At 39.1% G+C, this 144,179-nt stretch overlaps 1 long non-coding RNA gene, 1 other non-coding gene and 1 pseudogene across 2 annotated transcripts; 1 reads left to right on the top strand and 2 right to left on the bottom strand.

The window, feature by feature from the left end:
• Positions 1 to 22,639: 22,639 nt before the first annotated feature.
• LOC122237659 lies at positions 22,640 to 139,211 on the bottom strand. The gene is made up of 4 exons (XR_006216254.1): positions 138,599 to 139,211; positions 69,506 to 69,663; positions 54,019 to 54,114; positions 22,640 to 22,769 (listed from the first exon to the last, which is right to left on the bottom strand). It is a non-coding gene; the product is annotated as an uncharacterized LOC122237659 (long non-coding RNA).
• LOC122238285 lies at positions 91,522 to 91,709 on the bottom strand. The gene has a single exon (XR_006217229.1). It is a non-coding gene; the product is annotated as a U2 spliceosomal RNA (small nuclear RNA).
• LOC122238299 lies at positions 103,235 to 103,395 on the top strand (annotated as a pseudogene).
• Positions 139,212 to 144,179: the final 4,968 nt, after the last annotated feature.

Genomic DNA, 144,179 nt, shown 5'->3' with positions numbered 1-144,179 from the left:
AGCTTCAGCAAGAACTTTCTGCCAGTGGCCATCTCATTTGTTACCCTACGCCTCAAGTACTACCTAATCTGATGTGGGTAGTTCTGAGGTAACTTGCTGAGAATCCCAGGCTTCTTTCTGGGGAAAGGGAACTCCGTTCATAAGGGTCTTATAAGACATACAGAAGAAACATTCTTCTTCTGCCATACACAGTATGTTTTGTGAACACAGACAGCAGCCATGCCTTTACGCACAGTGTTATCTTTCACTACACCTAAATAGAACACTGAAGAAAATACCCACTTCATAATTTTCTCTTGAATGAATGAATCAAACTGAGAGACAAAACTGGAGTGCAAAATGTGTGTGTGTGTGTGTGTGTGTACCCTCACAGATTGTAAAAACCCATTGTATTTGTTTAAAATTACTACAAGAATGTAAAGATAACTTCTACTTTTTTTCATTTTAAGAGAAGTGGCCAGTTTTGGGGCACCTGGGAGGCTCAGCCAGTTAAGCGTCTGACATCAGCTCACCTCATGATATTGCAGTTCGTGGGTTCGAGCCCCAAGTCAGGCTCTGTGCCGAAAGCTCAGAGAGCCTGGAGCCTGCTTTGGATTCTGTGTCTCCCTCTCTGTCTGTTCCTCCCCTGCTTGTGCTCTCTCTCTCTCTCTCTCTCAAAAATAAACATTAAGAAAAAAAATTTTTTTAAAGAAGTGGCCAATTTATTATAAACAATAACAAAGTTCCCCTCTAGTGCTATTTGGAAACGAGTGCTCACCATCCCTTCGTGGAAACAGGACTAAATACATTGTTTAGGAAGTGGGCTATAATGCTGATATCTTGGTGTCCTAAGTGATAACACACAGCACATCTATGTGGCCACATGGCAGATCTGCTTCAGAGAGTAGCTGTCTAGGCCTTATGCTTTTTGGGAGGTGGTGAGGTCCTGATGCTGCAAGAGAAGAGATCTGTTGCCTTCTGCTGATGTTACTAAAAAGGCAATAGGTAAACATGGCTGACAGGGACAACTGAGCAGTTTGTGCCCCGAACAAGGATACCCACTGAGGGGTGAGTGGCAACTGGAATCCAGAAATTATGCCTGACTTGAGGGAGGCTTTTTCTTAATCACACCTAAATGCTAGATGGGAGAATGGGATCCTGGATTTAAGGCAAAAGGACCAGAAAGAATGGAAAAAGATACTGCTGAGAGCAGTTTCATGGACCATTCCCCAAACATATCCACCCTACCCCCCACCGTGTGCATTGTGTCCTTTTATACTATCTTCTCTTTGTTTCCTCTCATTGGTTTTCGAGCATCATATCTAGTCTTGCTGTTTGGACCTTCCCTCTCACACTCTACTTGGCTGATACAGGTTTAAAGGAGCCTAAAAGGGAACAGGCACACACTGTGTCTTAAACATGATTGACGCAACCATCTGTCAGGCACCAGAGGTGTCTGGAAGAGATGGCACTCCATGCTCATCTGGCCAACTGGTGGAGTGTGGGACCTGAATAATGACGTTATCGAAGTGGAAGCGTCGTCCACTGGATGAAACTGCAGACATTACTTATGGATGACATGAGGTCTAAAGAGGTCAGAAGAGACAAGAGAGGAGCTGGCCATGACAGCTGTCCATGCTGCCCCTGAGACGCGTCATCACCACATCAGAGGTGGGACTGCATCTTCTCATAGCCAAGGGGCTCTGTTCACCAGAAGCATTGCTGCTGTAGCATTTCAAACCCAGGCAGATAGAGCCACGCTCCTGGAGGAGGATGCAGGAAAGACAAGCATGGACTGCTTTGGAAATCACGATAGCCTTCCCCTCATGTTTGTGCTCTTTTTGGGAGCTTGGCTGCCAGAGTGAGCGCTCTGCAGGGGCAGCTATTAGCATTGTGGTCAGTCTGCAAGCCTCTAACCGAATGAAAGCATGCATACAGGCATGAGTGAGTGGGCGGCTGGAGGACTGGGAAGGAGGTAGAGGCTGATGTAGAGAGTTGGGAGATAGCTTTTTTTTTTTTTTTAATTTTTTTTTTTAACGTTTATTTATTTTTGAGACAGAGAGAGGCAGAGCATGAACAGGGGAGGGGCAGAGAGAGAGGGAGACACAGAACCGGAAGCAGGCTCCAGGCTCTGGGCCATCAGCCCAGAGCCCGACGCGGGGCTCGAACTCACTGACGGCGAGATTGTGACCTGAGCTGAAGTCGGACGCTTAACCGACTGAGCCACCCAGGCGCCCCGGGAGATAGCTTTTTAAGAATAGGTGTCATGGAAGAAAAGTTTTAAGTATAAATCTTCGGTTGCACAGTCACATAAAAAGGTCCACTCCTGTGAGTGATAGTTCACCACTGTCTGCCTAATTTTCTGGAGAGGCATCAAGTGAAGAGGTTCACTTGGAGACTTATAACAGGATTTATTCTTTTTTTTAATGTTTACTTATTTTTGAGAGAAAGACAGAGCACAAGTGGGGGAGGGGCACAGCAGAGAGAGAGAGAGAGAGAGAGAGAGAGGGAGACCAGAATCCGAAGCAGGCTCCAGGTTCCGAGCTGTTAGCACAGAGCCTAACGCAGAACTCGAACCCACAAACCGTGAGATCATGACTCGAGCCAAAGTCAGATGCTTAACTGCCTGAGCCACCCAGTCACCCTGTAACAGGATTTATTCTATCTTGATACATACAAAGTCTTAAAACAATTTCATTTCAGTCTTTTATAAGCTGCCCCTTACCTAGGACCAGAAATATTAACACAGAGAATAAATTTAGATACTTAATTTTATCACTTATAAAGTTTCTATCTTCTTGCATAAGAAAATGGTATATTAGATTCATAATTAGTCACTTCATTAAGTGTTTCAAAGCCCCCTTTTATTTATTTTTAATTTTTTTTAATGTTTATTTATTTTTGATAGAGAGAGAGAGAGAAAGCAGGGGAGGGGCAGAGAGAGAGGGAGACACAGAACCCGAAGTGGGCTCCAGGCTCTGAGTTGTCAGCACACAGCCCCATGCGGAGCTCAAATTCATGAACCACGAGATCATGACCTGAGCCAAAGTCGGATGCTTAATCAACTGAGCCACCAGGCGTCCCTCAAACTCCCCTTTTAATTTCACCTTGAATACTGTCCCAATGAAAGCCACCATGTATAGAATGAAACACAAATATAATATATGCATTCTTTGTGAAAAATAACTATTAATATTAACCTCAAGGAGTTAAAGGTTAAAAAAGAGCAGAGTTCCCATTCTCAAGTATAATAAATCAGTCCAGTTTGGAGTCAAAGTTGTAAAAACATGTCTAGAGCTCTTTACTGTAAACACAATGAGATCAAGAATGGTTCCCGCTGGAGAAGCAAAAAAATGCGTTTCTAAATTGCAAGCACTTCCAGCATATTGCTCGATGCCGAACACAGCTTCCTTCTGTTGCACTTTATTTTAATGCTATTCTTTTCACAGATGAAAGTTTCATTAAAAAAAAAAAAAGGATACAGGAATATGTAGATAGTATGGGAGTGATGGCTAGGAGGGATAGCAATAGTTTATGTGGTCTGGGAATTCTCTTCTATGTCACCATCCTCCCCTTCTGTGAGTGTAGCAAAATAATTGGCCAACATAATTAAATATGAATCTGCATAACTTCAGACTCTGAACGTGTGATCAGTCCTTTGATAGGCTAAAAGAGGTGCTTCACCCAGCCCTGTATTCCGAAAGCAAAGTGGAAAAACCTGTACTTTCTTTGATTTGTGAAAAGATGCTTCTGCTGTAAATAAGGAGCATGTACTTGACATTACCTTAGGAAGACATCTGAAACCTCAGAATGTATTTATCACAAATGCAGTGGGGACATTATAATACATTATAGTCCTTCAGTCCCATGTTTCCCCACTAGCACTCATGTGTTCTGAAAAGAAAGAAATTTTCAGCTTATTGGGGAGACAGCACCATGGAACTAAAATAAAACAAGCAAAACAAAAAAAACACCCCAAAATGTAATGGTGATTGGCAGTTAGATAATGAATTGATATAATATTTACTGAAGACCTGTGGTAGGCAAAGCTCTTTACCAGGTACCATGAAGAGGTGTAAATAAAATGGCCAACAGATATCTTTCCCTCAAAGGGTCTGTAGTCAAATACATATTTTGTCTTTGTATAAACAAATGCATGTGAATATATAAACAGCACATGAATCTTAAACAATCAGAGCATGCAAAACCAATTACAACCAAACACACATGAGTTCACGCAGAAGTCCCTCCCTGACAGGCTGATTTCCTTTGAGACAGCCTCAAATCTTGGACTGCCAGCCACACAAACAGCTGGATGACAATACTGTCCACAACATAAGCTTGTTCATTTTCTGTCAAAGCTTTTATTAATTATGAGATAGGACAGTAGTTACAAGTTTGATCATATGATAAAGGTTTAATAAAATTAATGCAATGATTGATGTACTCACCCTTCCTTAATTGTTTTCAAAGGACTGAATTTTGTTTTAGCTAGAAAGAAAAGGAGGTAGTTTGTAGACTTTCCCTGCAATATTTTTTTTTTAAGTTTTTAAAAAAATATTTATTTTGAGAGAGGGAGAGAGAGTGTATGCACGTGATTGGGGGGTGGAGGAAGAGAGAGAGAGATGGAGAGAGAGAATCCTAAGCAGGCTCTGTGCTATCAGCACACAGCCCAGCTCCCACAAACACTGAGATCACGACCTGAGCCAAAACCAAGAGTCAAACACTTAATTGACTGAGCCACTCAGGCACCCCTAACTTGCAACATTTAAATAATGTACCTGAAAGATGATTTTTTAAAGCTTAATTAGAGGGAAATGTGACACATCTCTATGATAAAACTTAGGGATTTTAAATTTAGAAGGTATAAAATGAGAAGGCATTTTAACAGATTTCCTTCCCCCCCCTTACTTTAAGAATTACTAACAGAAACTATCATCCTAATTTTACTATCATCTTAATATTTAGCATTTTAATATTAGGAAAAAGCACCTCATTATAAGAAATAATTTCTCATAGAAATTATAACATTTACAACCAAATTCATGATTATTCAAAAGGAATAAGCAGAAGGTCTACCTGAGTATAGAAATACTGGCTGCTATTTTAATCCATAAAACAGTGATGATACATCATAAACATGGCAGGATTACAGGCAGGAACATGAGTACAGTAAAAAGCTACTGATCACTAAATTTGATTTAAGAAATTAGGGAGTTAAGTGAATTTTTAACAGGATTCTCTCTGTCTAAACAACTATACTAACAGCTATACAAGTGAATGGCCAAATAAGTTCATCCCATTTTTGGTATCTATGAGTTATCACTACTTTGAGAAGCAGTGTGGTTGATTTAAGTGACAAAAGCATTATTTCAAATCCATCTGTACCCTATATGACCCGGTTCTTTGGAGTCTTAACACTTTGATAAGCATCTAAGGGGATTTTGTGAGAAATAATATACACCTGAAAGAGCCCAAAACACAAGGAATGAAACGATCTACAGAGCCCAGGTGAAACTGCTATATGTAAAGTGCCTATTTATATAAATTCCATTAATTATAAAATTGAATTGTGATATTTATGTACTATAATAATAAAAATAATTGGTATATAAAATTATAAACCTGAAACTCTTGAAGCACCTTCTGAGTCCTCATTTTAGATATCGCTTACATGTATTTTATTTGCTTACATATATTGATTCACACCAAACTGCTGTCTGAAAAAAAAGGGTGGGGAGTTTGATGGTATACCATAGCCCCCAGCCCAGACACACACACACACACACACACACACACACACACAGTCCTTAAAAAGAAGATAATTTGCTTAGTACAGTAGAGATAATTTACATTTTTAAATTTCTTTTTTGGAAAAACAAAAACAAAAAAACCCCAAAAAACCGTGGGGCCCCAGGGTAGCTCAGCCAGTTAAGTACCCAACTCTTGATTTCAGCTCAGTTCATGCTCTCACAGTCACGGGATGGAGCCCCTCCGACAGGCTCCCCCATGATAACATGCAGCCTGCTTGGGAATCTCTCTCTTCCCCCACAAAAGAAAAAAAAAATCTTGGAACTGTGGGAATTATAGAGAAACATGACAAATGCCACTGGAAAGAGGTAGAGCAGAAAAGTCTCTGGCCATGGAGTCCAGGAGCCCAATGCCACGCCCTGGGAGGGCAGTCTGGGAGTCTGTTTGCCACTCCTACACCTCAGCTCCCACTGCTGACTTTCCAGTATTCTCATTACGTGGGTCTGAAAGAACCCCTTCTCTGACACATCCCACATATCCTGGAGGTACAGTAGAGGCTAAAGATGTTAAAAGCAAGTTAAACATCCATGATGAATTCCTGAGGGCATTGCTTAGTGCGGGCTTTTAACCTGAAAAGAAGACATTCTGAAATTCTGAGGTTGGAATACTAAGTCAATTCCTGAAATCATGCTATCATCATCCTTTCATCTACAACAACAGCAACACTGACTAAAAAATCATGCATAAAATGCATTTTGTTTTAATTAAATTTGAACATATTAAACATACGAACTTCAACAAGTCAAAATTTAATTGCAAACACACTTACAAATCCTGACACATGACAAAGTTTTCATGTTATACAATCTGTTTTATAACAATACATAACATGTCATTTTTTCATGCTTTAGAAGCTACCTAAGTTATCTTCCGAAGATGTTAAAAGGTGGTGGGGGCAGAGGAAGAAGGGGACTTTGGTTATTTTTTCTAAAACTGGTAAAACAGAGCTGTTTGTAGATCCCCTCCAGTGTGACAGGTGTTTGTGTTAGGCAGGGTAAGAATCACGCCAAGCCAGGTAAACACCAAGGAGATGTGGCATCTTAGCTTGGAAGGTTGGGGATGTTGGGTTCCAGCTGGGAACGATGCACCCTTTAATTTCTTGTGGTTGAATAGGATGGGGTGAAAAACTATAATTAGAAATAATGCGGGATACAAAAAGAAAAGCAACTTCTGTGTCATAAAAGCAATGTGGGTTCTACCTGGTCCCTTTTGGGCTAAGGAAGCTGTTTGATCAGCTTCTCTCAGTCTCTGTGGATGTCCTTATATGAGTCTAATTGAAGGACTCCTGTTCTTTTTTTATTTTTGCTCTATGAAAAATGTATCGGAGATGTCTCATAATGAACTTTGATATGGTGAAATGATAATAATGTCCTAATTATATATAAAAATGTAATTACACTTGCTTCTATTATAGAAAAACTCCCTTTATAATGAAGTGTTATGTTGGAAAAAGATTTTCATTATAGGCAGACTCCTTTACTTGTTAATTTGAGCTCTGATTCATCATTTTAATATTAAAAAAATTCTTTGTAAGTTACTTTTGATGTGTCTCATTTATGGTTCATTTCACTTCCTGGGCACCACCAGGAGCCCAAATCCAAACTTCTTTGAAAGACACTTAAAAATACATCTTTCAAAAGGAATTCTTCTTTCTATGTGGTAGAACAGCAGTAGTCAAGAAAAATATTACTGATCTTCTCATTTACTTGAGCTCTGAAAACTTTTGTTTTGAAATTTGGAAACAAAAAATTCATACGGCTTCTTGGATAGTTAAAAATCTGTTGTGCATAAGGTGGTAGTATATAGGCTATTTAAAAATAGGGTTTAGCCAATAATCAATTATATAGGCAACTTCACAGCATTCAAACAATATGGTTTCTTTTCTACTCATTTTGGGATGGCTCAAAGCATGATTTCACCAAATAAAGTGCAAAACTGAAAGGCACAACAAATCCATCTTCTTTGCCCTTTGCCCTAACAAATCTGGTCAGAGTCTTATTAGGAAAAATAATTATATGGTTAAAATTAGTTTTGAGGTATTTAGTTACTCAGCTGAATCTATCACTATCACAGGGGATGAATATTGCATCATTAACACTAGAAAAAAGAAAGAGATTAAGCTATAAACTCTCAAAATCAACAAGAAAATTTAATTTAAACAAAAACTTTCAACAGTGTTGCAAGACAAATCCAAAAATTAACGTACAACTACCACAGAGTATTATTTTTATTTTAAGGCATCCACTTTCAGATTTTAAGAAAGATTAACTTATTGGGGCACCTGGGTGGTTCAGTCAGTTAAGCATCCAACTTCGGCTCAGGTCATGATCTCGCGGCTTGTGAGTTCGAGCCCGTTGTTGGGCTCTGTGCTGACAGCTCAGAGCCTGGAGCCTGCTTCAGATTCTGTGTCTCCCTCTCTCTCTGCCCCTCCCCTGCTCACATTCTGGTCTTTCTCCTCTCTCTCTCTCTCTCTCTCTCTCTCTCTCTCTGTCTCAAAAATAAACACTAAAAAATTTTAGAAAGATTAATTTATTTAAAAAGTAATTTCTTGGGGCGCCTGGGTGGCGCAGTCGGTTAAGCGTCCGACTTCAGCCAGGTCACGATCTCGCGGTCCGTGAGTTCGAGCCCCGCGTCAGGCTCTGGGCTGATGGCTCGGAGCCTGGAGCCTGTTTCCGATTCTGTGTCTCCCTCTCTCTCTGCCCCTCCCCCGTTCATGCTCTGTCTCTCTCTGTCCCAAAAATAAAATAAAAAACCGTTGAAAAAAAAAAAAAAAAAAAAAAAAGTAATTTCTTTTTAGAGTGGTGGGTCCTTAGAAGTGAGACTATGATTTAAATAGGTCTTTTACAAAATCAGAATCACTACCTCCATTTATTGTCCTATAATCTGTGAGCAGAATAGGAATCTTGAAAATTCTAGAGAATTCCAACTTCTTTTATAACCTCTTCCTGAATAGAGTAACTGTAGGAATGTCACTGCAACTTTAGTTATGAAACTTTAAAGGAGTTATATTTGACTCCCTCTCCACTCTCCCAACCCAACATTCAGTCTATAATGAATCCTTTTGACTCTACCTCCTATGTGTCTCTCAAATCCATTGTACCCCATCCCTCACCTCCCAGTCTAAACCACTGCCATATCTCACTTGGATTCCTGCAGTGGCCTCCTGGTCTCTTGGCTTCCTCCCCAATCTATTCTCCAGGTGTCAGTTAAGGATCTTGTAAATTGTACACTAAGCCATGCCACTTCCCTGCATAAATCCTTTCCACGGTTTCCAGGTGCACTCAGAATAAAACCCAAGTTCCTTACATGGTAAAGACCTACATACCCCTCCTACTTTACCTCCTGCCACTCCCCTTCACACTCTCAACTGCTCTCAGACACACTGGCAGACCCTTAAACAAACCACACCCTGCTGCCTCTGCCCAAAGTGCTCTTTCCAAATATTACATGGCTGGACTCTTCACATCTCAGTTTCAATGCCACTGAAGGGCCTGGCAGCCTGTCTGAGCAGGGCCCAAATTTGGTTGTTTTCTCTCCCACTATCCTGTTTCTTCTTTCGCTCTACACTCCCTGTCACTCATTTAGGCATTTGTTTCACTTCTGTCCCCTTCATAAGATGTGGCTTTGATGAACAAGACTCATGCACTGTCCCAAACCACATCCACTCTCCCATCTCTTGCCTCCCAGAATCTAAGCCTCCTTGTTCTCCCAAGTTTACCAGACATATCTACACCACCCAGGCCTCTGTTCATATCCTCCCCTCTATGTGGAACAATCTGGAGACTTTCAAAACCTTTCTTGTCTTTTCCACTCAAATGCTGCCTCCTCCCAGAAGCCTTCTTTGATTCCCTTATTAGAATTAACTTATCCTTGTGACTCAACACCACTTTATTTATAGCATGAATCCCACCATGGTTTGCACCAAGGTTGGTTGTATACGAGTGTGTCACTAGCAACCATACTTCTGACTGTTTGGGGTATTTCTCCTAATATGAGTTCTTCAACTTTTAAACGACATTTAATCGATACCTTCCCTTTACCTACTTTCAGCAAATAAATTGTATAATTTAACAAAGGATAATTACACTTATTCAACAAAACTACTAAATAATTTAATGACTTTGCATATCAGAATTTTCATAAAAATCTCTAAAATCGTTGTTATTTGTTAGACCTTAACAATAAGCAAGTTAATTGTAAAATAATTAAAATGCCTATTTGGCAAATAATGGCAACTGAGAACAATGTTTCCTCCTTTATACTTTTACTTTTATCCAAATGGAAATGGAAAACCATTCCATGTCTAATGTGGATGCTATTGTAAGAATGTAAATATGATGATGTCTCAAATATGACAACATGGATTCATGAATCCCAAAAGGGAACACAGCGCTTAATATTAACAGAAGGAAGACACAGCCAAGAACACCCACTGATTTTCAAAAAAAAAATTTATGCAAATAATTTTTGGAATTATTTGGTAAAAGGTAAATATGAGTGACTAATAACTGATCTACTTTAATTCCCACTCAAAAGGATAGGTATAACAAGTAACGATGATATATTAAACTCAAAAGAGTGAGATTTCAGAATTGACGAAGTCCCTCTTGGGTTTTTGGACATTTTGAGGTTTTCATTTCTCTACTTGTAAGATCTTTCAAGTTGTTTCGTTTTAAATGTTAAAAAGGATGAGAAAAAATGTATATAGGAATCATCTCTGAAAATATTTTTTAAAGAACATTATTAGTACTGGAGAATCCCTCTCAAAATACTTCTATTTCTTTTTTTTTCAAATCTTACCTATGTCTCCTTTACCAGTAAACTATTTCATATTTATTCTCTTTTGATAACTAGCATTTGAATCTAAAAGACAAAAATCTAAAATAACACCAGATACGGTGTTTCTGAGAGTTGTACAAGTTGAATTGGCTGGGAAAAGATAAGGGTTTATTTCTCTCCCATGTGAAAAGAGTTGGGGGCTAGGCATTCAGGCTATTCTGGATGCACCCTAGTCAACCAAGGCTCTACTTAGTCTAGCTTTGTGCACCATTCTTACAGCTTTTATTTTCAGGATTCACACATGGCCCAACATGGTTGCTGGAGCTCTTGCCTAACAACCACTATTCAGGCAAGAAAAAAAAAAAAAGGAGAGGTAGGGCAAAAGGTAATTTGTCCGAGGTCAGTGCCCTTAAAGAGATTTCCCAGAAATCTACCCAACCTCTTATTTTTCTATTGCTTTTTAATATAATTTATTGTCAAGTTAACTAACATACAGTGTATACAATGTGCTCTTGGCTTTGGGAGTAGATTCCTGTGATTTATCATTTACATACAACACCTAGAGCTCATCCCAACAAGTGCCCTCCTCAATGCCCATCACTCATTTTCCCATCCCCCCCTTCCACCCTCAGTTTGTTCTCAGTATTTAAGAGTCTCTTATGGTTTGCTTCCCTCTCTGTAACTATTTTTTTCCTTCCCTTCTCCCATGATCTTCTGTTAAGTTTCTCAACTTCCACATATGAGTAAAAACATATGATATCTGTCTTTCTCTGACTTATTTCACTTAGCACAATACCCTCCAGTTCCATCCATGTTGTTGCAAATGGCAAGATTTCATTCTTTTTCATCTTCTTTATCCATTCATCAGTTAATGGACATTGGGCACTTTCCCTAATTTGGCTATTGTTGATAGTGCCGCTATAAACATTGGGGTACTCCTGTATCCTTTAGACAAATTCCTAGTAGTGCTATTGGTGGGCCATAGGGTAATTCTATTTTAATTTTTTGAGGAACCTCCACTCTGTTTTTCAGAATAGCTGCACCTACCAAACCTCTTAATGTCTTTTACTTATATCTCAATAACCACCCTTACCGGCCAAAAAAAAAAAAAAAAAAAAGGACAAAGGAGAAAAAAAGCCAGGAAATATAGCCTCTTATCTAGGCACATTACAGTTTGGAATAAAATCACAACTTTTTAGTAAGGAGCAAAGGAAGAATGAATATTGGAACAGTTACATACTGTAATGCTGAAATGAAGATGAACATTTCTGACCTTATCTTCTGCTCTCTCCTGCTGACTCACTATGCCCCAACCAACAGAGCTTCATGGTAGGGCCCAGGACATGACAGAATCCCTAGAATTGCTTTCCTCCTTCATGGAAAGCCTGCCGTCTGACTTGTTACATTGGCTGGGTCCTTCTCACTTTGCAGGTTTCTTCTCAGCTAAAATACCACCTCACAAGACCATCCTCACAACTCTGATTTGTAGAGGAGTCTCCTTTCCCAATCCCATTACTGTCTTGATGCCCTATTATATCTTACAGAGCACCTAACACAATCAGTAATTAGTGCCTTTAAATATTTGTGTATTAGTTTATTACATGTAAATGCCCAAAGAGGGTGTAAACCTCATGAAAGCAGGGGTCAGTCTTGATCACTGTTGTATCCCTAGAACCTAATCTCGTGCCTGATATATTGTGGAGTTCAATAAATCCTTGTTAAATAGATGAGGAAAAATACCAAGGAAACTGTTATTCAACTAGTAAATGAAAATATCACTTTGCCAACATTTTTTTTGTTTTGTTTTGTGTGACCACTGAAGCCTAATCAGGAGCCTAATCAGAACACTCATGTATCTTTTTTGTCTTTTTAATGTATCAGAAGTTTATGGACAAAGTGATTCTAAAGATTCTTTCTAACTTAGTATTTTACCTGGCATTCTTATAACATAAATGGAAGGATTGAAGAAATGAGGAAAGAGAAGGCGCGCGCGCGAGAGAGAGAGGAGGAGGAGGAAGAGAAAAAAGAGAGAGAAAGATAAAATAAGAAAATGGACCCTTATGTTGCAGAGAACTTTTCCTTGTGACAGTTTGAGTCCTAGTCTTTTGAGAACTGCTAGAAGACATTTTAGCATCTAATTCTTCAAGTAGCTCATTAGGGTGATAAAAAGCCCATGATGAAGGGACAGTGCCATGTTTGAAGAGCCAGGGTTCCTGTTGTCCTGAATTATTAAGTAGTCAATATTCAGTGGGCCACTGCATGCCTGCCTGCCTGTCTTCAGCAGGTGGTGCCCCTCTGCCTTTCTCTAGAAAGCAGCTGTGTACTCCCAGCTTCCCCAGAGCTTACAACAGCCATTTGTTTCATTTAAGACAGACACTGTCATTATTTTGTGCAAAACTTCACAGAAATATTTCCTACTAAATGCTTGAAACATCTGAGTAGCACCGGGCAGGCTGCTGGCTTCATTAATAATGCATCCATACTTATCAATAGGTTTAGACAACTGGTATTTAGAAGCTTCTTCCGAAGGAGTGGGATGGATTTTTTTTTTTCACACCAGTTAGCTTCATTCTGTCAGTTCCTTGATGTTGACATTATATCCAACTGTGTTCTGAAAACCAAAGGTGCTAAAACTGTCTGGGCTGATCTCTCTTGCTCTGGAGTGCTTCTTGATAAAGCTAAGTCATGGTGGTTGGCCTTTGCCCATTTCTGCCCTTCCTTTCAAGTGTGTGCTAAAGGAAAAATTATTTCCAATCACTTCACTTGAAACCTTATTATGGGTGGTTCCTCACACTCTGTTAACTTGGGCTGGTTCTCATTTGTACCCTGCTCTGGTCCTGTATGTTTCAGTACAGCACGGTAGAACTGAACTCTGTGAACACGTATCCTGTGCATGGAAACTCACACAATCATTTTTAGATCACTTACAGTCACAGAAGAAACAATGCATCTTCTGGAACTTTGGATTTGAATAAATATCCACTAGAAAGGCTTCTGCAAAGTTCAGTCTACCCATTTGTTTGCAACCTGTTTGTACCTTGCCAAAAAGCAATGCCAAAAGTAATGAAGACACTCGGAAATCCTGTAAGGCATCAATGGTAGAAAGAAAAGCCACGCAAGTACAATTAAAACATTATTTTTTCCAATGCTGGAGAGTGAAATATATCTTTTCACAATGATGATTTCTCAAGATTTCCTTTATAAAGCTCATGTTAGCATTGCTTCTTATCAAAACATATAGTTGCCCAAGTGAAACTGATAGAGTTAGTGTCAGAGTCCCATTTTTAATGGAGAAATTATATAGAAGGAAGTTAAAGAATTTTCTTATATAGTCATACATATAGAAGTATAATATGCACATAAAATATCACACACACACACACACACACACACACACACACACACACCCTTTCACAGAGACAATGTAAAGGCAGAATTCAAATTGCATGTACATTGGTATATCCTTAAAAATTCTTTGCTAGGGGAGATTGAGACAATTTTCCTTGTGAGGCACTCATATCCAGTGCCCCCCAAATGAATGATTATTAAGTAGTGATAATTCTGAGTTGAAAGTGTTGTATATGTGTACAGAAGTGAATTCAGATGGGTCATATGCCATCAACTACTGCCAGCCCCAATTTAGCCCCAAATAGGAAAGATGCCTGAGGGTTGTTTGTTCATGAGGCAAAGCAGGATGTTTGGAGCCAATGGGTAGGTCAAAGAATTGTTTGTTTGGCACTGTCTGATGTTCTCTTTTAAGGTTTTGTGGAGTATCAATGTGAACCAGCTACAGAATACCCATCAGACGGAAGAAAGAACTTTTCTGGCTTAACTGAATGCTTTCCTTTGCTTTAGAAGCCTCTGATGCCTTTGTTAATTGATTTGTGATTTCATAATCCAGCCAACATATCTCTGGCTCACAGATGAGAATAAAGTTTTTATCCACTTAAAGGCATCTAACATATTAATATATTAAAATAGAGTGTTTGGGGAGGATTTTAGAATATACATATATATTGTAAATATATAGCTATGTATGTAACTATATGTAAGTATTTATAACTATATATAATTATAGTTATATATATATGTATATATATATATATGTATATATATACATGGCCGCGTAACTATATTACGTACACATTTTCCAAAGTTTTGGTTGATCCAGAAAGCAAAATATTTGGAATTTAAATTTCCAAAGGCATTAAAATAAATTTATTTATCAAGCATAACAACTCTTTTAAAAGTGGTATTTTAGTACTGCCATGGTGAAATTGGCTAGTAAATTAGGTTCACTTTTTACAGTTTTAGACAAATTTTTTACAAAAGGTAGAAAGAAAACTTTAATAACGTCTTACTTTTTTTTTTTTTTTTTTTTTTTTATTTTTGGGACAGAGAGAGACAGAGCATGAACGGGGGAGGGTCAGAGAGAGAGGGAGACACAGAATCGGAAACAGGCTCCAGGCTCTGAGCCATCAGCCCAGAGCCTGACGCGGGGCTCGAACTCATGGACCGCGAGATCGTGACCTGGCTGAAGTCGGACGCTTAACCGACTGCGCCACCCAGGCGCCCCACGTCTTACTTTTTTCAATAGGGAACTGAACTTAAGAATTTAACACAATTTAAAAATTGAAATTTTAATTCTGTCTATGTGATTTTTCATAAACTGACATCTATTTATCTGTCCATTTTACCTCTTTTTTCCTGACAGGAATACCAGTCCTCCTCTGACAGGGGAACCACCTGGCACACATGCTCTTTGCCACTATTTGCATAGTAGAATGAATATATCTTAGCAGATGACACTACAGTTTCCCTGTTTAGGAAAATTCCAAGATGGATGGTGGCCTTGAGTGAGGAAATTGGGTCTTAACTTAATCCAAGAGAAGGGCCTGGAGAAGAGAATAGTAAACCAACAAATGACTGGATTGCTCCATTCACAAAGTTAATGAGGCTTGGAGATGGGAGTAAAATGGAGAGAAAGGGGAAGAAAAGAGAAGCAAAAGACAGAATAGGATAAGCAGTATGTTGAGAAGCTGGATCTGGCAGAGAAATAACTGGGGAACAATTAAAGGGGCTGGATGCTTGTAAAGATGACTAGGAGCAGGATTTGCTAATAACCAATTGAAAGATGTTTGCTTGCTTCCTTATAAACCCTCTCTGTGGCTCTAGCCCATCAGCAGATCTGTTCCGCCCCAAGGCTGGCAGTCATACTCTGGTCAGCAAAGGAGTCAGGGTGTTGCTCACCATGGTAAAGAATGGTACAACTGGGAAAGCTGGATGATCCAGGAACTTGGGACCACAGAGAGCTGGCTCATACCAGCTGTCCTCACCGGAACCCAACCACTAGGACACTCAGAGGTTCCCAGGGAGGCCAGGTCTTCCAAGTGCTGGCTGGATGGGAGTTAAAGCCAATTTTCCTTGCATCACAAAAGCCTGAATGGCCTGTGCTGATATCTGGCTTTTATTTGGTTTTATAGGATAATAGTGTTCTATGATAATTTCTGTAGATTTGGGGGTTTCTATTAAGATATTTATTAAGTGCCCATTATATGCTTTAAGTACGAGAGTCATTTACTCATTGGGAACTTGCAGTCTCACAGAAGGTGACAAGCAGTGCATACATGAAATTATAAGCAAAACCACAAGTCATCCTGTGTGTATAAATCTATACATTAGAATTTTTAACTAATATAGTGAAGTCAAAAATTGTGCTCTGCAATTAAAATGGGCACGTAAAGAAGTGGGCAGTACAAACTATAGTAAACTCTGTTCCCGTTGCCACTGCTCATTATCACTCATTAGACTATAGTTAAAAGCCTCTTGGCTCCCTGTCTTCAGTGCTCTCATCACTAAAAGTTATTATTTACTTTGCTACTATTAAATTAATCATAATGAGAGAGAGTTCTGCCTGGCACAATGCCTGGCACAGGATAGGGTTTCGAGAAACACTTGTTAAATGAACAAATCAATCGGTGATTCTTTTCCATCCTCCACACAAATTTCAGGGTCTCATTATTTCCTATTTATCTTTCTAATACTATATCTCATTATACCTCATTACTGCTTATTATGCTTCTATGTTCCAGCCCTGCTCCCATTCTTATCTCTTATTCTATGCTCTTCCTTCATCTGATGTGCCCTTTCCTCCCATTCCAGAAGTTTGCTCTATCCATCCTTCAAAGCCCTTCCAAGTATCAATAGCTCTTTCTCTCTGAACACCTCATCAGAAAATAATAACTTTCCTCCCATCTTCCATATAAGTTTACCTTCACTTCCTATCACACTAGTTATTGTTTACTGGATATTACAGTAATCTGTGCCCAAATATCTGCCCATTGTACAGTACAAAGCTCAGGGTACTTTGGTACAGACAACAGAATCCACTCCAGTTAGCTTATACAAAATGATATTTATTAAAGGTTATTGCGTAATTTATGGAGTTACTGGGAGGGCCAAGGAATCAAGCTTAGGTCATTCACATCCAAAAACAATGCAACCAAAAGAACCATTTGGCTTCATGAAGAGAAATGTTTGCCCAAAGATTCCATTTTTACTGCCTCCTCTCAGTTCATGGTACCTATAACACCAGACACAAAACTTTCTTTAAAAAAGTCTAAAATTTCAGATGCCTTGGAAAACCAAATGCTTCCACTACACTCAATCCCCCATACAGTCACCTAAAGCACATGTTGCTCACTTCCATTTTCAAAGTCTTATGTAGTACATTTGTTTAGTTAAACCTAGCGCCCACATGCAATTGTAGCTACAAGGGAATCTGAGAGATGTTATTTCTAGGTTCCCACCCTCTATGATATCGAAAGGCATGACAGAAGTGGGTCAGAGCAGACTGGTCCAATCTGCAGTATCTACCACATTCAGTTGGTAGACTGAGAGCATAATTCATGTCCGATCATCTTTGTAGTTCCCATTTGCCTACAGGCAGCGCTCAATGACTATGTGTCAAATAAATGAATGCATGGGTAAACATATATTACACGTACAGTATGCAAGGCAAAGGAGGAAGGGGAACTGGCACTGGCAAAAACTTTCATGTTGCCTTTTCAGACCTTTTTTATTTAAATCACCAAACTACCATCCTTTAAAATAAGTTCCTCGGGGCGCCTGGGTGGCTCAGTCGGTTAAGCATCCAACTTCAGCTCAGGTCACGATCTTGCGGTCTGTGAGTTCGAGCCCTGCGTCGGGCTCTGGGCTGATGGCTCAGAGCCTGGAGCCTGCTTCCGATTCTGTGTCTCCCTCTCTCTCTGCCCCTCCCCCATTCATGTTGTCTCTCTCTGTCTCAAAAATAAATAAACGTTAAAAAAAAAAAAGAAACAGGAATTTAATTTAAAAAAATAAAAATTAAAATAAAATAAGTTCCTCCATCTACCACACTACGAAGAAGAAGCAGGTGTCAGAGAAACAGGATCATAAATACCAGCTGCTTCTTTTTTCTTTCACCACTAATGAAACGTAGCTTGGAAGCCCTTACACCACAAGTAAAATTGCAATTTGTCCGCCCCACCACCCGCCCAAATAATTAAACAAATAAAAAGATAGGTGTTCCCAAGGAGGAAGTAAAACTTTCACTCTTTGCAGATGACAAGATACTCTATATGGAAAACCCAAAAGATTCCACCAAAAAACTGCAAGAACTGATCCATGAATTCATCAAAGTCACAGGATATAAAATCAATGCACAGAATCAGTTGCATTTCCATACACCAATAATGAAGCAACAGAAAGAGAAATCAAAGAGTTGATCCCATTTACAACTGCACCAAAAACTATAAAATACCTAGGAATAAACCTATATCTATACAGGGAAACTACAGAAAGCTTATGAAAGATATCGAAAAGACACAAAAAAATGGGAAAATATTCCATGCTCATGAATTGGAAGAACACATATTGTTAAAATGTCAGTACTACCCAAAGCAATCTACATATTCAATGCAATCCCTATCAAAATAACACCAGCATTCTTCACAGAGCTACCATAAATGATCCTAAAATTTGTATGGAACCAAAAAAGACCCTGAATAACCAAAGCAACCCTGAAAAAGAAAACCAAGCGGGAACCTCACAATTCCAGGCTTCAATATGTATTACAAAACTGTAATCATCAAGACAGTATGGAAACAGACACTTAGATCAATGGAACAGAATACAGAACCCAGAACTGGACCCACAAACATACGGCCAATTAATCTTTGACAAAGCAGGAAAGAATATCCAGTGGAATAAAAGACAGTGTCTTCAGCAAATGGTGTTGGGAAAACTAGACAGCAGCTACATGTTGCATTCTTCTATATGGAGAATGAACCTAGACCTCTTTCTTACACCATACACAAAAATAAACTCAAAATAGATGAAAGATCTAAACATAAGACAGGAAGCCATCACAATTCTGGAGGAGAAAGCAGGCAAAAACCTCTTTGACCTTAGCAGCAGCAACTTCTTATTCAACATGTCTTTGGAGGTAAGGGAAACAAAAGCAAAAATGAATGACTGGGACCTCATCAAGATAAAAAGCTTCTGCACAGTAAAGGAAACAATCAGCAAAACTAAAAGGCAACCGATGGAATGGGAGAAGATATTTGCAAATGACGTATCAGATAAAGGGTTAGTATCCAAAATCTATAAAGATCTTATCAAACTCAACACCCAAAATACAAATAATCCAGTGAAGAAATGGGCAAAAGACATCAATAGACACTTTTCTAAAGAAGACATCCAGATGGCTGACAGACACATGAAAAAAATGCTCCACATCACTCATCATCAGGGAAATACAAATCAAAACCACAATGAGATACCACCTCACATCAGTCAGAATGGCTAAAATTAACAACCCAGGCAACAACAGATGTTGGCAAGGATGCGGAGAAAGAGGAACACTTTTGCACAGCTGGTGGGAATGCAAACTAGTGCAGCCACTCTGGAAAACAGCATGGAGGTTCCTCAAAAAATTAAAAATAGAACTACCCTATGACCCAGCAATTGCACTACTAGGTATTTACCCAAAGGATGCAGGTGTGCTGTTTCGAAGGGACACATGCACCCCAATGTTTATAGCAGCACTATCAACAACAGCCAAAGTATGAAAAGAGCCCAAATGTTGATAGACGGATAAATGGATAATGAAGGTGTGGTATATATATACATATATATGTATATGTATACACATACAATGGAGTATTGCTCAGCAATCAAAAAGAATGAAATTTTGCCATTTGCAGCTACATGGATTAAACTAGAGTGTATTATGCTAAGCGGAATTAGTCGGAGAAAGACAAATATCTTATGATTTCACTCATGTGGAATTTAAGATATTAAACAGATGAACATAAGGGAAGGGAAGCAAAAATAATGTAAAAACAGGGAGGAGGCAAAACATAAGAGACTCTTAATATAAAGAACAAACTGAGGGCACTGGTAGTCTTTTGGGTTCGGAGGATGGGCTAAATGGGCAAAGGGCATTAAGGAGGACACTTGTTGGGATGAGCACTGGGTGTTATATGTAGGGGATGAATCACTAGAATCTACTCCTGAAATTATTATTGCATTATATGCAAATTTGGATGTAAGTTAAAAAAAAAAGATAGGTGTTTCTTCAGAAAGTTTATAGACCAAGAATTAAACCTTACACAACTGATGATATGCATATCCCACAGATTCACAAATTATTGAAATAACTTTTCTTATTCCTCCTATTCAAAAATCTATCTATGAGAACCTTCTGAAGTGCCAATTTAACTTCATTTGCAGGTTAGAAACACAGATTTTGATAACATTCTTAACAGGTTATTTTCCAAAAACAAAAAGATCCAAGAAGGCAAAGCAATGGATGTTTTACATTAGTGATCATTTAAACATAAACTATTGATAATTAAAAGTAAATTAAAAGTCAAAAATTCTAAACACATTTAGAGAACACTGATAAAACCATGAAGGCCATTACTGAGCAAGGTTAAGTATTTTATATATTCATAACATTAGCCATTGAATATTGCTGTCCCTAACTCCATGGCTACCAACAAGTTTTAGTCCCTTCACCTTCCCTAATGAATAAGTGATAGACCATCACTCAAACACCAGAAATATTGAGGGATTCAAAACTCACTTCTGGGGTAACATCCAATAGAAATAATGGTGGGTAAAAACTTCCCAATTTAATGAACACAAATAAAATATGTCAGGAAGCCATAAAATATCTTCTTGCTTAGTGAAATATTGTTTTGTAGGGAAGGGAGAGAGGTAAGCTGGCTGTTTTTACAAGCTCTGTGGTAATTCACCATAGTACAAAAGATTCTGGAAGAAAGGAAGCTAGCTTTTTATCTGCTTCCACAAACATGCCATTTTCCCAAACCACTCAAAACTCGATTATCTTCATAATTTTCCTTTTAGTTTCCCCATAACTCTGATTGAAGAGATTATCAGTAGAAACCAGTAATCAGGGAGGTAGTGAGATGCAGCTATGATTCTAAAAAGGGAGAGAGAGAGAGAGAGAGAGAGAGAGAGAGAGAGAGAGAGAAGTTATATTACATAACACATGATCTGAGGAGCCCTAAGTCATTTGAAGTTAAGAATGTGCCCATTACAAAGAAACAGCTTTCTCTTTATATGCCAGTTTCTTGTATGGTTTGCTTTTGTTGTTTTGGTTTGGTGGAAAAGCTGGCATCTGGGATACAGTACACAGGTACACACACTGTGTGAACATTTAAGATTGTTCTAAAATGTCCATTTAGAATTATGGAGTTGGACAGCGAAGGTCTTCTGTAAACTGGCACAAGGCCAGAGTCATTAAGGCAAGTTACTTCCCAATTCCCTGATGTGTCTAAGAGTCAATGGGAGGCTGCCTTGTGGAGGGAGGAAGGGAGTGAGGGCAGGAGATGGAGAGTTTCTGTGGAGTGGACCAAAGTGGGGAGTAAGAAAATGCAGGAATCCAGAGTTTACCTGCCTCCTTTGTGCTCAGTAGAGGTAAAAATCTCCCCCCTACCTCTAAATTCCTCTATCAAATGCTTGCACTTTTGCAATGGAGAATGTAATTCTCCACTAAATGTAACGTTCAACAACTTCACACTTTCTCTTTCTGTGTATCATTTCTAGGGGTGGTTGCGTACAGTTGAGAAAAAAGAATCCAATAACATAAAGCTATTTTAATAATTTTTTAAGGGAAGTTTAAATGATACACACTCGATCAGGGTCGATGAAAACGGCACTAGTGTCGAAGGGCAACAGGTTGCTAATAAATACAATAGTTTAGGAAAGTGCTGTTTCTGTCATGGAAAAACTATATTCCGGGGAAAATAATACTACTATAATTCATTTTTGAAAGCTATTGAGACTTCTTGGATGAAGAATGTAGTTATTAAAGGCAAAAGTACACAATATGTTGTAATGAAATGTTTGTGCTTCACACTTCATTAAATGTTTTGTGGGCCCCTGGGGAAATTCTATCTCTCACACACAGAAATAATGTTTATACATGGTGGTATCACTAGAGGGAGTGCATAGAGCAATGTTCAAAGGAAGAACTTGCTACGATTTCAGTATGTTCAGCGTAAAACACCAAAACGAGATGTGAAAAAATATGGGTGATCCTGAAGAAAGAGCACACAAAATTTTTCTGTGACTTTGGTTATCTTTATACCTTAACTTAAACGCTGTCTTTTTCTTTATTCAATTTTAAAGTAAAATATTATGGGTTTTGCTTGAAGTATAGGGTGATGGAGAACACCAGGTGGTCTGAATTAGTGGGATAAATTGAAAAAGCATCAGATTCTAAATTTTGCTGCTAAGCAGAGCCAATATGATCACATTTAGGATTCTGAGATTAAGAAAGTCGGTAGTTTGGGGTCTGTTGACTGTGTTGACTTACAGTATTTTGAAAGTGACATGTAAAATAGTGGTACAGTTGCAAAGACATTCACAAAAAAATAAAATTCTTGGGAGGTAGGGAAGTCCACTCATAGGAAATAAATGAAAAATGTAATGAGTAACTTCATAAAGTCTCATTCCCAAAGGGTTTTTAATCAAGAAAAGTAAAGTCATGTGAAGAAGAGAAAACTATGGAAGTTCTTGCCTGAACAGACTTGGTTTTGTTTATTGGATGGACTTTGTCCCCTCAGCAGCACTTCCTGAAGGCATGTGTCCGTCTGTCTGATCTACACATGCATGCAGATGTAGCATTTCTAAGGAAAACGGAATAAGGAGACATAAAAAGCAATCATATTCAAGCAATGTTAAGGAAAATGGGCTGATGTTCTATAGACCACTGGGTAAAAAGTAGTAGTACCAAGATTCTTTAAAAAATACCATATGAAATTTCCAAGGAAGCATTCCCTTGCCTCAAGAACATTTTTTTCCCCTCAAGAAGTATGTTAACCTTAATGGCTTTCCCTAGAGCTAGAATTTCAATAAGCTGCTTTACTACCACATCTCTAGTCACATAAAAAAGTAGTGACTCTCAAAGAATCCTGTTCTAAGCTATATTCTTTGTGTGCACATCTAAGTTGAGTTTAGTTACGTTTTTTTTTTTAATTTCCAGGCTCCTGTATAATAATAGTAAGATGCTAGTTATAAGAAATGTGCAACTTGAACTTGGAAGAATATAATACATGGGTTTTCTTATTATTAATAAAAATGCTTGTTATATGAATGGATTCATTTATTGAATAGTTACAAACGTTATTAAAAATGAAAGCTACCAGCACAGCTGAGAGAGGACGATGCCAACCGTAACAAAATTCTCAGTCTCTACATTTTATCTGCTCTTATTTAATAATTGAAGGCATTATGCTATATGAAGCATTATGACTATATAATTATATATCATACTACATTAAGCATTAGGAGGATAATGTTTTGAAAATCTAAAAAAATAGTTCTTTGAATAGGTCACATACTGAGGATTACCAATTGTACAGTATCTAATGATCTACTTCTAACTGACATTTCCAAAATAACTGACTACTACAATAATATTTATGTGGGTCTTTTCACGGTTTTCTTGAAATGAACATGAGCATCATCTCTGGGGATATTCAGAATGAAACACAAGTGACAGATAAATAACTAATTAAAACTTCAGAGGCCTATAGGAGAGCTAAGAAAATGGCAAGAGTTCAGAGTTCATTCTCTTGACTGCAACTTGTATTTAAGTTCTTTAGCTAATTTCAACATTTTCAGGCTGATGTAAAAGGCATGCGATGTCTGATTTCAGATTACCTAAATTACTCAAATAAAGGTCAAAACTTATCTAAAAAGATTTTTTTTAAAAGAATCCTCATCACAAGAAAAAAAAACACTTTTGGAACTACGTGAGGTGATCAGTGTTAACTAACTTATTGTGATAATCATTTCACGATATTTTACCTATATCCAAGCATTATGCTGTAAACCTAAAAACTCATACAAGGTCTTATGTCATTTATATCTCATTAAAACTGGAAAAAATAATAATTCTATTGTAAACATGTCCCTCCACTTAGGAGTTGTTCAAGCTCCACTACAGGGCAGTGCTGGCCCTCTTTAGGATGTTACTTTTTCCCCCTCTGCCTGTCAAGCATGGTTTCTTCTGTTACTTCATTTGCATAGAAGCCTAGAGAGGCATCCGTGTCTTGTGGTTGGGTTCTTTGATGTATTCACCAATCAGGGAACAGCCAGGAAGACAGAAATCACTCCAGCCATTTCCAGTGGAAGATTTAGTACAAGACATTGATTACACAGGTGATGGAAAGAAGCCAAATGGAATTATAAGACAACTCAGAGATTAGCAACAGCAGTAAGCTATCACCCCCCTCTTTGGGGATGAAAGGACAAAAAGAGGAGACAGTGCTGCTAGAGCCCAAAAGCGGAGGCCACTGAGCAAGAATCATAACATGGTGGAGGCCACCCAACAGGTGCTGGGGTCATGGAGGAAGAGGTTGTCCTGCTGAAGTCGGAGCCATTGAGGAGATGTAGCTATTGCTGAAGAGGCTGAATGATAAGAAAGAAGAAATACTCTGAATTTTCCCCTTCTTCACCCTCAACCATTGTCTTTCTATGGCAACCTGGAAGCCAGAAGAAAGGAAATCACAGAAAGGTAATTCTCAATGGTAAGAAGAGAGGATAAAAACAATCAGTGCAGGGAACAGATCTGAGTACACAAATGGCAAGAATATTTCCAAGCCAGTCCAGTAACTGAAGTGCCTGCAGCAAATGCCCTGGTTCACTTCATCACTTTTTACCTAATATGCATCAAGAAATCCTGTATGAATGTTTTTGTCCTGAGTCTTGCCTCCTCCCAATTCCTCTATACTTTGGCCAGAATAGTTCTTCTAACAGGAAAATCTGACCGGAGGGCCCTCTCTGGCCCTGCCTTCCTCAGTGTATCCCCATGGTCAAAAGACTTGTATCTAAACTCCCTCAGATTACATCCCTGACCCTAATCACCTCTTCACCTTCAATTATGTACATTTGCATCAAGCCATACTGAACTGCTTGTGATTTCCAGAACATTCCATACCTCTCATGCCTTCTCATATTTGCCTCTAGGTAAACAACCACTTATCCTATGTGAGGTAGTGGTTATGAACGTGGTATCTAGAGCCAGATGGCCGAGGTCTGAACCCACGCTCTAATGCTTACTAATTTTCTGGACTTGGTTGAGTTAATTAAACTTTCTGTGATTAAATAGTTACCCCATCTGTAAATTGGGGATAATAATGGAACCTACCTCAAAACGTTGCCTTAAAGAATAAATGGGAGTTTATGTATCTAAAGCACTTACAACAGTGGCTAGCACAGAGTACCACATAAATATATGTTGTTGTTGTTATTGTTACTATTATCTTATTCTTTAAGACAAATTAGTTACCACCACTTCTGTAAATGCCTCTCTTAGAGAAATCTTTTTTAAGCTTTCTCTAGACCTTTTGCATATCTCTAATCATACTGTGGTCTGTGTATGTTGGTCTCCAACAGCAGTGGCCAGACCATTTGAGGGCAAGGCTCTGAATCCTGCCATCCTGGTCTTATCAGGTCTCCTGCAAGGCCTGACTCAAGTAGATGTTCATAAAGATGAGCATCTGTTACAGAAAGGAAATTTCCAAACAATATAATCTGAGTAGAACAGGATAAGATTAAACTTGAATTTCTTAACGTTTATTTTTGTTTTTGACAGAGAGACAGAGTGTGAGCGGGAGAGGAGCAGAGAAAGAGAGGGAGACACAGAATCAAAAGCAGGCCCCAGGCTCTGAGCTGTCAGCACAGAGCCCCACATAGGGCTCGAACTCACGAACCATGAGATCGTGACCTGAGCCAAAGTCAGACGCTCACCTGACTGAGACACCCAGGCACCCCTAAACTTAAATTTAATGATAATAGTGTCTTGGGATCTTTAGGTAACAGAAACTCTAGATCCTTGGTATTTATGATTCTTCAGAAAAAAGAGTATTCTTTGATGGCAGGTTTTGCTTCTGAAACCACTTCTGTGCACATATCACAATCTCCAATTTTCTTCTACACTCTTTTAAATGCCATCCTCCCTATGGAGTTCTCCTTGATACCTACAGCCAGAAGATGGCCATCCTATCACCACTGATTATTCTAGTAGTTCTTTGTCAGAAACTCTTGCAACACTTTTCATACCCAACACTGAGCCACCTTTAAAATATTAAATCTGAGGGGCACCTGGGTGGCTCAGTCAGTTGAGCAGCTGACTCTTGATTTCAGCTTGGGTCATGATCCCTGGGTCGTGGGATGGAACCCTGCATCTAGTTCTGTGCTGAGCATGGAACCTGCTTGGGATTCTCTCTCTCTCTCCCTCTCTCTCCCTCTGCTCCTCTCCCCCCACTTGTACTCTCTCTCTCTAAAATAAAAAAGTAAAAAAAAAAATATTAAATCTGAATTCCTCACTCTGACCACAGGTTCCCAACACTCCAGACCTATCAATGTCCTCCCACTGTAATACTCTGACTTCATGGAAACTTTAGCTTTGACCCCTTCTCTTTTCTCCCAGTTGATCACCCCCTCAGGCCACATTTTCTTTCCTCCTCTCATTTCTCACCACATAGGCCCAAAAGGAATTTAAGTAAAAAAATGCAAGGTACCTTCCACCCTTTCAACAGCTTGTAAAGGTCACTAAAATGATGTACTGTTTACACTGGGACTTTTTATCCAACACTGTGCACTGAGCATCATCTGACAAAGTGCTTTTGCATTCCTTAAAAATCCTGGTAGCTGAGTGATGATGTGTCACTAACCGTGTGAAGACAAATGGTGTCAAGGGCATGTGTCGACCCCTTTTGGGGGTATTTGTGGTGTATTGGGGATGGCAGTGTTCAGTGGCCATGTAATGTGGAAGAGACTATTCTGCCATCAGCGAGTGTCCTCCTGCTCTCTTCTCCATTATGGTCCTGTACTTCCTGGCTCTCTTCCTCAGTCACCCTGCCCCTTCTCTACTCCATGGTAGCCATAATAAAGATTTCCAACATGACCTAATTCTAACATTGATTTTCTTCACTTAGAACAAGGGGAAAATCACAAACCACATTAAGTTGGAATAAATCTAAATCTATGGTTCCCAACCTTATCTTGACCCCTTATGGCCACTTGTAAATTGTTCATGTGTCTTCCATTAACTTCTCCCACTTCCCAAAGCAGTTAGTCAACTTCCACCGCACCTCACACAATCTCCATTGCACAAATTCAATGTGAACTTCTTTAATAAATTAATTCAGTGGAGTAAAGTCTACTATCAGTTTCCCATGTATTCTTCTAAAGCAAACAAGTGGTTCCCAGGAGGCCTTGCATTTTTTAAAACATCACCTTAGTCAAGCAATGGAAGTCAATGATGGAAAAAAGTTGCTGGCTGCTGAGTATATGAAGTGAAAAATCCATTACTTTAGCCTACTCCATCCTGTGAGAGTAGCATAAAATATTTTCCTAGTACTGGCCAATCAAAAATTGGCATGTCTCCACCTGTCCCGCATGCTGATCATAGTAACTGATTCAGGGATAGACAACTTAATCAGTAATAAAGTGATTCATGTGGGATAGATTTTACTTAAAAAGTTGGGAAAAAGAGTGTCTCCCCTTTTTTCTGGGGCAGCTAAGCATACAGAAAATAAGCCTGGAGCAATGAGTGGGCATTTGTTTACCATTTAGGAAAAATCAGTAGAATGGAGCCTACATAGAAAAGCAGAATCAAGAAATTTCAAAATCTGTTAAAAATTACATTTGATACCTGATAACATTTTTTGAGCACCTGGATCCAGTCATCAGTCTGGAACTCATGTTCCTGAACACCAGTCTTGGGAACCAACAAATTTCCACCTTTCATAAAACAGTTATATTTTGATTATTTATAAACAGAGGAATCCCAACTAATATAGCATCTTTAATCATTCAAGAGGGTAGAAGAAGAGCCTGTAAATAAATTTTAGCCAATAAATTTGAAAACACAAAGAAATTATCTTCTAGGAAGATGTAATTTACCAAAACTAACTTAATAAGGATGAGAAGAATCCCCGAAACACCTATGATCACTAAGAAATTGAATCAGTAGATTAAGAAATCTATCTTCCAACCCACAAAGAACAAGTAATTCTCTTGGCAATTTATACCAAACTTTCAAAAAAGACAAAGAAAAGAAGGAAGAAAATCATCTCAAGTAATTTTATAAGATTAACACAAGTTTGAGTAAAAAATTGGTAAAGAACAGCACAAGAAACAATTGTAAGCCAATTCCACTGTCAGTATAGCGAGGCTACACCAGAAATGTTTGATTTAAATTTAAAGACTGCCAAGAATGATGGCTAAAATCTAGTTCATGGTGACCTTCATTTCACTTTCCTGTTGAACCCATAAACAAGTAAAACACAAAATATATAAGATAAAGACACATAGAGTACGTACAGCTTCCCTGTCCTTGCCAAGTTTCTCAGAAAGTCATTTCCTAAATTTTGTTTTCAAACAGAGGGCAGGATGAGAAAACTACTGCCTCAAAGGAGCCTCAGTCACTAGCTCGCTTCCATTTATGCATTAGAAAAGGGAGAGGGCCCCATTATAAAGTCGGGAGTTTATCTACTACTATATAAAGCAATGTCTGTCTACACGACAATAACACAATTTTGTGTCACTAATGTACTGTGTTTTTATTGCAATATTGTACCCAGAGTAGGCTTGACCATAGTCTATCACAAAACTATATGCAAAACTCATAAAAATGTATATATCTGCAAACTGAAGTGTGCAATGTACTTTTTCAAAAGGGGAGGGCTAGGAGAAGAAATAAACGTGTCTATAAAGGGCAGTAAGAACAACAAAGAGGAGACTGTGATGGAAAGCAGTTCAGAGATCAGAACTGTCTCTTTTCAGAGATGTTTAATTTTTACTATTTGCTTTTTTTTTTTTTTACAAAACTGAATAATGTTAAGTTCTTGTTAATCTATTTACCCAAGTTCATCCTCATTAAGTGAAATACATAGCATAGAATGTTGTATCTTCTGAACCCGAGTGCCTGAGAAAATGTATTCCTTCCCAAATGTCCACAGCCAGCTTGAATTTCCTCTTCTGGCAGTAGTTCGTGCTTTTTGTTAGTATTGCTAGGATTCCTCTGTGTCTGCTTTTAGGCCTGTGTGTGTCCTGCTGAATTCTTCATTCTTTTCATCTGTTTCCTTTTAAAGCTGTTTTAAGGTTCATTGCTTCTTGACCTCTTCAGCCTTGCTGTTCTTCTAGCCCAGTGTAATTCCCCAGTTGGGGCTTCAAGATTCTATTACTGCTGTGCTGTCAACAACCTTTTTCCCCCTTCTTTCACCAACTTTTGGCTACTCCCTGATCACATTCAGGGTGCAAAAATGCTAGGAGTGAACCGTCAACCAATCCACAACCCCCACCAGCAGCACTTATGACAGAACCTATTTGGAATCTTTTTCCATGATGACTAGTGAATGCAGCTAAACTCCATAGCATCAATTCACCCTCTGGAAGAAACCCAAATAGCAACACAAGAAGAGAGTCAAGGATTAACTGATGCTAATGGAAATGTTCACGGTGATAGTACAGACAAAACAGTGCATCCCAGCTGATGAAGGTCTGCATATCATTAAAGTGCTATGGAAAGGTATGCTTCCCAGGGAAGGAAAAACCCTCTTTCAAATGTAATGTAGCTTAATCGTTCACATCTTGTCTGCTAGCTGCATTGACTGTGGTAAGAACCATATACCACAAGAAGAGCTTATAACGGCAGTGTAAACCACAAAGATGATGTTTACTCTCTATCTAAGCCAATAAGTTCATGGCAGTATTTCATGGTTCTTCATCTTTTTCCATATTATATTAGACTGATCCTTTCAACAAGAGTTTTAATGCATTGTAAACCTATTTGCTGGCAGGCTTTAAAAGCATTTAATAAAAGGAACGTGGAGGAAACGTCATCAAGGAGCAAGGTTTGCCTTAACGATTCCTTAACCTGTTTATTATTATCTCCTGCTTCCTAGAAATGATGGTTCAGCAGTTCTACAAATCAAGCTGAAAAAAACCTGAGACTTTTCAGAGCCAAAGGTCCTTTGTCCCTACAGGATAATGTAGCCTGCTAGCCCTCCATTATGGGCAGGTTGTGGTTTATTCTGTTTCCTCGAAGGGACCTTCTAGAAGAATTTTATGGTCACAGCCTTCACGGGAGCATTAAGCAATCCGTGGCATGTGTGGGAAGAGAAAGCACTTGTCCGAAAAACTATGACTTCAGTTTTCCTTCCTATTTGCTGCCCAGGACTTGGCAGTCTCCTTTAAACCCAATGCCTCTTTGGAGAAAGCATTTTAAAAGTTATCTCTAGACCACACTCATTCATAGAACAGGCAACTTTGGCATTCTTGGGGGAAAGCCTGAAGTTTCCTGTTCACTCAATTGCTGAGGTATAGGGATATAACCTGAATGGCAAAAGTTTAGGAAAAATACTTCTGGCTCCTTAAATAGTGGCTAGTCTTGCTTTGAAGATGTCTGGGGAGCTGATGCCAATCACCTTCCTCATTTTCACTTGGTCCAATCTTTCCCTTTGGTAAACACACATTTCTACAGACAGAGACATTCTGCTGACTTCTACCGGAAAGATCTACAAGCAAAGGTGAAGCCAAACTATATGGAGCAAATGAAAATAGAACCTGTGGGATAGCCTGACACTTAGTAGAAGTAAATATGACAAACTTAGACCCACAGGAAACTGTTTTATGGCAAAGATTGTGTCCTTTCAAAGAAAAGACTAGTCATTTTATTTTTTGAAATGAAACCTTAGATTAGTGGAACTATTGCCAGATGCCTGGTAGAAATTATTTAGTCTGTAGGGGCTTCATGGTGCTCTCTCATGAAAAGAAAAATTAACCTTCAATGAATAAAAAAATCTTTAAATTCCATGTTGGTAAAATTATTCTTACATTGTAGTTCTCATCAAGGACTAATATATATATAACACTTGAAGTTTTTCCATTAAACTGTTTTTGAGTTATGAGTGACAAAAAAATAAGTTTGAACACACCGAAGGAAAAAAATGAAAAGACAGAGCCTTCATGTCCCTTAGCTAGAAAGTATGTTATTTACACCTCTGGCAATTCTCTCTACACACTTCCCCACATGCATGTTGCTATGGGCAATACCATTAGTTACAAGTTTTAGGTAGAAAACATTTTTTTACTTTAATGTTTACTTTAATTCAACAAATATGGGTACCTAGTAAGGGCAAAATTGTGTGCTAAGGGCACAAAACAGGTGATTCTAATACAGCATTCAGATTTTTCTTTAAAACAAAGAGCAAGCTGTATGTAATTAGAAATGATCACCATTTAAATTCTGAAAATGAAATGAAATGTCTGCAAGACAAATCAGTGGGAATATTTATCAGGAAGCTGGGAACTTGGTCAGTAGACAGGTAAAATTGGACATATTGGGGTGGTAGGCCTCTGTGTCATGTGATGTGATACAAAGTAGGTTCCCAATGAAAAATTAACTGACCACTAAAGAAACCACTATTTCAATCTCTTACTTAAAATCTCCTCTAAAGTGGTAAATATACTTTCCCTAGAAGTATTTCACAACAAATATGTTCAATTCTCCTCACTGCCAGCCAAGTAGGTGAAGGCCTCAGGGAGCCGTAGGAGCTCTTTGAGGGAGGTTACCTATCCAGGCCCACGAGGAGCAAGATGGGGCCCAAAACCACAGCAGGCCTGGGAAAGAGGAGAGGAGAGAGTAGGAAGCTGAACTATAGAATTAGTGAAGAGGAATTTTCTAAAGAATGGTAAGTATAGAGATTTTCATATAAAGAGTAAAAAATTTAAAACCAAAAAACAAAAAACCAAGGTAGCAAGATAGGAATTGGTTGCTAACCCATTTCAATTTTGTATTTTTTTATCCTGAAAAATATTTTTATCTCTAAAACTTAGAAGTCATTTTTCAAAGTTGGGAATTGTTCTGGTCAGAATAACTTAAACAGGACTTTGCTACTGTCCTGCCATGTTAATTGTAAGCCTACATCAAACTTTTGGTGTCTCATTTATTTATTCCCCTCATTTATTATTTATGTAGTTATTTTTTCACACACAACTACTGATATCACTCTTCTTGAGGAAGTACCCCTATACAAAATGCCTATTAGGCTATAAAATATTTCTCTTAAGGAAAAAGACAGAAGTCTATAGGAAGCAAAATCCTTAAAGTGATCCTTGAACGAATCTGGTTCTGTAAACTCCTTAGTTTCTCCTTTTATAAAAATGAAGTACCACTAGACAGGAGAAATATTTGTATTTGTTTGAGAGGTTTGGATAGGTGATGCCTTGCTACAAGTTGGTCACTGATAATATTAGCTAACGTTGGACATCTGTCCTCCACAAATCATCTCATGTCAAGCCAGACCGCCGAAGAGACAAAATGGGGGCATGCTGTTCCAATAAGGAATGATTGATCATACTGCAGCTTATTTTCAATTTGGGCTGTATCACACCAAACATCAAGGTAGTTGTTTAAAATAGTTTTGAACTTTTCATAATTCTAGCATCCTATTGTTTGATTTTCATAGAGCTCTACATTAAGATCGTGGGCTACAGAGTCATATAGACCTGAAATTGAGTTACAGTCCCACCATTATTAGGTACATAACTTTGGGCAAGTCAGTTCACCTCTCCCATCTTCAGTGTCATCATCTGTAAATGAGGACTTACAATAATATTCCCCTCAAGAGTTGTGGTCGGAATTAAAGGAGGGGATGCATGAAAAGCTCTGAATAGAGTCTGAGGAATAACATATACTGTCTATATATTTCTATTTTCAGTATCATTAATCTGATTCTGAAGTACAGAGTTCACACAAGTTGAAAAAAAAGACAAAAATGATTATGAAAATCAGAATTACATTCTCCCTGAGTGTTTGGGGGGGGGGAATCTCTCTCCTCTCCCCCTCTTTGTTTTGAACAGGTTTTTCATTCTCTCCCTTTTGCATTATGCCAAAGTACTCACATGCCAAGGACCTCTTTTCTCCTAGAGCATATTCATAAGGTTAGATCCCCAATAGCCTTTGTACCCTTACAGGAGTCATCTAACTAAATGAGGCAGCAAAGACTAGACATTGGCTACCTCAGTTATGATATTTTGGCAACACAGTATCTTGGCATCCCTGCTGGTAATGGGCTGACAGAAAGAAGTTGTATGGGAAAAGCATGAAAGCTTAAAGTGCAAATGGACTTAGTCACAAATTCTTGGGATAGAAAGAGTTGGAAGGAAAATAGTTCTGCTGGATGTCAATTTGTATAGCAATAAACATGATCTTCTAAGATGCCATACTACTGAGGAGCAAAGCAAAAGTCTTTCCTGGGACTTACTTCAAAATAAACATTCACATTTGGTTTCAGTTGAAATTTATAATAGAGACTCAGGTTCACACAAGTAAAAGGAAGGTGGCTACAGTTTAGAGTGGATCTGATTTTGGACTCTTATTAAATTTTTAAAGTAACATTTGTTATGTCACAGGATTTTTAGAAACAAAAAATAGCATTCGAAGGTACAAAGATTTGACTTCAACCATTTTTAAATAATAAACCAGCAGGCATATATACTGGTGCTCATTCATCTTTTAGTGAGAAAATGATTATTGTCTCATGAATTGTAGCTTTCTTGTCTGGCACTAAATAATGCAACCTTACTGAGAAAATCAGGGCTCTGAGACACATTACAAACAGTTACAAATATAGCAGTTATATTACTCTAGTCCTTGCTAGCAGAAGTTTTCATTATAAATATGGATATTAAGAGGTTCATCATTCCTATATGTACATGCTCTAATCTAATTCTTGACAGAACAGAAAAATGAACTCCTCTATATGTTAGTGAAGATACTTTCTTTTCTTTCAGTTTTCTTCTAGAGACAAAAAGGAAAAAAAAAGCACATTTTTTTGAGAGCCTGTTTCTTGAAGACGAAGATGCTTTAGATTGAGAAAGGAATGAAATCCCACCACTATGTAGAATCTGTACCTAGTTTTTAATTGCACAAGTACATTACCATCGCAGGAAATTCAAACAATACAAATTCCCATCAGGCCTTTTCATTAAGGACCCAACCAAAAAACATTTGATTTCTTGCTTGAGGAAAGATAACTGATTGTAGAGCATTCTGCATGTGTTTGAAGGGCAGACTGGACAATTGTTTTATACACAGATTTTTGGTAAGTAACCTGTTTTCTGGTCTATGTCTCATTCTTGCCTTCCATTACATCTGATGATTCAAAGTCCTGAGCCTATCCTAAATTATTATCCAGATAAGCAGCTCCCTGATGTGGTCCTGAAACTAACAACATCTGCATTACCTGAGAACTTAGCAGGAATGCACATTCTGAGGCTCTACCCCAGATCTACTGAACCAGAAACTATGGGGATGGGATCTGGCAATCTGTGTTTCAACAAGTATGCCAGGCAATTCTGATGCACATTGGCATTTGGGAACCATAGGTTTGGAGCAGATTAGCTCCTCTGGAGAACAGATCTCTCTGTACTCTGGTTTTCTCTGCTCTGGGATAGTAACTTCCACTCTTCTATCTGCTCTCAACTTTTAAATATAGGTGAAGTCTGTGTTTTTCCTAATGACCTCATTCCTATTCTCTTTATTTATGTGCTCTTATAGACTTTTCTTTCTTTTCTACCATTTTATTGGGGAACCAGGGAGGGAGAATTGACAGACATATGTTATTAAGCTACTGTCATTAGCCATAAGTCTCATATATTTGTACAGACATTTCCAAGCACATGTATATTTGTACTTAGTGCCCATTTATCTTTCCTAAAATTGAAGTCACTAAAGGTTAATTTTGGTGTGTGTGTTTATGTGTGTGTATGTGTGAGCACACATACGCTCCTTTAAAAAGAGCAAAATTTTGCTTTAGGGTGAACAACTTTTTATTTCACTACCTTCCTATTTTACCTTTACTAATTACTTTTTTGGAGGGGAGTTAATTTTCTAGTTTCTTGAACTGAATGTTAATTTTTTTTTTTTTGCTGTCTAATAAATGCATTTAAGTCTATAAATTAACCCAAAAGTACTACCTTGCCCAGCTCTCATTTTTGATATCTGGCTTATCACTTATTTCTAATAAAATTTGAAGCTAAATTGAAATTTAGTGTGATTTATTAAAGAAAAGCTATTTGCAAAAGCTTTTCCTCTTCTTTTTTATTCCATCAAGAATATAGGTATTTAAATGGGTGGAAGAGACAATTAACTTTTAGGAATTTATTTGAAATATTTTTGTGCCTTAGTATTTTAGTCAACTATGGTAACCCTTCTTTGTGCATGTAAAAAGATTATGTAGTAAGCTTTGGAATACAAAATTCTACATGTATCTATTAGCCCAAATTCATTTATTATGTCATTCAAATCTTCTGTAGCCTTGATATTTTAGGTCTTTCTGATCTGTTGCATTCTGAGAGGCTTACGTTAGACTTCCGTTATGATTATGAACTTGTTATTTTTCCACAAAATTTTGCTTTCTGTATTTTAAACAATTTTGTTAAAAAAAAGTCTGTAACTATCTTATTGTCTGAGGGGACTGTATACTTTTTACTATGAACTTATTATTATTATTTTATTGCTTTACTTTGAGTTTCACTTGCTTGATAATAACTATACTATATTTCCATTTTGAAATATTTGCATGATATATATCCTTTTTATTCTTTTATTGACCACCTTGCTGTCATGTCTCCAATAGACAGAATATGGAAAGATATTTATTAACAGGATGACATTTATTGAATTAATAACATCTTTGGATTTCTTCCTATTTCTTACTTTCTGTTATCTTTTATCCTTTATTTCTATTTTTTCCAGTTCTTATATTTGTTATTGATAGAGGGATTTTTAAATTTTTTTTCTTCTCTTGGTTTGAAAGTTATGTTTTATTGAAAATTGTCTAGTTGCGGGGCACCTGGGTGGCTCAGTCAGTTAAGCATCTGACTTTGGTCTAGCTCATGATCTTGTGATTCCTGAGTTCAAGCCCCGCATCGAGCTCTGTGCTGACAGCTTGGAGCCTGGATCCTGCTTCAGATTCTGTGTCTCCCTCTTTCTTTCTGACCCTCCCCTGCTCATGCTCTTTCTCTCTCTCAACAAATAAACATTAAAAACAAAACAAAATAAAATTGTCTACATGTTACACTGAAGTTTTAACACATATTTTAAATATTTTTCTATAAACACTTATAATCCTGGTGCATTTTGAGTTCTCTATTCCCACACCCTCCTCTGAATAGCCCACTTTACCCACAGCAACACCCATGTTGAGATTTTTCATTCTATATTATTTTTACAACTAACTCTTACACAACTCCACATTTTGTTTATTTCTTTGCCTATCACTGTTTACTGTATCATATCTACCATTCTTTCTGATTCATTTTTCATTTTGTTGAAATATACCCTTCTCTTTCCAGGAGTCCTTGCATATCTATTAATGATAGTTTGGCTGTGTTTAGAATTTGGAGTTCGAAGTAATTTTCTTTCTGAACTTTGATGTGCCTAAGTTGTGTTTTTTATTCATTCGGTTTTACTTTGAATGGGATTGCCAATATAAATATTCATACTTGAAGATTTATTAATTTTTACCATATTTTTTCTATATTGTTCATTACCTAACAGATTTTTTTTTATTTTGTAAATGCCCTAATGAGAATATTATCTTGTCCTGACAAGAATATTAATAATACTTATACAATGTACTTCTATTTGTTCTGTTAATTTGATTCCTTCAGCTGTGAAAGGCTTTTGTTTGCTTGTTGAACTGGCACCTTTTCATGCAAGGTTCCTTGCTGGCCTACTTATGAATGCTATTTCTATAGGCAACCCAGTACAGTATTGTTTTGGATGGGAAGAGAGGAGACAGCAAGGAGATGCAGTGTGATGACAGCTGAGTTTCTGGGTCAAATTCACAACCTGTTCCTTGTCATGCCACAAGACACCTGGGGCACTGCCTACCTCCCAAATTCATGCACCCACACGTTCTGTCCTCACTGGAAGCGGATTTCTTCCCTCCATGTTATCTGCTTTTCCTTACTCTTGAGCCTGTTAAGGCACACTTTTCTCACTTTAAAGATGGGGAAAACTGAAGTACAACACGGCAAAGCAATTTGTTCTAGCATACCACTACCAGTGACAGATCCAAGAACAAAACTTAAATCTCCAGACTCTTGGGTCTATAGCTATTTCCTAGATCATGCCAAGCAGAGCACTTACCTTGGTCTGACTTGATCAACTCCACCTATATCACTGACCATTTGGAGAAAAGATTTTTAAAAAGTAAAAGCAAAAAGCATATCATTAGGGGAAAGAGAAACTGACTATCTTTTGAAATGTTTTAAAGAATTTAATGTCGGGGCGCCTGGGTGGCTCAGTCGGTTAAGCGTCCGACTTTGGCTCAGGTCATGATCTCACGGTCCGTGAGTTTGAGTGTCGCGTCGGGCTCTGTGCCTGCTTCAGATTCTGTGTCTACCTCTCTCTCTGACCGTCCCCCCTTCATGCTCTCTCTCTGTCTCAAAAATAAATAAACATTAAAAAAAATTAAAAGAAAAAGAATTTAATGTCAAAGGATAATGCAGGAAAAAAAATATATTTTTCCCCATCAAATGAGATTAGACCAAAAGAATCCCAGAAGACAACATTTCACAGGGTGAATGTTAATGTCAGTAGCCACAAAGGTTAGCCAAGGTGTACGCTCCTGCTTCTCCTAGTGCTGCCACTGCTACCTCACCACTTGCTTTGAGCAAACTGGGCTTCTGATCAGACCAAGGACATGGCTAAGCTGTGAAAATTCGATTGAATCCTCATGAAGCTGAAGCACTGGTGTGGAAAGTGACCCAACATAAGCAATCACTTAACGATGTCAGTGTCTTAAAAGGAAATTCTGCATGCCTGCACATGCACGCTAGAAAGAGAAAGAAAATAGTCTAATCAGACTATCTCTGTCATCTCAAAAACTGTTAGGAATAGAATATCCATGTGAAATTTCAGGCCTACAGTAAGTAATAGACAAACTCTAAAATGCTGAGCTGTTTTAGGGTGATGGGACCATGGGATGACTTTACCTTAAAGATGCTTTATGATGCTCAAACATCATGTAATAATGTTGTGTCAGATAGCTTCTGCTGCATAACATACTATGCTAAAACCCAGTGGCATAAACAAAAATAAAGTATTTCATTCAAAAGGTCTGCAGCAGTGTGGGCCACTCTGACCAATTTGACCTGGGCTCTCTCTTGAGTCTGCAGTCAGGGGTCAGGCTGACCTTGAGCTGGGGCACCTCAGCCCTTCCCACACTGAGGAGTGAATTTACACTGCTGCTATCATGATTTTAGGATGCCTTCTCTGTGGAGGATGAACAGTGAAATTTCATAGCCTGTTAAAAATAAACCTGTAATTATTCTGCTTAAAAAATTCACTAAGAAAATGATATAATGGTCTGTTTGAGATATCTTAAGTCACTGAGTTATAACTGCAGAGAATTTTATTTTCCAATAATTTCTTTCAGTTTTACTGCCAACTCTCTTCCCATGAATAACCTCTAAATCCGATTTCATGGTTGTCCTGTAATTTTTAGTTATTCACACTTGGTTCAGACCAACCTCCTATTAGAGCAAGGATTTTTCCCAACTCAAACCCACGAAGGCCATCAGATCTTTGGTAGTAGAACTTCACTCTCTTCTTCCTCCTTGTACTTTTCCTCTGGTGTTAGTATGGAGAGAAGGCAGGGAGATGATCCATATCCTGACATGGCTTAGCATGGCACATGCTGGCCCAAACATTCTTCCCTTACACAAACAACCACACTTCAGTAGTGCTAAAGTTCCTGTTGCTTTTTTTCCCGTGGTCAGCCCACCTGATCAAACTGTGGTCTATGAAGTAGAAGTGAGAAGGAAGAGGTCTCAAGATCCTGCTCGCACTGGATTCAACTCCAAGGTATTTCCTTTAGAAATCTGAAAGTATCTTCAAAAGTCAGCCCTCACCCTGCCACCATATTACATCTAGGAATCCTCAGAGAGCTTACAGCCACCCCTCCTCATCCAATCTATGATCTGCAACCTTTCCAAGTCCATTCTTGGGAGTCATAAAATACTGAAAAGAGCCAATTCATGCCTCCTCCATTTTGCTTTATTATCTCACTATCCTTGCTTAGTGTTCCTGCCTCCAGAACATCAGAACAAGTTTGCAAGTCCTATTGCTTAAGAGACAGTAAATGGGAAACCAGTGTCCATGTCTTACTGATACCCACAAACCTTATGAGGAAGCCTTTTATTATCCATTCCCTTTAGCTTTGGAGAAGAGATCAATACATTTCTGCTTCTCTTTCCTTTAGCAAAGTAAGAGGAGTCAGGGCCTCTAACAGTTATCTCCTGGCCCCTCTCCAGTTTTCTTTATACAAAAAGAGGAGGAGTAGACAGTGGGAAAAGCAGTGGTTGGGAAAAGGTGTTTATCTCTGATTCTGTTCAAATGGCACTTTTCAGCAAGCCCTTTGGGAAGGTAAATGGAACCCCAGCATGATGTTCTCTCTGAATTTAGAATGCAGAATACATAGTGACCTTTGCTCTCAGCTGTGAGTTCCCAATACTACAAAGTTAAAAAAGATTGCATAGGCATTTTATACCATCATGCTGTACAGATGAGCCTTTAATAGAGGTAAATATTAAAAAAGAGTCCCAATTGTAACTTCCCAATTGCTGTGAATAGAAATCTTATTTCATCTTCCGTGGCCATTTTTCTTTATCCTTGTTATAGATCACTCTTCTTTTTTCCCCTCCTCCTCCTCCTCCTCCTCCTTCTTCTTCTTCTTCTTCTTCTTCTTCTTCTTCTTCTTCTTCTTCTTCTTTTGCAAGTCAAAACAATTTATTGTAAGAGTTTAACAGTATCTTTATAGGCATCGATTAGTTTAAATATCACAGTTCATTCTCTTCCCTTCAGCACCAAGAAAATTGATGTGATGGCCTGTCTGAAGTTGGTTTCCTCTATTGGTCTTTTATCTGACAAGACACCTTTGGCAAAGTAATGACAAAGGCTCATCAATATGCTACTTTTCATCTGCCTGACACTGAAATCAATGGACTGCACAAGAAGTCCCTCTATCAGCATTGTCAGAAATGATCACCGTGCTGGACAGAGCATGCTACCTGATTTCTCTGAGCACTCATTCATTCCTGAAAGCTTTCTCTGGGCTGTTACAACAGTGACCCTGCTTAGAGGTCAGAGATAAAGATGTTGTACAATCAAAGGATGCTCAGTAAGTCTGAACGGGGGAGACTCTCTCACAGTGTGAGATGATATAATGGTCTGCATATCCAGCCCCTGGGAGAAATCACATTCCCCATCTCTGGGACATGTGACCTACAAGATCTGCATTTGTGGGCCTGGAAGCCCTAATTTGTCACAAGTGACAGCTGGGGATAGAGAGTTACACTCAGCACCAAGGAGAGAACTTATCCAAGCAAAAGTGGTTGGATTGGTATCATCAGTTTAAAAAAAAAATTAATGTCTCCAATCAAAAATTTAAAAATAATAAAACATAGGCATGTTTATATAAATATTTTGGTATGATTAGCCAATAATAATAATTCAGTAGAAGAAAACAATTTCTCTTTTAACATATTTAACATATTCAGATCATTTTCAATCATCATCACATTTATCACAGAGAACACTGAATTCTACTAGCAATCGTAAACCTCATAGAATTAGGTCTCCCTGACTTGGAAGCTGCTGGGCTTACGCTCATCCTAAAAGAGTAATGTCTTAAGAACTTTCAGCTTTCCCTTGGAACTGTAACCCAAAGTAGAAGAAAAATTAAAGACTGTTGACTTCAGAGGCTAACATCCAAATTGTCTGACTACTGAATATCTAAATCATCAGGCCAGTTGGCTGTCTTCTGCTTGAAGAGATGCAAAAACATCATGCCCTAAAAGGCAAGAAGTTCTTTTACAAAAACAAAACAAAACAACAAAATAAATTTTGCCTACTTAAAGTGCACTTTCTTTTGTTCCTCATACTGGCCAGCAGTTATACCCTGTTTCCCACCCTGCCAAACAATTGCTTATTGTAAAGTAGCAATATGACTCTTGAGATGTTTTTCCCCTCCTCTCCTTGTACCCATCAATGGTGAAATGTGATGACATGTGATGACAATATATGAAATCCGGGAAAGCTGTGAAGGTATGTAGGGAACTAACAGATTCAGAGACAACTGTCAAGAATTCCTCTGAGGAGTTAGGTGGGGTGTACTTCAATGGCCAAGAAAAACCTAAAGCAAAATTGACTGGAAAGAGAACGTGTGGGTGCAGGAAGGCAAACTCTGCAGCAACGCTGGTCACAATGTCAAGGGACAGGTATTCCCTTAGAAGTAAATATCCTGTAAAACCCCCGAAAGCATAGTCAAAGCACAGCTACAAATTCCAGAAGGGAGGGAAGGAGAAACAGCAGCCCTATCAGGTCTAAGGAAAGAAGCAAGACGTTAAATGAGTCAAGCAGTCAGGACTTAGATTAGAAGCAAGTCAAAAAGTGGAGTAGATGAGTTCACTTCTGAGATTCACCTGTGACATTCAGACAAGGAATTTACCTCAATATAACAGTGAAAGGAGAATAAAAAGTAGCAAGAATTACTTCCTATAAGTCAAGTAAGTATTACTTTCTCCTTCTAGCTGGTAGGATACTAACCAAGAACTGCATAATCTGAAAACCTTGATGTTGCCTCCAAGATTGTGTAAATTCTCCCAGAATATGATGTGAGTGAGACTTCTGTTGGCGCTCAACAGCCACTTCTTTGCTACCAGACACAGCTGGTTTCATTGGCAATCTGACAGAAACCCACACGTAGAAGGACCCTGCACTTGGTTTAATGCTCTGTTGCCTCCATCTTCAAATTTTTAATAACTTTCAAACAAGGAGCCCCACATCTTTACTTTGTGCTGAGTTCCATAGATCTTCAAATGTATTCTCCCTCCTCCAAGTAGCCAAGTCCTCCTGGAGAGTCTGGCCCCTCTGCAGCACAGAGTGGTTTTTATCTGTCTGAGCCGCACACTGTGGTCTCATTCCACCTACCAGTAAATTGGTGGAGGTCTAGGTATAAGACTCTCATTCAAACAAATGAGAACCAAGAAATAAGCTGGGAGGTTTCTCGAAAATCTTTTCTCAATCTTAAGAAGGGACACCGGAGGAATGTTCCTTTTGTTCCTGTCTCAGGGTATCAATGAATGAGGCTATTAGCATAAACCATGATTCTGACTGCCTCCCCCTCCCAGCACTACTGTAATGGGAGCTACTTCAGTAGCCCACTAAGCCCGCTCCATATTTCCACTCTCATCCTTTACAGTCAATTCCCCAGAAAGGAGGCAGACCGTTTCCTTTACAAACGTAAATCATGTCAGCTACCTGCTCAAAACTCTCCAAAAACTTCCCACCTTAGGATAAAATTCAAGATTCTAATCACAGCCTATAAAGGCCCTTAGGATCTGACAGTTGCTACCTTGGGAATCTTATTGCCTATAAATCTCCTTGCTCACTCCTTTCCAGCCACCCTGGCCTCTGTGCCTCTGTGGCCTCTCAAACACACCAACCACACCCTACTCACAAACCCTCCCCCAAGAAGTTTCCATGCCACACCACCTTCCTTCATTCAGGCTCTTCTTTGTAGCCAAAGACTTCCTGGACAGCCATTTATAAAGAAGCAGCCCCTCCACCCTTCTTTATTACCACGCACAGCTGCATTGTTCTTCATAGAACTTTCAACTACTGGAAATCATTTCTTCCCATCCCTTTTCTCAATCTCCCATTAGAATGTAAACTTGATAAAGGCAAAGAATTTGTCTCTTCTCTAATACTACAGTGGGAAATCTATTTGGAATGCATGGCCAAATGATTCCACTCTGTCCACATAGTCCCATTAAATTTCCAACACCTGGGAACGTTGGCACCTAATATTCACTAGATAAAGAACTGTGGGATAAATGAATTAATGTTATGCCCAGAACTACCACAGCCATCGGTGACCTTAAATAAATTTCTTGACATGTGGTGGGAGGTGGAGCAGAAAGAACCCAGCTCCACAGTGAAGTCCTTGAGCTGTGGGGTTCGTCAATCAAGCACAGCCCTACCTCCTACTTGCTATGTGACACAATCAGTTGTTAACGTCACTTTGATTTGGACTTGCTGCTTACTCGCAGCTGAGAATATCCTAACTGATACATAATTTTCTAACCTTCTAGAAAATTCTGCCTTTTTAAATTCTAGAATATATGATCTAAGAACACTTTTTTTTCTTCTCTCATATCTCATACAATTTGGATAAATTCAGCTAAATGGTGTATGACTTTTAGGACTAACTTGGTAATACTAATCACATATTTTACCTACCATGATCCACTTTATAGGCATTTGAATTCCCCCATGCAGGTAACAATGCAAAAATATTTTCTCGTGCAACCAGGCAAAACTGAATTATAAAATTTGCTATAATGAAAACAATGAAAACAACAACAAAAATCCCCCCGCAGAGAGAACAATACCCAAAACCTTGTTTTCCAGATACTGGTCTTTAAATATCTTTCTAATAAAAGTGTTTGAACCTCTTAGAAACATTCAAGTAGAAAATGCTTGTGGAAGTTGACTTTATAAGAGAAAAAAGGATGTGTTACAGAGATATGCAAAAATTTAAGTCATAAACACATTACATCCTTCAGAAATGTCTCCCACATTCTCAAACATATGAGGCTATTTTCCAAGAATTCAACCTTGGAATTCATAATATTTCCCCATGAACTCACTGCTAATTAACTTTAACCATATTATTATCATTTGGAATTAGTTCTTCATTTATCTGTTGACTGTTTACTTTATATTGGACTTGAAGGCACTGGGGAGATGGATATAAAGAGATAATAGTTTCTATTCTCTGGGAATAGCTTAGGGGAAGACCTCCTGAAAGCCTTTATAGTCTGCATATAGTATATACATCATAACAGGTGCTAAGACCTCTTCGCAATTCAGAGACCTGTGGAGTCCACTGCAAACTTCCTCACCCACACTCTTGAGGCCTGAACAGTGACCTACAGTCCCAGAATCTGCCAGTAGATCACACTGTAAATGATGTGACTATTTATATAAATGGTACCCTCTAGAGTTGGGACAGTACCTTGGGATACTACATGCCTTGGATAGGCACCAGCCCATCCCAGCTGTACCTAGCTATGCCACCAGAGATACATTTGCAAACTTATGACCAACTTATTCCACTGACTCTCACACTATTGTCATTCTTGATCAGCAGCTAAAGCGAGCATCTCTCTCGTGTGCTCTTTCCTGTCCCTTAATCTTTTCTAATATCGTTCTGTCCTTCTTTTACCCCTATGCTATGGGTTGAATGGTGACCCCATACACACACACACACACACACACACACACACACACACACACACTAAAACGGATGTTTAATTCCTGACCCTGGCACCTCATAATGTGGCCTTGTTTAGAAATAGGGTTGCTGCTGACATACTTAGTTGAAATAAGGTCATACGGAAGTAGAGTGGGCCCTAATTCAATATGACTGGTGTCCTTATTTAAAAGAACACCTTGTGAAAAGACAGAGACACAGTGAACACCATGTGAAAGTAAGAAGAGATTAGGGTGATATATCTATGAGCCAAGTAACAGCAAGGATCACCAGCAAACGCCCGAAGCTGGGGGAGAGGCATGGAATAGATTCTTCCTTATATCCCTCAGAAGGAACAAACCCCACTGACACTTTAATCTTGGATTTCTAGCCTCCAGAACCATGAAACAATAAATTTCTTCTACATAAGCCACCCACTCTGTAGTATTTGGTTATGCAGCCCTAGAAAACTAAAACTAACACACCCTATCTGTTGCTCCCATTCTCATAATTTTAGGTGTAACCTCTGGAACCCCCATTTCATGTTAAATAAGCTATCCAACATCTTGGTTTTCTTCACCAAATGATCTCTTCTGGCACTCTCTTGAGGATGGTGCTTTACATGTGGCTCTCTCAAGTACTACTCATCAAGTACGAAGCTGGTATTCTCTGGCTTCTTGTTGCTATTTCCAGGGATAGTTGCCTCCTGTATTGTAAAATTCCTTCTTGCTCTGCAGAGGAAGCCACTGGCTATCTTCTACCCAGCCCCTGTTACTATTACTTTCCAATCATTCCATCACAGACACAGATAAATGTGACACCTGCTTCAAACTCTTCATATTCACCCCAAATCTTGCCTTCGTTTCTGGCATCTTCTACAGCCACATGAATAAGCCACCAAACTTCTTGACCCAACCACACACTGTTGTTACTGATTGCTCTCTCCAAATCCGGTCGTCTCTGTCCCTGGCTTCACTCACTGATCCTTGGGTGCCTTGTCTGACCTGGATCTGCTCTACATACAAACCCTTAAATCCCAATATGCCAATTATATCACAACCTCCTAGCCTTTGTTTTTCTCACGGTCTCTTTCCTGCCAAAATTCTCTCCCTTCTTTTGGCTTCATAAAGATCTCTCAGCCCTTAGTGCCTCCACATTCTCCCAGATGATTATACCCTTCCTGGCTTTACCCTCCCACGTGGAGCAGATCTCTTCATTGATCACCAACAATCTCTCTTCCATAAAAGTAGAATATGAAAGTACATATAGTTCTTGGGATAAACCATCAAAGATGTGTGTGAGAGAGACCGACAAAGACAGAAAGATGGAAAGAAGGAGAGACAATTGGTAGAATGCTAATGGCTCAGTTAATTGGGCCACAATAAATTTTTCAATTTATTTCAGAGTAATAGTTATTTACCTCACTTAAAATTTGTGTTATACCACTTATTTGCTTATTGTTCTTCAATTGTTCTCCATCAATTATAGAACTGAGTTCTTTAGACTGTCTTCCTGGACTGGTAATAATTTGATCTTGTCTACCCCTCCAGATTCATTTTCCACATTTTCCACATTTTCATTTCCCTGCTCTCACATAGTACAGTTTGAAAGCTTCCTGATTTTAGATATGCTTCTGCCTACAATCTTATTTTTTGCTTCTTTATGTAATCCCTTAATGGGGTCCCTATCACCACCATCTCTGGTGAACTCCTAAGTATCCTTCAAAACTCACTAATGATCGGGTATCACTTTCCTATCCTTCAAATTGGATAGAATTTATAAGTCCTATCTTTAAAACACTTCTTCATTTTGTACACTCTTCTACAATTGTACTGATTCTCATTTTTAGTTTTTCCCCATGTATCTTCATGATAGTGCAGTTTCTCAATCTCAGCACTACTGACATTTTAGAGCAGTTAAGTCATTATTGTAGCTAGTTGTACTATATACTATGGGATGCTTAGTGGCATCCCTGGCTTCTGCCCCCTAGATTCCAATAGCATCTCTCCAAGTTTGGACAATCCAAAATATCTCCAGATACTGTCAAACACCCCTTGGAGGATAACACTGCCCCAGTTATTTTTTTTAATGTTTGTTTGTTTATTGGTTGATTGAGAGAGAGACAGAGAGAGAGAGAGAGAGAATGTGAGAAGAGGAGGGGCAGAGAGAGAGAGGGAGACACAGAATCCGAAGCAGGCTCCAGACTTTGAGCTGTCAGCACAAAACCCACCACGGGGCTTGAACCCATGAACAGTGAGATCATGACCTGAGCCAAAATCAGACCCTCAACCAACTGAGCCACCCAGGCGAACATTGCCCCAGTTATAGTGTAAGCCTCTCCAGGATTGTACCTAGTCTATTTCATCTTATTAAACTCAGAAACTAACACAGCATCTGGCTCACAACATACATTCAAGCAATGTTTAATGAAGTGATCCGAACCACAGAAAGTATGACACTGCTCTAGCAAAATGCCAGAGACTTCCCAGTGTCAACAGCATTCTTTAGTTATTTCTAAATAAAGATAGTTTCTAGTTAAAAATGATGTTTCACTACTAAGAAAAACAAAGGAACTCCGGTTTTGTTTTCTTTTTCTAAAAGAAGAGGGCATATTTGAAAAAGTCTTCTGAGCACCGGGACCCAAGGGCTGTTTTTGACTTTGTATTTATTGAGACCTTCCGGGCTCACTCCCTGCTCGTCTGTTTCCTCACACTCTTGAAGCCCACTCTGCCAGTCTTCACCTCCCCAGCAGTTTCATTCCCGTGTCTTACACATACAGCACTGGAGTAGAGCCCTCAATAGGCCCTCACAGCTGCTCAGAAGCAAGCCTTCAGCAAAAGTGAATAGCTCCTGTGGAGGAGGGCCAAGTCCATTGTCTGTCTGCTTTCTGTGCCAGGGCGTTTGGCTCCTGTTTACTGGGCTTTTATCTGCATTTATCTTTTCAACCATATGAATTTAAATTATGTCTTTATCTTTTACTACTGAGGCAGCCTAAATCCCCCTTCTATCTTAATAGGACTTCCTACTACAGCCCATTTTCTTTAAGAGAGGGTTATAAATACTAGAGATGGGAAATGGACTACTTCTAGGAAAATCATGTGAGTCCAGTTTGGTGCATGTGGGAAAGGTTCAGACTTCCCAGCACCACAGGGTAGGACTCAAAGAGGATATCTTATATTTAAAACAGAAGGTAACTTATGGCCTTTCTCCCACCTGCTAAATGGTAGGCCTTGCCTTCTTCTGTTTGAATAGTAAATTATGGAAAGACAAAGAGACTCTAGAAAACTCAGCATGGCAAAACCAAATGGAGATTGTTGTTTTTTTGCTTTTGTTTTTGTTTTTTCCTTAAAACAACTATACAAATTAGAAGAGAAGATAAATCCTTCACCAGAAGCTGAGGGACCACTGTGACAGAACAGTGCTATCTTCATCCAATTCTGTTTGCTTTTGCTTTCTCTGCCTTGGGCTTTGTGAAAATACAAAGCATTGATTTTGTGCTCTTCTGTTTAAAACTATTATGGCAGACAATGTAGGTTGGCTATCCCAATTTCCATTCCCAACTCCCTTCTGAGTCCCTTCTCCCTTGTCCTGCCTCTAACTAAGAAGCTGGCAAAACTGAATACTCACTTTCCCAGTTTCTCCTGAAGCTTGCACGGACGTGTGGTCTAGTCTTGCCCAAATGGGGATTCTAGGAAAGTGCCTTCCTGATACAAAGACAGTTGTTTCTTATGCCACCTCTTTCCCCTTCTTCATGCTTTGAATGTAGACATGTTTCTGGAGCTACAGTCACCATCTTAAGACTGTGAAGCATCTCTTCCATCAGTAGGCAGCTCCACCATTCTGCCAAGTGAGAAGAATGAATCTCTTTCTCTAAACCTGGTAGACAACTGCTCTGCTGTTTGCTGCCAAAAGCATTTATAATGAAAATAGCTGTGTTTATATTCCTGTCAAGTCACTATGAAAATAAATGTGTTTGGTACACCCCTTCTCTCTTCCCTATGCATTTTCAACCAAAATCCATCAGGATACAGTGTGGTTAGTCCAAAATCTGCCTGTCACGGAGCATTAATCTAAGCCAATGATGACATTACAGCTCAAGTTAGTTCCAGAAGACAGGCTGAAAATCTAGGTCACAGTCCTTGGATGCCTGGCTTTCATATAGCTAACGTTTACTGAATGCTTATTAGGTACTAAACACTCTTTAAGTGCTGCTTTAAATGAACTAACTCACTTAGTGTTCATAAGAACCTATGAGATAGGTCCCAAGATCATACTCATTTTAAAGATGAGGGAACAGGGGTGCCTGGGTAGCTCAGACGGTTAAGCATCCAACTTTGGCTCAGGACATGATCTCACAGCTTGTGAGCTCGAGCCCCGTGTTGGGCTCTGTGCTGACAGTTCAATGCCTAGAGCCTGCTTTGGATTCTGTGTGTCAGCCTCTCTCTGCCCCTCCTCCGCTCACACTCTGTCTCTCTCTGTCTCTCAAAAATAAATAACCATTAAAAAAAAATTTTTTTTTAAAGATGAGGGAAAAACGACGCAGAGTAACTAACTTAGCCAAGGTTATCTACCTAATGAGCAGCACATCGCTATTATCTACATGGCTTGGACTTTCTGTGTCTATGGAGTACGTATCCCAAAGAATATCCTGAAGAATATCCTTGAAGAAAAAAAGCAGTGCCATTCTACATATATTGGGAAACAGATGAATTTCTGTTTGCATCTTTTAGAGAGTATCAGAGTTACTACCCTGTAAGATAAAAACAGCTATAAAGGGAAAGGTGATTCTGCCCACATCATTCAGAGCGAAAAAGTCCATTTATGTGAAATGATATTAAATACTAATATGAATAAAAATAACAATAACACTAACCTCTATTGTGAGCTTATCAATTGTCAGGCACTTTGCTAAGTAATTTTATGGTTCTTTCTACTCAATTCTCAGAATAATACAGAGGAAGTAAGCTGCCAGCCCCCAAAGCCATTGCTTCTCCCTCCTCTTTGCTGTCTAAGCCCCAATATTTTTTAATGTATTTACCTCCCTCTTGCCAAGAGCTCAGAGAAGTCTATTCCATCCCTAGCCCCAGGGGAACAATCATGATTGGTCTCTGTCAACAATCTCTTTTGCCAGCTGTTGCTTTGAGATAGGCATATTCTTCCTTGAGAAGCTGTAAACAAGGAGAAATAAGGGGTAATCTACTGGGAATTTCTGGGAAAGATCTCCCTTACTAGTCAAAAGAAGCACCAGGAGGAAGTGCCATGTCATGCCAGTAACTGAAGCAGTCATCTTGCAACTATTAGTTAGAAGCCTAAGCACCAAGCCAAATTGCTAAGCATGCCAGGAAAAAAAGAGAGAAAGGTAGAAATGTGGGTACCCAGTGACAGTATTAACTGCTGAGTTAACCCTTAAACTGTCTTCCCTCTACACTTCTTACTCTATGAAACAGCAGACGCTTTGGGTTATAAAATATACCAAATAGGTTCCATTGTTAGCCCCATTTTAGAGCTGAGGAAACTGAGGCACTGGGTGTGAAAACAGGTATTCAAACCTGGGGCAATCAAAACACCATCACCACCAGCATCTCCAAAACCTCCCAGCTTCCTCTTGCTAGCTCCCAAAGCCCACTTTCTTTTTTTACACCCAGTAAGGAACATTTCAGTAGTGAATTTTTGAGCCATCATCCTGTTCTCTGAACATCCAAGTGATGTTTAGATTAGCAGACTACAAAATGGTTTCAGAAAAAGCTTTGTCCTCTCCAAATTAGAATGTAAGACCAGAAGTGCTGATGAAACACATACCTAGGCAGTGGTATTCATAAGAAGTAACTAGAATAAATATGTAGAGTTATGTAGAGTTGGGCAGCTTTTCCATGCCTCACTTCTACTACATCCTTTCCTCATGCTCCGCAGATCCTTCCCAACAAGGGTACTTGCCTTTCCCCAAACACAGGACACTTTCATTGAACTTATCCCTTGCTCAGGTATTTCTTCTGGGACTGCTCTCCCCCCAGCATGCCAGTCTAGACCTTACCCTTCTTTGGAGCCCAGTTTTAACACACCAGCTCCCAAATCTGTCCCCATTACAGTTGGTTCCTCTCTTAATTGTACCACTACAGTATTTTATCTTATTATCCCACTGAATATTGTTTTAATTTGTATTGTAAGTATATGTCTGCCTTCCTTGCTCAGATGATAAATGGTCTCCATGGTGTACCAAAGGCCTTCTACCACATACTTCAAATTGGGATTTGGACTTTTAAAAAAATCAAAGTTCTGATTCCTACAACATTAATGGAGTATTTTTATGAATAAAAACACAGCCTATTCTTTCTAAAATGAAGCCATTCTTTTTTTAAAAAGTAATCTCTATGCTCAATGTGGGGCTTGAACTCATGACTCTGAAATCAAGAGTCACATGCTCTACCGACTGAGCCAGCCAGGCACCCGCATTCATTCTTTCATAATTAACATTTTTAAATTGCCATATTAAAAAAATTTTAATGTTTATTTATTTTGAGAGAGAGAGAGAGCATGAGTCAGGAAGGGTGGGGCAGAGAGAGAGGGAGACAGAGAATCTGAAGCAGGCTCTGTGCTATCAGTGCAAAACCCGACCTGGGGCTCAAACCAAAAAAACCATGAGATCATGACCTGAGCCGATGTCAGACACTCAACTGACTGATCTACCCAGGTGCCCCTAAATTGCTACATTTTTCTTTCAATTTTAGAAATACCAAAAGAGAATAATTTTGTTAACTATTACCTTATGTAAAATTAGGATTTTCAAAGGACTTTCTAGGATTTGTTTCCTTTTTTCTACCTTTCCTGCCCCCTCACCCTTCTATTTAGTGATACAGAGAAAGGATATAGGTTCTGGGTGGTGAATAGAATAAAAAAGGTCCTTTAAGAACTATACTAGGACAGGGGAAAGAAATGAACTCTTTCATGACAGTAACTCTCTGACAGCACAGAGAAGTTGAGAGAAGCACTCAACTGTCAAAGAAAACTATTTAAGGAGCAGGGGCCCTGATATCAAACCTGCACACATAAAGCTTTATAGCCTAATAAAGTAGGCTATCTAAGAGAAAGACCCAGATTATTGCAGTTATATGAGCCACACAGCAAAGTAAAAAGAACATGGCAACTGATGACAACTAGAGCCAATCTGACCATAAAGAACAACTTTTCTAAAAACAATGACCACCAGTCCAGTCAGCTTTGTAAGTCACACTGAGTTCACTTATGTTTTCACAGACTGCAGCACTTCTCTATTTGTGAAGAATATTTCTCCTGGAGTTCGTGTCCTCTTGCTTCCATATTCCTCTGCTGCCATGGTCTATCCCTATTTGCACTGTCAGTTACTTAATTAGAGAACTAGAATGCAAGAGGGAGGAAACCAACACTTATAAACTTAATACCCACTGTGTGTCAGAGGTAGGCTCTATTCCTCATGTAGTCCCCAACACAATCCCGTGATGTGTCATTGGATCCATTTTTCAGAAGAGATATTTGACCCATGAGTTCACCACCCCATGAATCATGTACTTCAGGCACCAGGGCCTCTGGCTAGATGTGGCACACACCTGGTCACAAATGGAAGTATGATGAGTGTTCATATGCTGAGCAGAATGATGCCATATATAAATGACTGAGAACTTTACAGTCCTCGACTGCTATTTGAAAAAGAGCAAAGAAAGTAATTCTTACCAAATGTATGTTCCTCATGGCAAAACCAGGAAATGGCCAATGTCAAAACCTTTTTTTTTTCCTAAAGCTACAAATAAATATAGCTGGTATGGATACTATTGGTCTTAGGATTTTGATAAAGTTCAAAGATGAAAATGGAGAACCTTTGGTCAATATTTATTTACCTTTAATAATTCCTAAAGGATGCTACTGATCAATTACAAGAGTGACCACTTAGAACAAAAGGAACAGAGCAGGCCTTTAAGACTTATGTCAAACAGGATAGGTTTGTGGAACCAAAAATAAACCCATCACTTAAGAATTACTTATGGGAAGGGTGCCTGGGTGGCTCAGTCAGTTAAGTGTCTGACTCTAGATTTCGGGTCTGGTCATGATCTCACAGCTTGGTTTGTGACATCAAGCCCCATGTCATGCTCTACACTGACAGCATGAAACATGCTTGGGATTCTCTCTCTCTCTCCTCTCCCTGCCTCTCCTCTACTCAATTAATAAATAAACATTAAAATAAAGAATAAACATTAAAAAACATTAAAAAAAAGAATAACCTTTGGGAAAGGTCATTGTTTCTGTAAGGGTTTGAGGTAAAGACATTATAATCATTTCATTCACAGTGTATGTGATCCATCTAAAGCCTTCGACTCTACTGAGAGCAATGAATCAAGATGAAATTCGAGGAGGGCTGTCGAGGCTTAGAAAAACTGGAATTGGGTGTATTCAGTTAAATCACCAAGGAAGTCAGGGACTCAGAATTTTAAAGTACAACAAGATCTTGAAAATTACCTAATTCAATCCCTAATCATATGAATTCGGAAATTATAGTCCAGGGATGGTTCTAGAGCACCAGATTCTTGACACCCAAGCCAGCATTCTCCTCCTACTTTATGAAGTTCTATAACACATCAATTAGAATCAGGAATGAAATATATATAACATATTATACTGTATATTTACTCTCCACAAGTAGTTGTAGATTAGAACAAAAATTACCTCAAGCTTCCCCAGGGCCAGATCAGAGCTGCCCTCAACATGCAAATACGAATTACAAATCCCAAAATGAGGTTATTCTAAAGGAATTCTAGAGTAAATTCATCAAAAAGTGTACAGAAAATATGCCAGGAGACAAAATTCTAATCTCTAAATAAAATGTTAGTCCCTCTGCAACAGAAATACAATGTACAATTTTATTTACTCTTGTTCAAGAAAAAATAAAACACACCTAGAGAATTCTGGAGACCATGTGTAAAGTTAACACAAGTACACTTATTCTCATAAATCCTCAATTCCTCACTAGAGGAGGAGGAGTCCTTCGAATTGGGTGAGGTAAGAACAAATAAAAGGAAGTATTACTTTACTCAGAAAATAATAAACATGTGGAGCTCATTACCACAAAAGAAGTACAGGCAAGGAATATAAATGGATTCATAAAGGTTTTGACCAAATTTATGAATGTCAGAGCCATAAACGGCTACTGAGAGTATACCTGACCTTTAAGGTTAATGTCAGGGAGGAAAACTGTGTCCTTTCCTGGCAAATCCCTCAAGGCCCCTGTTGTCAACACAATATTGGGTTGGATGGAACACCAGGCTTGCCTGGCAGAGCAGTTCTTAACTGATGGGTATCTGGGCCAGATGAACATTCATCTCTTCAAAGGGAACATAAATGAAAAATGTTCCACTTTAAACAGGAAGCTTGATGAAATGCTCCTTCAGACACTATTATTTATGTATCAGAGCAAAACAAGAGGAAAAATGTTAGTTCTGGAGTCAGAAGAAGGCAAGGTTTGAATCCAGGCCATGCCACTGAATGGGCCCTGGTGCAAGTTACTTACTTTTCTGCACTCTGCTTTCTCACACGTGAAGTGGGGAGAATCATATCCATGCTGCAGGTACTTCGCTGAGACTTAGATAAGAAAACACTTTGTACACTGAAAAACAAAAAATACGTGTTATGATGTAGTGATAGCCAGTTTTAAGCAAATCTCAGTCACTTTGGAAGAGGGTCTGTGAGACATGTGAAGACAGAGCAAACCCTGCTTTATTTTTCTGGAGAGAATAGATAAGACTATTTAAAAAGTACTCAAGACCCACGTCAGATGTTAACTCCCCAAGGCAGAGTTTCTTTCTCCTCTAAATTTCCAGAAACATCCAGTCATGTCTCAAAGCATTTGTATTATTATTTATCAGATTACTCATCTTCTTCATTTAACTGTGAGCCCCTCTAAGACAGAAGACTTCTCCAATTCATCTTTGCATTCCTAATATTTATCATAGTTCCTGATATACAGGTGGCATTCAATAGATGTTGAATAAATTACTCCATGTGTGGCTGATCCTGTTGTCTCCACTTTACAACAGTAGGATTAAGAAATGACTCAACTATAAAACAAAATAATTTAAAAGTAGCTAAGGTACAAAACCAACAGCTTTCCAAATTTCTAGACTTCAGTCTCTAACTCTGTAATTTGGGAATAATAACAGCTTGGTTCTATTCGCACAAAAAAGAAAAAAAAATCTAACCAAAGAGGTGAAAAATCTATACACTGAAAACTCTGGAAAGCTTATGACAGAAATTGAAGAAGACACAAAAAAATAGAGAAAGATTCCATGCTCCTGGATAGGAAGAACAAATATTAAAATGTTGATACTCCCCAAATAAATCTACATATTCAATGGAATCCCTATCAAAATAACACCATCATTCTTCACAGAGCTAGAACAAATAATCCTAAAATTTGTATGGAACCAGAAAAGGCCCCGAATAGCCAAAGCAATCTTGAAAAAGAAAACCAAAGCAGGAGGCATCACAATCCCAGACTTCAAGCTATACTACAAAGCTGTAATCATCAAGACAGTATGATACTAGCACAAGAAGAGACACTCAGATCAATGCAATAGAATAGGGAACTCAGAAATGGACCCACAAACGTATGGCCAACTAATCTTTGACAAAGCAGGAAAGAGTATCCAACGGAATAAAGACAGTCTCTTCAGCTAGTGGTGCTGGGAAAACTGGATAGTGACATGCAGAAGAATGAACCTGGACCACTTTCTTACACCATATACAAAAATAAACTCAAAATGCATGAAAGACCTAAATGTAAGACAGGAAGCCATCAAAATCCTTGAGGAGAAAGCAGGCAAAAACCTCTTTGATCTTGGCCGCAGCAACTTCTTACTCAACACATCTCCGGAGGCAAGGGAAACAAAAGCAAAATGAACTACTGGGACCTCATCAAAATAAAAAGCTTCTGCACAGCAAAGGAAACCATCAGCAAAACTAAAAGGCAACCAACAGAATGGGAGAAGATATTTGCAAATGACATATCAGATAAACGGTTAGTATCCAAAATCTACGAAGAACTTACCAAACTCAACACCCAAAAATCAAAGAATCCAGTGAAGAAATGGGCAAAGGACATGAATAAACACTTCTCCAAGGAAGACATCCAGATGGCCAACCGACACATGAAAAAATACTCCACATCACTCACCATCAGGGAAATACAAATCAAAAAAACAATGAGATACCACCTTACACCTGTCAGAATGGCTAACATGAACAACTCAAGCAACAACAGATATTGGCGAGGATGCGGAGAAAGAGGATCTCTTTTGCATTGTTGGTGGGAATGCAAACTGGTGCAGCCACTCTGGAAAACAGTACGGAGGTTCCTCAAAAAACTAAAAGTAGAACTACTCTACAACCCAGCAATGGCACTACTAGGCATTTATCCAAGGGATACAGGTGTGCTGTTTCGAAGGGACACATGCACCCCCATGTTTATAGCAGGACTATCAACAATAGCAAAGTATGGAAAGAGCCCAAATGTCCATCGATGGATGAATGGATAAAGAAGATGTGGTATATATATACAATGGAGTATGACTCAGCAATCCAAAAGAATGAAATCTTGCCATTTGCAACTATGTGGATGGAACTGGAGGGTATTATGCTAAGTGAAATTAGTCAGAGAAAGACAAAAATCATATGACTTCACTCATATGAGGACTTTAAGAGACAAAAGAGATGAACATAAGGGAAGGGAAACAAAAATAATACAAAAACAGGGAGGGGGACAAAACAGAAGAGACTCATAAATATGGAGAACAAACTGAGGGTTTCTGGAGGGGTTGTGGGAGGAGATATGGGGTAAATGGGTAAGGGGCACTAAGGAATCTATTCCTGAAATCATTGTTGCACTATATGCTAACTAATTTGGACGTAAATTTTAAAAAATAAAAAATAAAATTAAAAAAAATAAAACATGGAATGAGAGAGAGAAGATGGCGGCGTAGGAGGACGCTGGGCACACCGCGCATCCTGCTGATCACTTAGATTCCACCTATACCTGCCTAAATAACCCAGAAAACCGCCAGAGGATTAGCAGAACAGAGTCTCCGGAGCCAAGTGCAGACGAGAGGCCCACGGAAGAGGGTAGGAAGGGTGGCGAGGCGGTGCGCGCTCCACGGACTGGCAGGAGGGAGCCGGGGGGGAGGGGCGGCTTGCCGGCCAAGCAGAGCCCCCGAGTCTGGCTGGCAAAAGCAGAGGGGCCTGACGGACTGTGTTCCGACAGCAAGCGCGACTTAACGTCTGGGAGGTCATAAGTTAACAGCTCTGCTCGGAAAGCGGGAGGGCTGGAGGACAAAGGGAGGGAGAACTGCTGAGCCCCCGGACGACAGAGCTCAGCTTGGTGGGGAACAAAGGCGCCCGCCAGCGCCATCTCCCTCGCCCATCCCCCAGCCAAAATCCCAAAAGGAACCAGTTCCTGCCAGGGAACTTGCTCGCTCCGCGCAAACACCCAACTCTGAGCTTCTGCGGAGCCAAACCTCCGGCAGCGGATCTGACTCCCTCCCGCTGCCACAGGGCCCCTCCTGAAGTGGATCACCTAAGGAGAAGCGAGCTAAGCCTGCCCCTCCTGCCCCCGTGCACCTTGCCTACCCACCCCAGCTAATACGCCAGATCCCCAGCACCACAAGCCTGGCAGTGTGCAAGTAGCCCAGATGGGCCACGCCACCCCACAGTGAATCCCGCCCCTAGGAGAGGGGAAGAGAAGGCACACACCAGTCCTACTGTGGCCCCAGCGGTGGGCTGGGGGCAGACATCAGGTCAGACTGTGGCCCCGCCCACCAACTCCAGTTATACACCACAGCACAGGGGAAGTGCCCTGCAGGTCTGCACCACTCCAGGGACTATCCAAAATGACCAAACGGAAGAATTCCCCTCAGAAGAATCTCCAGGAAATAACAACGGCTAATGAACTGATCAAAAAGGATTTAAATAATATAACAGAAAGTGAATTTAGAATAATAGTCATAAAATTAATTGCTGGGCTTGAAAACAGTATAGAGGACAGCAGAGAATCTCTTGCTACAGAGATCAAGGGACTAAGGAACAGTCACGAGGAGCTGAAAAGCGCTTTAAACGAAATCAAAACAAAACGGAAACGACGACAGCTCGGATTGAAGAGGCAGAGGAGAGAATAGGTGAACTAGAAGATAAAGTTATGGAAAAAGAGGAAGCCGAGAGAAAGAGAGATAAAAATATCCAGGAGTATGAGGGGAAAATTAGAGAACTAAATGATACACTAAAAAGAAATAATATACGCATAATTGGTATCCCAGAGGAGGAAGAGAGAGGGAAAGGTGCTGAAAGGGTACTTGAAGAAATAATAGCTGAGAACTTCCCTGATCTGGGGAAGGAAAAAGGCATTGAAATCCAAGAGGCACAGAGAACTCCCTTCAGACGTAACTTGAATCGATCTTCTGCACGACATATCATAGTGAAACTGGCAAAATACAAGGACAAAGAGAAAATTCTGAAAGCAGCAAGGGATAAACGTGCCCTCACATATAAAGGGAGACCTATAAGACTCGTGACTGATCTCTCTTTTGAAACTTGGCAGGCCAGAAAGGATTGGCACGATATCTTCAGTGTGCTAAACAGAAAAAATATGCAGCCGAGAATCCTTTATCCAGCAAGTCTGTCATTTAGAATAGAAGGAGAGATAAAGGTCTTCCCAAACAAACAAAAACTGAAGGAATTTGTCACCACTAAACCAGCCCTACAAAGATCCTAAGGGGGATCCTGTGAGACAAAGTACCAGAGACATCACTACAAGCATAAAACAGACAGACATCACAATGACTCTAAACCCGTATCTTTCTATAATAACACTGAATGTAAATGGATTAAATGCGCCAACCAAAAGACATAGGGTATCAGAATGGATAAAAAAACAAGACCCATCTATTTGCTGTCTACAAGAGACTCATTTTAGATCTGAGGACACCTTTAGATTGAGAGCGAGGGGATGGAGAACTATTTATCATGCTACTGGAAGCCAAAAGAAAGCTGGAGTAGCCATACTTATATCAGACAAACTAGACTTTAAATTAAAAGCTGTAACAAGAGATGAAGGGCATTATATAATAATTACAGGGTCTATCCATCAGGAAGAGCTAACAATTATAAATGTCTATGCGCCGAATACCGGAGCCCCCAAATATATAAAACAATTACTCATAAACATAAGCAACCTTATTGATAAGAATGTGGTAATTGCAGGGGACTTTAACACCCCACTTACAGAAATGGATAGATCATCTAGACACACGGTCAATAAAGAAACAAGGGCCCTGAATGATACATTGGATCAGATGGACTTGACAGATCTATTTAGAACTCTGCATCCCAAAGCAACAGAATATACTTTCTTCTCGAGTGCACATGGAACATTCTCCAAGATAGATCATATACTGGGTCACAAAACAGCCCTTCCTAAGTTTACAAGAATTGAAATTATACCATGCATACTTTCAGACCACAATGCTATGAAGCTTGAAATCAACCACAGGAAAAAGTCTGGAAAACCTCCAAAAGCATGGAGGTTAAAGAACACCCTACTAACGAATGAGTGGGTCAACAAGGCAATTAGAGAAGAAATTAAAAAATATATGGAAACAAACGAAAAAGAAAATACAACAATCCAAACGCTTTGGGACGCAGCGAAGGCAGTCCTGAGAGGAAAATACATTGCAATCCAGGCCTACCTCAAGAAACAAGAAAAATCCCAAATACAAAATCTAACAGCACACCTAAAGGAAATAGAAGCAGAACAGCAAACGCAGCCTAAACCCAGCAGAAGAAGAGAAATAATAAAGATCAGAGCAGAAATAAACAATATAGAATCTAAAAAAACTGTAGAGCAGATCAACGAAACCAAGAGTTGGTTTTTTGAAAAAATAAACAAAATTGACAAACCTCTAGCCAGGCTTCTCAAGAAGAAAAGGGAGATGACCCAAATAGATAAAATCATGAATGAAAATGGAATTATTAAAACCAATCCCTCAGAGATACAAACAAGTATCAGGGAATACTATGAAAAATTATATGCCAACAAATTGGACAACCTGGAAGAAATGGACAAATTCCTAAACACCCACACTCTTCCAAAACTCAATCAGGAGGAAATAGAAAGCTTGAACAGACCCATAACCAGCGAAGAAATTGAATCAGTTATCAAAAATCTCCCAATAAATAAGAGTCCAGGACCAGATGGCTTCCCAGGGGAGTTCTACCAGACGTTTAAAGCAAAGATAATACCTATCATTCTCAAGCTATTCCAAGAAATAGAAAGGGAAGGAAAACTTCCAGACTCATTCTATGAAGCCAGTGTTACTTTGATTCCTAAACCAGACAGAGACCCAGTAAAAAAAGAGAACTACAGGCCAATATCCCTGATGAATATGGATGCAAAAATTCTCAATAAGATACTAGCAAATCGAATTCAACGGCATATAAAAAGAATTATTCACCATGATCAAGTGGGATTCATTCCTGGGATGCAGGGCTGGTTCAACATTCGCAAATCGATCAACGTGATACATCACATTAACAAAAAAAAAAGAGAAGAACCATATGATCCTGTCAATCGATGCAGAAAAGGCCTTTGACAAAATCCAGCACCCTTTCTTAATAAAAACCCTTGAGAACGTCGGGATAGAAGGAACATACTTAAAGATCATACAAGCCATTTATGAAAAGCCCACAGCTAACATCATCCTCAACGGGGAAAAACTGAGAGCTTTTTCCCTGAGATCAGGAACACGACAGGGATGCCCACTCTCACTGCTGTTGTTTAACATAGTGCTGGAAGTTCTAGCATCAGCAATCAGACAACAAAAGGATATCAAAGGCATCAAAATTGGCAAAGATGAAGTCAAGCTTTCACTTTTTGCAGATGACATGATATTATACATGGAAAATCCGATAGACTCCACCAAAAGTCTGCTAGAACTGATCCATGAATTCAGCAAAGTTGCAGGATACAAAATCAATGTATAAAAATCAGTTGCATTCTTATACACTAACAATGAAGCAACAGAAAGACAAATAAAGAAACTGATCCCATTCACAACTGCACCAAGAAGCATAAAATACCTAGGAATAAATCTAACCAAAGATGTAAAAGATCTGTATGCTGAAAACTATAGAAAGCTTATGAAGGTAATTGAAAAAGATATAAAGAAATGGAAAGACATTCCCTGCTCATGGACTGGAAGAATAAATATTGTCAAAATGTCAATACTACCCAAAGCTATCTACACATTCAATGCAATCCCAATCAAAATTGCACCAGCATTCTTCTCGAAACTAGAACAAGCAATCCTAAAATTCATGTGGAACCACAAAAGGCCCCGAATAGCCAAAGTAATTTTGAAGAAGAAGACCAAAGCAGGAGGCATCACAATCCCAGACTTTCGCCTCTACTACAAAGCTGTCATCATCAAGACAGCATGGTATTGGCACAAAAACAGACACATAGACCAATGGAATAGAATAGAAACACCAGAACTAGACCCACAAACGTATGGCCAACTCATCTTTGACAAAGCAGGAAAGAACATCCAATGGAAAAAAGACAGTGTCTTTAACAAATGGTGCTGGGAGAACTGGACAGCAACATGCAGAAGGTTGAAACTAGACCACTTTCTCACACCATTCACAAAAATAAAGTCAAAATGGATAAAGGACCTGAGTGTGAGACAGGAAACCATCAAAACCTTAGAGGAGAAAGCAGGAAAAGACCTCTCTGACCTCAGCCGTAGCAATCTCTTACTCAACACATACCCAAAGGCAAGGGAATTAAAAGCAAAAGTGAATTACTGGGACCTTATGAAGATAAAAAGCTTCTGCACAGCAAAGGAAACAACCAACAAAACTAAAAGGCAACCAACGGAATGGGAAAAGATATTTGCAAATGACATATCAGACAAAGGGCTAGTATCCAAAATCTATAAAGAGCTCACCAAACTCCACACCCAAACAACAAATAACCCAGTGAAGAAATGGGCAGAAAACATGAATAGACACTTCTCTAAAGAAGACATCCGGATGGCCAACAGGCACATGAAAAGATGTTCAACGTCGCTCCTTATCAGGGAAATACAAATCAAAACCACACTCAGATATCACCTCATGCCAGTCAGAGTGGCCAAAATGAACAAATCAGGAGACTATAGATGCTGGAGAGGATGTGGAGAAACGGGAACCCTCTTGCACTCTTGGTGGGAATGCAAATTGGTGCAGCCGCTCTGGAAAGCAGTGTGGAGGTTCCTCAGAAAATTAAAAATAGACCTACCCTATGACCCAGCAATAGCACTGCTAGGAATTTACCCAAGGGATACAGGAGTACTGATGCATAGGGGCACTTGTACCCCAATGTTTATAGCAGCACTCTCAACAATAGCCAAATTATGGAAAGAGCCTAAATGTCCATCAACTGATGAATGGATAAAGAAATTGTGGTTTATATACACAACAGAATACTACGTGGCAATGAGAAAGAATGAAATATGGCCTTTTGTAGCAACGTGGATGGAACTGGAGAGTGTGATGCTAAGTGAAATAAGCCATACAGAGAAAGACAGATACCATATGGTTTCACTGTTATGTGGATCCTGAGAAACTTAACAGAAACCCATGGGGGAGGGGAAGGAAAAAAAAAAAAAAGAGGTTAGAGTGGGAGAGAGCCAAAACATAAGAGACTGTTAAAAACTGAGAACAAACTGAGGGTTGATGTGGGGTGGGAGGGAGGGGAGGGTGGGTGATGGGTATTGAGGAGGGCACCTTTTGGGATGAGCACTGGGTGTTGTATGGAAACCAATTTGACAATAAATTTCATATATTTAAAAAAATAAATAAATAAATAAAACTCATGAAAAAAAAATAAAAATAAAAAAAATAAAAAAATAAAAAATGAAAAGAAAGACACGAATTATCAGGTAGTGAAATATTCACAAAAGGCACATACTTGAAATCCTAAAATCACATCCCTACCTAAAAATATAGTTCGTATCCTTCGAAATAAGATGAACATAATTTTTTACCATAACATCAAATTTCTGTTAAGTACAAGACTGCAGACTTATCACCACCATCATCTTCTTCAAAGAGAAAACCTTCAGCTTTGTTACCTGCAGAAGTCAATAAAGGGATCAAAATGAATGTGAAACTGCAAACTTCATATTTAGCCCATGACATGAACCAACAGTTGCAGATATTTAGATTTTTTTAAATATCTAGGAAATTTTCTCTTCCAACTCATAAATTTAGAAAGGTAAATAGGAAGTTAAACAAGTATGCATGCCAACAATACATAGAAAGAATTATATACCACAACCAAGTGGAATTTATCCCAGGTATTCGAGTCTGTTTTACTTGCAGATGACATGATACTCCATATAGAAAACCCTAAAGACTCCACCAAAAAAACTACTAGGAACTAATAAATGAATTCAGTAAAATTGCAGAACAAAAATATCAATATACAGAAATCCACTGCATTTCTATACACTAATAATGAAGTAGCAGAAAGAGAAATTAAGAAAAAAGCTCCATTTATAACTGCACCAAAAATAATAAAATATCTAGGAATAAACTTAACCAAAGAGGTGAAAAACCTGTACACTGAAAAGTATAAGACGCTGATGAAAGAAATTGAAGATGACACAAACAAACAAAAAGATAATCCATGCTCATGAGTTGGAAGAACAGATATCATTAAAAAGTCCACACTACTCAAAGCAATCTACAGGTTTAATGCAACCCCTATCAGAATACCAGTAGCATTTTTCACCAAAGTAGAACAAATAATCCTAAAATTTGTATGGAACTACAAAGACCCCAAATAGCAAAAGCAACCTTGAAAAAGAAGAACAAAACTTGAGGTATCACAATCCCAAATATCAAGATATACTACAAAGCTATAGTAATCAAAACAGTAGGGTACTGTCACAAAAAGAGACACATAGAAGAATAGAACAAAATATAGAGAGCCCAGAAATAAACCCATGATTAAGTGACCAATTATTCTTTAATAAAGGAGGCAAGAATATGCAATGGGAAAAAGTCTCTTTAACAAATGGTGTTGGAAAAACTGGACAGCCACATGCCAAAGAATGAAACTGGACCATTTTCTTACACCACACACAAAAATAAACTCAAAATGAATTAAGGACCTAAATGTAAGATCTGAATCTATAAAAACCCTAGAAGAGAGCACAGGCAGTAATTTCTCTGACATCAGTCATGCAATATTTTTCTAAATATATCTCCTGGGACAAGGAAAGCAAAAGCAAAAATAAACTCTAAGAAGGACTACATCAAAATAAAAAGCTTCTACAAAAAAAAAATCAACAAAACTAAAAGGCAACCTACTGAATGGGAGAAGGTTTTTGAAAATAATATTTTTAATAATGGGTTACTATCCAAAACACGTAAAGAACTTATACAACTCAACATTAAAAAACCCACAAATAATCCAATTAAAAATGGGCAGAAGATATGAACAGACATTTCTTTAAAGAAACAACCTTGGGTGGCTCAATCGGTTGAGCGTCCAACCTCGGCTGAGGTCATGATCTCCTGGTCTGTGAGTTTGAGCCCCACGCTGGGCTCTGTGCTGACAGCTCAGAGCCTGGAGCCTGCTTTGGATTCTGTCTCCATCTGTCTCTGCCCTTCCCCTGCTCATTCTCTCTCTCTCTCTCTCTCTCTCTCTCTCTCTCTCTCAAAAGGATAAATAAAACATAAAAAAGAAGAAGACATCCATATGGCCAATAGACACATGAGAAGATTCTCAAAATCACTCATCATCAGGGAAATGCAAATCAATACCACAATGAGATGTCAGAATGGCTAAATTCAAAAACACAAGAAATAACAAGTGTTGGTAAGAATGTGGAAAAAAAGGGACACTTGGGTAGACCAGTGGGAATGCAAACTGGTACAGCCACTGTGGAAAACAATATGGACGTTCTTCAAAAAATTAAAAACAGAATTACCATATGATGCAATAATTCCACTAGTGGGTATTTACCCAAGGAATATGAAAACACTAAATTCAAATAAGATATATACACCCCTATGCTTATTGTAGTATTTTTATTTACAGATATGGAAGCAATCCAAGTATCCATCAATAGATGAATGGATAAAGAAGATGTGATATGTTTATATGTATACACACACACACACACACACACACACACACACACACACACAAACACACACACACACACACACACCCCACAATGGAATATTAGCCATAAAACAGAAGGAACTCTTGCCATTTGCAACAACATGGATGGATCTAGAGGGTATAATGCTAAATGAAATAAGTCAGTCAGAGAAAGACAAATACTATATGATTTCACTCATATTTGGAATTTTAAAAACAAAACAGATGAACAAAGGAAAAAAGAGACAAACCAATAAACAGATTCTTAACTATATAGAACAAACTGATGGTTACCAGAGGGGAGGTGGGTGGGTGCATGGGTGAAATAGGTGAAGAAAATTATTGTACACGTATCATGATGAGCACTGAGTAATATACAGAATTACTGCATCACTGTGTTGTATACCTGAAACTAATATAACACTGTATGTTAATTATACTGGAAATAAAATTTTAAAAATCAATTTAATGTAACCCATCACATTAACAGGATATAAATGAAAAGTCACGTGATCATACCAATAAATGCAGAAAAACATTTGACAAAATCCAACACCTATTCATGATAAAAACTCTCAGTAAACTAAGAATAGAGGGAAACTCCCCCAACTTGATGAAGAACATCTACAAAATATCTATAACTAACATCAAACTTAATGATGAGAAATTAGAAGCTTCTCACAAAGATCAGGAACAAGGGAGGGATATCCCCTCTCACCATTCTCTTTCAACATTGTACTGGGAGTTCTAGGTAATAAGAAAAGAAAGAAAGGGAAGGGAAGGAAAGGAAAGGAAAAGGTATACAGTTAGGAAGAAAGAATTAAAATGCCTTTGTTCACAGATGATCATCTACACAGAAAATCTGAAAGAATCAGCCACAACAAAATAACCTCCTGGAACTAACAAGCAAGTGTAGCAAGGTTAGAATACAAGGTTAATATACAAAAGTCCATCTGTCTCCTGCATAACAGCAATGAACAAGTGGAATTTGAAATTTAAAAAAATACCATTTATAATAGCACCCCAAATTACTTAGGTATAAAGCTAACAAAATATGAACAAGATCTCTATGAGGAAACTATAAAAGTCTGATGAATGTAATCAAAGAACTAAATAAATGGAGAGATAGTCTATGTTCACTGACAGGAAGACTCAATATTGTCAAGATGTCATTTCTTTCAGACTTGATCTATGGAATCACAATCAAATCAGTCCCAATCAATCAAATTACAATCAAAATCCCAGCAAGTTATTTTGTGGATTATCAATAAATTGATTCTGAAGTTTATATGATGAGGTAAAACACCCAGAATAGTCATAACACTATTAAAGAAGAACAAAGCTGGAGGAATGACATTACCCAACTTTAAGATTCACTATGAAGCTATAATAATCAAGACAGCATGGTACTGGTCAAAGAACAGACAAATAGATCCATGGAACAGAACAGAGGGCCCAGAAATAGACTACCCATAAATATAGTCAACTGGTTTCTGACAAAGGAGCAAATATAAAACAGTGGGGCAAACATCATCTTTCCACCCAACTAGGCTGTAACAACTGGACATTCACATGCAAACAGATCGACTGAAACACAGACTTCATACCCTTCTCGAAAATTAACTCAAAATGGATAACAGACCTAGATATAAGGCACAAAACTATAAAACTCCTAAAAGATAACACAAGATAAAACCTGGGTGAGTTAGATATAGCAATAACTTTTCAGATACAACACCACAAGTACAATCCATGAAAAAAAATAATGGGTAAACTGGACTTCATTAAAATTAAAAACTTGTGCTCTGTGAAAGACAATGTCAAGGGATTGAGAAGATAAGCCACAGACTGGGAGAAATATTTGCAAAAGACACATCTGATAAAAGACTGTTATTCAAGATATATAAAGAACTCTTTCAACTCAACAGTAACAAAACAAACAGACTGATTTTAAAATGAGCCAGGAGTGCCTGGTAGGCTTAGTCAGTTAAGTATCCAACTCTTGATTTCAGCCCAGGTCATGATTTCATCATTTGTGAGATCTCACCCAACGTCAGGCTCTGTGCTGACAGCATGGTGCCTGCTTGGGATTCTCTCTCTCCTCTCTCTCTGCCTCTCTCTCAAAATAAATAAATAAACATTAAATTTTAAAAAATGGGTCAAAGACCTTTAACAGATCCCTCACCAAAGAAGATATACAGACGGCAAATAAACATATGAAAATCTGTTTCACATCATATGTCATCAGGGAAAAACAAATTAAAATAACAAGATACCACTACCCACCTATTAGAATGGCCAAAATCCCAGAAAACTGGCAACACCAAATGATGGTAAGGACATGGAGAAACAGAAATTTTCACTTATTGCTAGTGGGAATGCAAAATAGTACAGTCACTTTGGAAGATAATTTGGCAGTTTCTTACAAAATAAAATATACTCTTATACCATCCATCAATCATCCTTCTTGGCATTTACCCAAAAGACATGAAAACCTTTGTCCATACAAAAACCTGCATATAGATGCTTACAGCAGCTTTATTCATGATTACCAAAACTTGGACACAAACCATGAAGAGACATAGAGGAACCTTAAATGAATATTACTCAATGAAAGAAGCCAGTCTGAAAAGGCTACATACTATAGGATTCCAACATTTGAAACAGGAAAAACTATTCCAGAGACAGTAAAAGGATCAGTGGTGGCCAAGGGTTGCGGTTGGGAAGAGATGAACAGGCAGAACACAGAGGGGTTTTAAGGCAGTGAAACTTCTCTGTACGATATTATAGTAACAGATGTATGTGAATATACATTTGTCCAAACCCATAGAATGAATGCAGAGCACCCAGCATGAACTGTAATATGCACTCTGAACTCTGAGTGATTGTGATGGAGGTCAATGTAGCTCCAATTACAGCACATGTACCACTCTGGTGGAGGATGTTGCTAACAGGAGGCTATGCACATGTGGGGGTCGGGAGTCTTAAAAAATAGTCTAATAAATAAATATGCAAGCACGTATGACGTATGATGTGTGTGTGTGTGTGCGTGTGTGTGTAATCCTTTCATTACTTTTAACGGTAATTGAAAGGATGAGTGAAATGGGCCAATAGACCCCCAGATAACAGCATTTCCTGTGCGCCCAGCCCCACCATGGCCTGCGTGAGACCATCTCCTGCCAGCTTAACTCAGCATGTTCCACTCAGCATTGGTTGCAAAGACAACCCTCTGTTCCTCTGAATTCTGAAAGGCTATCCACTAATATAAACGGTCTTGCTTGTTAAGGGGCCTGTAATGAATGTTTATTCCACATCTATTCTTCCTCAGCTTTTCTATAACCAGAGTGACTTTGCTGCCCTCCGATTTCAGCCTTTTCATTCTCCAAGGCCAAATTTACATTGGTCGTTAATAATATCCTGGTTCATTCTGACCAGCTACACACATAAACCTCTTCCACCTCTGCATCATAAACGCACCCTACACTAACTTTATTGTCATTATTTTCTGCTGTCAGTCTCATATTGGAATAGGCAACATTGCTCTACTTTGTCATGGTGAAAAGTTTATCCTGCAAATTTTCAGTTTCTTAGGTCTTCCGTGAATGGCTGTGCTTTTCTCATGTGTGCTTCCAGGCATCTCCAGGGCTCTGCATTTTAACTTCGTACTTCTAAAAGCATCTGTACAGAGATAATATTAATGTTATTGCAACAGACAGGCAGAGCCTCATTTCTCTCTGCTTTGACTGAAAATGCCTGTTCGTAGTGAAAATGTGCAGACACTGGCATTTTTGTGTGAGGTCTGAATGTGTGTGGGTCCAGCCATTGGCGGCAAGAAGAAATAAGATACAGCTGCCAGATGGTTTGGTTTAAAGAAAAAAAAAAGGACCAGTCAAATTGACTGGTGATCCACAACCATTAATATTATTTTCCCAAAGGATCCTTTACTCTGAAGCTGGGAAAAACTCCTAAGTGCGCTCCCAGTTGCTTGGCAGAGTGGGGGATTTGAAGGTCACTTATCTCTCCAAATAACTACTTACCCAAACATGTTGTGTGTTTTAAATTCTGGATACAACTGCTGATCATATTCAATGTTTTTAAACACATGATTTAGAATCAGAGTAAGAAGGCAGAAAGTAATAGAAAGACACTTGGATTAGATGTTAAGTTCTAGTCTCTACCGTTAATTGATGATCCTTACTGCAGCCCTAAGCCCCAGTTTACTCCCCTGTATAATGGGGATAAAAAATCTGCTCTGACTAGGTCATAGTCATAGGGTTGTTTAAACAGTTCATGATAAAAATGCACAGGAATGAACTCTATAAACTACTTAGTGCTACAGAATATAAGTTGTTGCCATACTATTAAAACAGAAGTTCCTGGGAAAACGACAACAGGAATCTATGAGTAGAATCAGCAGACTGGCTTTCTGTAGATCATCCACGCTGCAACTTTCATTGTGTTATTTTTATTAGCATGATTCTCCTTACGTTGTTTTCTCTATTTTTTTTATCCCCAATCAACCCTAAAGCAGAGATGTCTTACAATAATAAATCATGTTTAGGAAAAAAATCTGGTGCAAAGCAATGGTATTATAAATTTTCACCATGCACATTGGCAACAAGAATTTCAGTACAAAATAATTTATTGCCATCCCATTAGTTTATGTAATAGAGACGGTCACGCTGAGTCAACACTGCTTTTTCACTTTACACTTCCACTCAGTGTTTCCATGAGGGTCTCAGTGATCCTCAGCCTGACTAATGAAGGTGCTGCGTTCCCACCAGCCCCTGCTCCTTACCTCTGGATCTGCGGACTCTAAGCTCCTTAAGGTCAGTGACCTCTTCCCTCTGACCTCTAGCAGCCGACCAGCTCATTTTCTCCATCCCAGTAGAATGGGATTGAAACTTGCCACATGAGTGGGTGAGGCTGGCACATCTCTTCTCCCCTAAAGCACTGCTGGTGGAGGCAACAGAGAGAGTCACATCCCACATCTGGTCAAGACTACACTCAACAGCTCCAGATTCCTGTGCCCATTAAATGCAGTAACTTTTTTCCTAAGAAATAATCAACGAGTAAATAAATGTAATGTCATTTGCCCTGAACGATGCTGTTCTCAACGTGAGGTTTCTCTACCGCCTCTGTACTGCACATTTTGGAACAGCAGCATTCAGGAACATTTTAAAAGCCAAAACGATGGAGCGCGCCCTGGGTTGCTCAGTTAAGCGTCTAACTCTTGATTTTGGCTCAGGTCATGACCTCACGGTTTGTGAGCATAAGTCCTGCATGAGAGTCTGTGCTAATGGCTTGGAGCTTGCTTGGGGTCCTCTCTCTATCCCTTTCTCTCTGCCTCTCCCTTTCTTTCTTTCCTTTTCTTTCTTTCTTTCTTTCTTTCTTTCTTTCTTTCTTTCTTTCTTTCTTTCTTTCTCTCTCTCCCTCTCCCTCTCTCAAAAATAAACATTTTAAAGCTGAAAGCAAGTATCTTGCAGAGCTCTACAAATTACTACACATAGCACTACAATATTTTAAAATTTCTATTTCTAAGCTATTATTCCATCTCCAACAGAAGCAGCTCACTTTTTAACAGAAGTCTGCTATAACCACTAAGTGAACTACAACTCTGTAATCTTTAACTGAGTCCCTCATTAGGTCCTAACAACTACGGACATATAAGCGACGATTATGACTTTTAAAAGAACCATGATATTGAGTAGCCATGAACATGAAACTATGAGGTTATAATTATAAAATAAATGAGGCTTGGAGCACATTAAGAATTTCAATTAAAAACACACAATAAGGGATACTGCCCCAGAATTATATTTGTCTAGTTGATCTGCAGCATTCATATTATGCAGCCTAACAAAACCTGGGAATAACAGAAGAAAAATGTGCAGTACTGAAATCACAAGAATTGAAGTCAAAATAAGTAGGTTCCATTCCAACGTCTGCCATTTGCTAGTCATGCGACACAAGACAAGTTACTTTGCTTTCTTGGATCCAGTCTGTTGGTCTATATAGTATCTCCTAGGTTGTCGTGGGGTTGAAAAATGTTACGACAGAAAGCGTACATTTTTCTAAACTCTGTGTTCTCATTGTTTTTACTTTTTTCTTTAAATGTTTACTTATTTATTTTGAGAGAGACAGTGTGTGCAAGGGGGTGAGGGGCAGAGAGAAGGAGAGAATCCCATTCTGCTTTTAAAACATGGTTTGCAAGAAATGGATTAAATCAGGAAATTCGCTTTTTATTTTGGTTATTTTGTTCTTTCTGAAGGCCGAGCTCTTCACACATACTTTTACTTTAATGACTTTATTCAAACAGGCATCCATTACCCCCAAACAACTAGATCTTTGCAATGCAATTACCCACCACAAGGATAAGGCATTCTCTTCAGGCAGATGCTACTTTATTGCTAAACTTTTTCAGGCACTTTATGAAAGTAACTTCAGACATGGTTTAGTTTTGAGGATAGGCTGTGACATGAACAATAAAAAAGCAGAATTTTAAATATGATAGGATGCCTCCCTGCTCACGTATTCAGACCCTGAAAGCCCAGCCAACTTGGGCAAAGGCGAGTAGCTTTCCAAGGCAATTGCTAAGCCTTAGTATCTGGAGCAACCAGCCACCTAATGTGAAATTCTTTTCATCTTCTCTCCACACTCCTGTGAAAACCAGGAGGATTTCTGAAAGGCACAGAGATTCTCAATCATTGCAACGAGGCAGCTTTCTTCTAGTTAGAGCTCATGAGAGGAAGGACAATTTCCTGTTAAACATACACAGAAGATGACAGGGAAGGAGGCAAGCTGATGGCACGAAATACATATGCAAACCCTCCCTCGGAAGCTTGCTTTTCACTATCTTGTACAAAGTTAATGGAAACCAGGGAACTACCATTCCAGAATCGTCGCCCCTTTAATCCTTAATAACCAAATAAAAATGGGCAGCCTGTATTCAGGAGCAGCTCTAGCAAGCAGATCTCCAGGAGACAAGGCTCCCTACAGACTTTTCCCTTGATCTTAAAGCTTAACTTGAAACATTTATATGCACGGAGCACCTGGCCAGGAGATGTGGGAAGGCCTTTTTTTCACCTTGGCTCTATTTCTTTCTTTAATAATGAATTCTCAGCTTTCTTTCTTTCCCTTCCTGGAAACTGATTTCATTCTAAATAATGTTTTTTGTTCTTTCTTAATAGTTTAAGAAAAGCAAGACAAACTTGAAAACCCCCCATTAACACCCATCAGGTTCCCTGCCTGCCGATCAGTATCATCTTTGCTTTAGGAAAGATGAAACGGAAGTCAGGGTAGGTTAATTCCAATCAGGTTGAGAGCTTCTTTTGTTTGAATTCAAAGGACTCAGGTTAACCTATTATGCAATTTAGTATCAACTGGCTACACAGATCGTCTGTCTTCACACACCTCACTGGGTGAAGAGGTGATGAGCTCAGGAACCTGATGGTACTGGCTTAAATACTCAGGAGTCTGAATTACGTCAGACATTTAACCCAGGAGGAAAGCTGGTCCTGAAATGGTAAGGCCATCTGGGTCACATCCTCAACAAGGATACAAGGCATTTAATAGCGAACATACACACAGAGTCAGCTATACAGCGCTTCTCCCAAACCAGGTCAAACCCAAGACAGAAACCATACAGCTACTTTGAAATAAATGTATTTAAAGAAAGGAGTAGTAGTTCGTAAGTAACCTCTCTCCGCCCTTTCCTACTTCATCCTACAAAATGTTTCAGGAGATTTACCCAAAGATACACAATACAAAAGGATACCATAAACAGTTGAAATCGGAGCAAAGGGGGAAATAGGTGAAAAAGCAAATGCCAAAGAAGTTATTTCACTTCATATTACATTTAATCACATTTAATTACATATTCTATGTAAACGAGAACCATTCACTCCTGTGCAGCTGCTGGAAGGTAGAAGGTGTAAACCTGTGAATTGCAGACCCTCTTGCAGTGCCTGTCATTGCCGGGGGTCCCCACACCTCCAGCCTCACCTGCTCTGAGCTCACTCTCCACTCCTGAGTAATGCTTCTATAAAGCAAACTGGATCGGGTCTTATTCCCACTCGCAGCATGTTGACGGCTTCCTGCTGTATTTGGGGTGAGGTCAGAATTCCTCCCTGTAGCTTACACAGTTCTCATGGCCTGGCCCCTCACTGCTCTCAGCCCCGTCTCGGGGTCCCCTGCCACTCCGCCCTCCCCTCCGGCCACACCAAATCTCTGTCAGCAACTCCCATGTGCCTTCCCTGCGCAGCTTGGCCTCTCCACTGGGTGAACTTGCACTTCTTCCTCCAGTTCTGAGTTCATCTCCAGTTTACGTGCTCCTAAAACATGCCCCCACCCCTCCTCCCTCATCATGGCATCTGTCACACTTCACCATTTACTTAACAGCTTGCTTCTGCTGTCTGGTTTAACACTCTCTGACAACAGGAACCAGGTCTAGGTTGCTCTGTATTTTATTCCCGGTATCTAGCGGAGAGTGCTTGACGTTGTAATGCCTGAAGTTCCAAAACCTCCCACAAAAGACCACCAGAGTCGTAAGTCAAAGCCAAGCGGCAAGGGTCGTTTATTGCAGGTTCGAACCTGGTCCTCTGCGCACTCGACGCCGGTGACACAAGAGGCCACGAATAGGGTTGGTATAGCGTTTTTATAGACAGAGACAAATAGCACAGGGGAGGTTTTTTACTTGTGGCGGGAGGAAGAAAGGGGGAAGGGGGTAGGTGAGGAATGTGCTAAGCAGGCAGGTTTACAGAAGCGAGAAATGCCGGTTAGTTTGTATACAATCACTCATTCCATTACATATCAGACTACATTTAGGAAGTTTTACAGCCCATTCTACTACACAGCGGGTTACAATCAGGAAAGGTCTCACAATGCTCATAGCAAACAGCAAGCAAAACAGACTTCTCAGCAATTGTATTTCTTATCAAAGATCCATAATAAGCAGAAAAGAGAACCTAGCTTTAAACTAAGGCAGGGCTGTCATTTGGATTCAAAGCTGTTCCTTTCAACTTACTGTTTAACTGTATGTTATTATTTGTTGAGTGAATAAATAATAACAACAATAACCAACATCTATTAAGCATTGACCAGGAGCCACAAAAGATGCCCAATGTTTTCCTTTAATTACCTTTGTGAGAAAAAAGAACTACTCTTCACAGTAAAGTCACGAGGCAGATTATTACCATCTTCATTGTACAGACGAGGAAACTGAGGCTTCTCATGTCACCATGGGTGCTAAGCTGCCAACCTGGGCCTTTCTGATTCTCAGGTTTGAGCTCTAACCACTACCTTATACCACCTTTCTAATGATGTATGATGCTTCCTTACAGCCTAAACAAAAAAGGAACAATGCTCAGTTGCAAGATTTATAGCATCTAAAAAACAAAACAAAACAAAAACAAAAAACATGCACCAACAGTTGGGGAGAATCATGGTTTTTCCTAGATTCTGAAACTTAGAATACTTTCTCCCCTGGGTCATTGTCCAGTGTCCTGATTTTGTGGATGGCAGCCTGGGAATCCCTGCCGTGAGTAAAAGAGCAGATTTTATAGAGCCTCTTCCTAGAATGTCCCTCAGTACATGCCAGGGGCACCAATAAAAGCATACGAGAGTCTGTTCTCTACCAGGGAAAATACACAGTTCTCTGATCTGGCTTAAACCAAGAGCTTAGTTAATTCCCCAAAATCAAACCTAGCAAATATTCATGTTGTTGTTTCAAGACATTTTCCCCTTGGGAAGAGAGGGGAAGCAGACAGCCGGTGGGAAAGAAAGGCAAGGACCAGGACCGGTGGCCCTCTCTGACCTGGGAGAGTAATGACCTGTGTGCGGGGAACTGGCTTTGCCAGTTGGGTCTTGCTGTGGGATCTCGGGAAAAAAAACAAACAACAAACTGGTATCTGGGCCCAGTTTCCTTCTCTGCAACCGGGAGACCCCGGTGTTGAGAGTCCTTGCTGATCTAATGTTCCCTCGGTGGTCAGTGGCCGCTCTCCCCAGGCGGTGTCATCTTCTGTGGTTTTGTTTAGAAGTGAAAACCCTGTTCGCCATCTAAAAGCTTACATTTGTTTGGGTCTCAGTCATCAACACAGAGAAAGAACTAACCAAGCAATTCTTGCTACCCTCTGTGTGCTGCCACAGAGGTGAAAAGCCCTTGGCCACAGAAAATCACACACACACATACACACACACTACCTCCTTTTCTAATGGGTGTAACTGGCCCCTTTAGGATCCAGTGCCATTTGCACATTTGCTTTCTGAGTCGGCCGGAAGAGTTGTTTCTGAAGCCACTACGCCTTTACCAACTATTGCTGGTCTGTGCTCCCTACCTGGGAAGCATTTCTCCCTAAAACCCGATTATGGCTGTGTTGCTCCAACTTATCTGCAGCACTATGAATGGAAATCTTAGATTTTGTGAAGAGAGAAGTCTGTAAAGGAAGCAAATTTTCCCTTTAATCACCTCATTGTAACATCTCAGCAAAATCAGTGAAATATGTTGGTCTTTTCCATTTAAAGCCATGTACCTATGCATGTGTTTTTAAAAATACACACTTCTTGTCTTGTAGACATTTGCAGTTATTTTCCAACTTTTAAATTACCCTCATAAAATGGCTCTGCAGTGAGCAAACAGTGGAAAGTCTATGAACAAAACAGACTCCCTCTTCCCAAGAAGACATGACAAAAACTATTATACACAAAAAAAAATCTGAAAACTCCAGGATAAGAGAGGCTGGAATCTTCAGACTATTTACAACCCACTTGTTTGTTTTTAAGGGATTCGTTAAGTAAATGAGTCTCATTCTATCAACTGGGAGTGAACAAAGCCACCCACTTACAGGACATGCAATTTTCTTCTTCCTGCTAGGCAACCACAACACTTAGAATTATTCAACAGTAGGTTTATACTATATTTCTATGTATGATTTTCAGTATATTATTCTGAATTTCTTTTAACTCAACATTTACTAGTTATTTAACATCATCTTGATTTCAGTCCAATCCTCCATAAATAAAGGAAATGGTAAAAAGTTCAAAACAATTCGGAAGAAAAAACTGAGCTAGTTGAGAAGTAAGTTCAAACTTCAAAAGCAAAATGACAAACACAAAAAACAAAGGAATTTGGTATGTTTGCCTTGGCAAAAAAAAAGGGGGGGTGTTCTCTATTTTTTTAGTAAGAAAAAAAAATAATCACTTAAATTTGTGAAGGGAAATTTAGGTTAGACTTCTAAAGAACACAATCTTCTTGTGTAAAAGGCAGTATGTGTACTGTCTCTAGGGGAATTGAAACTCAGTAGATCCTCATCTTGGGGAGGGAGGAGGCAGACCTCTGAAACAAAGCTGCATCTCCAAGAAGCATCGTGGAATGCAGTTAATGATTTCTGAAAGTCAGTTCCTTCCAGCCCTAAGGACTGGCAACTCACCCGCCATTTAGTAAACAGCCCTTACTTAGTGGAGGGTGGCCTAGTGCCTTAAAAGAATAAGCACATCTCTCATGGTCCCTGCTCATCTGTACATACAGACCTCAAAAACCTTTGGTGCTGAATTAATGCCAAGGGTCTCACTTAATGCCACTTAAGTGGCACAGCCCATCTTCCATTAGTGGCAGGTAAGGAGAGGCCCCATTTCTTTTTTAGCAACCAGGTTTACAAGCAAAAAGAAAAATTGCCCATGCTCATCCCAAACTTTTCGAAAGCTTGTCAAAATAAGGGACAGTGGAAGCACACAACATAACAAAATGCAAACACCAAACCTAGTCCTTCGAAAAAACTCCTCAGCATTCCCTACGTGGTTCACTCACGCTGCTCATTAAACAAGTCATTTTAATACTCACTGTCAGCCCAATCTTCCAGGTGCCAGGATTTCCTTTTGAAGACAGAAGGTACGCTATGGGCCAGCTTTGCAGAAAGGTAAACATATGGAAAGCAGAACAGGCTTTTCTGGTGCTTAAGATCTGGCACCTTCTAAATTTAGAGGCCTCCCCCTCTCTTTTTCTGGTTTAAAATATTTTTAAAATTTATTTTATTTTTTCAGTTTGCACAGAAACAAGGCGCTGCGAAACACACCTCAAGTGTCTTTTAAAAATTAAAACAGGATTGATTTGTAGTGTCAGTGATTCCTGCTAATCAAAATCACTGACAATTTTTCAGGAGGGAAGAGGTACGGTTTAACTCTCTCACTAGAGAGCACTGCTTCCTTTTTCTGTTTTGATCTAAATCTGAATATTTTCCTACAGATAATTCTCTTGCATTTTTTAAGGGAGAGGAACAGGGAATAAAACTCTCAGAAAATAAATGTTTATTTGGACACACAGATTCCTCTGGCTGGGCCTGGAGACACAGCGGCCCTCCAGGTCCCTCTGCTGGCCCGGCTAAGGGGGCGCTTCTTTCCTAAGTGCAGGTTCAAAGTCTCCAGCATCTAAGTTAAAACTTTCACAGTAGAATGTTCTGTTTACTCCGTTCCTGCTGCCAAGGACCAGCACTGGGATGCAGGAAGTGGTGAGTGTGGATACCACTTATGACAAGAAAAACAAGCATCTGTCCAAATGAGGATTCCTCTAAGTTGTGTAGCTGACTCTGAAACCAACGTGTATTTCAATTCATGTGCCATTTTCTGTGTTTTTTTTTTCCCTTTGCCATTGTGTTTAAAAAATTAGAAGTGAGGGGCGCCTGGGTGGCTCAGTCAGTCAAGATCTGACTCTTGATCTCAGTTCAGGTCATAATCTTACGATTTGTGAGACTGAGCCCTGTGTCGGGGTCTGCACAGATTATGCAGAGCCTGCTTGGGAGTCTTTCTCTCCCATTCTCCCTGCCCTTCCCCTGCTCTCTGTCTCTCTGTCAAAATAAATAGACATAAAAAAAATAGAAGTGACATCCAACATATAGGAATCTTTTTGTCTTTAAATTCAAGGATTTATCAAAGAAGCAGAGAAACAGAAAAAGAGGATTTAACAAAGGAATAAGTTTCCCAGAATCTTCTGTGAACAGCAGATTTAATGCTTTCAAACTGGAGAATCATGTTATGGAAACCTGGTATTCTTCTTTGAAAACAAAATTGTTCTCTATTAGTTTTAAAAGGTATCTTCACTTTAATTTTAAACTGTTTTAATGTTTTATTTATTTTTGAAAGACACAGAGAGAGTGAGAGGAGGGAAGGGGCAAAGAGACAGGGAGACACAGAATCCAAAGCAGGCTCCAGGCTCCAAGCTGTCAGCACAGAGCCCAATGCAGGGCTCAAACCCAAGAGATCATGACCTGAGCCGAAATGGATGCTTAACCAACTGAGCCACCCAGATGCCCCTGCACTTTATGAGGACCTTTATATAAACCCATGAATTAACACCAGAAAAGGGAGGTGTTCTTTTCTAATGCTGATCGATATTTTTAACTACAAAAAAGAAAAGATGATATTGGATAAAGGAAAAAATTCAAACAGGTCCAGGCAAATAATATATAAACTGTGATTACTTGGTCTCAAGCTATCACATTAAACCAGAAATTAAATAAAGATCAGAGCAAGTAATGACAGAGAGAGACTGAGATAGAGACACACAGAGACAGAGAAACAGAAGAGAAGAGAATGAGAAAAGACAAAGAAAACAAGTATTCCATATAGCTGATGGGACCCCCAAATTTTTCAAAAGTGTCAATTCATGATTTTTAAAGATATACATCTCAATACTTAATGTGACAATAGAGGGACATCATTCTGGAATGTCTGACATTGTTCCTATACAAATCCACCACTCCCCAGTTTGAGAATCTTCCACTATGAGAAGCACATAGGAGAGGCAATACCATTAGCAAGCTGTCTTTCACATCAAATCAATTCCAGCCCATACGCAGATCTGATAACCTTTATTTAGGACATATAGGGTGAATAAATATTTCAGTTACTAGAGCTCTACTGTTATTATAGTGATTTCAACTTTTTCATAATTGAGATGCTTGAGTATTTTTAATTAAGGCCTTTTCTCTTAAAAAAGTGTATATGGCAATTTTAAGCTAAATTGAGTTAAAATTCATTTTATTTTGAGGATTCTGTTGCTGGAGAAATTAAGGGCACTAGGTCCACTTCCAAATTTATTGATAATCAAAAGCACGTGGAGGTGATTTTAAAAATCCAGACATTCCTGCCCCACTTTACACCTACTGAATCAGAATCCCTGGGGAAGAGTCTCCGTAATCTTTTACTTATTTAATATTATGTCTCTGGGTTTGGAGACCACTGCTCTAGGATGTTGTGAAATCAAGAAAGAGGTTAAATGATTTGAATTAAAAAAAAACAAACCATCCAACATCTGGGCAGGTCTCTGCAGCCACAAACACTAGAGGAACTGAGGCCATACATGTACAGTCTATAAGCACCAGGCACAAATGTCTGTTCTCCAAGGATGCAATGAAACAGAATGTTGTCAAGTTTCTTTCTAGGTAAGTAAATCACAAATTAGTAATTTAATGTGCTCTACCTTATTCCTATTATACGTAGTGATGCATTTAAATTATTAGCCTTTACTTTTTAATTTTTTTTTAACTTTGGTTGTTGGAATAATAGTTTATTGTAGCCAAAGCTGTAACATAAAAGGGCAATGTTGCCATCTAGTGGTCAATTGGGGACATTAACGAAGCAGACTTGTGAAATGCCATGTTGGAAGAAATGAACCTAAGGAGAGAAGGTAAACAAATTTCAATAACCAAGACTTCACAACTGAAAGAACTCCTCTATCCTACAGATTACTACCACAAGGCTCTCTGAACCCCCGTGTCAGCTTCTAGTCCTAGGATCACAAGTAATGGTCAAATGACAGCAGAGGTGTGTTTCCTTTGGCTTTTTAAAAACAACATTGTAAACTTTCTCATGCTGGTTTATTTGTATAGGCTCAAAGGTGTATTTTAATACTGGGAGTTTCTCAAACCATTAGGAACTCCATCCTTCACAACCACGGCAAGCCCGTTGCTTTCCTCCAACTGCTCAGTCTGTCTGAACCCATGGCCATTCCCCACCTCTGACAGTTTAGGGAATCTCCTCTAGAAGCCTTTCTTGCCTGAGCCCTCCCACATTCCAAGCATGGGGTCATGTGAAGGAACTGACCTCCAGTCATGTGAATGAGGGAGATTTCACATCCACACATATGTGTATACTCTCCATAGAGGTTAGCACACATATGATCAGAAAGAAGGAAAAGGGCATCATTCAAAGAAAAAAAAAAAAAACATCATTTGTCAATTTCAGTTATTTTAATTTTAAATATTTGGTTTGATCTAAGTGACCTCAATTAGACCATGATATTTCTTAAAGTTTAATGTTACTCTAACTTAATTTTATTTCTGAAGCTATAAGAGTGGTTAGAGGCAGCCATTATATATGTTTTTGAAAGGTGAAGGGTATAACACTGTCTTTCAAAGAGCTATAAGATAATTTGTCCTATACACCGAAATAGGGTCTCCTAGAGAAGGATAGACGGGACTATCCTACAGTAGAGTTCCCTCGTGAGCTTCTTAGAGGGACATGTGAGTTACATCTGAGAGTTACCTGCTCCTTGTTTTCATTTGATGGGACACATATCAATCTTTACCTGGCTAAAAGGCATTCTTACTCAAGACTTCCTTCTTCCCAATTGATTTAGGCATCTGTATTGGTTACCCAGTCGTTTGAAAATGAAAAGGTGCCTGACCAGTGAGGACAGAACATTGCTCCCATGTTCCAATCTGTATACACACAGGAAGACCTGCCTAGAGAGAATATGAAAAGATAACCCAGAGAAAATGTAGAGAACACCAGGTTAAAAGCAGTCTTCCAGATTATATTACAAACTTCTGGCCAGTGAGGCCTTAAATATGGTGTTTATTGAATAATTACATGAAAGAGAGAGAGAGATTACTATATGTCAGATACTATTCTTTACGCTTTACATAAATTTAAGTCTTTTAATCATCAGAACAACCTAGGAAGTAGGTGCTTTAATCATCCCCACTTTACAGATGAGGAAATTAAGGCATAGCAGGATTAAATGACCTGTCCAAGGCAACAGAGCCAGCAATTACAGGAATGTAATTTGATTCCAGGTCATCTGTCTTCAGAGTCCGTGCTAGAATCTAACTGCTGTACAAAACCACCTTAGTCTATGGACCCTCAGCCTTCTCGAAGAATTAGAATTCAGTAAATCACAAGTAAAATTACACGGAACAATAAATACTCCTGGATTGATTTAAAGGCTTTGGTGGATCTAGAGTCCCTCTGGCTCCTCAATAAGAATGCTAGTCCTCATCACAAAGTACTAAACCAGGTAGATCACAATAAGATTAGGCTGTGTCTGCATTAGGTCACAGGCAACAGATGAGGTCCATGATCAAAATTCAAGCCGTTCCAGACTTTAGAAGCTGCATTTTAAATTTCCTTTCTTGTACTGATTTATTGCATTGCTTTTTTGCCACTCTCAAAATTATGACACTGCAGCAGAAGGAAAACGCTAGGATTCTCGGGGTTTTTGGTGGCCTGGACATCAAATACATAGATACATACACATATATGCTTATTCTATAAATGCTTATTGAGCACCCACTATGTGCTAGGGATTTGCTTGATGCTGTTGGGGATGGAAAGATAAATGACAAGCCACTGCAATCAAGATTTTAAAAAGATGTAAAAATAACTGATAACACAATGACGTAAGTGATTCTAAATGAGAGGCACGGAGCCATGGGTCTTGGGAATCCTGTAATTCTCTGGGGGCCAGAACTAGTCTACAACTTGACCACAATGGATTAAAAGCATTTTTGGAACATATAATTCACTGACTCACAAAAAACACCCACTAGATCTTAGCTTAAAATTCACCAAGCAACCACAGTACTGTAGAGAGGTACAAAGGATGCAAACAAGAGAATGCAATTATGTGGAGGAAGCAAGATCAAAAAGAAGCACCCAGGAAGAACAATTAAAACATGCTTATTAACTCCACCATTAAACCATGGCTCCGACATCCTTCCAGTACACAAGGGGATTGATATCAGATTCAGGTTAAAGTTTCTCCTGACTTCATTTTAATCTACAGTATCTTATAAAACTTGTCTAGAGTGCCCCTTAGTTTTTTACCCACTCCTGAACAAACCACACATTCCCCCTCACCAGAATTGTTATTAAAGACTGCTAGCCACCCAGGCCCCTCTCTCTATCTACTCCTTGTCTCAGGCCCTTTCATCACTCTGTAAATGCCATCTGCTTCTGTGGCAGGTAAGGTCCCACAAAGATTACTCACGTTAGGTTAAAAGACTCGCGAGACTTCACAGAGCATGCTGTCCTAAAGCTTAAAATAAAGGCAAAAGTTATGGTGCACTGAGAGAAAGTGCATGTCAGCATGGGAACCTGAAGAGCCTTCCAGGCACAATTCTCCGGGATTATTCTTATTTGCTGAAGTAGTTGCTTGCTTGGTCTCTGGATTAAACCGCTAAAATTTTACTATGTATCTTGGCTTTCCAAGACCTGCAGGCAGAAATTCGCAGTAGGGTCTTTTATGCCCCCAGGTCATATTAACCAAGCCAGGCCAACCGGTTCCATCAGGTGAAATCTACTGAAAAACAATCTGGCCTAGGGTTTCACCAGGGGAGTTTTGGACTATAAACAGAACGTCATAAATCATTAGTAAGCTGGTGCGCTTGCCCATTAACCTTAAATTGGCCAAGAGTCAAAGCTAAACATCCAGCCATCCATGGAAATAGCATAGGGCTGCTTCAGTCCAGCTGTAAAATAACTTTACAACAGAGGGGCTCTGGTTGCAAGCAAACAAACTGATTCTGATTAACTTAAGCAAAGAGGAATTTACTTGGAGGAATCTCACATGAGAGGCAAGAGAACTGTTTTTGAGCACAGATATTTAACAAGGTGGTTCCCAGGCAAGGAGGCAGGAATGACAAGATGTTTCCAGGACCTGATGGATTTCCCACCAATTTTCCTGTCCTTTAGCTCATTTCAGAATTCAACTATATGGGGAAGGGGAGATTTCAATAGCTAAAGGTGCACCTGCCTCCCTGTCTAGGGAAGGTTTGGACTCCTGATAGCAGTTGAACTACACTAGGTGAAAAGTAATTCCTGAGAAGAAAATTGACTGTTATCAGAAAGGCAAAATGCATTCTGGGTTATCAAAGCCCAACCAATGTTCACTACCTTTGTAAGTGAAAAGTTTCAGGCAATTCAAGTAAAGTACTTTATGTCTAAGACAACAGCATAAATTCACTTGTTTATGAAAACAGTATTTTCCTCTTCCTATGTTACACCCTCCATCCACCAACACTCACACACATCTATTGTCATTTTAGAAAAAAGTATATACTGGCTGGTATGAAACAAAAAAATAGCTGGTGGTTTTAAAATAGTTTTTCCTGCTATAAAATTGATATATGCTGGGGCATCTGGGTGGCTCAGTCGATTGAGCATCAGGCTCTTGATTTCAGCTCAGGTCATGATCTCACGTTTGTGAGATCAAGCCCTGCATTGGGCTCTGCACTGACAGCATGGATCCTGCTTGGGATTCTCTCTCTCTCCCTCTCTCTCTCTCCCTCCCCTGGTCTCTCTCTCTCTCTTTCTCTCTCTCTCAAGATAAATAAATAAACTTTAAAGAAAAAAACTTAAACATGCCTGTTAGAGAATATTTGAAAGTGAAGAAAATGTTAAATGTTAAGGAAAACAGTTAAAATTACTTATAATCTTACCACATAGAGGTAGATTCCTAGAAACATTTTGTTATATTTCCTTCCAGGTTTTATGTTGTTATTACAGTTTTTTCCATACATTTGAATGTATAAACATTCATCTATAACTATATCGTTATATAATTTGGACCATGTAGTTTCTTCGGGGTTTTGTTGGTTTTTTTGCCTCCTTTTTTTTTAACTTTGTTTCAACAAACATTTTTAAGTCATTACATTTTATTCAGATTTATGATTTCCCCCCTCTATATGCACATGTATTTTTTAAACATTTCTATTTCTGGTGGCTTTTCAAGAGCCACGTAGGATAACTGTAGCTAAAAAAACTGTGAAGAGAAAAATCAACTCTATGACCTAAAGTAACCCTGTAAGAGGGTGCCCGTAATGGGAAGTGGTTGGAAATCAGCCCCGGAGCTTGCCAGGAAGAGGCAAAGAGGGCACAAGCCAGAAGAAATCAAGTGATTTAGCAAGAGCGGGGGTTAGAAAAAACAGCACAGAGTCAAGCAACTGCCCAGCCAGCCACTTCTGAGAAAGAAAACACTATTAATAACAAAACTCAAGGTTCCGGCATCAATTTAACTCATATCTTAGTCCTCTCCCACCTTCAGGACTCAGTCTCCCACCCACTCACAACTGCTGTATTTGCTGGTGTCTCCATACCCTTCCCGACCCACTAAGGACCTAATTACAACCATGGAAGGTCAGCACATGCACATGCACTGGGAGACACACATGCACAGAGGGGTTTTCTGAGAACTGAACTGGTGAAGACAGTATGAAGCACCATCATGAGAACCAGCGCTACTCTCCTCCTGGCTCCCTAGTCAGGGCTGTGCCTCATCCAGAGACAGGAGCATGTGTGAAAACTGAAGAACTGGGTGTTTCCCTTTCTTCCTTCTTTTTTTTTTTTTTTTTTTTGTCATTCCTTTCTTTCTTTTCTTTCTCTTTCTTTCTTCCTTCCTCCCTCCCTCTCTCTCTTTCCTTCCTTCCTCTTTCTTTTCTTTCCCTTTCTTCCTTCCTTCTTCCCTCTCTCCTTCCTTCCTCTCTTTTTCTTTCCCTTTCTTCCTTCCTTCTTCCCTCCCTCTCTTTCCTTCCTTCCTCTTTTTCTTTCTTTTCTTTCTTTTCTTTTCTTTTTCTTTCTTCCTTCCTCCCTCCCTCTCTTTCCTTCCTTCCTCTCTCTCTCTTTTTCTTGCCTTCTTTCCTCTTTCTTTCTTTCTTTCTCCACAATAAAGTGATAACAGGAATATTTTTTCCTCTTCTGGAAATTACTGAGCTCCTTCTGTTGGTTAACAAGGTTAATACTAAGCCTAAACATGAATTAGGCTTCATACAATATGATACATAAGCAGAGCCATCTCGCACCAAACCCACATTATCAATGTGTAATGTCTAGATCCTGGGGGGTAAACTCCTGGTTAGTAACAGCACAGAAGGATCGCAAATTTATTCACACTACAATCATATGTAAAGAAACTACAGATTTCCACTTCCCCCTTTAACTGAGTCTCTTTTTCATAGATCTCTGGAGGGGACCTTAGTCAACCTTGGTCTGGTACAATACCTAAAACTACCCGTTAAGTAAATGCCTTATCTTTTCAGGTCAAGGTCAGTCTCAAATGTCACTCTAGATCATCTCTGGTTTTATTAGCAAGGAATGTGGCCTACATGATCATATGGTGACAGAGGGCACAGGTGGTCCATGGAACCAGGTGGCATCCTCTACATCTTCATGGACTGTTAGGTATAGTGACTTACTCAGGCTGGATGTAAACACTGAGTTGTGAGGACTTCATCTCTGGGCTTCTTGCGGCATCTTCTATGGGAAAACTGTATTGTTTTCAGGCTTCACATTTAGGATTCTGTGGAGCCAGTCCATGTTCCAGGCTTCAGTTTGCCTTTCACGTGTGCTACAGAACCATCAGAGTCTCTGCCTCACCTTCCTCTGCCCTTGGCTGGGCTTTCTGCTCTGCTGTGGGGTCATCACCTTGACCCTTGGCCCACTGGAGCTCCACTGGCTACTGGCCTGTGGGGCTTTCTGCAGATTGAATGTTTGTGTTCCCCCAAACCACCTCCAAAATTCATATGCCAAAATCCTAACTCCCAAGATGATGAAGTTAGGACGTGAGGCCTCTGGAGTTCCTTAGATCATGAAGGTGGAGCCCTCATGAATGAGTTCAGTGCCTTTATAAAAGAGGCTCCAGAGGGATCCCTCACCCCTTCCTCAGTCTTGAGCTCCCCACAGCCTGGCTTACAAAGAGAAGTTAGGAAAATCAGCTTTGAGATTCATGCCTCTCTATGCCATTGGTTGGTTGTTTATTTTATTTTGAGAGAGAAAGAGCACAAGCAGAGGAGCAACAGTGAGAAGGAGAGAGAGAGAGAGAGAGAGAATCCCAAGCAGGCTCATGCTGCCAGCACAGAGCCCAATGCAGGGCTCGAATCCACGAACCATGAGATCATGACCTGAGCTGAAGTCAAGAGTCAGTGCTTAACCAACCAACTAAGCCACCAAGGCACCCCTCTAGGCCACTGGTTCTTAGTGAAGGTAGAACGGCCCAGTAGAAGGCAGTTGGGAAAACTGTGGGGTTATTTATGTTGTCACAAAAATCGGGGAGGTGAGTTACTGGCATTTAGTAGAATGAGGTCAAGGATGATCATCATCCTGTAACAAAGGAGGCAGTCCCATAGTGAAAAATCATTCTGTCCAAAGTGTGTACAGGGGAAAAATGTGTTTATAATTTTCTGAGCTTAAAACCTAATTCCAACCACGTCTCTGCATGGTTTAAATATAAACTATATATTTAATTTATATAAACCAACATCAAATTACCAGTAATGCAACTTAACACCTAAGTGAGGAGAGATCATTCTTTGCCTTGTTTGAAATATTACAAAGAGTTTGTCACTATTTCAAAAAGTCGCCAAGAGCAGTACTACTCACAGCACGTAAGTCATGCTGCTACGTGGCTCTGCATGGTTAGCTGTCACCCCCAGGGCGGTCGTGGAGGCACAGCATCCAGGGTGCAGTGGTAGCCAAGCTGCATATGAAATGCATTGTAAGTCTGATTCTTTTTCCTATTTCTCCCTGCTGTTTCAATTGGAGCTCTACACTGCTGTCGGAAGAATGGAGAAGATAGCTTATGTGAGCTTAAAATTTAATTTTAAGATAATAAAGAGGGAATAAAAATATTTGTCATCTAAAGAGGCTGGAATCAGATAAAGTTAAGTGCCACTGCTCTTGGCATCCCCACCCTCCCTTTTCGTATCGAGCACTTACTATGTGTCAGATGCTAAATGTTTTCCAGACTTGCTCTCCTTTACTTTTCTCAACTATCCCATGAGGCAGACATTATCATCCTTGTTCTACAGATGATGGAACTGAAGCCTAGAGAATCTAAGTAAACCAGAAGGTGGAAAAGCTCAGATTCAAATTCAAGTCTGACCACAAGGCCTGGCATCTTAACCATTTCACATATTCAATATAAAGAAAATGAAAAAAGACCATCTTTTGTAAATTTTACTGACAATTACATTTCTAGTTACATAGTTTAATAACCTGTCCTTTGAAAATATTTATGAGGCAATTAAAAGGAGCAGCAACCAAGAATGAGAGTCTTCTGTTTTAACGAACCTTCTGTGGAATCCTTTATGAACTGTGATACCAAATTACCTTACTTACTATATCCCTGTGCTCTGATAACCTCCTGAAGGTTTTATGTGGGAAAAATACTAATCCTTACAATGTAAGTTATCAGCTAACAATTTTATAATGCGATAGAAGAGAGACTTTCATCCAAGAAACCCAAAGTACTTTAGCAGCACTGGTCCTATATGAAAAACAGTCCTACCTGCTAATGACAAAGAAAGATAATGACTGCTTATCCACCCACGCTGTCCCCTGACAGAAGACTCAGATCATGGAGCACCTAAAAAGTACTCATCCAGTTTCAGAGAAGGGTTTTGGTCAGAAGCTGTCTTGTACCTAGGCTGACAGAGAACCTTGGCTGATAAAAAAGGACAAGGCTGATTGCTTTTCATCAAGCGCCTGCTATATACTCATCACTTTAGTTATGTTATTTCTCTAAAACCCCATGACAACCTATGTGTCAGGTGTCATAAACCTCATTGTACAGATAAAAATATAAGGGCTCTTACGAAGTTGTAAGTGGCCCAAGCATCTAATTAACAGAGTGTACCAGCTGGGATTTGAGCCCAGCTATGTGCCATTATGATTGCTTTTACTCAACCTCAAGTGTGGGGGGATCTTGAACCCCACCACAATTACTATGTCATAGAGGAGCTTTGGAGTGGGTGGGGGAGGCTTTGGATTAAACCTCCAGTTAAGTTTTTAGACACCTCAGAAGTCTAATTTCTAGGGAAATGTCCCCAACTGTGTTCAACAGACTAGAATGTAGCTGGAATCCAAGAAGATGACATGCCACTTCGGTGGTGGGAAAGTTTCTTGCAAAATCCATCAGTAACAGGAAAGCTTGAGTATGCTCTTTAATAAAATGCGAAATGATGGGGCAGGAAATTCCCAGAACTGTTTCCCTACCTTCCACCATTCTTTTTATTTTTGGTGTTGCTGTTAGGTTGTTCCCATGTCCTAGAAAACCCATGTCACTGCTGAGAAACTCTTCTTCAAAAGCAGCTATGACTTTCATATTCTCATCACCTTCTTCATTTGTTCTGAGACAGAGCCTTACAAAGTTAAACTGAAAATAAAAAAGGTAAATATAAAGGCAGCAGCCACTGGGTGTCACTGATTTACCACTTGAATATACCTTGTCCCACATTTCTATCGCAGGAGAAAACCTGGTCTTTTCAGTGGAATATTTTGAAACCCTTCATGTTCTTGAGTGCTCAAGATAAATATAGAAGAGTTTGAAATAGAAGAGTCTTATGACACTGAAAAGACATTGTTCTCTGTTGTAAACTATTCATAACTGTAATAATAGTCCCATTTTAGAGATGGATACAGTGAAACAGAGCAAGCTAACATCAAGGATGGCAGAGAACACATTCCTGAATTTTATCTTTTAAACTGAGACCTCAATGGTTTATTTTAAGATACTTCTCTAAAGCCAGGGACACAGAACCTATTACCTTTTCCTTGTCCCCACCTCCCAATTCTATACCTAAGAAGAGAAAAACGAAATCATTTTAGAATATCTGAACATCTGGGGATTGAGATTATGTTCCAAGCTCCTACAAACGGTGTCAGAAGTTATATAATTTATCAGCTATCTATTCTGAGCCTGGGACATTCATAGCGCTATCTCATTTAATGCTCACCACAAAACAGCTCAGAGGTTGTCCTTACCCCCAAATGAAAAAAACTAGAGATCAGAGAGGGTAAACAACTTGTGTAAGATCACAAAGGAAGCAAGATAAAGATTTCAGATTTAAACCCCCATTTTTGGTCCCCCATGCCATGCTCATTCTGCCATCCTGGGCCATATCTCTTTAGAAATGCTATCTTTACTTTGGACATATCCCTTTCAAAACCACCTAATGTTGTTCCACACCTTTGGTTGACCAAGTAGTAGATGATAAAGACATTACATACAAGACAACGGTATGTTTTGTGTTTTAGGATTATTTCCCAGATAATTGCTGAGGGGATCACTTATAGTCCCTCACTGCACAAAAATTACAAATCCTCCCCCTCCCCAAACTCCTCAAGGTGATGTTCTGGCCTGGGATTTAGTTTCTCCAGATATCCCGCTGTCTAAGCAAGCTATTAGCTCTTTCTATAGTGGATGTGTTCCTGCTCTCATTTTCGGCTTAACAATACTCATCCATCTGGGTAATCCTTCTTTAGGTTAAAGAGTGGTGGAGAGCTTTGGGGTTGTTTATCTTCCAAATAGGTAGAGCAACAGCCCAGCAAAGCTATAAGCTCATAAGCTTCCTGATTCTTCCTTGCCAAAACAATTAAGCTCAGAGCCAGAGGCTTTCTCTGGGGGAGATAAGATAGTATGTCCACATCACCATTAACTCCTGCCAAGTTCCTGCTCTGCAAAGAAGCCAGCTTTCTAGTTGGTGGCCTTCTGATGCCTCACCTCCCTGAATCACACCTCAATTGTGGATTTTCCCTTCCTTTAACCCAAAGTCAAAACACCATGACTTCTTTCCTTTCCACTTTCTCACCCCAAATCCCTGGGTTTCTTTTCAGACCTGGTTATGGTGGCAACTTTTCTACTGACCCCATATAATCTGGCAAATAATCTCATCACTTTGTATTTTAAAAAAGAATGTTTCTAAAGTAAAACTCTTGTTTTCCTTTCCAGTCTTCATTTTAAGGAAGCAGTAATATTTTTCTTGTACTCAGCAATTCCCAGGTGTCTGGGGGATAAAAGGAACCTTTTCTTCCTTTCTTCTCCCCCTGGTGGTTGCTTCTTCTCCTACTCCTTTCACCCCAATCTGCTGGATAACAACATCAAAATACACCTGGAAAACACACACAACTCAAGCTCCAACTCTTGATGACCACTTACGAAACAGAGATGAAGTAACTCTACAAAATATGACATCTAGTTGAAACTTGATTCTCTTTTCTTTATTAAAAATAATATTCTTTATATCTTAAGATATCTTAAGATATATCTTATATCTTTATCTAAACTTTATCTTAAAACTTAGACTTACAGTAAAAAATGCAAACAATATGTATTTTTAATGACGGGCCTCTCTGCTGCCCACAGGAACCTGGTTGTTGGCTGGAGTACAGGTATGAATGATCAAGAAGTGTGGGGAAGGAGTTGTACATACTTATAACATATTACACGCTAGGGCATCTGCGCACAGACAGAGAAAGATTTGGCCTCTTTTTGCCCTAAATTTTTAATATTAGCATCTCCCATCTTGTTCTGCTTTCAAGTCAGCTGGCCTTGTAGAAGTATCAGTAAGGCTCTGTATAAGCTGGCCCCACCACCACCATCCCCAAATCTTCCCTCGGTTAACCTCTGCAGAGCACTATCCTCACTCCAGACTTAGATGCCTTATACTGTGAATCACTTCATTCATCCTACACACATATGCTAAGTGACCAGTCTATTCTAGGCCCTGACTTCACATTTTTACTTCTGGGTAATGCTCCCCACCCCCTCTTCAGTCTTCTAATGGCACTACTGGTGAAGGAAGTGGTTCAAAGTCACATAACCAAGAATGGGCAGAGGAAAGATTCAGAGCAAAAGTGGAAGCTGTGAACCAACACATGGTGCCAGCTCTGGGGTCTATTACACTTAAATCAGGAGGCCTTTTCCTCTCCCATTCCCGTTCTTTCCTTTCTTCACCTAATAGTTCTCCTGAAAGACAAAGTCAATTGAAAATAAAACAGAATGAAGTACCTTAAGCTAGTGGATAGTTGAAACGAGGAGGCATTAATACAGATGAGTGTTTTGCTTTCTTAAAATCAATGAATACTACATACAATCTGACATGCAGTCATCTCTGCATTTATATCTCCATGATATCCCCTTCCTTTGCCATTGTATGTCAGCCATCCATCATTATGAAGATCAGCGTAATTATCCAGGGAAAGAAAGCCATTTTAGGAAAATATGTTCATTTGGAGAACATGCCTCCTGAACACAGGTAGTGGGTCTCATTCCCTTTCTGGGATCAGGGCAGGATGAGAGCATGAGGGGAAATAACTGAATCTTCGTTTTTGGCAAGGTCTGTCATCAAAATTCTCTCACTTTCATAATCCACATGAACAATTGATTTATTTTTCACTGCTGGCATAATTATACTTGTATGCATGTTGGTAGTGTGTAGGAAGACCAACAACACATTCCACGTATTCCTGTATTACCATCTGGACCGTCTTTGGCTGACCCTAGTTGTAGGCACACAGCCCTCGCTGTGCCTCCATCAGGCACACAGCCTGGAGACACTCTAAGGAATTTTCCTCCAGAACGACCACAGTCAGTCAACACAACCAGAGCTACCTGTCCCTGATGGGGACAGGTCTACGCCTCTGGGAAACCAGGAACAAGCCACCTGCCCAGACACTCCAAGGCAGAAGCATCTAGCAGACACAATCTCAGATTAACCCCCCCCCTCACCAGCTCTCAAGCTGACTTCAGACACCTGGGTATTTCCCTTGAGGGGGTGCAACGTTCCTGAAGGTAGTGCAATACAAGGACAATGTGTGCAGCAGACGGAACAAGCTCTCCTATTCCTTCTCCCTGCTCCAAAAATGCAATAGATTGTCCTCCATAGAGGACGTGTCATATACTAAACTGACAAGAAAAGATACTACACTTGATCTTAGCCAAAAGGCTGAGAAGCGATCCACAGGAACAACTGAAAAGGTGAAAGTTTTCCAAAGCTGTGGGCGCAATAAGGCATTGTCTGCAGAGAAAGAATTCCAACCTCTGCCTACATAAAGAGAATTAATGAAAATCAGAGTATGTACTTTAAGGAACATATTAGGAAGCTTTGGCCGAGGTGAAGAGTGTTCTCTGTCTCCTTATTACAGTGTTATGGCCATTGTCTCATTTCCTGACAAATTGTAAGGGAACATTTCCCACTGACAGTACACACTGCCCTCTGAGAGTAACTTGTGTCCTCAGGATGCTGTAAATGTGACAGGGGAATCCAGATGTTCAGTCCGTGGGAGGTTCATATCAGAACATAGCCATCTCAGCACAGACACCTCACTGTCTCATCGAGGTGCTGGGCATGAGGCCAGAACAGGCGAGACAGGTGAAGGCTCCACCAGGCAATCCCCACCACGTGGGTCTCCTATCTTGCATCCTTACCCTCGCTGAAGAGTTTCACAGGCCAGCAAATTCATCCCCACCCACCAGACCTCCCCTTCCGGCATCACTTCTGCTCAGGGAGCAGGGAGGTTGCAGAGGTAGTTGGTCCTTGTTGATGCTTAAAATAAGGACCGTGGTCACTAGTGAGAACGGAGCCATGCACAGCATCTCCAGCTAACTTGCCTCCATTCCTCCTGACTTGAGCTTGCCTTGCTAGCCAGAAACCCCTCAACCCCTGCTGACCGAACAGGACTTTTCATCTCCCTAAAGCATGGAGCTTAAAGAATTAGTTGTAATTTCACCAATCAGAGGAATGATATAGAGGTGTCATCAACTAGCAAACCACACATGTGCCCTGACACAACAGTAAGACCACCTTTATGCTGCCAGTGCAATTGGCTACTAGCATATACTCGGGTAATTATGCCCAGAACTCCAAAGAAATATGTAAAATAAATGATTTCTTTTAACCTGCCATCAAACCAACAAGCAAAAGACGCCTTTGTTAGATGTCCTCAAACATTTGATTTCCTGTTTAAACACATCACTCAACACATTATGTGCTGGGATATAAGATAGAAACAGGGAGCAGGGCTGAGCCCTGCCATCTGGAGTAACACACTTCAAGGAGATGAAGTTCGCAGACGGCATGCTGTTTATGGGACAGGAAGGGTCTCTGGATTTTCTTTAGGTCCTTATTCTCCCCTCCCCCAGGACCGTGATATAGGTACTTCTTGTGCCTTACCTGAAGCAGAACAAAAAAGGAAAAGAGAAGAGTAGGGAAAAGGGGAAGTGGTACAACTTTGTCTTCCTTGTAGTAGTTTTTCTTTATTCTAGTGGAAAGAAGAACAATTTGGAAAGATGCATTATAATCGTGCAATTGCTAACTGAGCAGTTTGAGTCATCACAGAACTCCCACTCTGTTACGAAGAACCCAGAACTATGGAAGCCTGATGCCAAACTGGCCTGAAGGAGAAGACTGAAGAAGTCTGACCCCCTAAAGGAGTCAGGAGGATGTTTTTAAGGTCATCAAGTTCTAGGAAGAAAGCCGAGCTTAATTAAGCTTAATTCGTGGTGAGAAATCATTCCTTAGACCTGGTTTTCTTTGAAAAACATACTCCTCGCTTACACTCATCTTTATGCTAGGATAAGCTTCATGATATTAGCAACATTCACTCTGGCACTACACTCGGCCAGAGTACAGACCTTACCTTGGCGTCTATTTATGTATGTATGTAGCAGTACTGTTTTCCTATTCAGGACACCAGATCCTATTCAAACAGCCATGGATTTTAGGAATTAAAACTTCTATAGGCTAAAGCCACAATCAGAAACATTTTAAATGATGTTAAAGTTCAAATCTAATCACTTATTACCTGAATTTGTTGTTCTGATTGCTGTACTTGGATAAATACAGTCCCGAGACCTATTCAGTGTGCCAGTTTTATTTCCCTCATAACATTCGATTCAACATACAGTAAAACAAAACAAAACAACAACAACAAAAACATGATACAACAAGAAGTAGAATGTCCGGAAATAAATATAAAATATTGAAAGTGTTTTTTTTAACATTTATTTACTTTTGAGAGATATAGCGAGACAGAGCACGAGCAGGGGAGGGGCAAAGACAGTGGGGGGGGACACAGAATCTGAAGCAGGCTCCAGGTTCTGAGCTGTCAGCACAGAGCCCAATGCAGGGCTCGAACTCAGAAACTCATGAGATCATGACCTGAACCGAAATCGGACGCTTAACCAACTGAGCCACCCAGGCGCCCCTAATATAAAATATTTTAAATAATATAAAGCATCAGGCCAAATAAAAAAAAATATTGATGATAACTATGATGAAAACAAAGGTCAGGGCAGAAGAGAAACAAAGAGGTTCCAATGCGAAAAAATTTTTAAATTTTTTGTAATGTTTATTTTTGAGAGAGAGAGAAAGAGAGAGACAGAGCTCGAGTGCGGGCGGGGCAGAGAGAGAGAGAGAGAGGGCGACACAGAATCCAAAGCAAGCTCCAGGCTCCAAGCTGTCAGCACAGAGCCCAATGTGGCACTTGAACTCATGAACTCACACACTCACAAGATCATGACCTGGGCCAAAGTCAGACACTTAACCGACTGAGCCACCCAGGCACCCGAGTGCAAAACTTTTTAAATGTCCTTTCCTAGTTAGGTGAGCAAACAATATTTTGTGTAAAAATAGCCTTGTCCAACAATTGATTTTATGTTTCTTTTTGGAAAAAGATGAATTATCTTTTTCAAAACATTCCACACATACACAAAAACAGCCACTCCCAGATGCATGTAGTAGAACTTGGTATTTGTGTCTCAGAAATTACAATCTCATAAAGAGGGTGGTTTTGCTACTAGTGAGACTGAGTTCTTAAAATGGCCAGCTAAGCTGCTGCAGTCCAGATGTATTTTTGTCTTCCTCTATCTCTATTGTGAATTATTTAAAGCAGCCTACTCCACAGTTTGAATTTGGCCCACATTTTAAATCAAGTTCACCAAAATAACATGCTCAATGTACTAATTTCCATTTAATAGAAATATTTCTATAAATTTCTAATACCACTGAAAGGCAGTATGAAGCAAAGCACAAAAATATGTCTAAAAACACACTTTATCCCAGGAGAAATTAATCTTTATACAAAAATATCATGCAAATATTTATTTGCAAAGAATTCCAAGCATGTCTCTAGAAAACCACATTTATAAACAAACTAGTGGGGCTGTTTAAAAAGACTCTCCACCAAATTGGTGGTTCTTTCATGTTTTTTAAATTACTTTTATAGAAATGTATTGTGTATGAAGGACCTACATGATTTTTGACTGGATAGGGCATTTTCATTTTTAAAAAGTAAAGATGTGTAGAGTATTACTACAATTTATTGGGACCAATTCTTCCCACAGCCAAGCTATCTCCTACAGGGACAAATTTTCTAGAAAAATAAATGAAGCAAATTGGAAAAGAAGGAAGATCATAGAATCTCAAACCTGGATGTTCACCTCTGCCTTTTCTAAATTACTAGGAACATTTTCAGGTCACACAGGAATTCATGGGCCCTCCTAGGGGTCTTTGGTTTCATGATACTGGTTTGTAAGTCTCTCAGTCTGCTCCAAGGCAATTCTAAGCAAAATCTTAAAGTATGCCTCTGTGTTTGAGAATACCCGTGTCATTTTCCTTGGCTCTACCTTAATTTCTATTTGTGCAATGACCTTGTAAAAATTATAACAGGCACCCATCCAACCAACACATCCATCCACACCCAGCCAATTTATATATAAATACAAATTTGTATTTTTGTACACATTAGATTTACTCTGCTGTATTTTGACAGTGTTGTCTTGTGATATCATACAGATTAACGTTTCTGTGATATCATACAGATTGTTTCTTTTTTTTAATTTTTTTTAATGTTTATTTATTTTTGAGACAGAGAGAGACAGAGCATGAACGGGGGAGGGTCAGAGAGAGAGGGAGACACAGAATCCAAAGCAAGCTCCAGGCTCTGAGCTGTCAGCACAGAGCCCAATGTGGGGCTTGAACTCACAGACCATGAGATCATGACCTGAGCTGAAGTCAGATGCTTCACCGACTGAGCCACCCAGGTGCCCTACAGATTAATGTTTCTACTAAAGAGAGTGACTATTTCTTCAATAGTTACCTGGGGGAGAGGAAAGTCCTTAGACAGAAAAATTGGACCTTGGAAGACAGACCTTAAATTTAAGGCTGGTGGTGTTCTCCAGCCTGAACAATTGCCCAAACTAGAAACTAATGGGGGAGGCAAAATTTTACCTCACCCTCTTAGGGTTCTTTTTGGCTGACCTGAGAATCAAATTGACATAGGATAAATCAACAGGAGAAAGGCATATAAATTCATTTATTACAAGTTTTACAGAATGTGGGAGGCTTCATAAGGAATGAAGATCAAAGAAATGGCAAAACCTATTTGCTTTTTTATATTAGGTTGAACAGACAAGCAATTCTGGAAAAGTGACTGAACTATGTGCAGAGGCCAAGGGAAGAGAATTATTTTCACAAGGTCTGTTTGTGTAGAATTCTCCATCTCAACTTCTCATCCTTGATGGTAAGAATGATACTTTTATTTTGGTACAAGGAGGACATCTTTCATACAGGAATTTTATGTCCTGCTTTTAAGAAAAATAAGGAGGGTCAGAGTGTTTTTCTTGTATTTGCTGTCACTCATGTGCCTTTAGCTTAAAATAGCCAATATGTGGCATATTTTGGAGTTGCATGTTCTGAACTCCTTCAAGATCATAAATCACACACATTCAGCACTTCCATTTAGATATCTAAACAGCATCTTCAATTCAGTGTGTCCATACTTAAACATGCTCTGTTGACTGCTTCCCCCATGTCAGTTGATGGCAACCGTTCCCAGTGGCTCCAACCTAAAGACTCAATACTTCCCTTTTTTTCTTACTCATATTCACTGGAAATCTACGGGCACCACCTTCAAAGTATATCCAGAGTCTGGCCCCTTTCTACCATCTCCCTTGCTCTCACCCTGCTATGATGCACTTGTCACAACTGGATTATTGAGACACCTTCCACACCAGCTCTTCAGCATTTACCGTGTTTCCCCATAGTCTATTCTCAGCACAACAACCCAAACCATTCTGATAAAAATGAAGTTCAAATCATGCCACACCTCTGTGAAAAGCCCTCCCGTGATTGGGCATTTCACTCTGGAAAAGCTAAAGTCCTTACTGTGGCCTCAAGGCTCCTATGACCACTTTTTCCTGGTCTTCCCCTCCTAGCCCACTCCCCTCTAGCCACACTGGCCTCTGCACCCTTCCTCTAATGAGCCGGGCATGCTACCAACTCTAGGTGCTGGCTCTTTCCTCTGCCTGGAAAACTCCTCCCACCCCCATATATTCACATGGTTAATTCCCATAAGTCCTTCAAATCATGTCTCATCAGATTTCACCTTCTCTGTGAGGCTTCCTCATATTACTCTATTGTGTATTGCAGAGAGAGCCCAAACACACAAACTCCTTGCTGGCATTTCCAACTTCCCTTAAACCGTTCTATTTTTCTCCATGGCACTTATTTCAATCTAATAAAACTTATTTATTAGGTTTTGTTATTGACTGCTTGCTGCTTGATGAGGGTGAGGTTTTTTTTGGTTTTGGTTCTTAGGCTTCCTGATGTATGGCATCGTCATACCATAGAGTGGGTGCTCAATGAACAACTGTTCAGTGAAGGGATATGAGCAGAACAGATGTGATCTCTTGCCATCAAGAAGGTTACAGTCCACAGGAGTGATAACTCTTTTCTCTCTAGGCTTCCTTTTGTGCTCATGACCTTGATGAACCTAGATGGGACTGAAAGTGCCAGAAGATACTCTGAGGTGAAGGAGGAAGGATGGCCTATTCCTTCCATGAGCAGCTATACTGAAGCTGCTAGACCATGACTTGGAGAGAAAGGAGTTATTCCCCTTTTCCCCCCAGTTTTATTGAAGTATATACAAAACTGTAATATATTAAAGTATACAACGTAATGATTTGATACACATATACCTTTTGAAAGGGTCCCTCCCTTTCACACATTTATCTGTGTGTGTAAGAACACTTCTACTCTCTTGGAAAATTTTAATTGACTAATACAGTATTATCAACTATAGTCACTATTTTACACATTATACCCTCAGATATTATTTAACTTATAACTGAAAGTTTGTACCTTTAGCAACTTCTCTCTATTCCCCACCCCAATTAGCTCCTGGCAATCATCATTCTACTCTCTGTTTCTATGAGTTTGACTTTCCCCTTGCCCCCAGATTCCACATATAGGAGGACTCTCCAGGGTACAACAGGGTCAAGTCAGAGGGGAGCTGCCTTACAGTCATTCCCGTGGCAGTCTCTCTCTGAGGTCACTCTTGGGAATGAGTCAGATTTTCCTCAGGTTGCTGGTAGGTTTCCCTAAAGCCTCCATGACACATACTACAGGCAATGACGCCCATCTCCATCTGCTTTAACTGCACCTCCTATAGTGTCTTATATATCCACCCCAACCTTGGCAAAACTTCTGCTGTCTCAGGGAAGGTGTTTTCAATGAGCCATTAGGAAGTATAATCAATACTTATCAATCCAATGGTTCTTTGATGTAGAGCTATACAGTGATGTGAACTATCTCAGGCAATCTAGGAGAGATCTATTGGGTCAAGAGAGTCCTCCAGATCCCCTCAGCCAGCTCTCATAGATAATAATGACTTTGTCAACTCAACTAGGCCCCTTCTCTATGTGTTGCCCTCCTCCGGGAATTCATATTTGGTGCTTAGTATGACAGAAAATATTAACAGTCTGAGAAATTCTAGGAGAAAGGAAAACTAGTTAATTCAATTGCTTCCTGATGGTAAGAAATGTTAGTAGAACTAGAATTAACTGTTTAAAGTCATAACAACACCATTTAACAAAATATTCATCTTCTAAGGAAATAATGACCTGTGTCTGTGCCCAAGTGATGTACTGATTCAAAGAAACTGTCTCATTTATCTTTATAGCCTCCCCAGAAGCTAGCACCGTGCCTGGCCAAAGAGCTGCTCAATAAATGTGAAAAATACAATATTCAGTCAGCCAACAAAATCAAAATATAGAGCTCACATTATCTCCTTTCTCTTCTTATACATCCAACTGTGGACATGTGTGACAGTTAGCTCTTTGGTCCCCAAAGAAGCAAACCATTTTCCCCCTATTAATGAACAGGGACCATGGTATTATATTACAAGGCATGGTTGAGACATTTATTACCCAGGAGCCAAATTTAATAGCTTTTGCAATTTCCCTTTAATGTCCAAATTCGAGCTTCTTTGAAAATTAATTAAGTTATGGTTTATTGGGGAACTGCCCCCAGACAGCAAACCCATGACTCCCCATCCAAATTTATATCACACCAACTTGTTGTTTCATGCTTCTCTCAAGTCTTCAACTTATCTAGCCCAATGCTGTCTTGAAAGGTGATCACTTATCTGAACATCAGTTCAAAGTTCTACCCAGGTAAGGCATATAGAACACTGGCTTCCTGATTTATGTTATTTTTAGAAGTTATTTCAAGAGACTGAATCTAAGGTTTCAGTTTTTTAAAAACATTTCTGTGTCAGGGACCTCTTCAACAGTTTGGTGAAACCAACAGATTAATTCATAAAATAAAATATACAGAATTACAAAGGAAATCAGTTATTAGCATTTTTGACATTCCATAGGCCAGTAGAGAATTCTACATGCCCTGAAATTTAAATCTGTGGATTAACTATGTCTTAACTATTCATTATTAACCATTATAGAGTACCATCTCTACATACCTAGATTGACTTGGAATTTAATATAGAAGTAAGTAGTAACTAAGCAATTTAACTTAAAATCTATAAAACAGCTATGATCATATTTCCATCTAAATAAGTAAGTTTAGCCATCTTGTTGTTAGCCTCTCCTGGCAGACTACACTTGTACTGTACCTGGTTTGCCACATATTGAGACTCTTCCTATCAATGTGACTTTGACCCTTGAACTTTTCCAAATTCCTCCCAAGTCAAAATAATTTTAATTCACTGAGAATTTCTTGGGGATTTCTAGGTATAGTTGAAGTAGGATGCTCTGTTACCTATATAAATGGCTTTCTTCCATCACCTGCAATTTTACATAATTTGTCCCTTCTGCATAATATCTGGAATATATCCATGAATAATGAATGGTCTGTCTTCTTGTTCTTCTCCTGACCAAGTACAGCTGGTGAAAATATCCTGCTTGGTCCTTATTCTCTCTGAGGACGAAGACACAGCCCTCTGTGACCTGACTTAGTTTGGGCCTGGGGGTTACTCCTAGAGATTTCCCATCTCCCTACAATTTACTGAGGTCTGGAAGGCACTACTTGAGCTGGAGATGACAGCTGAAGAGAAAAATGAAGTTGATAGCTAGTAATAATAATAATAATTATTATTATTAATAACTCACTTATAATAAAAATTGCCATTATCATCATGGCTATCATTATTCATTTCATCTGTTGAGTAATTATAAGTATTTTACTTGTATGACATGTCCTAATTCTGAATTTCATTGAAAGACATTAGGTGTAGCTCACATATAGCCATTTGTACACACACATGCTATAGGGTTTATTCAACAAATACTATGTGCCTACTCTGTATTAAACACCATATAAACTATTACTAATCTGTTAAGGTTGTCTTAGTGAGCTGGGAACCCTGGAAATGCCCTGAATTTAAAATGTTAAAATTATGTTGATGTGTTCCAACCCAACCAAGCTTCTGACACCTTCCAGCTCTAACTCTACTCAAGTGCAAAATTTTTAACAATGAACAGTAGCTATTTTGAATCGGCTTTCAATATGTTGCAATGACACTTTCACAAGTCAATAGCCAAAACCTCACCGTTAGAAAATTGTAAAAGGTATGAAAAATGTCAGCCCAAAGGCAAAATCATTTAGCAATTTAAAAGTGAAAGCAGAAATTTGTTAGAAAAAGTAATCTTTTATCTTGAGTTCTTGTTTTCCTTCTGAAAAGTATGTGTAGTTAATTTGTGTGAAAGGCCCTTTCCATTTTATTTTACAAATAAAAGATGTGCTAATTAAGCTAGAAGTCAAGGACTTTACTAAAAGAAATATGATAAACTCTTTCCCAATTAGCAATTTACTTGGTGAATATCATGGCTTAAAATGTGAGACACAGAAAATATCCAATATGCATACCTTCCAAGACGATTTTGCAGTATCTTTGAGAACAGAGATAAAGCCAAAGAACCACTCTTCTCCTCAAATATGTACGTTAACAAGACGGACCTTTGTGGAGAGAAGAGTCATTTCTAATCAAACCAGAATCTGTACCTTCCTTTCCAGAAAGACAACTGAACCAAACAGCCATTTGTTGGTTTGGAATTACTTTAAATTATTTTAGAAGACGTCAAAAAATAAATTAGATTTTCCTTTTTGCATGTATTTTTCCAATCCTTTCAAGAATAAAATGTTCATTTGGGGCCATGACAATTAAAATAGAAATGTCTTTGGCATAAACTCGGCATTCTAGCCTGCAGGCAAAATATAAAATTGTTGTTAAATTGGAGTGGACCAGAAAATGGATGATAAAACTTGTCCGTGAAACTTCTGCTAATAACAAACATTTGTCCCGTGACATGTACTGTAAGTAATAACACATGACCGGGGATGGATGTGTCATTGTCCCGAACAGCCAGTTTGGGTGCCTTTTACGGCCGTAGACCAAGTTCACCTAGCCCTTCAGTTGTGGCTTCCTATGAAACTGTGAGGGTTAAAAAATGCCCTTTAATCTAGGAAATACTTCAGAAGACAATTCCCTGGTGTCTTGGTCTCAGTTGTTCTTCCTTCAAAGTTTTCAAGGCAGCTTGGGTTGTTGTTATTTAACACAAACCAAGCACAAATTTCAGGTTCTATTTAATGCTTCACCAGCATTTACTATTGCCTAATAGCTATGCCATTTATTCATTTGTCAACATTTCTCTTTCACTCAGCAGTTAGAGAAGATAAGAAGCAGTCCTGGAAGAGGCAGAGAGTTGGTAGCTGAAGGGCCCATGTCAATGGCACAGGCAGTAAATCCTTCCTTTCGTCTGGCTTTATTTTACCATATTTTATTGAATCTAAGACATCACAGATGGTAAGATTCACCATTTTATGTACCAATACAAAAAAGAATATGCATTTTCAATCAATCTATGATATAACACCTTAATGATAGTTCTGCTTGAAGTCTGGGTGGGCCACACAGACTTCTTTGCCCAGAAATTTCCATTATCTATTCCACATCACTTGGCATTTTCTCTTGCTTTCTCTTACACCGCTTGGCATGTACCAGGAATTCTTTTGCACGTCTCTCAGTAACAAAATGTCTTTAGGTCCCCTAAAGCACTTGGCCGCTCTTTCCAAGAAAAGAAAGAATTGCAGTCACCTCTCCGACAAAGAACGTTTGCTTCACTAGTATCAAGTTCATGGCCAGCTGCTGTCTTTGTGCATACACAGCCACTTTTCAAGTCAAGGCTGAATAATAGGCTTCTTGTTGGAAACTTCTCAAGTGGCATTTACACTCGAGTTATATGTACCTTCCAACATCGCACACAAGCTCAATCGACATAGCAATAACATAAACAATTATGACAAAGTTTGCAGGCAGTGGCCATTTCACCATGACTATTGCCTGGCTGACAGCAATTCTGTGATGTCTCTTGATTTCAGAGATGTTAAAATATGTGAAAAACTGGGCTTCTTAGAACATTTAGCAGAACACTGTCTAATCTGTTCACACACTATAAGGTAGCAAATTCAAAGCCCCACAGAGCCAATTAAATCATTCACAGTAGTCTAGTTTTATATAAAAAGCATGTGCCTTCGATGTCAAATATTTCCTGCCTCACTTTTAATAGAAATGTGGATACAAAGGAATACTGTACACCACGAGGAGAAAAACCAAGTTCCACAATCAGGAATGGTAGCAAACTAAGGAATGTATGCCCCATCTATAGGGGGCAGATGCCACATAGCTCAGATCAAATGTTAACCTGTCGATCATCCTGTAAGGACACTTTGAACACAATATTGTTCAATCTTCTAATTTTTCAAGAGAAGCTGGGCACCTGGGTTTTTATATGAAATCTCTTAAGTTTTGGCAGCTAATTCAAAAATTTCATAACACTATGCATGCCACACAAAGCAAATCTGTGTGCCACATCTGGTCCATAATTCACCAATTTGTGGTGCACACAAGATAAACCTTACATAGGTCAGCCATGTCATAAACACGGCCATTTGTCCTGTGGGTATTAATGAAAAAACGATCAGCATGACTGGAAAAGTGATCCTATCATGTGACTTCTTTGCCCACAAAGCATCAGGGCACCTTAGGCACCAGTAGAAATACTGAACCAGAAAGTTTTTTTAGCTAGTTCATTTTGAATGTTGTTCTTAAAACTGTCGATGTGTAATTGAACCAAGTCACTAGGCTTAGAACTAGGAATAAGCAGCTTTTCATAAAGTAAAACTTGATCGCTTCTCGGCCTTTTGGCTAAGATCAAGTGTAGAAAGTAAAACTTGATTGGTTTTTTTAGCTACAATATTTCTTTAAAAATGAGAATTACTGTCCTGGATCCCAGGTTCGCTTGGTGCCCTCTGAACTACAGCACCTCACTGAACCAGAGGACTCACTGTCTCCAGCCTCCTGGCTCTCTTGGGGCTGTGTGAGGAGGAAGCCCAGATGCCCGGCCCAGAAGAACTGAAGTAGAAGGCAGGGCTGACTACTTGGGAGTGCCCTTCCCATTGTCTCTGCTTCCTAGACCTAGAAAATATAACTTTTCTCCCCCTTAGAGAAAGGAGATGGGAGAGTAAGAGCAGCGACTCTTACTATGGCTCTCCCCAATGCACTCAAGGCTAAGAGCCTGCCAAGACTCTGAATCTGAATATACCTGCTCTCATAATGGAACTCAAGACATGGGCTCCTTCAGGGAACTTGATTTTCTAGGCTCAATTTTCCCATCTGTAAAATGAATGAAAGCAAGTGTTTTCCATCTGGGTTCTGAGAAAATTTAGGGACTCGGCTACTGTGCTTAAAGGAGAGGATCTGGTTTTATACAGTTTGCATTTGGTCTTAAAGGTAAGGCTTCCATTTAACAGGAACATGTAACACCTAAAAAACAAAAACAAAAAACGTAGTGTTGAAAAACACCAGCCAGGTGATCTAAGTGATCTGTAATGAGGCCTCTCCGGGTTGAATGCTTTGATTATAAAACTTCCCCAACATGTACGTGCATTTCAATACTGTTCTCGGAAAGTAAAATGCAGAGACATTTCCAGATTAAATAGTAACTCCAGCTTTTACCCAAAATATGAGTCACTATGAAAATTCCACTAAGGCTAAGTATGCAAAGGTACAAACAGCTTTGATTTTTCCCTTCAAATGAAGCTTTCTTTTTTCTCTGATTTTGTGAGACATGACAGCAAAGAGTGTAAGTCTGGGAAAAGCAGCTCACACTAGGAAAAAGGAGACCTTGCATCTATTTGCTGTCGAACACACACACTCCCTGATCAAGTTTGTACATACAAGTGAAAAGAACGGAGGGCATTTTCAATGGATCAAGGCTTCAGACCATTTTCTTCTGGAAGTGCAGGAAATTGAGATGAAAACTAAACTCCTATGCAGACCAGGCATAAATGTAACTACTTCTTAAACACACTCAGTGCCTTCCCACCCTTTTCTGCCTGTATCTGGAATTTCCCCCCAGCCTGGTCGTCCACACGTCTCTAACCCCACATCACACACAGACTGAAAGGTGATTTCGTTTCCAGTCTGCATTCCTCCTCTCCTCCTGAGCCCTGGAGTGCCTATTATCATTTATAAGTACCTTCTACAAATGGCTAGTTTTGTGAACTCCATTTGGACGTGCCTAGGTAGAACTTTCACCCATACACTCCTGAAGTTAATACCACTGTTGTTCTTTTGTGTCCCCCATGGTTTCTTGCATATATGTAAGTAGGTAATCAGTATTCCAGTTGAAGGATCAGATATGCTAACTGAATAATTTTTGTGTCTATGAGAAAGAACACTACTACTATATGAGAAATGATAATATGAGTTCAAATGATCTTTGGGAAAAAGGCAGCCTATTTGTTCATATTGTGATGTGAGACTAGGCTATACCATGAACACAATGCTTAAAGAAGTGAGTGACGATGGGAGATGTTGTATGAGGCTCCAAGTTCAATGATATATTTAATGAAAAATATTAAAAAGAGAAGAAAAGATTTCACAATGTTCAGGATTATTGGATTCATAGTAGTATTTTTTTCAGAACATTAATAATAAGGTTTATATTACTTTTCTAATGAAAAAACAATAATGAAAAAACATAATAAGAAACACGCTTTGAGTGTCTATGCCAAAGGAATATCAGAAGGACTTTATTATTACATGAATTTGAGGTCCACATAATTTCCATTTTTAAAAGAAAATATTTTATAGGAAATGTTCTTTTGTGGTAGTTCACAGACTAAAAATTGATAGCCCCTTCTGTGGGTTTCATCATGGGTTTTTCTTTTAATAAATTCCATTCCAGAGAGAACAGTGTTGTACCAACATGCCTATGTCTTGCTACCAAAGAAAACTTCATAAGCAAACTGAACCAATTTGTTTCCTGGTGTATATTTATCCCCATTAAGAGCTCAGAGAGTGAAAAAAACACAGTAATTATTTTAGAGCTCTGTAAACGCTTTCATGTTTTAAGCCATAGGCTGGATTAGGTAGGTCCTGAAAATTCATTGTAGTAAAAGCAACAAAGCCTGCTATTACCTGGGGAAAAGCCCCAGAACATTTTGTCCTCTGGCTAGTGACTAACTTTGACTGGGATGGCAAGACAGTATGTCCATCTTGTTCCCATGGTGTCCCCCAGGGATGGGGGCACATCTGCTCTCAACTGAACTTTAAAACTGTGTCTGTGTGCATGTGTGTGTGTGTGTGTGTGTGTGTGTGCGTGCGTGCAAACACACACACACGTGCACATGCATTTGAACGGGTACATTATTCCCCAAATGGCAAAAGAAGGTGGGATACTTTATCTTTTTATCTTTCCAGACGCCTTGGGTAATTCAAAAGACTTGCCTAAAGGAATGTGTCTAAAATAACATATTCCACCTCCATATTTCTATAGCTGGACATATACAAATCATTCCAAACTCCTTTTCTTACTCCCATTCTGTAATGCATAAGTCACCAAAAAATTCCCAATTGACCAATGTAAAATTCTAATTATTCCCTTTCACAGATCTTTTGGCAGTCCCAAGCAATTAGACATATTTACAATTGTGCAGTGATATTCCTAAAAATGTGTTTTTCTTCTTGATTAAAATAATAGCCTTTCCTAAAACTTTCCCCTTTCCCCTTTTTCCTTTGTAGGAGGCAAATGTGAGAGTCAGAATCACAGCAGCCACACTGCAAGTATGAGGTAACAGCCAAAAGAAATGCAGAAATCTCAGATATAACATTGTTCAGGGGCTGAAATAAAATCAGAAACCACCTATCTTTAGTGTTCTTGTTATTTATTTAAGTCAATGTGATTGAATTTTTCTATAGGTAATAGCATTCCTATCTCTTATTACCCATTTATTGCCAAACTCAGTTATCATGATCTATTCCTTCATTTGTGTTTCTCTTTGTCTGATTCTCTCTCCATTGTGTTCTTAGCCCCATATGTGAAAATATGTTCATTCTGCAGACATACATATTCTATATTCAGTGTTTACTAATGTATATGATCAGAATATATGCTTGATGATATACTTCATAAAAAAAGGATGCGGGTGGAGAATAGGCTGATTTTATGTTTAAATATATTTGGAAAACACTGGATACTCTGTTCTCCTTCTAGAGCTCTGCAATACACATAAAACTACTGCAACCTTTGAAAAAAAAGGACAAATATAAAAGAGACATTGGAATATTGTTGAGATGCTTCCCAATCTTACTGGCCACTGAACTGATTTTTCAAGCACTCCCTTTACCTACTAAGTGTCCACCTCTCAGAATTAGGGTTCTGAGGACCGTATGTAGGAAACACTGTACTACTTCTATCCATAATTATTTTACTAATTATTGTTTTATGTTTTCTTCTTTGCAAATGACCCATATGTTCTGACAACTTTTAGAGAAACTTCAGGGAATTTAAATCAATAGATATGTCAACACATACCAAACAAAGGCAGATGGTAATGAAATTCTCGATTACTTATGGCTAATTACAATTTCCCCATTTTCTTTGCCTAGAAGATGCTGCCCCAGATACTGGCACCAACAGTAGCTTGCATGTGCATTTATTTTTTTTTTAATTTTTTTTAATGTTTATTTATTTTTGAAGGAGACAGAGAGACAGAGTGTGAGTGGGGGAGGAGCAGAGAGAGAGGGAGACACAGAATCCGATGCAGGCTCCAGGCTCCAAGTTGTCAGCACAGAGCCCGAGGCGGGCCTCGAGCTCACAAACCGCAAGATCATGACCTGAGCCGAAGTCGGCCGCTTAACCGACTGAGCCACCTAGGCGCCCCTGCATGTGCGTTTCTAGATGGAGAAACTTCTTTCAGACTCTGTGCTTGAGACATAATCTCTTGATTAGTCACTGCACTGATCTCTATACAGACAACTGCTGTGATTCTGTCTGTGATAATGAATAATTCTTGCTAATGTGTGATTTATTTGGTTTGTCACTTAAGAGCCTTCTTTACCTTTAATGCCAAACTTGCATTCCCTTTGGGGATAGTTTGTTCTCTCATTAGAAGCACTTGATATACCTCTGAGGAACTGTAGGTTGTAATCACCACCCCCAGCATCCTTCCCCAAATTACTCTGTGCCATGAGCCCAGCTGTAGCTATCAGGGTGTGGGTTTTTTCCCCTCTGCTCTCTTCACATGGTCTCAACTTTGAGCCAGAATAATTTAAGTGCTAAAGTCTTGTCGGGTTTTGCAACCATGAACAGCCTTATGAAGTCTAGGCGTTTTGCCAGAAATCTAAACTTTGTTGAACTATGTTAAAAGGTTAAACATTTCACAGAGTTTGAGTTCCCCCTCCCCCACTGCACTTCCAGACTCTGCCTTGTTCTGAAATGTCTGTTTTATCAAGAAATGGAATAACTAATAATGTGCTGGATAGAACATTTTCAACCATCACACTGTAACCATAGTAGTGCTAAAACCCACAACCAAACAAATGTCAATCACTCTCCTCTCCTTAATCAAAAAGAGCTGAGGACACAGACCCAATTTAGTCTGTTTTAAGATGAAATGCTAGAAGCTTTCCATAAAATGTAACTTTAAAAATGAAGCTGTTACTAATTGCTTGTAATAATTTCTGTATTAACAAAAAAGCTTTCCTGAAATGAATGCCAATGAATAAAAATAAATTGCAGCCTCCCCAGCCTGCAGGGAAGTATAAATACTGGCCTCTAGGCCCCTGGTTTTAAAATCCTCCCTGTACTTATTTCCTGGAACACTGGAGGTCTACTGACTTCTGGGCAGGATGTTTCTGAGGTTTTCGTGTCCACAGTCAACATGGATACTGAAGGGAAAGGAAGTAAATTTCTAGAAATCATCCATGACAGCCCCAGCTCCCCACACCCAACCTGAGGGTAAGTGTTCTTGGCATCGCTGCTAAAATGTTCCCCTAGTTCACTTAATCTCTCTATCCCCACTGCCACCACCCTTTCCCAGCTACTACCCTCTAGCCTGGACCTTCACAGTGGTCTCCCAGCTGGCCTCCCTTCTTCCTCTTGCCTCCATTCTCCCCACAGTAGCGAGGCCATCCGGTCTCTAGAGACTTAGAATAAAAACAATCTTCTTATCAGGCTTGGTAGGATCTTCTTAAAACCTCTCCTGGTCTTGAACTACCTCCTCCTTTCCCATCACATTCCTGACGCTCAGGGGCCTTCTTTCTTTTCTGCAGGCACACCAAATTTATACCTGCCTTAGGGCCAGTGTGGGACATGCCCTCCCCCATCTCACTAGGCTGGCTCCTCCTTGTCATTAGTTCTCAGCTTAAAGGGTCTGCCTAGAACAGCCTTCCCCAACCACACAACCTAAAACCTCCCTCCCCAGACTCTCAGTTATTCTCTATCAGACCCCCTTTCTAAACATGCTGCATAGCATGTTCCCAATGTGGTATTTTCTCTACCAATTAATTACCTCTCTTCTGATTCCCTCCACTTGTCATAAGCAAGAATTTACTAGTTTACCGCTGTATCTCCAGAACCTATAATAGCAGTTATGACATAGTAAGAAGAAAATCCATAGGTATTAAGTTAACATATGAGCAGAACAAGAACAGAAAACTGAGTGCTCACCTCAGCTCCCTGTGGCCCTGCCATGGGAACATGTAACAAGACTAGATAGCAGGTACATTCAGGTAAGAGTATACCAGAGGTTGGGCATCCTGATAGATGTTTTTAGGTAAGCCATGAGCCTTTATGAACTTAACCAGGGAAAGTATAGTTATTGACATGAACAGAGATAGCTATGTTTGTCTTTACTTGTGGGGCAATGAACTTCTCCAGAGGGCTGTTTGTGTCTTTGACATATTCAGTGTAGTTTCAGCTACTACTTTCCAAGGCAATCTCCTAAGAAGATATTTCCTTAAGTAGAAAATAAAAAAATTTTACTTAATGTATTAGAGTAAATTACTGAGAGTTTTCTGCTAGATAGTTATGACTTTATAAGGAATTTATGAACACTGTTCAGTAAAGTAACATTGTGTCCTCCCTCCTCAACAAACAGCCAACTTAGATGACTCATATACATAGGTTGAAAACTATATCTGCAATCAAAGATCAGAGCCAAAGTTGGTCACTGGAAAAGTGCTTAACAAATCTTTGGCTTCTAAATCAGGTTTCATGTGGAGCCAGGATTAACAAGGGAAAGCATGACCAGAATGGAATGTGAGGTTTGAGCACAGCAGAGAAGATGTCTCCGAGGCTGTGACCTGCTTTTGGTCAGCAGCCCTGGGAGCTAGGCTTGTTTCCGTCTTAGGCAATTTTGCTCTCATGACCAGTCAATGGGATATGAAGAAAACTGGGCAAGGAGCCTGAGTGAGCAAACACACCAAATTACGTTTTGTGGAGATAAAAGGTAAAGACCGTGGTAAGGTCACTTCTGGGAAAATGCAGATAATGTCAAATTTATTGATAAAGGAAAAATCAAGCAAGCTGACTGGCCCCAATTTCATAAATAGTAGAGCTCACAGAATTTCACTCCTGGGTATTTGCTCAAAGGAAATCAAAACAGGATACTGAAGAGGTATCTGCACTACCATGTTCACTGTAGTATTATTTATGATGGCCACAATATGGAAATAACTTAAGTGTCTGTCAATGCACAACTGGATAAAGAAGTGTTATGCCCAGAATTCGTGATCCCCAAATACCGCCAGGGAGCCGAGTCTGATGTAAAAGCAAAAGAGCCTTTATTCGAGCTAGCTCGAGCTCAATCCCCTACCTGCACCGACGCAGTGGTGAGATACCGGGGAGAGAGAGCGAGTTTCAAAAGGAGAAAGGTTTTATTGGGGCCTAGGGGCAGTTGGTGAGGTAATGGCTGTGGCCTCAGCCGATTGGCTGGGGAAGGGTCCGAGTCCTGTTAGGCAGGTAAGGGGGGGGGGGGGCGGTTACTCAAGGGGAGGAGGCGTGGTCAAGGTGAAGGACACAGAACAAGATGGAGTCGGCCGGCGTAGGCCCGCCCTTTCAGAGGATGTGGTATATAGACACAATGGAATATTATTCGATCCTGAGAAAGAAGGAAATCTCATCATTTGTGACAACGTAGATGGACCTCGAGGGCACTGTGCTGAGTGAAGTAAGTCAAAAACAGAAAGACAAATACTGTATGATGTCACTTATATGCAGAATCTAAAAAAATGAAACTCATAAAAACTGAGAGTCTAGTGGTGGTCACCAGGGATGGAGGGGTTGGAAGCACAGGAGAAATGCTATTTAAGGGCACAGACTTGCAACTAGTACACAAACAAACCCTGGGGATCCAATGCAAATCAGGGGGAATACAGATGGCAATACCGTAGTATAATCGTTGAACTCACTAAGAGATCTTAATTTTTCCCACCACAAAAAGGAAATGATAGGGGAGGGGAGAGAGGTGTTGATTAATGCTATGAGGGCAATCATATTATAATATATAAATGTGTCAAATCCACATGTTGTACACGTTAAACTTATACAATGCTACATGTCAAATACATTTTAATAAAAACATTTAGAAACGGTACTAACAGAGCTTACAGGAGGCACCATTTTCTGAAATTCATGCTTCCACATAGGCAAAGTAGAACCTGAATCTGATAATATTAGTACCCACCAGAGTTTGTCATAAAAATGCCGTATTACCATTGACCATACAATAGAAATGTACAAAAATATAAGGTGATAACGATAAGCATCTAGATCTTTCTAAAATCTCAGGAGAGAAAGTATACGATAAGGACTGCAATTCCTTATGAAGAATAACATGAAAAATTACAGATCTGGATCAAAGAGGCTATTATTCTCTTTCATTTTTTGGTTTGACAAGTACTTGTCAAAACATACAAAGTACTTGGACATAAAGATAAAGAAGTTACACATCTTAAAAACTGATCTCAGGAAAGTGTAGACTATAAGTAGCTGGTGACGGGACAGTGGAGCAGTGGTGTCATGTCAAGGGAGGGACTGTCTGGCAGGACAGGAGAAATGTGAGCACGCTAAGGACCTAAGTCCTTTTTGAAAAGCGAGTAAACACTTCTTTTCCTTCACACTTATCACGCTATCACAGTGCAATGAATGCTGTTAAACTAGAACTTACTTTATCCCTTTTCTGAACAGGTGGAGTTTTTTTTTATTTTTTGTTTTTAATGTTTTTATTTTATTTTTGAGAGACACAGAGAGAGAGAGCAAGCAGGGGAGAGGCAGAGAGAGAGGAAGACACAGAATCTGAAGCAGGCTCCAGGCTCTGAGCTGTCAGCACAGAGCCCGACGCAGGGCTCGAACTCACAAACTGAGATCATGACCTGAGCCGAAGTCAGAAGCTCAACCGACTGAGCCACCCAGGAGGCCCTGAACAGGTGTTTTAATGTTTTTAAAAATTTTTTTTTACACTTTGTTTTTGAGAGAGCGAGAGAGACAGAGCACAAGGGCAGAGACAGACAGACAGAATCTGAAGCAGGCTCCAGGCTCTGAGCTGTCCGCACAGAGCCCGATGCAGGCCTCAAACTCACAAACCATGAGATCACGACCCGAGCCAAAGTCAGACGCTTAACCGACTGAGCCACCTAGGGGCCCCAGATGTTTTAATTTCTAAAGACAAGGAGAGGAACTTCCAAATACGGTTTTAAAATAGTATCTGAGCAACGTCCTCTTTCAATTCTCCATCCTCATTATCTCCACAACACCCTCCCCCACCCTCAAATGAGATGGTTTCCCTTAATCAACAGTTATTACTATATTAAATAGGCAGCCCCTAACAACCAATTTGGGTGCGTTTTAGCTGCATTTTGAATTGGCTTCCTGAACGTATGTTAACTTTTTTCAAATTTAATTTTTTTATTTCTTTGCCAGCATTATATAATCCTTTTATCACATGGATCCATTCATTCATTCATTCGTTCATTGTTTCATTTATTGTTTCCTCAGTACATCTACTTGTGCAAGCTACTGAACTAAGCAATAGGAAGAGAAAGACAAGAAAGACACAACTGACCCTGCCCTGAGGCATCGATGTCCTAGTGAGTGCAAGTAAACAGGGAGTCTCAAGAGGGTGCTAAGGGCTATGACAGAGGATAACTACTAGGAACCATGAGGGCACATTATCGGACAAAGTCTTGGGGTGTCAGGGAAGTTTTTCAAAGGAAATAACATCAAAGCTGAAACACAAAGGACGAGAAGAATTTATCCAAGAACAGAGAGAAGAATGTTCTTTTTTTCACATTTATTTCGTTTTGAGAGAGAGAGGGCATGCACAAGCAGGGGAGAGGCAGAGAGAAAGGGAGACACAGAATCTGAAGCAGCTCCAGACTCTGAGCTGTCAGCACAGAGCCCGACGCAGGACTTGAACTCACATGAGATTATGACCTGAGCCGAAGTGTGATGCTTAACAGACTGAGCCACCCAAGCACCCCAGAGAGAAGAATGTTCTAATCAGGACTTAGACGTATGTTCAAAACCCCAGAGATGAGAGATGCATTCCAGAAATTACAAGTGTGTGACTGTGTATACTGATGGGAGACTGTGGGGGGTTGGGTGTGGAGATGTGATGGAGGCAGAAGATGGAACTGGTGCTCACGTTTCCAAAGATAAAAGCAAGAATGAAGTTGTAAAGGACCTCGTAAGCCCTACTAAATATATTGAATTTTATCCTGAGAGAAGTGAGAGGCTTAGGAGGTTTTTAAACAGGGGAACATGAAAATAGATTTGTTTTAGAACACTGGCTACGATTAAAAAGTAAATCATAGGAAAATTATAGTAACCCACATATAAGTTGAAGGTGATCCGAGCAGCAGTGTCACAGACCAAGGGAGGGACTCTTTAGCAGGAAGGAAGAAAACTGAATATGCTAAATATTGATGTTAAATCTATGTAGAAGACTGAAGATACAGAAGAGAGGAGACCATCAGTAAAGCAGTCCCTGAGGACGTAAGGGATGTGATACAGAGCTCATACTGAGGAAACAGGCTTGAGGATAAGACACATCTTCCACTGGAACAGGAGGAAAGAGAAACGGTGGATACATCTACAATGATGCAGATCAGCTTTTAAATCTGCTAGAAGGAACTGAGAAAATTCTTTTCTTGCTTCTGTTTTCTCTAAGACATGTTGGCAAGATTCATTGCCACAAGTTATAGAAGAGGTAGGGTAAAGACTTTGAGAAGAGTGGGGAATCTGAAATAGCCACATTGGAAAATGGCAAAGAGAGATAACTGAATGCACACAGAAGTGTCTCCAGGTAATGTTAAATGCTGGAGATCAAAACCATACATTTCTGGGGCACCTGGGTAGCTTAGTCAGTTGAGTATTCAACTCTTGATTTGGGCCTAGGTCATGACCTCACAGTTCATGGAATAGAGCCCTGCATCAGGCTCCACACTCTCTGCCTGTCTTACTCTCTCTCAAAATAAATAAATAAACTTTAAACTAAAAAAAGAAATAGGGGTGCCTGAGTGGCTCAGTCAGTTGAGCATCTGGCTTCGGTCATGATCTCACGGTCTGTGAGTTCGAGCCCTGCATCGGGCTCTGTGCTGACTAGCTCAGACCCTGGAGCCTGCCTCGGATTCTGTATCTCCCCATTCTCTCTGCCCCTCCCCCACTCACGCTCTGTCTCTCTGTCTCTCTCAAAAATAAATACACATTAAAAAATGTTTTAATTAAAAAAAGAAACCATATATTTCTAGTAGCATGAATATGGACAAAAGTGTGAATACCACAGCAGAGCTCACCAGCCCAGGTATACATGTCTAGTGAGTAGACAGTAGGAATGGCTTAGCTTTATGGTTTTCCTAGGTGGGTATGGAGGAAGAATAAAAGGGCACACAAGTGAGGATACTAACAAAACACGGCCCAAAGGAATAAAGCATGGAGGCAAATCTGGAACGGAATGCAATTAGGATGGGGAAGACCAATGGATATAATCCACAGGGCAAGAAACTAAATGTCTCTGTGAGTAAAAGGTCAAGGGTGGAGGGAGTCAGTGTGTATGAGAGACATTATTTACAAGAGGAAGCTGAAGTGTAAGAGTGGCATTGGTGAATTTAAATATTCAGAGGTGGGAAAGAAGTTCCAGGGGATGACAAGACCCAGTGGTAAACTTGAGAATGAGCAGCTAAAGAGGCATGGAGGAGAAGTCACTGGAGTTGAGGCTGCTTGAGAGGCAAGGTGTTGTGCATCACCCACACAGACATGCAAGAGTGGTACAACTCAGGGTGGAAAGAAAAACTAGTCGTGGTTGCTAATGTCTTGAGTAAACAAGGGCATAATTACGTTGGCAGGTAAATCAGTAAAGAGGGATTAAGAAGATATAGCCAGATTATCTGAGACCCAAAGGGGGCGCTGGTGTTTTTTAATGTAAATTTTAGTTAGTTAACACACAGTACAATATTGGTTTCAGAAGTAGTATTCAGTGAATCATCATTTACATACAACACCCAGTGCTTATCACGAGTGCCCTCCTTTAATACCCATCACCCATCTAGCCCATCCCCCACCCACCGCCCTCCATCAACCCTCAGTTTGATCTCCATAGTTAAGATCTTGTCTCTTCTGTTTGTCTCCCCTCCTTTTCTACCCTCTTCCCATATGTTCATCTGTTTTCTTTCTTAAATTCCACATATAAGTGAAATCATATGGCATTTGTCTTTCTCCAATTGACTTCTTTTGCTTAGCATAATACATTCTAGCTCCATCCATGTCGTTGCAAATGGCAAGATTTCATTCTTTGTGATGGCTGTGTAATATTCCATTGTATGTATGTGTATATGTGTATATATGTATATTCACATACATACCACATCTTCTTTATCCATTCATCACTCCATGGACATTTGGGCTCTCTTAATAGTTTGGCAATTGCTGATAATGCTGCTGAAAACATTGGAGTGCATCTTTAGCTGAATTTTTATATCCTTTGGGTAAATACCTAATGGCACAATTACTGGATGGTAATGGGTAGTTCTATTTTTAGTTTTTTGAGGAACCTGCATACTGTTCTCCAGAGTGGCTGCACGAGTTTGCATTCCCACCAACAGTGCAAGATGGTTTCTCTTTCTCCTCATCCTTGCCAATACCTGTTTCTTGTGCTGTTAATTTTAGCCATTCTGAAAGGTGTGAGGTGGTATCTCATCATGATTTTGATTTGTATTTCCCCGATGATGAGTGATGTTGAGCATCTTTTTATGCGTCTGTTAGCCATCTGTATGTCTTCTTTGGAAGTTTCTATTCATGTCTTCTGTCCATTTCTTAAATGGGTTGTCTTTTTGGGTGATGGGTTTGAAAAGTTCTTTATAGGTTTTGGATACTCTTTATCAGATACGTCATTTGCAAATATCTTCTCTCATTCAGTAGGCTGCCTTTTAGTTTTGTTGATTGTTTCCTTTGTTGTGCAGAAGCTTTTTATCTTGATGAAGTCCTAACAGTTCAAGTTTGCTTTTGTTTCCCCTGCCTTTGGCAAATGTGTCTGGTAAGAAGTTGCTCTAGCTAAGGTCAAAGAGGTTGCTGCCTGCGTTCTCCTCTAGGATCTTGATGGTTTCCTGTCTCTCATTTAGGTCTTTCCTCCATTTTGAACTTATTTTTGTGTATGGTGTAAGACAGTGGTTCAGTTTCATTCTTCTGCATGTTGCTGTCCAGTTTTCCCAACACCATTTGTTGAAGAGACTATCTTTTTCCATCGGATATTCTTTCCTGCTTTGTCAAAGATTAGTTTAACATAGAGTTGTGGGTCCATTTCTGGGTTTTCCATTCTGTTCCATTGATTTACGTGTCTGTTTTTTTTGTTTGTTTGTTTTTTTCTCGCCAGTACCATACTCTATTGATGACTACAGCTTTTTAGTATAGCTTGAAAATCCAGAATCATGATGCCTCTAGTCTAATTTTTCTTTTTCAGGATTGCTTTGACTATACGGAGTCTTTTGTGGTTCCATACAAATTTTAGGATTGTTTGTTCCAGCTCTGCAAAAAATGCTAGTCGTATTTTGATAGGGATTCATTAAATGTGTAGATTGCTTTGGGTAGTATAGACATTTTCACAATGTTTGCTCTTCCAATCTATGCGCGTGGAATGCTTTTCCATTTCTTTGTGTCTTCTGTTGGAGAAGTGGATAAAGTACACCAAAGATGGCTGATTGGACTAAAACAAAGGTTGGTCTCTAGCTTAGAGACCCCTCCTCCAGTGTCTTCTTCCTTTGTTTGCTGTGCACGTGAAAACCCCCACAGATATGCAGACTGTCAGCTACAAATTACCCTCCCCACTTGCATTCTGGGCTCAGACCTTTGGAGAAAGTCTCCTCTGAGCCTGACAGTGTAAAATCAATCTCCAATCCACCAAGATCACCGAGTGTCACTTGGTTTTTCCGCCAGTGTTCCAGCCTGGTTCCGTAACACTTCAATTTCTTTCTTAAGTCTTCTATAGTTTTCAGAGTACAGATCTTTTACCTCTTTGTTTAGGTTTATTCCTAGGTATCTTAGTGTTTTTGGTGCAATTGCAAATGGGATTGATGCCTTGATTTCTTTTTCTGCTGCTTCATTATTGGTGGATAGAAAGGCAACAGATTTTTGCACACTGATTTTATATCCTGCAATATTGTTGAATTCATTTATTAGTTCTAGCAATTTTTTGGTGGAGTCTTTAGGGTTTTCTATATAGAGTATCATGTCATGTGCAAATAGTGAAAGTCTTACTTCTTCCTTGCTGATTTGTGTGCCCTTTTTTTTTCTTTTTGTTGTCTGATTGCTCAGGCCAAGACTTTCAGCACTATGCTAAATAGTAATGGTGAGAGTGGACACCCTTGTCTTGTTTCTGACCCTAGGGGAAAGGCTCTCAGTTTTTCCCCATTAAGGATCATATTAGCTGCGGGTCTTTTGTATATGGTCTTTATGATGTTGAGGTATATTCCATCTATCCCTACATTGTTGAGGGTTTTTATCAAAAATGGATGCTGTGTTTTAGTAAATGCTTTTGGGGGCAGTGGTTTTTATGTGAGTGTAGATGAGTAGCAATTTGGAAGAAGCCAAAGAGGGAATACTGGACCCATTTTCTACCCTGAAGAAAGTGAGGTATGGACAAACAACCCAACTACTTGAGAAAGCTTCAGGGGAAGTAATTTCCTCAGGATCATCCAAGTATCAGTGCCAGGACAGAACCAACAGAGATGGGCTGAGGAGGTAATGGTGTTGGGTAACTGCAGAAGAGGCTCTTACAAAAGTCTGGGATAATGGGAAATAGTTTGAGACAGACTCAAGGAAGAAGGGCATGAGAAAAAAAAAAATAAGTGAAGGGTCCTATGTCTTCAGTGTTGATCAAGGACATCTGAGATATTGAAGCATGTTGGGTTCAGCTGGCCTCAGGATTTTCAAAGAATTAATCAGTTTTCTCCTTGCAGTTGTAGATACCTTAGGCTGCTTAGAAAGATAGATACTGTATCACTCTAGAGACCTGTCAGAAAGTAACACACTTTATTCAGTCTTGCTTACTAGGGATCCCAGTCAAGGTGAGCGGACTAGACAAAGAATTACTTGATCCCCAAGCCTCTTCTATTAGTGATAAGGGAACATAAGGCAAGCTGACCACCACAAACACCCCCACACCCAGGTGGATATGAGTGATATTCCTCTCACACTCCTGGCTGCCCAAGAACAAAGAAAAGGGGTACAACAAATGGTTAGCTGACAGAGATCACAGTCATGCAGGACCTAAGTGTCCATCACCCTCCATAGTGATGTGGGAAACAAAGGCAGAAGGAAATGGCAGATAGAACTAAATTTCCTTATACCCTGTAGCCCATTGACAAATGCTTGAGGCAGGCAGAGTAAAATGTTTCTCCAGGAACTCCTATTGTTTTAACTTTAATGCTTTGCTAGAGGGAGAAACAACCTTCACTTGACAATAGCTAGGCCTCCAGTCTCCTGTGAGTCTTCTTTAGCATATGAAAACCTCACTGGAAACTTCCCCTGGGCTTTACCTCCCCCAACTCCATAGTATATAACCAGTCTCTCCTCATGGTCCCGGGGCAGCTCTTCCTGCCCACGGGTCCTGTCCCAGTGCTTCAATAAAATCACCTTTTTGCACCAGACCCCACGAACCCCACAATCATCCCCAAAACCTCATCATTAGGAAGGGCAAGAGTCACTGGGGCTGCAACTGTCTGTCAAGGCTTCAATACGGCCAAATGATAGTCTCTGAGGGATAAAGAAACTCATTCCTCTTTGGGCTTCCTCTAAGTGTCTTTAAGAGCCAAGACTAAAGAGAGAGGCTCACTCCTGGAAAGAAGCCCCTCAACTCCCTGTGGAGAGGCTGCTGATGGGGACGGTAGGTCCTGGAGGTAACACCAGAGGAACAGCTGCAGCCTCTGGTGGCTGGCAGGGGACTCTGACTTCTCTTCAATTAAAAAAAAAAATTGTTTGATGTTTATTTTTGAGAGAGAGAGACAGAGAGTGAGCAGGGGAGGGGCAGGGAGGAAGGAACATACAGAATCCAAAGCAGGCTCCAGGCTCTGAGCTGTTAGCACAGAGCCCAACATGGGGCTGGAACTCTGGGACCATGAAATCATGACCTGAACTGAGGTCAGACACTTAATCGACTGAGCCACCCCAGGGGCCCCGTCACCTCTCCTCAATTTAAAAAAAATTCTATATATTTTACAATTGGTGGCAAACTTACAGGAAAGCTGGATATTTGTACTCAGAACATTTTATTTTTCTTAACCATTGCTGAATAGATGCCCAATTACTGATGGATTCCTTACTGTATGTTTGCTACAAACAAGAACATTCTCCTCTATAACCACAATACATCTATCAAATCAAGAAATTTGTGATACTGAACACTGATGCTACCACCTAATTCAGACTCTAGTTAAGTTTTGCATTTTCCCAACAATATCTGTTATATCCTGTCCAGAATCACACATGTAGTTATCATATCCATTGGTCTCCTTCAGTCTGGAACAGATTCTCAGTCTTCCTTTGACTGTTCTGACATTTTAGAAAATTACAGACCAGTTACTTTGGAGTATGTCCCTCAAATTGATTTTGTTGACGTTTCCTCTTAATTAGATTTGGAATATGCATTTCTGGCAAGAATATTTCAGAAGTGACAGCATGTTCTTCTCAGTGAATTCTATCAGATGGCAAGCAATTTCTATTTGTCTCGTTACTGGTGATATTTGTGTTGGTCTCTAGGGTGATACAGTATCTACAAGGTTTCTCCACTGTAAAATTCCTTCCTACCCTTTAGAAATTAGTCATTATTTTGCAGGTAGATACCTTGAAACTGTATAAATATGCTGATCCTTTCCAAATTTTCAATTTATTCATGATTTTATTTATATCTAAGTGGGATTCCCATTTTATTCAATGGATTTTAATCGATTACTATCATTATTCATATGCTCAAATTGTCCCAAATTTGGCCAGAAGACCATTCAAGCTAGCTTCCATTCCTTTTGACAGGTCTCCAACAACCTCCTAACACTTCTGTGCTTTCTTTTCTGGCACAAGATGACCTGTTTTGTAGTTTCCCTGCCCTATCCCTGGATCACCTATTTCTCCAAGGAGCCCGCATTCCTTTGCATGGAAAATAATATTCAAACACAAGCCCCTATCTGTACAAAGAGCTAGGAAATATATGAATGCAGGTACATATCCAAGCCACTTCCATAACCATACATTTATACCTTTAATTAGTTGTCTGTCTATCTATCTATCTATCTATCTATCTATCTATCTATCATCATCCATCTATCTATCCATCCTTTTCTATCTAGACCATGAGTTCATATGGATATTTCCACATCCAATCCAACACAACAGGGTCGATTCTCATTTTCTTTTTGTATTTGTAACTCCCTTTTCAAAAGTGAGAAAGCTGTCTCTAATTACTTTTAATACATTTACTTGATCAATCCCAATGCCATCACTCTTCCCCTGTGTGACTGCCTCTTCCCTGGGCAACAGCTCTCATTCCATATTCCAAGCTGTACTTTCACATGGACAGCTACTCACCCCACTTGATCTCTAACACCTCCCATTGCTCCTCTGCAGGGATGCCCTCAACTTACGTAGGCTCTGATACCCGACTGTGTCCCCTTGCCTCCAATACCCCACAGCAGACCATCCCCTACATGGACATTTTCCTCCCCTGCTTGAGCTCTGCCATCCCACACCAGGAGGGCATCCCACCAACTGGGGCTCCAACTCCCCAAACTGAGCCACTCCTCCTCATGGACTCACACCTCACCCTGCTTGAGTTTTGCCATTCCCTTGCATGGATGCCCTCCTTACTCTAATCAGGGTCTGACTCCCTATCTAAGCCTCCCTTTCCCTTTACAGGGAGGCCATCTTCACCCTGCTAGGGCTCTGACACCCAACATGCTTGGGTGGACCATCTATACCCTGCTTGCACTCTCAGCCACTACCACCACTCCCTGATATACATATACCCAGGATGCCTGCTTTGCTCCATCTAAGGGATTTAGGACTGAATTCTTCAGAGAAGGAAGAGAAGTGCTGAAATGCTTTTAACATAGACAGTGAAAGATTTTGAGATATCTACAGACTTGTAACTTACAATTTTTTAATCATAATGCTTATAACTCTCTAGTTTATCATTTATATGAATTACTAATTTATCTGAGGTAAATAAAATTCAGTGAGTTCATTTATATCTCATAAGATGTAAAATTAGTCTTTTCAATAAATCTGAAGAAGGGTTGACTTTATTGGATATCTATCTCCCATGAGTATATGGAGTGGACCTCTACTGGCTGCCATTTTGAAGAAGACTAAAACCTGAAAAGGTTTTGAGAACTGCAGGTGTGTAGCAATTGCTTCATATTTAATAAAAAAAATCATGCCAAATTCCAGCTTCTCACTTTGCAATCACCATGGTTTTAAGGAAAGTCTGAGTTTAGTCATGATGGAGCCAGCTCTTTGAACTATAGTTATTGCCTAGAAAATGATGTTTTTTTCAATTCTCTTATTTTTTTATGCACGTTGTTGGATGTTGATGGAGAATATGGATGGCCTTTTTATTATTTTTAACGAAATTAGAAAATTAATTTACAAAATGTTAACTTTAAATAAGACTCTTTTTTTTTTTCCATTGGGTTTACTAAGTGTCAGACTTTGTTTAGAAATGTCCTATGTGTTTGGAATGCCTGGGTGGCTCAGTCGGTTGAGTGTCCGACTTCAGGTCAGGTCACGATCACGATTCGTGAGTTCAAGCCTCTGCTGTCAGTGCAGAGCCACTTCAGATCCTCTGTCCCCCTCTCTCTCTCTCTGCCCCTTCCCCGCTCATGCTCTCTCTCTCAAAAATAAATTTAAAAACATTAAAAAAAAAAAAAAGAAATGTGTTCTGTGTGTGTGTACCATCACTTTGCATACAGGTTTTTTCTATGTAGTTTTATTCTAGTACATTTCACGTTAAACCTCATATCAACATTTCACATTTGTGTATTTATTCTTGTCATCATAAAACATTCACTACTTAGCCACAGATACACTACTAATTTCCATATTTTACCTTTTCTTTATGATATCATGAATGTGTTTAAATAATAAACACAGTCAAAAAGTGAAGCTGTTGATTTGATTATTTACTTTTGTATAGCTCAAAAAAAGAATGAATGAGGCATAAATTTCATTTTTTCCACTGAAGGTTTTTTCCTTTGTAAAATATATGGCCAGTCATTTCCTAAAACTAGTATATTTCTAGCCCTATTTCTGCATGAAACTCCACTGAAAAATAACTATATTGAAATTCAACAGCAGCTTAATTAGAATTTCCTCCTGGAATAGTAAGGGACAAGATAATTTCTCTTCCCAAATGTGACTGAAAAGAAATTACTTTTCTCTGATATTAACCTATATAAATTTATAGGCTTTTCCTTTTCCAAGAATGCTAAAACTGCAGTGATTTTAGTAGCATGTTTTGCTTGAATTTATTTTTCAGAAGTCCATCATTTAAAAAAATATATGACAATATGCCAAATTTAAGATTTCTGCAATACAAAGCACAATACAGATTTCAGTAATGGCTATAACACTGTAGGTGTTATATAATTTATTAGTTTTACTAATGAGTTCAACTTTACCCAAGGTGGTTATTGTGTGAAAGATGCTGACTACATGTGTTGATCAATTTCCAATCTCATCAGAAATGTATTTGATCCTTTTTTCTAACTTATGACTACATGTATTGATCAATTTCTAATCTCATCAGAAATTTATTTGGTCCTGTTTTCTATCTTACCTTTTTTTTTTCTCCTGATCTTGAAACAACAGATTCTTTTTCTATTAATAGGTATGTGGGATTCAGGAGTAATTTTCTTGTTCTTTTCTGCTTGCATTACAAAATGAAAATGAGTATGTGCTCCTCCCTGAGTGTGGTTTATGATTTAATAATGCCACAGTTCCTGGTCTTGTCAGTATTCTTACCCCTGCAAGCATAATTTAAGGCCACCAATCTCAGGCACACCTCTTGTCACATGGGTATCAGGAATAAACAGCAAATCTCATAAGTGGTCTGCCTTGAAGCACCACATCAGGCACAAGGAGAAATGCAAAATTTTGCCTCTCATTCCATTGGAGCTTTTCCTTTGGCTAACTCATAAAAATCTATAATTCCACTTATATCGCTTTAACACTTTTACCAATCTAATCATTGAAAATGTATTTGTTTTTAATGAATTGTCCCCTAAAGTAGTCTTTCATTTACAATGCAAAATGTACAAACTTTCTGACATCCTAAAATAGAATATAATTAAGGTATGCATATAGTTTTTATAATAAAGGACTAATGCAGCCTGTGATAGTCTATGAAAAGGAACAATTTAAAACAAAATTACCCTATTTTTAAGTTTAGAAAATGTTTTGTAATATTTGGTATAAAGCAGAAGAAATATAGTGTTGTTACCAAAAGAATATCTATTACATAGCCTCCTACTTCTGAAACTTTTTTCCCTAAATTCAAATGCACACATTTCCCAATGGGGGAAAACGTCTCTCATCTACAATTGATTTCTTGATTAGATCTACACTTGAAATGTGTCGTGATAGATTGACTTCCCCCCCAGTGTTACTATAAGTTGCTTAAGACTTTTAGAGGAAGTATACTATCTAGGAGCTGGAATCAATCTTTTAAATTTACATAAAACTCATGTCCAGTCCATTGAACTGCTGACTTAACTCCATCATTTAAAGATAGAGTAAGGCTCTGCACAAATGTGGAAAGGTCGAGTTATGCTAATGAGAACCATTTAGTCAGCTGTTTGACACTTATTGGACATGATAATCAAATTGCAGTATAGGTAGTAAACTCCACTGTATAGTACAGTTATAAATCCATAAGGTGTGTGAGAAAATTTCTCAGACCACTGCATTCAGCTTGAAGATAAGTCACACACAAAGATGTGTGACTCTGAGGCAGCCCCAGGGAGGACCGAGGAAAAGGGACAGCTGTGCTCCTCAGTAGTGACCCTGCTTATGGTACAAAGAAATACTGCATGTCAGAAAATAGCCACCTGTGAAGATTTGGCCATAGGGTTGAGATGAAAGGAGGGAAGGGGGAGAGCAAAGGAGTTGTAAGAGGGCAGTAAGGAATTAAATTTCAACAGTAAACACAGATGATGTATCAGAGAAGAAAAGGTATTTACTGTTGTCAAAAAACTACATATACAGACACGGGGGTGTGGACAGGGTCAGGGAGAAACTTTTTACTTATACTAAGAGTAGCCTAATATTGCATCACTAAATTAGAAAATTGACTTCATTGGTCTTTGGTATTTTTTTAAAGGCTATATTAAATTTGAAAAAAAGCAACATGTAAGTGAACAAATAATTCTGACCAAACCTTCATATTAATTTTATAATCTCCAGAAATCCACAGGCAAGGATCCAGAGCTAGAGGATCCCAAAACACAGCTTTGTCTGCTATTCTTGGCACCATCCTAATAAACAATACCTATTTAGAATGAATTAACCTTGAGGCGCCTGGGTGGCTCAGTCAGTTAAGCATTCGACTCTTGGTTTTGGCTCAGGTCATGATCTGACAGTTTCCTGAGTTCCAGCCCCACGTCGGCTATGTACTGACAGTGCAGAGCCTGCCTGGGATTCTCTCTCTCCCCCTCAATCTCTGCCCTTCACCCTGTAGCGCTGTCAGTTTCTCTCAAAATAAAAAACTCTATCTATATGTTAATAATATCTCATGTGAAATTACATTCCAATGCTATTTATATTTGTTAGATGAGTCTAGACAAGAATAAAAAAAATAAGATCTAAATAGCAAATGCTACTATACAATATCTCCCAATGTGATCAAGTCATAGCAACAATCGGGAAGTCGGGCATTTTGATAATAGCAGAAACTGTGAGATGTAGAGAGGACTGTCATCTTAGACTGGGAGAAACATATTTAGAGGTTAATAGGGAGCGCTCAGTAAGGAGATAAACTTATAGAATGTACTGTAAGACCAGGAAGTTTTCTTAATTAGCAAATATTTCTGTTTCTAGATTATCTTTGACAGCCTTTTACAAAGGATGTTTTCAAGAAATAATAGTTCCAACAATGCTCTGGCTTAAAAATAAATAAATAAAAATTAATGATTAAATGAATGTGTGTGAATGTGGAACATTAAATCCCCTTCTTGCAGATTTACAATATATGTGAGCAGAATAAAGGTTATGTAATGTTTACAGCTTTTGAAACACTGTTTAAAATAGTTTCATTTATCTGACCTTAATTGCTTCCTGTTTTAACCATAATTACTTCCTATGACAACACTGCTTTTCTGTAATATACAATTTTTAAAACAGACATATTTGCTATCTGCTATTTCTTTTTTTTTACTTTATTTTTTAATTTTTTTTAAATTTACATCCAAATTAGTTAGCATATAGTGAAGCAATGATTTCAGGAGTAGATTCCTTAATGCCCCTTACCCATTTAGCCCATCCCCCCTCCCACAACCCCTCCAGCAACCCTCAGTTTATTCTCCATATTTATGAGTCTCTTCTGTTTTGTCCCCCTCCCTGTTTTTATATTATTTTTGTTTCCCTTCCCTTATGTTCATCTCTTTTGTCTCTTAAAGTCCTCATATGAGTGAAGTCATATGATTTTTGTCTTTCTCTGACTGACTAATTTCACTTAGCATAATACCCTCCAGTTCCATCCATGTAGTTGCAAATGGCAGGATTTCATTCTTTTGGATTGCCAAGTAATACTCCATTGTATATATATATACCACATCTTCTTTATCCATTCATTCATCGATGGACATTTGGGCTCTTTCCATACTTTGGCTATTGTTGATAGTGCTGCTATAAACATGGGGGTGCATGTGCCCCTTCAAAACAGCATACCTGTATCCCTTGGATAAATGCCTAGTAGTGCAATTGCTGGGTCGTAGGGTAGTTCTATTTTTAGTTTTTTGAGGAACCTCCATACTGTTTTCCAGAGTGGCTGCACCAGCTTGCATTCCCACCAGCAATGCAAAAGAGATCTCTTTCTCTACATCCTCGCCAACATCTGTTGTTGCCTGAGTTGTTAATGTTAGCCATTCTGACAGGTGTAAGGTGGTATCTCATTGTGGTTTTGATTTGTATTTCCCTGATGATGAGTGATGTGGAGCATTTTTTCATGTGTCGGTTGGCCATCTGGATGTCTTCCTTGGAGAAGTGTCTATTCATGTCTTTTGCCCATTTCTTCACTGGATTCTTTGATTTTTGGGTGTTGAGTTTGATAAGTTCTTTGTAGATTTTGGACACTAACACTTTATCTGATATGCCATTTGCAAATATCTTCTCCCATTCTGTCGGTTGCCTTTAGTTTTCCTGATTGTTTCCTTTGCTGTGCAGAAGTTTTTTACTTTGATGAGGTCCCAGTAGTTCATTTTTGCTTTTGCTTCCCTTGCCTCTGGAGACATGTTGAGTAAGAAGTTGCTGCAGCCAAGGTCAAAGAGGTTTTTGCCTGCTTTCTCCTCGAGGATTTTGATGGCTTCCTGTCTTACATTGAGGTCTTTCGTCCATTTTGAGTTTATTTTTGTGTATGGTGTAAGAAAGTGGTCCAAGTTCATTCTTCTGCATGTCTCTGTCCTGTTTTCCCAGCACCATTTGCTGAAGAGACTGTCTTTATTCCATTGGATATTCTTTCCTGCTTTGTTAAAAATCAGTTGGTCATACATTTGTGGGTCCATTTCTGGTTCTCTATTCTATTCCATTGATCTGTGTGTCTGTTCTTGTGCCAGTACCATCCTGTCTTGATGATTACAGCTTTGTAGTATAGCTTGAAGTCTGGGATTGTGATGCCTCCTGCTTTGGTTTTCTTTTTCAAGATTGCTTTGGCTATTTGGGGTCTTTTCTGGTTCCATACAAATTTTAGGATTATTTGTTCTAGGTCTGTGAAGAATGCTGGTGTTACTTTGATAGGGATTGTGTTGAATATGTAGATTGCTTTGGATAGTATAGACATTTTAAAAATATTTGTTCTTCCCATCCAGGAGCATGGAATCTTTTTCCATTTTTTTGTGTCTTCTTCAATTTCTTCCATAAACTTTCTATAGTTTTCAGTGTATAGATTTTTTACCTCTTTGGTTAGATTTATTCCTAGGTATTTTATGATTTTTGGTGCAACTGTAAATGGGATTGATTCCTTGATTTCTCTGTCACTTCATTGTTGGTGTATAGGAATGCAACCGATTTCTGTGCATTGATTTTATATCCTGCAACTTTGCTGAATTCATGAATCAGTTCTAGCAGTTTTTTGGTGGAATATTTTGGGTTTTTCATATGGAGTATCAAGTCATCTGCGAAGAGTGAAAGTTTGACCTCCTCCTGGCCGATTTGGATGCCTTTTATTTCTTTGTGTTGTCTGATTGCAGAGGCTAAGACTTCCAATACTATGTTGAATAACATGGTGAGAGTGGACATCCCTGTCTTGTTCCTGACCTTAGGGGGAAAGCTCTCAGCTTTTCCCCATTGAGGATGATATTAGCAGTGGGTCATTCATATATGGCTTTTATGATCTCAAGGTATGCTCCTTGTATCCCTGCTTTCTTGAGGGTTTGTATCAAGAAAGGATGCTGTATTTTGTCAAATGCTCTCTCTGCATCTACTGAGAGGATCATATGGTTCTTGTCCTTTCTTTTATTGATGTGATGAATCACGTTAATTGTTTTGTAGATATTGAACCAGCCCTGCATCCCAGGTATAAATCCTACTTGGTTGTGGTGAATAATTTTTTTTAATGTATAGTTGGATCCGGTTGTCTAATATCTTGTTGAGTATTTTTGCATCTATGTTCATCAGGGAAATTGGTCTATGGTTCTCCTTTTTAGTGGGGTCTCTGTCTGGTTTTGGAATCAAGGTAATGCCGACTTCATAGAAAGAGTTTGGAAGTTTTCCTTCCATTTCTATTTTTTGGAACAGTTTCAAGAAATTGGTGTTAACTCTTCCTTAAATGTTTGGTAGAATTCCCCTGGAAAGCCATCTGGTCCTGGACTCTTGTTTTTTTGGCAGATTTTTGATTACTAATTCGATTTCCTCACTGGTTATGGGTCTGTTCACATTTTCTATTTCTTCCTGTTTCAGTTTTGGTAGTGTATATGTTTCTAGGAATTTGTCCATTTCTTCCAGATTGCCCATTTTATTGGCATATAATTGCTCATAATACTCTCTTATTATTGTTTTTATTTATGTTGTGTTGGTTGTGATCTCTCCGCTTTCATTCTTGATTTTACTTATTTGGGTCCTTTCCTTTTTCTTCTTGATCAAACTGGCTAGTGGTTTATCAATTTTGTTAATTCTTTCAAAGAACAAGCTTCTGGTTTCATTGATCTGTTCTATTTTTTTGGTTTCAATAGCATTAATTTCTGCTCTAATCTTTATTATTTCCTGTCTTCTGCTGGTTTTGGGTTTTATTTGCTATTCATTTTCCAGCTCCTTAAGGCGTAGGGTTAGGTTGTGTATCTGAGATCATTCATCCTTCTTTAGGAAGGCCCGGATTGCTATATACTTTCCTCTTATGACCGCCTTTGCGGCTTCCCAGAGGTTTTGGGTTGTGGTGCTGTCATTTTCATTGACTTCCATATACTTTTTAATTTCCTCTTTAACTGCTTGGTTAGCCCATTCATTCTTTAGTAGGATGTTCTTCAGTCTCCAAGTATTTGTTACCTTTCCAAATTTTTTCTTGTGGTTGATTTCGAGTTTCATAGCATCGTGGTCTGAAAATCTGCATGGTATGATCTCGATCTTTTTGTACTTACTTAGGGCTGATTTGTGTCCCAGTATATGGTCTATTCTGGAGAACGTTCCATGTGCACTGGAGAAGAATGTATATACTGCTGCTTTAGGATGAAATGTTCTGAATATATCTGTTAAGTCCATCTGGTCCAATGTGTCATTCAAAGCCATTGTTGGTTTTTTGATTAGATGATCCGTCCATTGCTGTGAGTGGGGTGTTGAAGTCTCCTACTATTATGGTATTACTATCAATGAGTTTCTTTATGTTTGTGATTTATATATTTGGCAGCTCCACATTTGGCACATAAATGTTTACAACTGTTAGATCTTCTTGGTCTATAGACCCCTTGATTATGATATAATTCCCTTCTGCATCTCTTGATACAGTCTTTAAAGTCTAGATTGTCTGATGTAAGTATGGCTACTCCAGCTTTCTTTTGTTGACCATTAGCATGATAAATGGTTCTCCATCCCCTTATATTCAATCTGTAGGTTTCTTTAGGTCTGAAGTGGGTCTCTTGTAAACAGCATATAGATGGATCTTGTTTTCTTATCCATTCTGTTACCCTATGTCTTTTCATTGGAGCATTGAGTCCATTGATGTTCTTAGAGTGAGTACTGAGAGACATGAATTTATTGCCATTATGATGCTTGTAGAGTTGAAGTTTCTGGTGGTGTTCTCTGGTCCTTTCTAACCTTTTGTTGCTTTTGGTGTATATATATATATATTTTTTTTTTTTTCATCTTTTCTCCCCTCAGAGAGTCCCCCTTAAAATTTCTTGCAGGGCTGGTTTAGTGGTCACAAACTCCTTTAATTTTTGTCTGGGAAATTTTTTATCTCTCCTTCTATTTTGAATGACAACCTTGCTGGGTAAAGAATTCTTGGCTGCATATTTTTCTGATTCAGCACACTGAATATATCCTGCCACTCCTTTCTGGCCTGCCAAGTTTCTGTGGATAGGTCTGCTGCAAACCTGTTCTGTCTTCCCTTGTAGGTTAGGGACTTTTATCCCCTTGCTGCTTTCATGATTCTCTCCTTGCCTAAGTATTTTGTGAATTTGACTTGTTGATGGTTGGTTTTTGTTGAATCTAATGGGAGTCCTCTGTGCTTCCTGGATTTTGATGTCTTTGTCTTTCTCCAGGTTGGGAAAGTTTTCCGCTATGATTTGTTCACATAACCCTTCTACCCCTATTTCTCTCTTTTCCTTCTCTGGGACCCCTATGATTCTGATGTTGTTCCTTTTTAATGAGTCACTGATTTCTCTAATTCTTAAATCGTGCCCTTTTGCCTTAATCTCCCTTTTTTTTCTGCTTCGTTATTCTCTATAAGTCTGTCCTCTATATTGCTGATTCTCTGTTCTGCCTCGTCCATTCTTGCTGCCACTGCATTCACCTGTGATTGTAGCTCAGTTATAGCATTTTTAATTTTATTCTGGCTATTTTTTACTTCTTTTATCTCTGCAGAAAGGGATTCTAATCTATTTTTGACTCCAGCTAGTATTCTTATTATCGCGATTCTAACTTTTGGTTCAGACTTCTTGCTTGTATCTGTGTTGGTTAAATCCCTGTCGTTTCTTCGTTCTCTTTCCTTTGGGGTGAATTCCTTCGTTTTGTCATTTTGAAGAGAGAAAAGGAATTAGTGAGGTAGAAAAATTGAAATTAAAAAAAATTAAAATTAAAAAAATATTAAAATTAAAAATTAAGAACACACAGACACACACAAATCGAATAGATGATGCTAGATCCTAGGTGTGTTTTGGTCTGGGTGTTGAAAGTGGTTTGAGAGATTAAAGAAAAAAAAAAGAAAATTGTTTGAGAATTGGACAAAATGAATACACTGAAGTAGACTAAAATGAGATGATGGGGATAAAATAGAATTTGAAAAAATATACAGAAAAGTAAAGAATATAGTAGGAAAAAAATTAAAGAAAAATATTTTAATAAAAATTAAAAATAAATATGAATTTTTTCATTTTCTGTATTTAAGAAAAAAGAAACTAAAAAGAGAAAAAATATAAAAAAGAAAAAAGAAAAGAAAAAAAGCATTTGAAAATTTGAAAAGGTGAGTACACTGAAGTAGACAAAAATAAAATGATGAGAGTAAGACAGAACTTGAAAAAATTTACATAAAAGCAGAAAATATAGTAATAAAAATTAAATAAAAATATTTTAAAAGAGATTGAAACTAAAAATGAAGTTTTTCTCTTTCTGCATTCAAGAAAAGAAATGAAAAAGAGAAAAAAAGAAAGAAAAAAAGGAAATTGTTTGAAAATTTGAAAAAGTGAGTACACTGAAGTAGACTAAAATAAAATGATGGAAGTAAAGTAGAATTTGAAAAAATCTACACAAAAGTAAAAAATATAGTAACAACAATTAAAGACAGATATTTTAAATAAAAATTGAAAATAAAAATGAATTTTTTCTCTTTCTTTATTCAAGAAAAAAGAATTGTAAAGGAGAAAAAGGAAAAAGAAAAAAAATTGAACAGATGAACCTGCTAAGAGATTGAAGTAGGACTGAAATTGCTTCATTTTCCCCTAGAGGTCAGTGCATGTAGCTCTTTATAGTCCATAAATTAAGCTGGCGGTGAGGTTTGTGTTCTTGAAGAGCAAAGTTGGCCCAGTCAGGTGGGGCTTGGTGTAACAGCCCCGCTCTCCACTAGATGGTGCTGCTAGCCTACTGGGGTGGATTGTTGCGGTGCTTGTAGGTGCGTATGCGCATGCACGGGAGCGGTGAAAATGGTGCCACCCAGCCACCTAGTTTGTTCTCTCGGATCAGCAATCGCACACTGGTCCTCTGTCTTCAGCTCTTGTCCACTCCCCGCTTTTCCGCTCTCTGTGATCAGGCCCCAGGCAGTTTTGTCTCAGATGCGGCTATTTTCCCCGGCCTCTTACTTGGAAGGACTGCAGCTTTGACCTGCTCTGCCCCTCTGTGGGAGGGTCTCAGCGAGCAATGGCTGAATGTGGGCTGCACCCAGGAATGCCTGCTGTACCCTGCTGTTGCCGGTGCCCCGAGACTGCAGCCAGGTGCCAGCCCGCCCCCAAAAAAGGTCACAAGACAGTGTAGCATCAGCATTTCAGGGATTACGGAAAGTTGCAACACACATCTGGCACCAGGCTTCACCCTCAATGACCTTGCCCCAGCACCAGCGAATGTGGCTGCCTTCTGGGGTCTGCTGGGACCAGGTGGCTTTAACAGTCTCTATCAAATGTCCTTCCAGCAGTGGAACGGCTATTTCCCTTGTGGTCTGAGAACCTCCTGGACCCCACTCTGTTCCTGGGGATTCACCTTTCCCACTAGAGCATCACTAGGTATCGAGCTGCGGAGTTGCAGCGTTTGTGCTCCCCTTGTTTACAATATTAATGGAATTTAAACCCTCTCCTTTCTCCTTTCTCATTTCTCCCTTTTTAGTTTAGTCCCTGTGGCTGTTTCCAATTTTCCACTTCCTCTCAGCTGCTTTTGGGGAGGGGTGCTTTTCCCGTATGCTCCCCCACTCCCCAGTCTGCGTCCTCTCTTTGCCCGCGAAAGGGGTTCCCTACCTTTCGGGGCTTCTTGCTCCCCAAGTTCAGCTCTTCGTGTCATCGACCTGCTAAATTCTGTGGTTCAGGTTGTGCAGATTGTTGTGTTAATCTTCCAATCAGTTTTCTAGGTGTGTAGGATGCTTTAGTGTTGGTCTGGTTGTATTTCATGGACGTGAGACACACAAAAAGCTTCCATGCTGTTCCGCCATCTTGGCTCCTCCTGTTGTGATTCTCTTTTTTTCCTATCTGTTATTTCTATCTTTTATCTACTTTTTGTCTGCTTGTCTATTCTCCTCTGAGATAGAATTTAATTATCAAGGATTCAAATCAAGTTTTAATAACTCATACAGTAAAATTCTTTCAGACATTTTTTCTTCAAAATATTTTTGAATATTTAGCTCTTCCTCACTTGTTTAGTTTTCTAAATTAATGTTAGAAATTTTCCAAATTAAAACATCCCTTTGATTTTTAATTAGAATTCATTAATACTTTAACAAAGAAGAACTGATATACTTATTTGAATACTTGAGTCTACTCTTTAAGAACAGATCGTGTCTTCATTTGTTCAAGTAATCATTTATGGGAGGAAAAATACTCATTAAATGTTTAGAGTTTTCTTCATACATGATTCATCCTACTTTTTGTTGTTGATATTTTAGTGAGATCTTTACTCTCAGCTAATAGAGTATTTATGGATTTAGAAAAAAACTGTTGATTTTTTTCCCTACATTTATTCTACAGCAACCAATCATCTGAACTATTGGACTTTTTTTGAATGATTTTCTTTGATTTTCTACATTAATTTATATTATCTAAAAATAATAATAATTTTGTGCTTTCTTATCTTTTTTATTGACAGACCTCCTGTTTCTGCCTTGGATCTCGTATTGCTCTGAACTGTAGCTGTTGGTAATAATTATAGACATCCTTATCCCATTTTTTGGTGAAAAAAGGAAATGACTATAGTTTTTAACAATTAAATAAAATGTTGGCAATTGATTTTATATGGGGACTATCTTATAAAAACTAATTATTATTCAAGTCCTATATCACCTATAGTTTTATACAGAAACAGAAATTTCATTTTATCATGGATTTTCAAAATCTATTTCAATCATCATCTGGTTTATCATCATTAACCTTTTCCAAGAATTATGTTAATATAATAAATAAACCACTCTTACATTCCTTGCTAACCCTAATTAATTACATTGGAATTTTCTTATATACACCAAAAAATATGCTTTACCATTACTTAATTTTTTTTATATACATTCCTAACAAATGTTCTGAAGTTTTCTTTGGCTGGAGAGAGGGGGGGACAGGAAGAATATCTTTTTCTGTTATTTATAGCAAGGATATTGTCCCTAGTGTTATATGCTGCAAAGCAATTTATTATTTTTATTTATTCATTTTTAAATGTTTATTCATTTTTTGAGAGACAGAGAGAGACAGAATGCTAGTGGGAGAGGAGCAGAGAGAGAGACATAGAATCTGAAGCAGGCTCCAGACTCTGAGTTGTCAGCACAGAGCCCAATGCAGGGCTTGAACCCACAAACTGTGAGATCATGACCTGAGCCAAAGTCAGACACTCAACTGAGCCACCCAGGCTCCCCAGCAATTTGTTATTTTAATACACAGTAAAAAAAATATAAACTTGTTAAAGATTCCTGCAGATTAACCACAAAAATACATAATAAAAAACATATAGGAAATTAATAACTTAAAAATTCTATTACATAAATGTTTACCTGTCAGAACTTCTTTTTAAAATGTATGTTTAAAATTTCTTTTTGTGTGTCAATTTGGTAAAATTTAGCTCCCCATTATAAACTGATTTGTCTGTTTTCTTGCATTTGTCAAAAAGAAGAATGCAAAGCATGTATTATTTAAAAAGGAGTGGTTGGAGTCAAGTAAGTTTGGGGAACACTGGACAGAATAAAGTTTAATAGCTTTGCTTACTGCAGAACTTCTTAGAATTCTTTATCTAAGAGAGACTTTTGAACCTTTTTTTTTTAGGTTTACTGATTTATTTTAAAAGAGAGAGAGCATGAGCAGGAGAGGGGCAGAGAGAGAGAGTCCAAAGTAGGCTCCATACTGTCAGCTTAGAGCCTGACGCAGCTCGAACCCACTAACTGTAAGATCATGACATGAGCTGAAATTAAGAGTCAGATGCCTAACCAACTGAGCCACCCAGGTGCCCCATTTTTTGAATATTTCAATGGCAGAGAAATATAGTAAGCAAGCAGCAATTCCCAAACTTAATTACTATGGAACTATTTTGCCCTGAGCATCTTGCAGATGGAATAAACTTTGAGGACTGCCAATTTATATCATAGTCATCACAGAGAAACAAATAGGTAGGTAGATACATACAGGTATTATAGAGAAATTTTTGAATAATTTGCTTATAGTTTGCCTGTGAGTTTTATCAACATTTTAAAATTAATCATAATTTGTCAGGGCGCCTGGGTGGCTCAGTCGGTTAAGCGTCCGACTTTAGCTCAGGTCATGATCTCACAGTCCGTGAGGTCAAGCCCTGAATCAGGCTCTGCGCTGACAGCTCAGAGCCTGGAGCCTGCTTTGGATTCTGTGTCTCCCTCTCTCTCTGCCCCTCCCCTGCTCATGCTCTGTCTCTCTCTGTTTCAAACATAAATAAAAACATTAAAAAAATTAAAATTAATCATAATTTGTCTAGATTTAAAGTTTACGAAAGCACTGTGCTTTCTTGACTGAATTTCCTTCTTCTCCATGATTGTGAGTTGTTTTTTTAATTATCTTTTTTTAAGTTTATTTATTTTGAGAGAGACAGACAGAGTGAGGGAGCATGAGTGGGCAAGGGGCAGAAAGAGAGGGAGAGAGAGGATCCAAAGAAGACTTTGTGCTGTCAGTGCAGAACCAGCTGCAGAGCTTGATCCTACAAACTATGAGATCATGACTTGAGCCAAAATCAAGACTCAGAGGCTTAACCAACTGAGCCACCCAGGCACTCCTCCATGATTGTTAGTTATAATGGTCACCACCAGATCAGTCAATGGATCTTCCTGAGAGTTCAACATAAACAGAGTTATTTCTTCTTTATCCTTGCACTCTGGTTAATATTTCCCCTTAGCCATTACTTGGGGAGAGAAAGGGAAACAGAGGATCCCAAGCAAGCTCCACGCTGTCAGTTCAAACCCACTAACCACAAGATCATGACCTGAGTCAAAATCAAGAGTCAGACGCTTAACTGAGCCATCTAGGCACCCTTGAGATATTTTATTTTTAAAAACGGCTAGAAGTGGTGTTGACTGCCATTTACGGTAGAAATTTTGAATGAAGACTAAAATAAACCATGACATATCAGAATTGAGGATTCTTAAAAAGATATGACCTAAGATACACCTATGTCTAAAGACACAGACACATTTATTACACAAAATTAAACTGCCCATGGCATCTTATTAACTAAGGACTTCAAAATGCTCAACCAATGGTATAGTGAAGGTAAAAGCTGAATTATTCCCATTTTTGGAAGTCGGGGACCCACTTGCAAACATAGACTCATACATACATTCATACACATATGCACATATACCCTTAAATTTTAGTTAGGTAAAGCAAGTGAAAAACACACAAAAGAGAAAAGGTAAATGTGACCACTTTCTTAATTCTGCCCAGACCCAGCCTATACAAATCTGAGTTTTTAAAAATCACATTCTTCTATTCCTATAGGTTAGTAAGACCACCTTAATGCTGAATTGTGGATGCAGCTTATTTAATCTGTTCACATACCACTGTGTGTCACCAGCTAGGAAAGTTCATTTGCTCAACGTGATTGAGGGGCTTTCCAGTGGCACAGGCTCTTTAGAAATCATTTAACTTAACCAGCTGGGTCATGTGTGACCTGGAATGAGGAGTCTCCTACTATTCAGAGGAGAGAATAACAACCAAAATTTAAATATCCTCACAGAGATTTGTTGCTTGTCAAGAAAAATGGGCCTGAACTTTCTGTCATTCTTGGTGTGCTCACAGAGTCAACATTTCTGAAATAATAATTATAGAGTAAAGCACTAAGATCAAAACAGGCAAGAAGCTCATAGCTGGAGAATTTGCTGTGATCCATATTTTCGAAGCAAGAACCATCTTTGCCACAGCTCCAGGTCTTGGACGTGATCTTTGTGGCCCTAGATTCTCCAGCCATTCCAGAAGTTGACCATTCAGGCAGGAAGAACAGAGGCCACAGCAGCACATCACATGCTGAGAAGGGAAAAGACCACAATACTGGGTGCTATACTCTTTTGCTCAGCAGACATGGTCCTCATTTCATTATCCTTGACCCCCCCCCCAAGATCAATCCAGTTAAAACATGGGCAAAGAACATGAATATATTTTTCCAAAGAAAATATACAGATGTCCAGAACACACATAAAAAGATGCTCAACATCACTCATCATCAGGGAAATGCAAATCAAAATCATAATGAGATATCATCTCACATCTATCAGAATGGCTATTATCAAAAAGACAAGAGATAACAAGTGTTGGTGAGAACATGAAGAAAAGGAATCCTGTGCACTACTGACGGAAATGTAAATTGGTGCAGCCTTTATGGACAACAATATAGAGGTTCCTCAAAAAATTAAAAGTAGAAACATCATATGATCTAGCAATTCCAACTCTAGGTATTTATCTGAAGAAAATGAAAACACTAACTTGAAAAGATATATGCAACCCCATGTTCACCGCAGCATAACTTACAATAGCCAAGATATACATATATGTATATATATGTATATATATGTGTGTGTGTGTATATATACACACATATTCATAACTATATATATTTATAGTATATATAATTATGATGTTTACACATATGGATGTATATATAATTATGATGTACACACATATGATAGATGAATGGATAAAGAAGATGTAATGTTTGTGTATATATATATATATATATATATATATATACAAATATATATATATATACATACAAAGATATTTTTATAATATATACAATGGATAACATATATTATATATGGACTACTTAGCCTTAAAAAGAATGAAATCTTGCCATTTGTCGCAACATGGATGGAACTTGAGGGTATTAGGCTAAATGAAATAAGTCAGAGAAAGACAACTATCATATGATCTCATCCACATATGTGGGATCTAAAAAACAAAACAAACAAAATAAAACTCATAGATACAGAGAATAAAATGATGGTTGCCAGAGGGGAGAAGGAATGGAGGATAGCAAAACGGGTGAAGGTGGTGAAGAAGTACAAAATTCCAGTTATAAAATAAATAAGTCATGAGGATGTAATATAAATCATGATGATCATAGTCAATAATATTGTAGTGCATATTTGAAAGCTGCCAAGAAAGTAAATCTTAAAAGTTCTCATCACAAGAAAAAAAAAAACAAAAAACTTTTGTTACTTTTTATGATGGCAAATGTTAACTAGACTTACATTGTGATCACTTCACAGTCTACACAAATATTTAATCATGACATTGATTACCTGAAACTAATATAATGTACTATATACTATACAATATACTATACCATATACATACTATATATACTATAAAATGTTATTATACTTCAAAAATATTTTTTTAAATCTCTTGACCAAAAATAGCCTTTTGCTGTGAAGGAATGCAATCCTTACATTTCCCCAGGCAAAACAAAACAAAACAAAGCCACAATTCTCATTTTTGTGGTTTCAGGCAAGGCAATTTTGTATGATCTCTCCACGCTATAAAATGCAATTGATGAATTATCTAAGTGACTCCAACCCGCACAATTGCGCAGGCAGGAATAGTGACTCCAGCCTACACAAATGGTTTGCTTTTGAAAGAGCATGATGTGTAAGGAAGTAGCCACCATCCCCTCACACTAGGGAAAGGGCCAGGAGTTGTGGGCAGCCAGAGGTATCCATTAGGGCACAATGATCTACCTTGGAACTGACTCTGTAGCAGAAACACTTGTGAGTGTGATGCATTTTAAGGGACAGAGTGGTTTACATTTAATAGGCAAACAGCAACATGAAGCAGTTTATGTGGAAACTGGACCTGCCCAGCCCAAACCATTCATATACCTCTACCTATAAATTCTGGAATCTTATTTCTGCCCACATTCCCTGGGACACAGCATAGCCACCTGACTACAGCAAAGGGGCCTTTCCTCATGTACCAGTATATTCTACCACTTTCTGCAATTGCTACGCTCATTTCTATTTCCCTGGCTCTCTCTTTTCCAGGCACTCTAAATACAAATCCTTCTCTATTTTACCACAGACCTCTCCAGCTTTTCAGAGCCAGGCACCAGCAACTGGAGGACCCATCAAGTTCTGAAGATAGTTCCTAGCAGCTGAGTGGAGAGGCTTACCCAAAACACTTGACTGAGAAGTCACTGGAAGCTTGAAGGAGCAGCTACATGGGAGGAAAATCCATTTCAGTACTGCTCATCAACCTGGAAACAGTGAGGTGACCTGATTCACCAGGTTGAACACTTGACCTCTGGTCAATACTCCTTTGTCCTTTGTGACTCTTCTCTGCCCTGACACTTTTCACTGCTTTGATTTATTTCAATGAACATAACCAAGTGTACCTATTATGTGTACCAGGCCCTAGGCTAATTGTGTATTGTGGGGAGAAGGGCAAGATGAACAAGACCTAGTTCCATCAACTGTCAGCTCAGTAGAGCTTTCTTTATATTGCCGGTATCTAGAAGTATTATATCCCTAGCATCTGGAAAAGTACCTGGACAGTATTATACTCCCAGCATCTGGAAGAGTACCTGACTGCCATTACATCCCCAGTGTCTAGAGCAACATATGGCACACACTAAGTACTCAATAAATATCTGCCGAGTCAATGAAATAATCATAGTTACTGCCTCACAGCCACTCACATGGAATGGTTTTAGGTCATGCTTGTGACCAGGAGTTGCAGATTTTAGTTAAAACCAGTAACAGGGCTCTGCTCTGCTTTACTGGAGATCAAGGGCAAGATTCGTGTCATCAAAGAGGAAAAGCTGTATGACTAGTATCATCTTTGCCTCATCAATCACCATGAAACTCCACAAAACTGAGCCCCATAAATCACATCCCCTCCCTCCCCAGGCGTCTCCTCTCTTTCCTTCTCTGAGGGACTCTGTGAGCTGCAGCACCCAGGCCCAAGCTCTCTGTGCTGTAGCTGGCAGTCAGGAGGCTGCTCCTGGCTGCTCAAAATACCTAATATACAGATTATATGAATGAATGAAATGATGTTGACCACATGCTGTTAAAATATATATAATATTTTTATTTGTTTTAAATAAGTTACACACTAGTAGAATTCACTAATAGTACAGAAAATCTTCCAATTGTTCTATACGTCTGGGTTGTGAGTGCTTTAAGGCTTGGCCCAGTGAACAGAGTACTACTAGTTCATAGGCAGATCTTTTCATTTGAATATGCAGTGCGTCTTGCAGTCAGATGAGCTGGGTTCCAGGACTCACTCATGTATCATCTTGGGCAACCTTTCTATAGTTTTCTTCATCTGTAAAATCAGAGATAGTGATAGAACCTACTTCATGGGATCATTTGAACATAACATGAGGAATGTGTGCAAAGACTGAAAACAGTATCTGGCACAGAATCACATGTAGTAAATATTAGCTATTTAGTTTTGCTAATTAATTCTACTGAGGTGATAAGAAAACCGAGAACCATTTTAAATCAACTACAATGTCAAAATACTTTTAAATGGGATATTATTATCTTGTTATAGATTTTGGCATTTTTCTCAGCTTTTTTTGCAATAAGCATATGAATATAAAAATGACCTACAACTATAATATACAATTAGAATAAGTATATTCAAATTACAGAAATCATTAGCTAAGCTTTTACAAAATGAATGAGGCTTTAAAATTTTGTTATTGACAGATTGAAAGACACTCAAATTTATAGCCTATTTTGGCAGGAAGGCATTAATACTATTTCTTTGAAGTCAAGGTCAATAGTACAAATGCTGGGGAGGGTTGGTGAACCAATTTGCTAAGAATATGTCATTACTAACAGTCCCTTTACTGACTGCAGATGGTAACATAGCCACTGAACCTAATTACGGTTGGGACCAAAGAAGAATGTGCCATCCATCTAGAAATTATAGAACCTACCATTTTCAATGTCAACTGCCTCAAATTCTGTATTTTTGTGCGAACCAAGCAAGTAGCTAGGATTAAATAAATCTGTCATTTTGGGGGCACCTGGGTGGCTCAGTCGGTTGAGCATCCAACTTTGGCTCAGGTCATGATCTCGAGGTCTGTGAGTTGGAGCCCCGCATCAGGCTCTGTGCTGACAGCTCAGAGCCTGGAGCCTGCTTTGGATTCTGTGTCTCCCTCTCTCTCTGCCCCTCCCCAACTCATGCTCTGTCTCTCTCTCTCTCTCTCTCAAAAATAAATACACATTTAAAAAAATTTAATAAAAAAATAAAATCTGTCATTTTTAAACTAGTTTTTATGCAAAAACACATACAAACACACAATGTCAAATTACTATTAGTTGTGTCCTGTCAATACGTTATATCACCTTAAAAACTATCATTTTTATAAAAGCAAAATAGTTAAAATTTAATGTAAATATTTATTTTCAAGCATAAGCAAGCATATCATTTTAAGCAATTAAAAATATAAAACATTTCATGTGTATTCTAACTCCTTGTGACTTCTTACATCTAAATTTATTTTCTTCATTCACATAATTCTTTTTTAATTACATGATGAATAATATCTGAAAATAATTTTCTGAGACTTTTAGTTTGCTTTTTTAAAAAACTAAATCCTAGAATGTAAGAAGTTTGATAATATTTGATTAGAAGACTAGGCATATCTCAATTTACTGATGTTTTGGAGATAAAAATATTTTAATTTCAATCGTGCTGATACTCCCTTTTGCTAAGATTTAGCAATATATTTTTCCCCTGAGATTTCTGCATATATAAGGTCAGGTGGTGGTAGTGGTGAGAGTGGGGTGGTTGGTGATTTTAAGAAAGTATTTTTTTTAGACTATGAGTCATGGAACTTTTATTTAAAGCCCTGTATTCTGAGGAACTGAGTTATAAGATAATTGCTTTGTAAGGAAGAGAGCAGGATGTGTTTCTTGATATAAGGAACAACCCTCACAATGAATATAAAAGAGTTTTAAAAGTCAATCAGCTCTCCCAGTTTGACTATTGCTGGAGAATACATTTGTGATCCCATTTCAGACTTGGTATATCTGCCCTACAGCTCCAGATCACAGCCACCAGAGGTCAGACTTTTACGTCTGTCTCCAATAGATCACGAAACTTGAGTCTGAGACAAGGGTGTCTTTTTTTTCCCAGAACCCCATTTTCTTCAATTTAGCTCCACCACCACCAAATATAATACAAGAAGGTTATCTGTAATTATCAGAAACACACGTTTTACCTTCTTGGGTACAAATGGCTACATGAAAGAGCAGGGAAAAAGTGGAAATTATGAAGATAGTTCTTTAAAGGAGAGAGTTCTGGTACTGAGGAAGGGCAACACCAAACAGCCTGTAATTCATTTTGAAAAGTTAAGCAGAAAGCCAAAATCTATATGAGCAATGTTATTGTCAAAACTGTATTAAGATATCTGTTTTCATTTGTGAAAATGGAGCTCACCTTCACCAAGATAGTAAGAACAGTAGTAGGAGTAATGGTGGGGTAACGATGGTGGTGGTAATGATGGAGGTGGTGGTTGGGTGATGATGGTGGAGACAGAGGTGGTAGCCAACATCTATTGAATGCCCTACTGGAAGTACTTTATATACTATTATAACCTCATTTTAGGGATGAGGAAACTGGGCACAGAGGAGTTTCTAATAGTTATCAGGAGCCTGGAAAATGTTTCTATCTTTTATGACTACAGTCTCACATTTCAGTGTTTGGACAAAGAAAAGAATTCAACTGGAGAGAAGTCAACAGCTTCCCACTGTTGACACAAAGGTATCATATTAATCCCAGGCTTATTTATAACAGCAGAATTTGGAAACAACCTAACTATCTAGTATAGTAGAATAATCAAATAAAATAGTAAATATTATGTAGTCATTACAACTATAATTATGAAGGTTGGAAGCAATGAAAAAAATGGCGGCAAGAAAGAAGCAATTGAAGAAGCTGTCTGTACCATGAATAAAACTATGTAAAGTATGTGCATATATGGAAAAGGATAAGAAATTTTGTAGAAAAACAACATATTTGATAAGGCATAGTTTTATAGGGATTATATATAAATTTTAAAAGTAAAAATCCTGGAAAACGTTTTTAAAATATTGCCAAAGGATACAATGTGGAAAATCTTTCCTTGTGGGACTTCGGAGCTTAAGCAAACTCATTTTATTTCACATAGTTGGCACTCACTCAAGGATCGTCCACAAGCCACATCCAGGCCTTTCTACTCACCATGTCTAAGTTAGCCAACTACATACTTCAAAGTACCCACAAAATTCAACAGTAATAGTTACTGTTTTTGTTAGTAGTAATAATAATATGCCAAATGTGTATAGAGCTTTACACTTTTAAAAAATGTATTTTCCTGGCGCCTGGGTGGCTCAGTCAGTTGAGTGGCCAACTCTTGATTTCAGCTGAGGTCTGATCCCAGGGTCCTGGGATCCAGCCCTCTGCTGGGCTCCATGCTGGATGTCGAACCTGCTTAAAGATTCTTTTTCTCTCTGCCCCTCTCCCCTGCTCACACACACTCTCTCTCTAAGAAAAAGAAAGAAAGAAAGAAAGAAAGAAAGAAAGAAAGAAAGAAAGAAAGAAAGAAAAAAACTTTTTTGTCAGCTTATTTCAAATCCAATTCCTTATGAGAAACATCTCAGAGGACAGTAATGAGAGAAATTCAGGTGGGTATAGATGCACTTTGGATGGCAGAGAAGCAACTTGTAAAGTAAATAGGGCATACTTCACTTAGCCTTCCAACAAACCCACTGCACCCCTAAGTCACAAAGATACAACATACTGTAGACATGAACCATCTCACAAGAGCATTACTACAAAGGACAGCAGGATTTCACAAGGTATAATGGATATTCCCTTCCACTGCAAATTCCTTTCCCTATATTACTGCCTCTCTATAACAACTGCTATTTGTGGTCTCTAAACCTCTGTTTCATTGCAGTCACTGAAGACCAACTGACTCAGTGCAGTGTCTGAAAAACTGCATTTTCTAAAAAGCTCCCCAGCTTTTAAAAGTCAAAGTAATGTGTTTTTTAGAGAGCAAATCCAAAGAGGTAGAAAACTGTACCCAACCTTTAAAGTGTAAGCCTCTAACCCATGCCTATGATAGGTCCTTACCTGGACAGGAGCACTCCCTTTAAGAAATCACCCACCAATTAGGAAATGAATCTACCTAATCTACATAACCTCCAGCTGTTGGTTAAAACCCACAGCTGCTCTTCTTCATACTTCCCCACACACTGTCCATATTGAACACATGCAAGTTTAAAAGTCTAAAATGCCTTTTACTTTACCACATTATGGCAGAGAACAAATCCAGAAATGCAGCCACAGCACTATGATAAGAAACAGGTAGAAAATGCAGTAACAGACATTCTATGTGTTCACCAAAGCAGGCAGCTGGTTTTGTTCAGAGCAGATCTGGGGAAGCAAATAATTCTAGAAAAAAAGTGATAAAGACTCCTAGCTTGCAAGGAAGTACAGGCCTACATCCCCAATGAATATAGATGCATAAATTCTCTAACAAAATATTAACAAACTGAATTCAATAGCATTTGAAAAAGATCATGATCAAGATCATGGGATGCAAGGATGGTTCAACATATGAAAATCAGTTAATGTGCCATACCACAATAAGAGAATGAAAGTTAAAAACTGTATGATGATTAAGATAGACACAGAAAAAGCATTTAACAAAATGCAAAATTCTTTCATGATAAAAATTCTCAACAAATTGG

The sequence above is a fragment of the Panthera tigris genome, chromosome B1 (genome assembly GCF_018350195.1).
Source record: "Panthera tigris isolate Pti1 chromosome B1, P.tigris_Pti1_mat1.1, whole genome shotgun sequence".
Taxonomy (NCBI): Eukaryota; Metazoa; Chordata; class Mammalia; order Carnivora; family Felidae; genus Panthera; species Panthera tigris.
The sequence above is the reverse complement of the archived record's forward strand: the minus strand, read 5'-3'. Positions and strand labels throughout refer to the sequence as shown.